General features: G+C 41.5%; 3 long non-coding RNA genes and 1 pseudogene across 3 annotated transcripts; 2 read left to right on the top strand and 2 right to left on the bottom strand.

The window, feature by feature from the left end:
* Nucleotides 1–731: 731 nt before the first annotated feature.
* LOC134474618 (uncharacterized) lies at nt 732–35,563 on the top strand. Its single transcript, XR_010045494.1, has 3 exons — nt 732–1,115; nt 16,084–19,714; nt 32,534–35,563. It is a non-coding gene; the product is annotated as an uncharacterized LOC134474618 (long non-coding RNA).
* Nucleotides 35,564–35,700: 137 nt separating this feature from the next.
* On the top strand, nt 35,701–45,084 carry LOC134474648 (uncharacterized). The gene is made up of 3 exons (XR_010045514.1): nt 35,701–36,154; nt 37,908–37,982; nt 42,500–45,084. It is a non-coding gene; the product is annotated as an uncharacterized LOC134474648 (long non-coding RNA).
* Nucleotides 45,085–79,765: 34,681 nt separating this feature from the next.
* Nucleotides 79,766–92,628, bottom strand: LOC134474676 (uncharacterized). The gene is made up of 2 exons (XR_010045554.1): nt 90,486–92,628; nt 79,766–80,111 (listed from the first exon to the last, which is right to left on the bottom strand). It is a non-coding gene; the product is annotated as an uncharacterized LOC134474676 (long non-coding RNA).
* Nucleotides 92,629–104,394: 11,766 nt separating this feature from the next.
* Nucleotides 104,395–143,411, bottom strand: part of LOC100718059 (alcohol dehydrogenase 1-like) — a 113,192-nt pseudogene continuing 74,175 nt past the window's right edge.

Consider the following 143,411-nt stretch of genomic DNA (forward strand, 5'->3'; position numbering starts at 1 on the left):
TCTGACCCTCTGGTGAACCCTGACACAAACTGCCTCTAGCTACCTGTACAACCTCCCATGAACAATTTCATGTCTCACTCATGTGAAAAATCCAAAGCAGAACTGTAGCAGTGCTGTGCCAAGTATGGGGTAGTTAATGGAGGTGTTGGTATGAGGCCCAGTGGGTTAAAATTCTGTCCACTTGTTTGTCATTGGAAAATGTATTAAATGTTGGTGTCTTGTCTTACACAGCTATGAAACTGAAGATAATTCCTAACTCCTACTCTTCTAAGAATTAACAGATGTAAAGCACCTCAGAGAGGCCCTGGCCTCACACCTGTAAGTGTTACATATGCTTGTTAGTGTGTTATATTAACATGTACACATATTTTTAAGTTATGAAGACATCAGACGACGGATACCGAAAGCTCTCATTTCTCTGTAATAAAAGAAGGGCAACAACACAAATAACAATGGCATCTGAGCACTTGCTATATGGTAGGAACCATGGGAAGACTCTTCAGGGTTTTCATTGGATCTTCACAACAGTGCCAAGAGATGAGTACTGCCATTCATCACAGTTTGTTTTTTTTTGAATGGAAAAAAACCCGCGATATTTCAAAGCAAAATAATAGGAGAATAACAGTAGTGGAAATTGAAGCTCCCAGAAGAGAAGCAGTGTGCCTAAGGTGTCAGGCCCGGGAAGATTTGAGTCCAGACATCTATAAATCCCAAGCCTCAGACTCAGTCCACTCCTCTGCTTCCTCTGCTTCCCAGGGGTCAGAGAAACCCTAACCCCACTGCCACGCCCACCGCCTCATTCTTGCCTCCTGGAGGGCTCTGCACCTCCTGGGTCCCAGCTTCTGGCCCCGCCCCTCACATCGCTTGGCCCCACCCCCTGGCCGCCAGCGAAGATTACACTCCCCCAGGCCCAACCTGGGCGGCCTGCACCCAGGGACGGTCCCTAGCCACTGGCCTCCGCATCCCACCCAGTCCCGCCCCGCCCCCGGCCTCGCTTCACAGGGGATGCACGGAGTGGCCATTTTGCAGCTAGCGACCCCTTCTGGAGACCTGAGCACTCTTCCTTCCTTCCTCGGCCTAGGCTGTGGCTGGTCTGGGAGTTGGGTCTGCGCCAGGTAGGCGGGCAACAGCCGGTGTTGAGTGGTGGCGCGGCCCGGTGGCCCCCACTTTAGCGGCGCAGGTGACCTTGGTCGGGGGTCTGGGGAGGCGGCGTGCGCGGCACTGGGGCGACCTAGTCTCAGGTCTTCAGGGCTCTCTCTCCTTTCCTCCCTTCTCTCTGTCGGGGTCCGCATGGCCAGCCTGGCACGTGGCCCGGGATCCTTGCCCCCCCCCCCCCCGCCAGGTGCTGTTGGGAGCCCAGCCCTGGTGTGGGACCTGTTGGCGGGGCGGCTCTGGGTCTCACATGGCCTCTGCTGTCAGTGATCCTGGCCCTGCTGAGCCGCGAGCATTTACCCCAATAGGACGATTTTATTCCACTTGCAGCTCCTCCTTGCAGACTGAGAGAGGACCTAGATGTTATACTAAGATAGCAGTTATTATTCTACCTGCACATGCTTTGTCTCCTGTCCATTCCATTGATAAGGGCTTTCTACTTGTTTTAATATTGGTCCTCTTGGGTGTTTAAGCTTTGTGAGGAGTCTGAATGTGGCATGGGGCTTTGAGGGATGAGGAAATGTGATCAGCAGTTTAAAAATTTAAATCCACAAAAAATATAATTCACCCACATTGTTGAACCTGCTGCAGAATACCCATCTTGTCCGTATTCGGCTGTCTCTAACCATACTCCCAAGTTCTGCTCACATCATTTATGTATTTGCATACTGTTGAATATTTATATTACATGCATAGGTAGAGTTTTACTTAGTTATCCTGTTACTGACCATGTTCCCAAGTCTAGTTCCTCTTAGAAAAACTACATTGAGCATATATCTTTTTTTCTTGTGATAAATTCCAGACATTGGAAATAGTAAATCAAAGTTCTATGTTCTTTCCCCGGTACTTGATATGAATTGCTTCGTAGACAAGACATATTAACAATAGACACCTTGCAAAATTTAGGTATTTGCCCAGTTATCTGGAGAAATTTGGAGTTCAGCAAGGTGTTAAGTCATTTTCTGTACCAGCTGAGAGGCCATAAACTAATGTTGGATTTTATTTTTAACTGATGTACCATGTTCATCCTTTTGTTTTGATTGATTCTATTCTGTTTTATTTCATTTGGTTTTATCCTCTTTACAATAAAAAAAAAAAACACTTTCTTGCAAGGTATGGTGGTGCATGCCTGTAATCCCAGCACACAGGAGGGTTAGGCACGAGGATCACAGGGAGTTCAAGGCTAGCCTGAAATACTTGTTGAGTCAAGGTCAGCCTGCAATACATAGCAATACCTTGATTAGAGGAAAATAAAACAAACAAACAAACAAACAATTTTCCTCTTTTTTATTTTAATGTAGCACAGGTAGATATTAATAAAGTATGAAAACACTTTTATAAATAGATTAAATTTTCTCATACCAGAATAGTGGTTAATAAACTGTGTTCAATGATCCCAGGGATTCCTGTATGAGCTATATGACCATGCACTTTAAAAACTTGTTGGGTTTTTTTTTTTTTGAGACAGTCTCTAAATAATTTACTCTGCTCTCCAGGTTGGATTTAACCTTGTGTCATCCTTCCTTTCCCTCCCAGAGTGCTGGGAGTACAGGTATAGGATACATCCTTTGGTAATTCACAATAATTACAAATGTTTGTGGGGTAACATGTGCTTTTGATCTATGGCTCCTTTGTAGAAAGAATCAATCCAGTTAATGTGCTACCACCTTACTAACCTACAAATACTTTCACAGTGGAAATCCCATTGTTTAACAGATTTGAAAGCTATCCTTATTAACTGTGGTCACCATGCAGTTTAGTAATCATTGAAAATTTCTTCTCCATTGTTAATGAGACTTTGTATTCTTGGATGAAAATCCTCCTTTCCCCATCCTTCTTGGAACTGATCATTCTTTAAAATCAAAGTGTGCAAGAAAGATGTGGAGGCTCAAGCTGCTTGGGGCACACTGCTCTCCAGAAAGACCAGGTGATGGTTTTCTGCAGCCCTTCATCTTGCTCTCAACTTTTTTTTTTTTTCCTTAACTCAATTCTGGGAATTGAATGCAGGCCCGTGCACTGAACTGTTCTGTTTTTAAATTTCTTTTTTATTTTGAATCAGGGTTTGCATAAGTAAGTACACTGCTGAGACACAATTCTTGGGCATAGATACTTACATGTCTGTACGTGGACACACATTGATGTCAGAGACATTTCATTTTCAAAACCAAGATCCTCCATGCACACATCCTTCTCTCATCAGTGTATTACTTCATGATCAGATTCCTTTTCCTCTTTCCCTGTGGGCCCAGAGAGACTGAGCTCAGCATCCCTGCAGCTTTCCCTGGTTCTCGTGACCCACTCTGATGCCTTGAACTCTCTATGTGGAGTGTAGCAAGGCTCCCAGTTTCCTCCTGCTTCAAACAGTGCAGTGAACCACAGCCTTGAACAGAAAGCTTGAAAAGTTATGCGGATCTCTGTGTGGGATAAATCTCTATTGTGAGCACTGCAAGGTCCGGGGACACCTGTATAGAGCTGTGATGGGAGCTACTGGACAGGGCTCTTCTCTGCACACCATGTTCTCCCCAGTGATGTTCAGCACTTGCCTTAAAACCCGCCATCAGATGGGGACACAGCACGTGTCATGTATGTGTGCTTGCATGAATCAGCTTTGGGAAGCTCAGCATTTTCTACATTTGTTTACATGTGGTGATTCTCTTTTGAATTACAAGAATTTTTCATCTCTCACAGAATGGACTCATGACACCTCTTTGTCACTTCTAATACAAACTATTTATCTGCCTGCTGCTTGTAAGCAAAGATTTCTTATTGTGGATTCTACATTATTCTTGTTTCTGTTTTTCAAATGTAAGGAATCAGATCTTTCTCTCTCCCTTGTATCACTGAAATCATGCGAAAGCTTTTCCAACATGGAAAGATGAGTAGATACACAATAGTCTTTACATTTTACCTGTAAGCTTTGGTCTACCTGGGATTTTGTCTTCTATTGAAGAGCAATAGCAGCCAGTCTCCTCTAGGAAGATTTGGCCAAACATAATCTGATGCACGAATATTAAAGACCCAGAGTACTAAATCACAGGGTGAAAAAGTCAGAGTGGGTGGCAAGTAGCAAGAGAGTACAAGGATATGAAAGTGTCCCAAACTGAGAAGAGTCCTGGAACTCTATGGATATGGAAATTGTACAAATTAGTGATGTGATGAAGTGCTACTGAATTGAATATGTTGACATGCATGATATCTTAACTTTTAATTAAAATTACCTTAGAATTTGATGTTGAGAATAATTATAGACATAGGAATAAAAATCAAAACTGAAAGAAATACAAGGGGAGGGATTTCAAGAGGATGGGAAGGGAAAAGCAGGTGCTTTGCAGGACTTGCCCCTAAGTGGAGTTCAAGACACCTGTCATGGTGTGAGTAAAAGTGCCAGTTATGGAATTCCTTAAGACAGGGTACCTGACCCTAATTTTCACTTTGATCCCAGAGCTGGTGAGGTCACTGGAGGTGTACATGACCAAAGCTCTGCAATTGGGACTTGAGGTTAGTCAGTACCAGCCCTGCATCAGCAGAAGGAGAACAATCACCAAGTGTCCTTGCTACTTGCAGGCCCCAGAACTTCCCAGTGCCTGTCACAGATAACTCTGTGCACAAATCCACCTCAGCAACGTTTCTCATTCAGCTTTGACCAACTCATTTCTGCATGCCTCAGGGTTGCAGGATGTCCCAAGACTGGTAGTCTTTCTCCTTGTCAAGTGTCCCATGCACTCCTCAGAGGCCCACAGGCCAAAGCCAAAATCTTCTGAAGACAGTGCTTAGTTTCAGTGAGCTCAGGTTGGTCCAATTCAGCTGGGACATCTTGTAGAATTGGACACCAGCCTCCTGCTCCAGTTGCAGAGAGCCCAGCCTAGCCTTCTCTCTGCCTTGGATGGGACATTGCTGGCTGAGGAAGCCTTCCCCTGCTGATAGTAGTCCCTAAAATTGCTGCGACCACCTGTCCTTCGCTCTTTAGGAAAGCATGAAATCCATCTTCCTTTCCCATCCTTGTGGGGCTGTCTCTGTGAGAAAGAGAATGGTGTCTGCAGTGTTACTCTACTTGTGCTTACTCTACAGGTTTGGTGCACTATAAATATCTGTGAAGTGAGTGGTCAGAGGGAGTGTGTTCTGCCTGCCATTCCTTCCTCTTCAGTTCATATAGTGATGCACCATTCCATTATGTGTGCCTTCTGGGGACACCTCTTCCCCTATTATGTGTTCATATATACAGAGGCCAGGAAGTTAGGCACATTCACAGTAAAGTGGGTAGTACCTGATCTGTTCTTTAGAGGGACTTGTGTCCTGGATAACATGGAATCACAAGAGAATAGGGGCTACATTTATTCTGGTCATTGCATCATGGTCACAGCCTAGTAAATTGGTGATTAAAGGCACTCACCAGCTCCTTTTATGATGTCTGTGTGAACCTGTGTCCTATGGTATCCCCCAGAGATTCCTGCTGTGGATACCTTGGAAGCCCATGAAATGACTCTCCAGTGTCCTTCACAATGAAGAGAACAGCTTCACCCAAGTGAGAGATCCATGGTAGGAGGCCAGGCTTCCCCAAGTCTAAGAAAAACCAGCAGTGCTGACAGGTTACAGCTCTGAGGAGAAAGATCTGGATTTAGACCCAAATCCTCCTCCTGACTTCCTACGTAAACCTAGACAAGACACCATGCCTCAGGTCTTTCACAGAGTGTCCCCATGCACTATAGAGGTCATCCTGGCATCTACTTCCTAGGGACATTATCACCATTCTGAGATGATAATTGTAACGCCTGTTGGCTGGTGTCTTGTGTACATAGTGTACCGAATTAGACATTAAATCCCGGAATGAGTGCGATGAATGTGGAATACATTGCTGCCTGGTGGTAGAAATGACACTGACCTCCTGGACATATTCCCTGGTGGCATTGTGAGGGGGCAGATGTTCTTCAATTCAATCATCTTTATGTTCCCTAATCATCACAATCTCTGCTATGTACTGATGCTATGGAATTGAGTCAGGACCTCACACAGGCTATGCAAGCACTATGGATGGAGTTGCACCCACAAATCTTCTGGCATTGCTTCTAAATTCACACCTGTGTGAATTAGCACTCCCATGACCTGACTCCTACTCAATAGCTAACAGCTGAACTTCTGATGCAACAAGCTAAGTAGCCCATTCCCTACATTATGGGCCTCACTTAGTGAATTGTTTTTATTATTATTATTATTATTATTATTATTATTATTAGTGTTGTTATTTTGCATTAGCAGTGCTGAAATTGAGCCCAGGGCCTCATGCATGGTAAGCAAGTACTCTACACTGACCTCTCTCCCCAGCTCCTGACTCACTCTTAAATAACTGACAATGGAAGACATCATTTGATGTGAATACTAAGGTGCACGCATTAAAATAACTGTTATGCATCTTCTGTCCTTTCCCTCTTATGTTCTCTCTTACATTTTAATATTCATTTTTCCCAATCTCTGGATCTCTGGCTGTGGGGAAGCCACTCATGTTTCTGAAGCTTGCAAGAGGAGAGGCTGATGAGCTTTGAGTGAGAAAAGGGAAAACAGTCCAAAAGACATCAGGCTTTTGCCTTGCGTCCTGCCTGTAGACAAGAGACAGAGCCTGAGAGCAAATTCTGCCCTAGTGCCATCTCCCCTGAGCCTGTCTTCACAGAGATATGATGGTAGCAGACCCAGCAAAGCCTCCTGGATTCCTGATACACAGCAACTCTGAGAGAACAGAGTTAATCTCTTATATGAGCTGACCTGTCTTCTATCACACATGTCTTGTCATATTTTGAAAATGTATGCAATGACTGGACAGAATTTGACCTCTCTGCCTTCTTTCACCAATCATAGTCAATAAAGATTATGCACAGTGAATTACTGTACAGTGTTTTCCTATGGGTTTTCTTTAGTAGGTTCTCACTTCATGGTTTGCTGTGGTTTGTTTATTCATTCAAATGTTATTGGATATTCACATTGCAGTTTTCAATTGCTGGAAACAAAGTTGAAATGAATATCTTATAAAATTATCTTCATGACATAGAGGATTGTACGCACAGAATCGTAAGATAGTCAGACGAGTTAACCTGCAATTAACTGCCAAAATGGTATCTGAAGTGAGTGTACCAAAAGCAAGACAGAAGAAATTTTCTTCATGCACTTCCTCACCAATACTAGTGTGTTTTGAACAAAAATGAAAGTCTCCTTTATGCTCTTTAAAACATAAACTGGGTTTCTCTTGTGGGATGAATATTCTCTTACCTGATAATTGACAATGATAGGAGGCATGTAGAAACTAGAAAGCATTCATGTGACTGCCAAGGGCATGTTGAAGGCCTTAGAAGTGATAGAATTGTGAGTCTGCTGGAAGACATGGAATCACAGCTGGCTCCTGTGGAAGTCACACTGCATGACCCACGGAGTACTGACTTCTCCTGAAGTTAAGGCCCCATGACTAGGACAGTTCTTGTGAGAATTCCCTGGTATGGCATGACAGGCCTATGACTTGACAGAAGATGGAAGTGGAGGAGCCCCTAGCCCAAGGAGAGGGACTCAGGGGAATGTTCCTCTCTACCCATAGTACATGTGTACAATCTAGACAGCTTTGGAATATGGGAGCAGCCAAAAGAGTTAAAGCAAAATGTGAGTGAAACAGTCCCACCATGGGTGTTTTACCTATGGGAAAATGACAAAAAGAAAAGGCAAAATGCAATCTCAAACATCTAGTCCATCAGGAGCAAGACCAACCAACATTGAAATAGAGGACTTTAAAAGTCATAAATCAGAAACTTCAAAAGATAGCAAATGAAGTAAAGAAAGAAATCCATGAAGCTATAGAGGAAATCAAATTAGAAATAATGTTTCATGTAAAGAAATAACAGAAGTAACAACTGTAGTAAAGAAGGTTCTCAACATAGCTAGAGAAGAAATAAAACAAAAAATACAGGAGCATGGTAAATTGAAACTATGAATGAACGATGTAGAAAACAAGCAGAATCTATGAAACATATGCAAAGAGATATCCAAGCAACGAAAAAATATATTGAAAGCTGGCAAAGCCATTTAAATGAAGCTGAGGATAGAATTTCATAATTTGAGGACAGTATTGCAGGGAGTAATCATGAAAGTGTAGAACATATAAAAATAGCAAAGCATCATGAAATGGCAATCCAGCAGCTTCAACATGATGCCAAGAGAAGCAACGTAAATCTAATAGACATCAGTGAAGATGCAGGAGTCAATGCAAATGACATAACTAAGCTATTCACATAAATAACAATAGAAAAATTTCCAAACATGAGGAAAATTCTGATATACAAAAAGTGAGACACACAAAGTGCAAAACAGTCACAACAAACGTAAGTCTATGGTCAAACATATAATAATTAAGATCCCAGACATACAGCTTAAAAACAGAATACTAAAACTGTTAGAGAAAAGACATAACTCAGCTGTCCAGGAAAGACTATGATTACTATTAAGGCAAACTTTTCAGCACAAACCTTCAGGGTAAGATGAGCTTGGAGTGAACAATTTCAAGCCCTAACAGAAAACAACTTTCAACCTAGACTGATGTAACTAGTAAAAGTGTCTTTCAAATGTAATGGAGAAACAAGATACTTCGATGACAAAGAACAACTGAAGAAATTCATGTCCACCAAACCAACCCTAGAAGGATTACTGAAAGACATGCTAGATAGAGATAAAAATGACCACAATCTCCAGAACAACAGAAAGAAATGACAAGGCTGGGCAAGAAATTGAAAAAGGGAAAAAAGCAGGAAATCAACAACAGGAATACAACCTGGCAAAATCAAGCCAGTACATATCAGTGATATCCATAATGGTAAATGGGCATAACTCACCTATAAAAAGAAACAGGTTGACAGAATGGATCAAGAAACAGGACCCCACAATATGCTGTATATAACAAACACATCTTACTCAAAATTCATAGATTAAAAGACAAAGGATGGAAAACAGTTTTCCATGAAACAGGAACCCAGAAAAAAGCAGGGTAGCTATTCTGTTTGTAGAAAATGTGAACTTTAATCCTAAAATATTTAAAGGAGATAAAGAAGGCCACTACATACATGTAAGTGAGAAACTGCAAGAGGAAGAATTACAAATAAATATGCACCAAATACAGGAGCACCCAATTATATAAGACAAATACTAATGAACATGAAAAACTAAACTCAAGTATATAATTGCAATAGGAGACTTTAACACCCCACTGTTAGAGATAGATCAATGAGATAAAAAGTCAGCAAAGAAATAACAGCACTGAATAATACCTGTGAGCAAAAGGACTTGATGGATGTTTACAGAGTGTTCCACCCAAACACATCATAATTTATATTAGAATACACATTCTTCTTAGCTGTACATGGGACCTTTTCCAAAATAGATCATATATTAACCAATACATCATGCTTTACTAAATGCAAAAGGAACAAAATTATCTCATGCATAATATCACACCATATCTCAATTAAATTGGAAATCAATGGTAAAAAAGTGCAAAGCCTTCATATACATGGAAATTAAATAACAACTTTCTAAACAACCAGTGTGTTACAGATGAAATTAAAGGGCAAACAAATCAATACTTACAATACAATGAAAACACAGATAAAACATACTGTATCCTATGGAATGCAATGAAAGCAGCCTTCAGAGGGAAATATATAACAATAAATAGTCACATGAAGAAAATGGAATGAACACAAACAAATAACCTAATGCTACATCTCAAGTTTCTAGAAAAGGAGTGAGTCAAACTCAACACTGATAGAGGAGAGGAAATTGTAAACATTAGAGAAGAAATTAATGCAATAGAAACTAAAAAATGTTACAAAGAATTAAGTAATCACCTGGGTTTTTTTGAGAGAATAAACAAAATTGACAACCCCCTGGCCATCCTTATCAAGAAAAAGAAGGAAAAAACTAAAATCCACCCAATAACGACTGAAAAGATGGAAATTACTACAGATTCCATGGAAATTCAAAAGATCATGAATACCTACTCTGAAAATCTCTTTTCACATAGGGTGGAAAACACAGAGGAAATGGACAGATTTCTAACAACATGAACTATCAAAGCTCAATGAAGAAGATAAAACAATTTTGAATAACCCAGCATCAGCTACTGAAACTAAAAACAATTTGAAAACTTACCAACAAACAAAAGCCCAGGTTCTGATGAATTCATGGCTGAATTACATACAAAGTTTAGAGAAGACCTAACTTCAATACTCCTTAAACTCTTCAATGAAATTGAAAGAGAATCAGTCCTCCCTAACTTCATTCTTTGAAGCAAGTATCACTCTGATAACAAAATCAGAAAAAGACCCAACCAATAAGGAGAACTAAGGCCAATCTCACTAATGAACAATCATGCAGAGATTCTCAATAAAATATTAGCAAATAGAATGCAGCAAATCAGCAAGAAGATTATACACCATGACCAAGTGGGAATACAGGAATGGTTCAAAATATGTCAATAAATGAAATACTCCACATCAACAGAGGCAAAACTAAAAATCACATGATCATCTCCAAAGAGACAGAAAAAGCTGTTGATAAAGTCCAAAACCTGTGCATGATGAAAAGCCTACAGAAACTTGGAATAGATGGTATCTACCTCAATCTCATTAAGACCATTGATGACAAACCTACGGCCAACGTTATGCTAAATGGACAAAAATTGAAAGCCTTCACACTAAAATCAGGAAGAAGACAAAGTTGTCCACTATCAAAACTACTATTCAATATAGTTCTGCAAATATTATTCAGAGCAATGAGACAAGAGGGTGCGGTAAGAGGAATAAAAATAAGAAGTTAAATTATCATTACTTGCAGACAACATGATACTCCACATAGAAGACCCCAAAAACTCCATTAAAAAACTACTAAAGGTAATAAACAGATTCATCAGCATAGCTGGATACAAAATGAACACTCAAAAAAATCAATAGCATTCCTTTACACAAATGCCATGAGAAAGAAATTATGGAAATATCACCTTTCATAATAGCACATAAAGTAATGAAATATTTAGTAATCAACCAGCAAAGAATATAAAAGGGTTATGTGCTGAAAATTATACTACTGTAAAAAAAGAAATTGAGGAGGATATTAGAAAATTGAGGGTTATTTCTTGATTGTGGTTAGGAACAACCAACACTGTGAAAATGGCCATACTCCCAAAACTGTTACACAGATTCAATCCAATCCCAATCAAAATACCATTAACATACCTTGCAGATCAAGAGAAAATATTCCTACAATTCATCTGGAAACAGAAGAAATATAGAATAGCAAAGGCGATTTTGGGTAACAAAGGCAAGACAGGAGGGATCTCAATTCCTAACTTAAAACTATACTACAGAGTCACAGTAATAAAAATCAACATAGTACTGGCAGAGACCTGAGGATCAATGGAATAAATTAGAAGATGCAAACACTACCAGCCACCTTACATTTGACAAACGGGCTAAATATGTTCCCTAGAAGAAAGATAGCCTCCATAATAAATGGTTTTGGAAAAATCGGCTTTCCACATTCTGAACACTCAAACTACACTCATGTTAATCACCATACACTAAACTAAAGTCCAAATGGATCAAGGATCTAAATATTAAAAAAGAAACACTAAATCAACTGGAGAACAAGGTAGTTAGAAATCTTGGGGACATTGGGGTTGGCAGAGAATTTGTGAATAAAATGCAAACCACATAGGAAATACTTCAAAGATTCAACAACTGGGATATCATATTATTAAAACATTTTTCACTTCAAAAGAAGTCAACAACTAAGTGAAAAGTAAACTCACAAAATGGGAAAGAATTTTAGCAAAAAGCCACTAAGACAAAGGACTTATATCCAGAACATATAAAGAACTGAAAAACATCAAGACCCCCAGATTCGAAGACCATCTCCACAAATGGGCATCAAAAATAAACACACAATTCTCAGACAAAGATATCAAATGGCAAATAAATATATGAAAAAATGTTCACAATTAATGATCATTTGAGAAATGCACACAAAGACAGCATTGAGATTTCTTCTCCTTCCAGAAAGAATGGCTGCCATCAATAAATCAACTGATAACAAATGTTGGTGAGACTGTGGGGAAAAAGGAACATCAAGAATTACCCATGTGTTCCTGGGGTAGATCCCACTTGGTCTTGGTGTATAATCTTCTTGATGATTGATGGGAGTGCAGACTGGTGCAACCACTGTGGAAATCAGTATTGAGATTCCTCAAAAAAGTAGGATTGGAAGTTCCATTCAATCCAGTTATTCGTTTCCTGAGTACTTTCACAGAAAAACTGAAAATGTCATGTCACAGTGATAAATGTGCACCCACGTTCATAGCAGCACAATATATGATAGCTAAGTCTTGAAAACAACCAAAATGGTCATCAGCTGCAGAGTGGAAGAAAAATGTATTTTTATACATTTTCACTACTACTCTGATATACAAAAGGATGGTCTTGAGTTCTTTATAGGTAAATGGAGGCAACTTAAGAATATACTCATAAGTGCAATAAACAACACTCACAGTAGTAAATATCACATTTTGCCTCTGGTGTAAAACATACTAAAAAATGGCAAAGTAATATGATCCAAAAAGTATAATACATATTGTAAAGGAGAAAGGAAACTGCTCTAAAGGATATAATGATATGTATAGTGTGTAAGATAGATGTCCATATTACTAAATTTCTGTTAATTATTGATAAGAAGGGTTTGCACTATAAATGTTTGAGTGTTTAGTCACTTTTTATGCTTTTTTGTAACTTTAACAATTATTTTTAAGATGACAATATGTAATGTATCAACTAGCGATTTTATGATGTTAAGTTTTTTGACATCTGTATGTTACATTTTTCATTGTTTCTTTTAATAAAAAATTTTTTTAAAAGAAATGGATGTGGAGTTCTCTACCCTCCAGGCCTTGCACCAAGACCTGCACATGCAGTGGAGAGAATCCTTGGGATCCACTTCACTCTGGGTGGCCATGAGCTGCACTGCGGTGGTTTTATATATGCTTTACATTTATTGTGGTTGTGGTCTTTGTGTGCATGAATCCACCATATGGGTCACTTACAATAAGCATATTTTCCCTGATCTTTGAGGTGGTGGAATGTAGGAAACCACTTCACATTGTTTCAACCCCAAAGGCTTTGAGGACCTGTATGGAACTAACCCCACTGAATAGCATATGCACAGCATGGACACAAGTCTATAAGCAGAACTAGCATAGTCAGCCATGGATGCACTAAGGTTTGTGACAGTATGCAAGAACGTAATGCCTAATGATGGATGATATATCCAGGCTTGATAATCAAGATGCTTGTTTATTGCTGTTGCTAATGTTGGCTCTGTGGTTTCTTCTCCTTTTACCCACTAAAATATCCATGCACCACCCTATCTCTGAGAAAATCTCATACCACAGACACAGGGAACTTTAATGCACCACAAAACTAAAGCCTCTGTCCCCTGTTCCAAGGCACACATAACATCCTAAAGCCCAAATCTCTTTTGGGGTACAGCTTTAGAAAAGAGACCAGTTTCAAGCCTGCACCTTGAAGATCAATTCCTAAGCCCTGTGACAAACATCTGCCTCACTTCCATCCCTCCTCTGTATGCAGAAAGCATTAAAGTTCTAAAATGTTCTGACCTTGACCTGGAATGCAGCTCCCCAAGCAACAGATGTGCAGCCTTCAAGCAGACTGGTCAGACAATGGGCTCAGATGAGTCAATCCCCAGGCTGAAGGCCAAGGACAGTGTTATCTGTTGACCCCACTGTCACACAGTGGAGTTACTTACGAGAATAGTTTAGCCTCCCTTGATTCCTGAACCCCTGGGGACTCACTTTTCCTGTGGTTCATAGTGAGTTAAAACCAGGCATAGCATTAACGTGTTTTAGGGAGAACCCATGCCCATCACAACCCCTACTGAAATCAGCTCCTTATATACTCTGCAAGGCACCTATTCTTATCATGTCACATATAAAAGTATGTTGATAAAATGTATGTTGAATGCCCTGCTAACCATCTCCAAACAGCCCGCTGGGCAGCAGTTCAGCCTTTGAACCTCCATTGGTCACGCAGGGCAGGAAAGTAGAGGAAGACAAGGGGCTTTCTCTGCCAAGACAGAAAATATAGAAGGACAAGAGGCACTTCCAGCTGTAAGTGTTACACCCACTTCTGAGCCTGTATCCTGAGGCCAGAGAAGAGACAGCTATTTTGATCACTTTGCTAGAAATCAGGAGTCTGAGCAGAGCTACAAAGGCTGGACATGGGAGCCCAATGAGGGATCCTCCAGAAGATTTGCCTGCATTTTGTTTTCACTTTCTGTTCTATGACTTAGTCATCACCAGCTGTTGGCAGTGTGGGTTCACTTGTCTTCCCAAGTGATCTGCTTCTGGGGAACTTGGGGAGTCAGCACACAGTGAGATCTCTATGTGTCTCTGTTAGGTTTTGCACAGAGCAAAGTATAAAAGTGCAGTTCCTATGATAGTAAGTTTGGCCCCAAAATTCCATTAGTGAGGTCTTAGTTTGAGGACACCTGATGCTTTGATCTTCAGGTTTGCATGTGCATGAAAGACTCAGTGCTGGCCAGGTAGAATGTGTCCTTCCTGCATGAGGATTTTCATCAGTTGTGCTTTTATTCTAACATATCAGAAGTGGATTTTCTTGCTGTGTGTTTTGCTTATAAATTATCATATTTTTATTACTACTTATTTACAGTGTGTACTGATTATGTTTTCGATAGGTCCATGGCACATGTGATGCATAGAATGGAAGTTAGGCCCTACCTTGTGCACAATGGTGCAGTCCATCAACTCATGACTGTTCTCAATGTTGAGGGCATTGAGAATCTAGCTCAGGGCCAAGCCATTGCCAGCACAAAGCACTGCTTTGTATGGATTGTTCTTTCTTTATGATCATTGCAGTGGGTATGATGCAATATTTGGAAGCTTAGTCTAGCCCTAACCCTAACTCTAACCTGAACCCTAAATCTAACTAACCCTAAAAAGTCACTATCACCATTCTCTGGGCAAAGAAAACTTGATGGCATTGATGTGGGAAAGGTAACATAAGTTAATTATAAGGACATAAGATCACTGGTGCCTGGGGTGGAGCAACAGGGGAAAGTAAAAAAAAAAAAAAAAAAAAAAGCATTGTTTAAAAATTTGAAGAATATTCTGGAATTGCACAGTGGGGAAATCTGCACAACATTGAGAATACACTAAATGCCAGCAAGCTGATTACTGTAAACTTCATTAAAATGTTAAATTTCATTTATTTTATTCTGTCACTAACTAATCTCTGAGAAATAAGAGTAGTCATGAATACAATGATAAATAAAATGGGAAGAGAGGGGAATGGCAGTTGTGGGTCAAGAGCTGCCCACAGGTAGAACTCAAGAGACGACTTCTGCTGTGGAGCACCCAGGAGGTCCAGCTTTGCATCTGATGGACAAGGGAATCCAGGTGCTGGCTCTTGCTGTGGGGCCAGAGCTGGTGAGGGAGCTGCAACCTATAGGTGACTGCATATCTTTCACTGTAATTGCCATGTAATCTGCATGTATTTAATAGACCACAAAAGAAACATTGAGCCCAATAATTAACAAGTATTAGTCTCAATAAATGTGCTAATAGCACTGCATCGTTGACAACTGTGAATTGTTTTTTTCTATGAGGTATTGAACTCATGACCTTGTGCTCTCCAGGCAGCTCATTGTGTCACTGAGCTCAATTCCCAGCCGCAACTACTTTAGATAATAAATATGACTATTAACAATGCTTAATTTGCCTTTTACATATTTAGTTATAAATTTTTTAAACCTACATTTTCTTAAATGAAATTATTTTCTTTCCTTGCAGTTTAAATTATGTTTTTTTTTTTTTTTTTTTAGGTACCGGGGATCAAAGTTACAACCTAGCACTTTCCAGACAGGCGTTTCTGCCTGCCCAGCTAAATCCCTGGCCTGTATTAATGAATATTTTTAAATGTATAAACATCACTTTATTCATTCAAATAGTATTGTGATTTAAGCAAAGGATGTCAATGAAGACAGAAATTGATATACAATCGGAGAGGAAATGCAACCTCAAAGAGTCAATGCAAAAAACTAAATACAACAATCACTGCTACAGGCACAGCTGAAGAAAGCCAGGCATGAAGGAGAAGATGCAGTGACCATGTCTACATGCTCCTGAAGAGAAAAACAACAGCTTGAAATGTACTACAGTTACCACCACTTCCTCCAGGAAGTCCTGATACTCATCAATTACCATACTCAATGACAAGAACAACTGGACTATTGTTCCCACAAAATGCCTTGGCTCTTTCCACATACATTTTCTGGCTGACTTGTTCCCCTGCTGCATAATATTAGTTAAGCAGCTTTAAGCTTATATTTTGATTGTAGTTTGAGACACACACTGTACCAACATTGTAACTTTCCTGTATAAATGACCCCTGACAATATGTCTGTGGACAAACACTGAAGACCACTCCTGAAAATTCAGGGGTATACTTTTCTCTTTTTTCCTAAGAAAATTTTTGAACTTTTTCTGGTTTGTGACTTCCTTTCTCAATGTTGTAAGCCATTAAACTTGGTGCATTTGACATTAAACAGGGCAGGATTATATTTCTCTTATTTCAATTTGAATATGAAATGTCTGCTAAAGGCCATGTTCCAAAGCCTGGATTTCAAGCTGCTTGTTTGCCATGGGTTTAACATTTCCATTAGCTTTTAGAAGTCCTCAGTCTAGTGAACTGCAAATGTATTGGAGGAAGGAGGTCACTGTTGTACTGTAGCACAATAGGTGCCATTCCTAAGTCTGTGTTGGTCACAGCCTCCTGGATGTCACTACATGGATTTCATTCCTCTGCTCCATCATTCAATAATTTCCATTTTAGAGAAGTCAACTTTCACACAGCTCTATTATTGTTTTTTTTTTTTTTTGAATAGTCTTTCTCTCTCCTTGGTTGTTTATTTTTTTCATTTAATTTTTTTATTTAAATACATAGTCTCACTTTGGAGCTCTGGTCAGCCTTGCACTCTCTTGGAGGTTAGGCTGTCCTTGAGTATATGTCCATTCTCTTGTTATTGGATATTCACATTGCACTGGGGAAATCCGCACAACATTGAGAATACACTAAATGCCAGCAAGCTGATTACTTTAAACTTCATTAAAATGTTAAATTTTATTTAGTTTGTTCTGGCACTAACAAATCTCTGAGAAATAAGACTAGTGATGAATACAATGATAAATAAAACTGGAAGAGAGTGGAATGGCAGGTGTGGGTCAAGAGCTGCCCACAGGTAGAACTCAAGAGATGACTCCTGCTGTGGAGCACCCAGGAGGTCCAGCTCTGCAGCTGATGGACAAGGGAATCCAAGTGCTGGCTCTTGCTGTGGGGCCAGAGCTTGTGAGGGAGCTGGCAGGTGGAGCTGGCACAAGGTCAGGAGGTGCAACTTATGCATGGACTGAAACTGGCCCTGTAATTTCAGGAAGAGAAAATATCACCAACTGTTCATGGATTTCTTGGGCAAAACCTTCCCACTGCCTGTCAGAGGCAGCTGTGTGCACCAGCTCAGCCCCAGCAAAGCCTCCCAGACTACATCCCTACACTGACTGCTGAGGATCTCATGCTCTTGGGTCACACAGCATTTGGGCACTTTGCTGAGTTCCAAGGCATATCCACTGCCCACAAGCCCATAAACTCTGGAGCTCAGGCCTGGGAGGTTCAGGATGCTCTAGCTGTTCCTGAAGAAGCTTAGCCTGGGGATCTACATGGAAGTACAGTTCCAATGAAGAGTCAAGCACTGAAGATGTGGACCTGGGGCAGAAGGGAGCTGGCTGAGTGAGAGGCCTGATATTCCTGGGCAAGTCATCTGTGGGGGGGGGGTGTAGGCCTTCTACCCAGGCTGTCCAGCATCCAGCCACAGCCTCTTCCATTCTCATTTTGGGGCATTTTGGGCCAAGGAGCCCTTAGAGGCTGAAAGAAGTCTCTGTGAGAGGGAGACCTTGCATAGATATATCACACTTTTGCTTGCTGACACATTGTCTCCTTGCCCTTCCCCAGTGCAGTCAGCTTGGTGAAGGCAGTGACTGCTATATGCCATGTCATGGCACTCAATGCATCAGGGATGCTGCTCCATGAATATCTGAGAAGTGAGAGGTCAGTTGGTATCTGTCTTACCTCTCTGCAGACTCTAGCTTAGGCAGTGATCCATTGCTATACCCAATTATGCATGTTCTGTACCCACACCTAGGGAGGCCTGGGGTCCGGAAAAATTACTTTTAGGTGAGCAATGTCTGTTCTGCTGCAAATAGTGACTCTGTGGCCTCCAAAGAACATTGTAACTCCAAAGGGCAGGAGTTGCATCTGCTCTGCTTACAAGGTCACGACCAATACCCAGAAATGTGTCTGCACACAGTGTGTCTTCATGTGTATTTGTAGCATAATTAAACCTATTTGCTCTTCCATGATATCTGACAGTCATGGATTTGTGCTGTACTCAAGGTATCCTGTGTTGAACAAACCCTGAGGCCCATATAGTGACTCTTCAATCTCCTTTCCAAAGAAGAGAAAGCTTCTGCCAAGTGTTGGTCAGTAAAGGGGATGGAAGATCATTCATGGGAATCAGCACAGGCTCTACTGTAGGTCTTCATGGGGCCAAGGCCACAGCTAACCTCTTTGCATGGAGCCCCCATTTCATCTTCAGTGACCCTGAGTTCTCAATCCACTCAGCACCTCATCATTCAGCATTTTAAACTGAGATTGAGTGATGAACTTGCACATGGCCAGGACCTGAGTCTGCAGGTGGCCAAGTCTCACTGGGCTGCTAAGTTAAGAACTCACCTTCACAGCTTTGGTGGCTGCAGGACTGAAATGTCAGCCATGGAGGAAGCCAGAGAGGAATGGCCGGAGCTGGGGCAGCTGTCCAGGAAGGCTAAGTCTGGAGTCTCCTTCAGGCTGTGAGGTCCATCTGCCTGCACCTGGCTTGCTGTACAGACATCTGAAGGCTCTCTACTGGCTGACTTCTGATCTGTGATGAGACAGTGGGGAGACATGGAATTGGTGTCATGCACATGACTTCTCAGAAGGGTTGGAGCTGAAGCAAAGCCCACACTCCAAATGGTCCACAGAGGCTTGTGCTACAGGGCTCACTAAGGAATTCTACCATGCTCACATCACTTCAATATAGGAGACGCAGAATAGAAGTATATGCATTAATAAAACCTATGAGTCTTAAGACGGCCTCCAATTTTAGAGATGAGAAAATGGAGGATCATTCTAGATGTCCAGATCCATTAATGAGGCCCCACAGAATGTTCCCCAGTTTCCTGATAGAATATCCACAGGAAGGAATTAAGCTACTCTTACATAGCCATGGAAGGTGAGCAGCTGTGTTCACTGCTCTTTTCTTGTGCTCATTTAGCCCGGAGGCTCCTATGATAGGAACTGCAGTGCCTGAAAAATTCCTGTAAGACAAGTGCCAGAGAAATGGACAGAGTGGACTGACATTTGAGGTGAGAACATGTGTGGTGAGTTGATGATGTGTAAGGGTGGAGAGGCAGCCAGCTAATGGTCCATGGACACCAGGCCTAGGGCTGAAAATGAGATACAATGGCAGAATTCAATCATGCCAAGAAATGAAGTGATTTTGTGTTTGTGTCCCATTTCCCATTCTCCCATCAATGTGTGCACAATGACCTTGCTGGTGACAAGGTAGAATCTGAATAAAGAGGATATGGTATTTGAGCACTTAGCATCTAGATTGCTTGAGAGCAGGACCACAGGTGCAGTGTTTGACAAGTCCTGGATGGATGTGCTTAAAGGGTTAATCTGACCTAAATTCCCCTCAGTACTCTATGGGGCACTATACAGTCCTTTCTGCTGACACACCCTGCATCAGAGCAGATATCTATTGTTATTGTGGGTACCATGTCTAGAGCCGGGACATGACACACAGGGCCCAGGGACCAGCTCCAAGCCGGTGTCCTGTGTACAGCTCTGTTGGGCCAGAGCCCAGAAGCCTAGAGAAAGCCTGAGGCTCTGAGAAACCACAGGATTCACTTTGTTAAACAACATAAACTTATGTTCCTGAAAGACAAAAAGCACTGTCCCAGACTTCTACCCAGGAGGACAGGCCATGACTCTGGAGGCTGTGGATAAACATGGCCACTGCCCTTCTCTTCCTGCCAGCCCTGTCCTAGATGGGAATGTGAATGTGACAGTAGCCCAGGCTCAGTTTCCCTGTCCCTGCCCAGGAGCATCTGCCCTCAGTGCCTGTCCTCAGACCCCCTCACACTGATGACCTAGGGAGGGAATTGTTTATGCAGACTTACAGTGGTGGCCAGGCTTAAATAGCCTTGTCTGTGTCTCTGAGTGGCTGGTGGCAGAGCCTAGGGACATCTGGCCTAGGTTCCCTCTTCTGTCTGAGTGCCTGGGAACTAGGCCTGGTGAATCTTGTCCTGTGCTGCCTTTGATGGTTGGGCAGTTCCCGGTGAGCATCCTGAAGTATCTTGGCTGAATGAACCATCCTCTCACTTGTTCACAGGTAGTTTTCCCATGGCGGGTCCTGAGGCTGGGGTTTTGAGGCCTGGGAATGCAGCATAACATATTGACTTAACATTCTCTCTAGCCAAGTGCCTGTGAAGGCCAACTGTCACTAGACCAAGGTGCTTGGTGACCAGAGCCTTCAGAGTTCTGTTTAGATCTGTTGCCAAGCAAATGAGGTCATACACTTGGATCCATAGCTGGGCTGCCACCTCTAATGCCCAATTTATTTTTATTGTGGAATAAATCTGTTCTCCTTAGAAATAGCAGGTGAAAAACTGGAAAACTGAGTGTGGTTTTACACTTTTCTGAACTTTGAAAATTTAAATGCAGCAAACATGTAGATGCTTCAAATGTGGCAGGTATGGTGCCAAGCACACAATTCCATCCAAAGGACCCCTTGTCTCTGAAGATGAGGTGTTCACTGTCTTCACTTAGAGATATTTCACATTTTCAGGTGACTTGCTTTCCTGGGCATGTGTTAGTTTCATTTCAATTCCATTAGGGAGCATGGAGATATTCCCAGAATGCCCATGTTTTCCCTTGAAGAATGTGAATGTTTCATGTTAAAACAGCACATGTCCAGGGGAGGAGGATTCCTAGCAAGTCTTGCTCTCACATGCCTATGAATGATTACTTATGAGTCCTTGGATTTTTACCTCAGCCACATACTGTAGTGCTCTGTAGTCTGACAGCCTGTGAGGGGGGACAGCAGGTGGTGAGAGCAAGGGAATACTTTGCAAGGCCATGAACATCATTGCCCCATGTGGATGAAGGACACATGCGTGTCACTCTTAGGGAACTTGTCTACTAGCAGCTGCTATCACTTCCTGTCCTTCCATCCCAAACAGACCATGAGCTTTGTGTCCCTCCTGGGTAGTTTGCCTTTCCTGTAGGTGATGTTGCTCATCCTGTTTAGTGGCAATTCCCTTTGCTTGGTATACTTCAAGCAGTGTCTCCGTGCTGGGCTCCTCCTGTGCTGTCACGAACTGCTACTATGGGGCTGAACCAAACAACTGCGACTTGTTCATGCATGTGTCACCTATGTGCTGATGGGGATTTGTTCTGTTTATGGCTTGACTCTTGAAAGCAGGGTACCACAGCCATTTTTATTCATGTTCTTGTGTGTATATATGTTTTATTTCAAAGAATAGTGCTTGAATGTGAAATTACTGGATCATATTTCTGTTGTATGGCTACCTTAGAAATTCTTAAAGTATCTTTGGAAGCAGTTGATTCAAGCAGAGTTAAGTGGTTGGTTTTTGTTTTGTTTTGTTTTATTATGCTATAATATATCATGCTATGTTATGTTCCACTATGTTATGTGTTGGTTATGATTTTGAAACTCCTCCAGCATGTTTTAAGTCCTTTCTGATTTGACTTTGAATAATCAACCTGAGAAAATATAAGAATATAACATAATCTGACTAATTTTGCTTTGGAGAAATTTTAAAAAGGAAAACTCAGTCAGGGATGTTGGTGCACACCTATCATTCCAGTACTTAGAAGGTTGAGGCAGGGGGATTGTAGTGAGTTTGAGGTCATCCTGGGCTACAAGATAAGATGAAGACCAGCCTGAACTGCATAGCAAAACCCTTTCTAAAAACAAAATAAAGAAAGAAAGAAAGAAAGAAAGAAAGAAAGAAAGAAAGAAAGAAAGAAAGAAAGAAAATGAAATAATATAAAAATGAAAAGTCAAAGTCACCTGTCAATTGAGAAATCAAATCTTTGTGAGGTTTTCCTGAATATGTGTTTTAGTCAACACAACTAGCATAAGATTTACCATCATGTACGCATTGATGTTCTGCCTGGTGTTTCCACTGTTTTAATTTTTTAAAGTTTTTACTGAAATGAGTGCAGATATGCTACTGAATTTACACTCTTAGGATATGAGTAGCTCAGTATGAAGAGAATTTGATCATTCTTATTTTTTCTGTCCTAAATTTATATTTGAACAAGAATTTGATCGAGGGATTACTATTTTTTCTGAAATAATGATAAGAATCTTATAAAGATACTGTTTTTGAGTGTATAAAATGGTAAAAATGATTGTAGATTAATAGTGGTTAACGTACCTTGCACTGGGATTTCTGGAATTTCTAAATGATGGATATTTTCATACATTTGTAAAATTATTTACAAATGTTAACACATGGTCTCACTAATTTTCTAAGTTTCCCAGGCTAGGCTTAAATCTTTCCTCATTCTTCCTCACCCTCCCAGAGTGCTGGGATTACAGGTGTACATTATCCTGCATTGGTAATTGATAGCAATGTTGTGTATTCATGGAATAAAATGTTCAGCTTCGGTTTTTAGACACTTTGCAGAAAGAGACGATCTACTTAAGCTATCTGCTACCTTCCTAGCCTGCAGTTTCTTTCACAGAGTGTAAGACTGAAAATCCCATTAACACTGTTTTGGATTCTCTGCTTTTTAACTGTGGTCAGCATGTTCTTCAGAGCATCACTCTAATTGCCTTCTCCACTGGGACTGAGGTTTGGTGTCCTTGAAGCACATTCTCTTTTTATTTAACCCCTCCCAGAATTTAATGATTGTTTGAATTCAGACCCCCAGAAAGGTGTGAAAGTTAAAGCTACTTGGGGCACACTGCCCTCCAGAAGGCCAGGCCAGTGTAAAACATTATTTTCCCTGCAGTCCTAATTTCCACGGGTTTCTTTTGGTTTTTGAATATTGATTTTTGATTCTAATTTTTGCTCTGTTCATCAGTGTGTCTGTCCCTGATGTCTGTGGGTGAGTGACATCAAAGGAAACCACACATCCATTAAGGGTCATATTTCATTTTACTTAGGGATGCAGCCATTTTCTTTGGTATCCTTAAACTAACCCTACAGTGTATATTCTTGTGAGTAACTACTTTCAGTTATTTAGTCTTTTAAGCAAAATATTCTCACCATGCTGCTTCTACTGAAGGAACCTGTAGCAGTCATGAGCCCATCTCTTATTTCAAGCTCCATACCTTGACCAGCCTGCAGTGTCCCCATTTTCTGAACTGCTCCACAGCTGTGGTGAGTCCATATGCGGCAGTTGAGATCTGCACCTGAGTGGAAGTCATTCAGTCAAGGTGGGCTCTGTAACAGGGTGACCTTCTTGAACAAAGGTCCCCAGAGGGAGATAGGGCCTCAAGCCTGCACAGAGGAGCTCTGGCAACAGGGCCATTCCAGCCATCTCCTGTCCAGCCTGCAAGCTGCGCTGCTTTGCTAAGAAGCTCACTCATGGATCAGCAGGCCTGAATCTGGGCCTTTCTTGCCATGGTTCCTGCTAGGAGTCATGGTGTCCAGCACCTCTGCCTGGTCCATCTCCCCCACCTTCAGATCTCAACAGAGATCTGCACAGCTTTGGGCTTCCTCTCCCAGGCTGCCATCTATGTAGAAACTTGAGGTGTGAAATCTGTGACTATGAAATTCAACCTGTATACATTTAACCTGGAAATTCAGCATCTAAGGCTCCATTATAAAGAATGAGGCTGACAACACCCATATTCTCTTCTTACTCAGCTTAGCTGTGAATAGTTAGAAACCACTGAATGTGCCACAGCAGAGCTGCTGCATCAATTATAAAATTACAGCCACTGAAAATGCGGCAAGAAGCCCATGTCTCAGGCCATGTCCCCGGTGTTACTTGAGATGACAGAGAGTTTATGGCCTGACCCTCTCTCTACCCAGCAGTGAAGACACAGGGACTCATGCAGCAGGTAAGGACAGGAGAGCGGGGCTCATCGATGGCAGACCATGATCCTGGGGGTATGCCTATTTCTTTTTTGTCCATTTTCTTATACCATTGAATTAATTATAGTGTTCTATTCAATATTACTTCTATTCAGTTTAGTTAACAACAAATAGTGGCTAATTTATTGAATGGGCAAGGGAAAATGGATGATTTAATTACATTATATATAATGAAATTCACAATACATACTTCGAATATCTATCTGTGTGTGTGTGTGTGTGTGTGTGTGTGTGTGTGTGTGTGTGTGTGTAAAGGAGTCTTGATTTTCAGAAAGGCAACACTCTGTTTATCACGATCTCTAACACATGAGGTCATGCAGAGTCCTTCCACGGTGCAGTGGTGCTACAACCCCATAGAAGCCACCGTGCGCATCTGTGCCTGCTACTGCCAGAGGACAGCAAGAGATTTGGTTCAGTGTTTGTTTTTCCAGCAAGGAAGTCCTGAATCATCCTGCTTCCAGGCAGCTCAGGGAGTGAGCAGCATGCAGAGGAGCCCAGCACTGCCTGCCTTACATCCCTTTCCCCCACTGTATCCATGCTGCAGCCCTGCCAGGGGGCAGCCAAGAGTCTGCCTCCTCAGCCCCAGGGTCCTCAGTTCTTGAGTCCTGGCCTCAGCCTCCACCAGGCTTCAGGTGCTGCCATGTGTTCAGCTGGCATAGTGGGTGGGGCACACTCTCAGCCCCACATACACAAAGATCACATACCACACTGACCCTTCCAGTCTGCAAATTTTGACTGAGGCTTTGGCATTGGAACAACACACAAAATTGTCATTACCTTTTCTTTTTGTTCTTTTTTTTAGTGGTTTCTTTATTTATTTAAACATATATTTAGAATTGCATTTTGCAAAAAAAAACCTTTATTTGTCTTTTCATGCCCCAGTTAACTGAAGCTCTTACAAATTTCTACTGCACTTCAAACCCATATGCTTGAATGCTCACAATCCAATCTGCAGCTTTGTAGCATGGTGGAAACAAAGCAGAAACTGAATTTGGGGATATTTCTTTGCCTTCTAGCACCTTGAAAAGAAAACCTTGACTCGTGTGTTTTTACCTCCAAAATATAGGCTTCAGTACCAACTGAATCTGCCACTGACAAAATGAGTTTCCTGCATTTATTTCAAACTATCTCATTTCCCCTCAACTGGATAAGAACATTGTCTAAGATTTCTTATGCCCAAACTTGAAAAATAAGTTCCAGTAGACAAGAGGCTGCTACACATCCTGAAATCATGATGGGATTTTATGTAAACAGATAGTCCAGGCCACACCCTTGCAGCCATGAGCTGAGAGAGGGGCAGATGGCTTGTGCAGATAGAAACACCTAGAAATAGTCAACCAGCAGCTGCAACAAGCAGGGAGCACAGCTGCTGAGCCTTCACTGCTGGGTGATGGAATGGTGTGGTAGGTTTTGCCCTGGGTTTACTGATGTGGCTTGGTAAATCCAGGTTATTGCAGGGATTATCGTTCCAAAGGAAAATCATGTACATGTATCATTTATTTGCCATTTTCTTTTGCATTTATGGAATCTACATGCATGATATTTTATGTCTCTGCCATTACAGACCCATTCATGGGCATTATTCCCATGTCTTGTCAAGGGCTAGTTTATTTACACAACATGCAGAGCATTTTTCTCAGCCTTGTTTCTCCAGACCTGTGCATTTTCAATAATTTCTTCAAAGGAAGCTAAACAATTTAGTTTGAGAAAACTTCAACTGTGTTGCTGTGCTTCTGTGTGACTTCCTTGCTGCCAGACCTGAAAAAGGCAGTGAGTTGTACCTGCTGGAGGGTTATCCCCAGAGGGACATGCTTTGCACAGCTGTGCCAGGAAGGGCTGCTCATTAGTTGACTGGCCACCCTAAACATCCAAATGTCCTTTCCCCAAGCTGGTCTTGGTTTTGGGAAGCATTGGATTGCAGTAGAGACTCCCTGTGCACTGGCTGGCTCTTGGAAAGCCTTGTGCTACCATGAGGTTGTTGGTTCCTAGACCTTCACCTCTGTGGCCCTGCGGCCAGTTAGTTCCAGCAACCATGCACAGCATCCTCCAGGTAGCTCTCCTGTGGACCCTCTATGTAGAGGCAAGGGAGGGTCCCATTTCCTTTCTGCATCCAACAGTACTGTGAATCGACTCTTGAACAGAAATCTTGGAAAGTTGTGCAAGTTTCTCTCTGGGAGAAATCTCTGTTCTTAGCCCTGCATGCTGCAGGGACACCAGTGTATAGCTCTGATGGGAGCTTCATGTCAAGGTTCTGCTCTGCACCCCATAATTTCATGTGTGCTGTTCAGCATCTGCCTTAGAACATGCCATCGAATGGGGACACAGCACATCTCAGGGATCTGTCCCCTGTGTGCTTCAGCTTTGGGAGGCTCAACATTTTCTGTACTTGTTGGCCATGTGTGGTGATTGCCTTTGAGTTACAATAATTTGTCACTTCTCTCACAAAGTGGACTCTTGAGACATCTGTCACACCTGTAAAAACAATCATCTATCTGACTATGGGTTGTACGGAAAGGTTTCCTGCTGTGGTCTCTACATTAGTCTTGTTTCTGTTTTTCTTTTTTTTTAATTTTATTAAAAAGGAAAAAGAGAAAAAATGAAACAAAACAAAGCGGTGTAAGGGTACAAGTAATACAGAACTACCAAAAAAAAAAAAAAAACCCAGTAAGAAATCATCAGTTAATAGATTACATATTATCATCTTAGAGATAGTTGCTCAAATCACAGTATCAAATCATACAAAGTGGACATTCAAACAGTGAGACTGCAAACAGTTGTGTTCAATGATCCAGCCAAAAACATTAATATGGTCAGCTATTTAACACCACTAAACACTCTTGCTGTTGTATCCTTTAGAGCTCTTTTTTCCCTCTCTTTTTTACAATGAAATTTACACATTTATTACTCCTTAGTTCTTATCACTTTTGGGGGGGGGAGAGAATAAAGTCAAATATGGCAAAACAAAGCTGTCAGTCAAAACCAAGGATAGACATAGCACATGATGTAAAACAGTGTACAAGGTTATCAACAATGGTTATCAACAATGTCTCTTGTTTCCTTAAAAAGAATTCTCTATCTAATTAGATATTATAAAGTTGAATAAAACAGTAGACAAGACCAATAAAACTTAGGCATTGTAAACATTACAGGACTTCCAAAGGAGACAATAGTCAAACCAGAATGGGCATCTTAGTGAATCTTATAGCCTTCAAAATAGTTGCCTATACCCTCAAACTTGATACTATCATACAGAATGGAACAGAGTCTAATCAGTCAAAACAAGATAGTGGGAGTATTACAAGACTTCAAAACAAGTTAATAGGAAATCAAAAAAGTTACTATTATATATCCTGCTAATTTTTAAATCTTTTCCTTAATTAAAAAAACCATAAAAATAACTAAATATTTATTTTAATGAATAAGGGAGAGATTGAGATAAAAGAGGACATAACAATATAGCAATACTGGTCAAAGCATGACTGTTTCAGCAACCTAGTGCTTCACCAACAAATAACCCGACTTAATAGTAGTTACCATAGTGTCTGTCTTTTTCCTTGAAATATTTGAATAAAACTTCATATACTATAGCTTCAAATATTTCCATATCAAGAAGCCCAGAATAAAGCCTTTCCAATTAATAAGTGAAAACTTTATAAGGCTTCAAGGCCACATAATGGGGAATCATGATTACCACATTTTTTAATATATTTGAATCATTACTTACATTAGGGAAACTATTCGGTATTCACACATGCGAGACTGATTTATTTCACTTATGAGTATGGTAACTCGACAGATGTGAATATTGTACAATTTGGAAATGCGCTTATGATAGGGCTACTGAGTTGAACATGTTGAAACTAATAAAATCTTACCTGTTAATTTAAATCAACTTAGAATGTAATGTTTAGAAGATTTACATAAGAGTAGAAATGCAAACTGAAAGAAATACAAGGGGTACAAGGGGAGGGAAGGGAAAGGCAATACTTTGCAGGACTTGGCCCTATGCAGAGCTCAGGATGTCTACCATGGTGTCAGCAACAGCCCTAGCTCTGAAATTCATGAAGTCCTGGTACTGACCTGGGCATAGCCTTCACATTGATCCCAGAGCTGGTGAGTTCACTGGAGGTGGAGCTCGCACAAGCTCAGCAGGTAGCACTTGACCTCAGTCAGGTAGCAGCCCTGCCTCAGAGAAGGGAGAAAAATCACCAACTGTCCTTGATCCTCGCAGGCCCCAAAGCCTCCCAAGGCCTCTCAAAGACAATTCTGTGCACAAATCCACCCCAGCATAGCTTCCTGTTCTGCCTTGTCCCACTCACTTGTGCATGCCTCATTGTTGCAGAAGGCCCCAAATTGAGAGTCTTTCTCCATGTAAAGTTACACATGCCCTCCCCAGAGAATAATACAACAAGGCCAAACCTTGCTCACTGTAGTTCTCATCTTCAGTGAGTTCAGGTTGTCCCAAAAGACCCAGGTTAGTTTGGACTGGGTGTCCCAACTTGGTAAGCAGCACCTTCCACGAGTCAGTAAAGGAAGCACTGGTCCTAGGGAGGACAATTGTAAACAGCAGTACAGGTCCAGCCTCCCTCCCAAACTGCCCTCCCAAGGCATCCTGTGGAGCTGGACACCAGCCTCTTGCTCCAGCTACAGAGAGCCCAGCCCCAGCCATCACTGTGCCATGAATGGGGCAATGCTGACCCAGGCAGCCTTCACATGCTAATGGAAGTCCCTGGACAGTGCTGTGACCACCTGTCCTCCATTCTTCAGGAACCCTGAAATGCATCTCCCTTTCCCGACCTCATGGCATGTTGTCTCTGTGAGAAAGAGAGTGGTGTCTTCCGTGTTACTCTACTCATGGATACTCTACAGGGTGCTGCTCTCTAACTATCTGAGAAGTGATCTGATGCAGTGTGTCCTGCCTGCCTTTTGTTCATCTTCAGTTCATATAGTGATGCATCACTCCATTCTGTGTGGCTTCCCATGACTTCCCTCCTCTATTTTGTGTCCCCATGTACAGAGGCCAGGAACGTAGTCTATAATATTAGTAGTATTTGGTCCAAGTTTATTGTGTGCCTGGACAAAATGAAAGCACAGGAGAGCAATGGTTGCATCTGCTCTTGGCATTACTTCATGGTCAGTGCCTGGTACACTCATGATTTAAAGCACCCTCCAGCTCCTTCCATGATGTCTGTGTGGACCTGAGTCCTCTGATATCCCCCAGAGATTACTGCTTTGCATACCATAGAAGCCCATGGAATGACTCTCTGGTGTCCTTCACAGTGAAGGGAACAGCTTCACTGAGGCAAGGGCTGCTTGGCAGGAGGCAAAGCTTCTGCATAGGAAAGAAAAAACAGCAGTCTCGCCAGGGTGCCACTTCTTTGGAGAAAGACCTGCATTTAGACCTAACTCCTCCTTCTGACTTCCTGTGTATACCTAGGTAAGACATCATGCACTCTGGAGATCATACTGTCATCTGCTTCCTAGGGGCATCATCAGAGGTGTGAGATGACATTTGTGAAAATTGGCAGCTGCTATCCCAGGTACATAGTTTATAGAAATGGAGGAGAAATCCAGGAAGGGTTGGAATAGGGGTGAATACAGTGCATGCTGGGCTGGTTACTCCTGCCTGGTCGTGGAAATGACACTCACCTCTGGACATGTTTCCCTGGTGGCATCCTGAGGAGACAGAAGTTCATCAGTTTTGGCCGTCCTTAGTTCCCTAAGCAGTGTAATTGCTTGTATGTATTGGTATTTTAGCCTCAAGTGCAAAAAGTTATTGACATCTCATAGAATGACCCCTGGGTACAGCCTGGAGAGAAATAGCAATCAACCATGTTTTAAAGCTGGTCAGCCAGACTATAGCAGTAGAGTTGAAGTTGGTTTTTAAAAAATGCCTAGTGAAATCAGTTGAGGTTTGAGTCTCTGTAATCCCCATGCTCTACCAGACTAGGGCAAGAGGGTCACATATTTGAATCTACACTAAACAACTTAGCTGCACAGTGAGACTCGGTGTCAAATTTAAATTTCAAAAACTAAAAGGGGCTGGGGATGTTGCTCTGTGGGAAGGCCCTCAGTTCAACCCTCCTATATAAATACAAAACTTATTACCTTGTGAAGAAGCTCAATCAAGAGGATTCTACAACTTCCTTGGGGCAATATGGAACAAAATTCCCCTAGGACCCTTAAGCCATGACTGTCCAAAATGGTCTGAGATTCAGTAATTTGTAAGAGAAAGTGAGTCAAGTTGTAGGCAATGTTCATCCATCATCAAGAAGCAGAGGTGAGGCCATGTCATGCTGTTGTGCTGTCTGCTGAGATGTCATGGGGATGCAGTGTCCCCATGGGAACACCACAGCTTGTAGATCTGCATTTGCCAGAGGTCACCATGAAGCTCTGTGCATTGACACTGTATATGCAGACCATGGATAGTAACTGGTCCTACCCAAGGTTCTATGACCGTGACTGAAAAATTCCACTGCTAAGAATCTAACACACAAAATGAGATTTACAAAGGTGGTTGCTTCCTATGGGATAGAGCCTGACAGGACTCTGTCTCCACATCCTAGATGCAATCCGTGAGGAGCTGTCCCCTGAGACACACTCCCACCCAACAGTTAAAACAGTCAGGCTGACCGTAAAATGAGACCGAAAGAAGAGCACCTAGGAGGGAGGCCACTCTTCCTGGATGGAACAACAGCCACTATGTCCTATATTATTCACTCATATTGCATTGTGTATTTAACCACTATATGTATTTGTTGACCCAGAAAAGATACTGGATAATTTACTGAACCTGTGATTGACTAACCAAGGACATTAGATTAAGATTCTGCCTTCTCACTAAAAAGCAACATTAAAAAGTCACATCCAGCACCCTCTGGCTGAAGAGAAACTTGATGGCATTGATGTGGGAAATGTAGCAGAGGTAAATTATGAGAACATAAGATGAATGGTGGCTGGGATGGAGCAGGATGGTGAAAAGAAGAAAACACATTTCTGTACAAAATTGAGGAAAATGTTCTGGAAGTGGACAATGATGAAATTTGCAAAACATTGAGAATACAGAATGCTACCAGGCTAATTATTTTAAACATGACTGAAATCTTAAACTTTATTTATATTAGTCCAATCACTGCCATACCTCTGGGAAATAAGGGTAACAATGAATACACTGATAAGTCAATCTGTAAGAGAGGGGACTGGCAGGTGTGGGTCAAGGGTTCCCTGCAGGTAGAACTCAAGAGATGACTCATGTTGGGGAGCCACCAGGAGGTCCAGATCTGCAGCTGGTGGAGAACTGAATCCAGGTGCTGGCTCTTGCTGTGGGGCCAGAGCTGGTGAGGGAGCTGCAGGTCGAGCTGGCAGGAGCTATGCGGGTGCAAATTCAGCATGCACTGGAATTGCTTCTGCAGTTGCAGGAGGAGAAATCATCACTGACATTCCAGGGACCTCTCAGGAACAAACCTTACCACTGCTTCTCGGAGGCAGCTGTGTGCATGAACACAGCCCCAGTAAAGCCTCCCAGACTGCATCCCCAAAATGACTGCTGAGGGGCTCATGTTCCTGGGTCTCTCATCATCTGGACACATTGCTGAGTTCCCTAGCACATTCACTACCCTAAAGGCCACAGCCCACATCCCAGGGCTCCTTACCCTGTGACTTAGGCTCCAGGGTCATAGGAGGCTCCAGGTGGTCCTTGAGAAGCTTGGCCTGGGGAACCACCTTGGAGTTCAGCTCCAGTGAGGAGTCAAGGGCAGGAGATGTGGACCTGGGACAGACAGGGAGGGAGCAGAGTGAGGGATCTTGCCTCTCTTCACACACTACCTACATAAGTAACCTTAGGGAGGGCACCTGGACCTCTAGCCCAGCAAGTGCAGGATCCGCTCCCACTGTCTCCCAACTACAGTGTGGCACTGTGGGCCTTGGGAGCCCTGAGAGGCTGACAGAATGCTCCATAGGAGGCAGTCCTTGCTTAGTGGTATGACACCACTCCCTTCCTCAGGGAAGCCTGACACAGTGTCTCCCTGTCCTTCCCCACTGCAGGTCAACTCAGCAAAGGCAAAGACTGATATCTGCCATGTTTTTGTACTCAAGGACTCACGGCTGGTGCTCCATGAATATCTGAGAAGTGAGGGGTCATCAGTGTCTGTACTGCTTTTCTGCAGTGTCTAGGTCAGTCAAACATGCCTTGCCTAGTTCTCTTTGCCTCTGTACAACTCCTCCTGCATGGTCTGTACCCACATCTAGGGAGGCCTGGGACCCAAAAAACTACTTTGAGGTGAACAATGTCTGTTCTACTGCCATGCTGACTTTGTGATCTCCAAAGAACATCAAAACTCAAAAGGGCAGTGTTTGTACCTGTTCTGCTTACAGAACCATGGACAATACCTGAAAAACTGTGTTCACACAGGGTGTATTCATGTGTATTTGTGGCTTGATGACATCGACCTACTTTCCAATGATACCTGTGGGCCATGGACACTTTGCCATCCCCAAGAATTCCTGTCCTGAGCACACCCCGATCTCCAATCTCCTTTCCAATGAATAGGACAGCTTTCTGCAAGTGTGGGTCAGTGTGAAGGGGGTGAAAGATCATCCCTGGGAATCAGCATAGCCTCTGGGCTTCATGGGGTTAAGGCCACAGCTGTCCCCTTGCCAAGGAGCTCCCATTTCCTCCTCAGTTACCCTTCACTCTGCATCCACTCAGCACCCCTCTTTCAATGTTGTAAACTGAGGCTCAGCTGCTTGCTCATGGCCACGACTTGAATGCACAGGTGGCCAAGTTCCAAAGGACTGCTCAGGTAAGAACTTACCTTCCCAGTATCTGAACTTTTCCTGGACTCAGTGTCTGTGAGTGGCTGGTGATTGAGCCTAGGGATAACTGTCCTGGGCTACCTCTTATCTCTGGGAGCCTCTGGCATGGGGCTGGTGAGTCCAGGCCTGAGCTGCCCATGATGGTTGGGTGTTTCCAGGTTAGCTTTCTGAAGCATCTGGGACAAGTGCACCATCTTCTCATACGTTCATAAGTCATGTCCAAATTTTCCTTATGGCTCCATACAATTGCTTCCTTCTATCCTAAGCAATGCACCTGCTTTTTGTCTCTGGGAATCACTTTGTATTTTCTAGAGGTGACAGGTCTGTGACCACCCACTATATAGAGTGTTTTTGTTTTTGTTTGGGGGGGGCTAATAGAGTTTTTTCAATCCTCATAACCACGTGAGGTTTCCCATGTGCTGATCTCTCTCAGTGGCCGAGCCATCACATCCCACTGTGTGAATGAACCACAAATCCTCATGCATCCATCAGCTGAGGCCTTGTGTATTGTTTCCAGTTTTAGTCTTAAAAATAAGTTTGCTGCAGTCATTCTTGTGTTTGTATAGCTGCAGCACTCATTTCCCTGGGGAAGATACTTAGTGTGAAGTTGAATATTTCATGCCTTAAATGTTTAACTGTCTTTCAGAGTAGTTCTTCAAAACAGAATTAAGATTTCCGGCTCTTCCTGTGAGTATTTTTAAACCCTGCTCTTATGTTTTCCAGTATTTTTGGGTTGATTTTATAAAATTTACCTAAGGAAAGTTTATTTCTTTTACACAAAATTCACCATTTTTTGACTTTGGTTAGAATTTTAAAGGTGGAAATAACCTCAAAATACTGTATATATGCATATATGTAAATCACATACAATTTTAGTATCACAAAAGTTCTGCTATGTGATGATTACTATTCATGGTCACCTTCATGGGCTTGAGAGCTGTCCAAGGGATTAGTAAAGTGTACTTCTGAGCTCATCTGTATGGGTCATGGAGGAATGATTATAGGTACTCCATCTGGTCTCTGGCCCCTTCCTCCCTGGCACTGTGCCTCCACTCTGTTTCCTGGCCACCATGAACTGTGCAGCTTTGCTCCATCAAACCCTCTTGCTGTGGTGTCCCTGCCTTGGAACCAGGCAGGACTGACTCCCCTGAAACCATAAGCCAGATTAAACTTCTCCTCTTCTCATCTGTGGGTCTTGGATTCTGTGTCCTATTAATGGGAAAGCTTGACCGAGACAATTGCTTTTATGTTTACATATATGCTTCAACCTACACAGCTTTTATAGAATTTACGATAATTTCACCCTTACTTTCTGGTCAGATGTTGGAATTGTTTTCAATTTTTTTTACCCTTTTAAATGAGATGTTCACAAATATGCTGTTAAATGCATTCTTTCCTGATTTAGAGATTTTGTGACTAATGGAACTGTATTATTCTAAAATGTAAGTGTTTATTTATTTTTGTAATACCATTTATATAAATACCCAGAAGAGGAAAACCTTAGAAAGCATGGTAGTGGTCTGTGACTGAGTGTGGACAATGGAGAATGACAGTTTAATGAACCTAGGTTACCACTGGTGATGGCGGAAGTGTTCTTTAACAGGCATGGTGAGGGTCTCACAGCCCTGAGTGCATGAAATGCCACTAAGCTGTGTGCTCCAGGACAGATGCTGAATTTTAGATTGACTTTTACCTTAATAAAGAAAGAACCACAGATGAGGAGTCTCCCTACCCCTGACTACAGACCTGTAGAGTGGGAGCCCCCTGAGGACAGAACTGTTCATGGAAACATTTCCCAAATGCTTCTTCTCCTCCCTCCTCTGCCCAGAATGAAGGGCTCAGAGATGTGTTACTGACTGTAGGTGAAAAAAACAAGTGTGCACGGTCAGGACACTGGAGGCTTCAACTGAAATTTTGTCCTTTGAGTGATATATGGGATGTGTGTTATGATCAGGACCCGGGAGCACACTACTTATCAAAAAGTCAACAGAGAGTCACAGAAATGTCCCTGAATCCACTCATCTCTTCTGTCCTCTTTATCATATCCTATCTATTGTCTAAAATATGTTAAAACCAGGCAGGACTGACTTCACTGAAACCATAAGCTAGATTAAACATCTCCTCTTCCAAGTTGTGTGTCTTGGATTCTGTGTTCTACTAATGGGAAACCTTGACCAAGACAATTGTTTTTATGTTTACATAGGTGCTTCAACCTACACAGATTTTGTAGAATTTACCATAATTTCACACTTACTTTAATGTCAGATGTGGGAATTGTTTTCAATTTTTTTATGCATTTAAATACTGAGCTGTGTACAAACATACTGTTACATGTCTTCTTCATGATTTAGAACTCTTGTGACTAATAAAATTAATTTTTTGTCAAATGTAAATGTTTAATTATTTTTATGCTTCCATTTGTATAAATATCCATAACAGGAAAATCCTTAGGAAGCATAATAGTGGTTCATGGCTGAGCGTGCAGAATGGAGAATGACAGTTTAATGAACCTAGGTTACCACCTGAGATGGTGAAGGTATTCTTTACCAGGCATGGTGAGGGTCTCACAGGTCTGAGTGCATGAATTGCCTCTGAGCTGTTTGCTCCAGGACAGATGCTGAATTTTAGATTGAATGTTGTCTTAATAAAGAAAGAAGAGCAGATAAGGAGTGGTCCTAACCCCACTACAGACTTATAGAGTAGGAGCCTCCTGAGGACATCACTGGTCATGGAGATCTTTCGCAAATGCTTCTTTTCCTCCCTCTGCTTAGAATGAAGCCATCAGAGACATGTTACTGAGTGTCGGTGAAGACTCTGATGTGCACAGTCAGGAGACGGGAAGTTTTAACTGTAAGTTCTGTCTTTTGAGTGATATATGGGGTGTGTGTTATGATCAGGACCTGGGAGAGTATTACTTCTCAAAATGTGTAGGGGTTTCAAAAAATTGTCCCTGAATCCACTCATCTCTTCTGTCCAATTTATCATCTCCTATCTGCTATTGAAAATATGTTAAAATATGTACAACACAAAATCCACTAATTTTGTCAGTGAGTTAAGAACATTTACCTTGTGCAATTATCAGCACTGTCCTGCTCCAAAACTCTGTTTCTGGGCAGAAACTGTGAATCCTCCCAAAATAGCATCATTTCACTACCTTCAACTCCTAGAAATACCATTATACTGTCTGTCTCCATGAAATAGACTCTTCTGGACCATCACATATTTGGAATCATATAACATTTCCTTTTCTCTCTGTTTTATTTCCCTTAACGTACTATTGCAGGTTATATACATAGCACCTTTTGTTCATCCACCATTTGGGGTTTTTTTCCCCATGTTTTGGCTCTTAGGAATAATCCTATTGTGAACATGGAAATGCATATATCTGCTTGAGCTCCTGATTTCCGTTAAGCTGTATAAACATATTTAGAATTGTTGAATCATAGAACGATTCAATAGAATTTGGAGAGGATGGCTATGTTGTTCCCTACAACAGTCAGTCCATTTTACAACCCCATCAACAGGACATGTGGCTTTGGTTTCTCACTGAGATCCTCTGGGACAGGGAGCAGTCACAGAATTTAATCAAGCTGCTGTCCCTGATCCTTGGTCTGGGGAGCCTCAGAATACACTCCACCTAATGGGTTTGTGTGGCACATGAGGCAGTAGGAACAAAGAGGGACTGGATCCAAGCCACACCCAATTTAGGGTCAGTTCTGCTGTGATGTGAACTCTTTAGAGACTGTCCCCTTCTACACCATGTAAACCAGTAGCCTAGTGACCCACACCTTGCAGCTCCCCACTCCCCAATGAAGCCCAGATGCCCCACAAAGCTGACCCTTTGCAGGGTGAATGTGTGGATGTTTCACTTTCTGTGTTTTAGGGCAAAGACCTGGATGAATCAGCTGTTGCTCCTACAAGTTCAGCAGAACTCTGATTGGCTGTGTCCCAAACTTAGTTGCTGACTCTCACAGTTTCCATGAACTGATGTCCAGGCTGGGATCTGCCTTGCATGAGCTGAGGAATCAGACCCTGTTTGAATGCCCTGTCCATGCCTGGGACCCCAGTGAGTGCCAGAGTCCAGACAGGAGACCTGGGCATGGAATCCTCACCCTTCAGGTCTCCTGGATCAGTTAGGGGAAACCTTTTAGAGAACAAGGGCACATACTGCAAGCCAAACCCCACTTATTTATTGCACTGTCTACAGTGCAACTAGATCTGAATACTGAAATGATGTTTTAGTTTAGAAAAAACTGCTCATCCATTGACATAATTTGCTTGAGAGAAAAACACAGTCACAAAGCTTTCACTGATACAACCTTTTATTGAAAAGTGAAGGTTTGCATTTGGTATGCTTTCACACAATAAATGTTATCTTGGCTGTTGCATGCACACTGATAGTTGGTCAAAGGTTGGCTCATGCTGCATTCATTTCAGAGCAACACATGCAATACTCAAGTCATCTGTTGGTCTGTTTCATGTATCAGATTTAATATAATTCAAAGCTGAAAACAATGGCCCCAAAGCAGAGGATGATCCACAGTAACAAGTGCAATCCCCAGTGTTTTCATTGACTTAATGGATTTTTGTCTTTTTGAGACAGAGTCTCACTATACAGTTCAAGATGGCAATCAACCTGAGAGTAGAAGAGACTGGCCAGGAGAAGGAACAAATGAAGGTGAGAAACACGGAGCCATGAGAAGAAAGACATCTACAACTACATGAAGCAGGTCATAATGTAATGGCTTTGTGAAGTAGTCAGTGTGTAAATCTCGCAAACATAAAGATAAATGAAAAAGTCAGACCCTCAAAAAACACAAACTGTAAGAGTACATATATGGATATAAATGAACATGCATATGTATAACTGATAAAAACAGGACAAACTAATCTCTGGATAGGATTTATCTTGGGGGAAGAGAGGAGAAGCAGCCAGAAAAGAGCATAAAAGGTGAATGTTCATTTCATTTATGAAATCTCATTGAATTCAACGTTTTCTTTTATTATTCCTTGTTACCAAAGCTTCACTTTCCTTGCTGCCTTCCTACAAAACTTGTCAAAGTTGACTCGCTGCTCCGCTGCCACCTCCTGGCCATTCTGTGAACTACAATGCTGGACAAGAGAGGGCTCCTGGTCTAGTTGGGCTGAGTGAGAGGGATGTTGGTTAATACTTTTTGCAGAAGACAAAGCCAGCCAACCAACCAAGCCCAGTCACTGTTCAAACATCACTTTAGGGACCTTGTGAAAACAGCATCTCTCTGACCCAAACCCGCATGTGCACACAAACGGAGTGGGACAAAGTCATCAACCTAATCAGCTTCCTCTGGTTGCCATCTATCCTATATACCCTAGATCTCACCTACTACTGTAGTTTAGAGTCATCAATACGATAAGATGTCTTTCTCACATGCTATATCATATAAAACCCTACATCCTTGATAAAAGAAATGTATTTGATATACCATGAGGTTAGCAATAATTAATTTTATGCCATGTAAAGACTGTGTACATTTACTTAGATTTTACACTTTAGGCAAAATTTAGATTTTTTAACAGACATCTGTAGAAATCTAATAAATTTAGGATAGAGCATTAACGACCATATATATATATATAGTTATTAACCAATACAATTATACATTATTTATGCAATAACAGAATGCTTATTTAATAAATTCCTGTAGATTTAGATCAAACTTTAAGTACCATGACCAACTTTAAAGAGATGTTGAAATATTTTACTGCTGTCTAACCTTTAGATGTACACTGTGTGACAGAGAGCACTTGTTATTTTTGTATGCCCTAAACATATGCAGTCTTAACTCTGTACCTGACACTCTCCTGTACTCAACAAAAATTGTCCTGGGACGGGAACAGTACAACCAACCATGGAAGCAGTAAGAAGCTACACCCAGTGTTTTCTTGACTTAGTTCATTCAGGAAGTTGCCACAGTCCTCTGTGCCACCACTTTGGGCCCCATTTGTGTTGTCAAAAGTTTCTCACAATATAGGGACCTTGCTGAAAGAAGCAGGTGCCACTGTGAGGGGTTCACCAGTGGAGGACAGAGAACTCCACATGCAGCTAGGAAAATTAGGGGTGCAGAGCTGCAGGCCAGAGTCAGGTCAGGGAGCTGACAACACTAAGAGTGAGCAGCAGATGGAAGGGAGCTGTTTCCTGAAAGCCTAATGGAATGCTTGCAGAGGGCAAGCCAGGCTGAACAGGTGTGAGCTGCGTGATGGTGGAGGATGAGGAGCCAATCAGATGTTAAGGGTGATCAGACATCAGGGATGGAGGCTTGTGGCCAACTGCCTTAGCAGGACACTTGCTAAAACTGGATAATGCAGATATGAACACAGAAGCCAAAAATGAACTGACAGTGAGAAATATGAAATAAATATAGGTGAAAAATTAAAACAACACTGAGATTCCACCTCACCCTGAAAAGAATGTCTATGTCAAGAAATCAACCAATAAGAAATGCTAGAGGTGTTGTGGGCAAAAAGGAAGCTTCTCCACTGCTGGTGGGGGCATAGACTGGTGCATCCACTGTGGAAATCAGTGTGGAGATTCCTCAAAAAACTAGGATTGCTGGTCCCATTTGACACAGATATGGATAACAGATTAACTTAAACTAGATTAACTTTTGGTCATCCCAGGGACTTTGTGTTATACTAGGCCATATGAATGTTTGTTCTGGAGGAAATTTTACAAATGCCTTGTGTTTAAGGTAAAGAATCCAGAACCTGATGTCTCAGTGGAATGCTGCTGGGACAGCACAATTTGGTTTGTTGAGATGTGTCCAGAGGACTGGTAAATGTGAAGGCCAGGTATAGCCAGAGATTGTTCCTGGGAAATCCCAGTTTCAGGATACAAATGTATCCAAAGTTACAATGTCTTTTTTTCCTTCCAAGAAACTCACTGAAAAAAAAAAATCCACTGTCTTCAAGATAAAATAAGGCCTTAAACTGGGCTTTCTTTTGCCTTTTACCTAGAAAATGGGCCATTGCCTGTTGCCTGTAACTTGAGCCCCTGCCTTCTATAGATTCACAAATTCCACAGATTTCTATCCCCCATAACACAGAAGCTGCACAGCCCTAGCCCATAACGGGCCTCATTCTCTGACACCTGCACTCTGTTCTAAGTGCCTGCATCATTGAATCTGCTTACTAAATTTACCTGATGCTCTCATAGGGATACATAGCAATTCTCCTCCATGACAAGGCTGGAACCTCTGCACCAGGCATGGGACGAGTGGAGGTCCCCATCTCCTCTTTGTGGAGACTTCTCCAACACTGTCAGGTGACCAGAGGATCCTGACTAGAGTTTGGGCAAGGAGAGAATAGTTGTCAGACACGAATGCAAGTGACACATGTCACTACCCACTAGAAACCTTAAGAGTCAGGGCTGTGAAAGACAATAAAACAAAATCAGGAAAGCTAAGATTTTCTGAGGTAAGTCAGGAAATGGCTACAGGATGGTATGCAAACCCGCTGAAGGTGAAACTAAAGGATGTTCCTTAGACTTAGAAAACAAATGAATATCTTCACTCCTCTAACACCTCTCATGCAGGAACATCCTTGTTAACTAACAGTCAGATGCACATGTGACTCAGGAGTCTGTGTAATCATGGAGCTGTCTCTGAAAATAACTCTGGGAATCCTCTGCAACAAACTTCACTGCATTTGTTTTATGGGGCTGCCTTGAGGGGGTGCACCTGAATTTCAACATGGTTTCCCATGTACCATTTCTTTAGACATCTATTTTTTGTAGTTGATATTGAATAATTAGTAAAAATTATTTTTCCTCTGCTGTAAGAAGTGCAGTGGCCCACTGAGGGGAAGGAAGTGCAGGAAACATGAGTTGGACACCAGTGTTGACCCCTGAGTGATGCACACATGAGAAACGCTTCTTGTTTGTGTGTGGGAGGCTTTGAATTGTAATTGTCCCTCAGCGGTCCTTGTGGTAGAGGCTTGGTCATCAGCCTGTGGCACCACTGGGAAGCCAGCATGCAAGAATGTAAACATAACAACATATACAGAGGCTGGACGATAAAGACACAATTCTTCCTGCCTGCTGCCTGCTGCTGCTGATGTGCTGAGGTCTGCCTCCCTGCTGTCTTTGGGGACTTCACAAGCAATTTACCCCTTATCCTCCTCCTCTTTGATAGATGTAAAGGCAAGGGAGTAAAATTCCCACCAGCAAGGAGGGGGTTCTGAGTAGGATACCCATGAGGGAGTCTTTATCTAGAAGTTGTTAATGGATTTAGAAAAGAGCTACCCTATGGAAGACTACCTACTTTTCAGGGTTCAATCTATGTAGTGTTGTGCGGAACCACTCAGACTGCTTCACAGTTCAGGGACATCTAAAGAAAACTGAGGACATGACCCTGCTTGTCTGCACAGGCACACAGTGGGGTACAGTTATGTAACCATGACTTAGCACAGGTGAACTCATATAAACAACTTAGAGCACTGCACAAGAATGTAAATATGAGATAACAACCTGTGTAAGAATTATACATCATGAACAGTGGGTTTCTGCTCTGTTCCACTCTGCCTACCACTGTTGCTGATGTCTTCAACATGTACATTCTCTAATTTTGTTACCTCACCCAACAAAATCTTCGTTGAGTCCACAAAACAGGCCAACAAGTGTTCACACAGTGCCCATGCACAGCCCATGTACCCTTCAGCCAATGTCCTGCATGATCATGCTCTGGACAGGTCCCAAAAAACTGCAGGACAGTCAGCAGATGTTTGTGTAAGGTCCCTGGAATGTCACAACTCAGCAGGCTCCATTTTGGACTTCCTGACTCCATTTTGGGGCTGCTGCCCTTAATGCCTGGTAGAATCCTAATTCCTATTTCATTGATTCCTGTTACAGTGATGTAAACCTAAATTAATCACCCTGGAACCACATCTACAATCAATTGTTAACAGGAAAAGGGAGGCTAAAAAATGTACCAAATATAGTTACCTCTCAACATAGAAAAAGAGCAAATATTTCTAAATTTTTTTCCTTGTTTATTTTTTGAAATATGTAAATATTACCATAATTACCAAAACAATGATTGAGAGACAAACAGAAAAAAAAATTAGAAGATTCAATGATGAAACTTCAAAGCATGGTGACCTGATTTCGGCCTCTGCTGACTCCTACTGCAGGACAATTCATTGTCCTCTTGTTTTCCTTAGGGAAACAAGAGCCTTGTTCTTCATCCTTGATGGCCAGAGATGCAAGGCTGAAGAAGATGATGCAAAACAGTTTCTGCTGGCCACCTCTAACTCATGAACACCGTGGAAATGCTGTTTCTCACCTCCATTCTCTATACTGCTGCTAACATAAGTGATCATTTGTAAGTGAGAAAACTAAGTGTGGAAAAGTGACCAGATCTGTACAAGGTCATTTCTACAATAGGAGAGTCAGCATGCAGACCTTGTTCCTGGTGTCTGGCAGCTACCTCCCTGCCATATGAAGGCAGGGGATCTTTTTGCTATAGTACATGACTTGGGGGAGGGGACCTTCTATCAAATGATAGCGAGCTTCTTAGCCTTGGGCCTCTTGATTCATGTTCCACATGCAAGTGTTTGAGCCTTGAATATGGCCAACGATGTTTTCCCAGCAATCACTGCACTCCTATTATCTGCAAAGCCCCCAGGTGCATGGCATTAGCAAGGGGTTAAGCAATGTATGCATTAGCGTGTACCTGCCCACATGCTTTAAAATTTGTTCCATCTCTTTTCCTTTTTACACATTATAATTATTGATGCATACTAGTTGTATAGAGTAAGGGGATTCATTACGATATTTTCATATATGCATATACTGTGTGTTGGTCAAGTTTGTCAAGCCCTCTCCCATCTTCTCACTCTATGCTAACTCTCCTCCCAGGCCTGTATAGCCCCTCTTCTACTTTACTTTTTAGTATTCACATATGAGAGAAAACATGCAGTATTTGTCTTTCTGAATTATTTTGTTTAACATGATATCCTCCACTTCCCTGTATTTTTCTGCATATGACTGGATTTCATTTTTCTTTATGGTTGAATAGGGTGTGTGTGTGTGCCTGCATGTGTGCACATGTGCATGCCATTTTTGCTTTGCCCATTCTCTTGCTGACACATACCTAGACTGATTGCTTGCCTTGGTTATTGTGAATAGTGCCTCTCTTGCTCCTATCTTGCTCATTAGCCATTGTTGTATAAAAAAGCATTCTCAAACTCAGTGCCTTATTGCAAAATTTTATAATTGGCACTCAATTTTCTGGTTTTACTGGGCTCAGTTGGGTAGTTATTGGTTACAGTGTCCTGTCAAAAAACTTCAGTCAGCTTGGGGCTAAAACTGCAGTACATTCCCATGGCCTAAAGTCCAGCAATAAGAAAGGGAGGACTGCAACGTATCTTGAGGGTGGAGCACTTGCCTAGCATGCAGGAGGTCCTGACTTCCATGCCCAGCATGAGACTGTATAACAGCTTACAATTGATTTTTAAGACCATAGGGAGAATGGAACATGGATAGAGGAGCATTATTTGCTATAATAAAGCAAAAGAAATGAAAATCTTAGTGCATACAGAGAGGAAAACTGATGAGACCTCATTTCACTGCAGAGCCTTGGAAGTAGTGAAATTCTGTGTGATACAAATCTATAATTGTGTGCTACTGCTGGTTTTCTTTCTGTCAACAAGAGCGCTCCATTCTTGTGTCAGGTATTGAGTTGAGAAACACTGATTACCAGTTGTGTGAGTTACTTTTCATTGGTTGTTGAGACAAAATACCTGACACCCAACATGCAAGAAGGAAAGGTTTATTTCTTACAGGTCAGAGGTTTCAGTCCATACTCAGATGGCTCCAAGACAAAGTGACATGGTTGAGGGGAAGCAGTTAATCATGGCTGCAAACAGCAAGCATGAACAGCAAAAGAGAGAGACACACCTTCTTCCCTCAGGTACACTGTATGCTGGCTCCACTCCTGGGCAGGTGTAGCACTCATACCACCAATCTGAGTGCTAGACAATGAACCAATCAGAAATACTGGATTTGGCCACATTCATTATTGTATGATGCTTGGGAGGGGCACAGACATAAACTATGACACCAGTAGAGGCAAAGAGACTGCTGTCATACTCTCAGCATGAAGCTTAAGGTCTACTGAGGTAGGGGGATATTTATCAAATCACTTTCCAAGTATAGGCTGAAAATTCCTAATCTGAAATCTGAAGTCTGAAATGCTTCAAAATCCAAAACTTTTGACTACTGATGTAGTGCCAAATTGAGAAATTCCACAAAAAGAAATTTTGTTTCAAACACAAAATGTTATTTAATTAAGATTATTGGTACATTTTAGATGTAAATAATAATCATGTTAACTGTGGGAAATTTGTACCATACATGATATGAATCTTTTTTTTTTCCTGTACCTTTCCTTCAACTCCCTTCCCCTCCTTATTTATGGAAGGCTTGTTTCCTTCTTTTCTCATCATTTTTTAATTTCCCTTCTTTCTTTCTCCCTCCTCCATCCATAATTCCCCATCTCATTAGAAAATGTTCAAATATCTATTTTATTTTAGTCCTTATCTACATTTTCAGTTTCCCACACCAGAGAAACAACACAATACACATGTTAACCACAGAATTAATACAAATATTGTATAAAATTATCTTCAGGCTCGGAGTATGAAGTATATATAAACTATAAATAAATTTCATGTTTAGACTTGAGTCCCATCCTAAAAATAACTTATTATGTCTATGCAAGTTCTTCAATAAATAAAAAATCAGAAATTCAAAACACTTCTTTTCCCAATCATTTTGTATAAATGACACTAAATATGCAGATGTTTACTTAATAAACTCAAGGAAGAAGTACCAGGGCTGATGAAAATATACAGCTCACATTCAAATTCTTTAAATTTACTACAATAAGAGATACATACTCATTAATCCTCCTTAAGAAACACATTCTGAAAATAAACTAAATAAAATACACCTCCTCGCTTCAAACACACTTCTCCATTTGTTCTTGCAATTTTTGGAGCAGTTTGGAAGTCCTCTTTTGCGAGTGTCTTTACAAATTGTGATAAAAAATATAGTGAGTACTGCTGCTGAGTGCCATCCAATGGGAAGAGCGGTTCATAAATACATTATGGTGTGTCTTCATCCACCTTATTCACCAGATCTGAACCCTTGTGACTTCTGACTCTTCTCCAAAATCAAAATGGTCATTGAAAGGTGAATAGTTTGAACTGATTCAAGACCTTGAGGCAGCCACAAAAGCAAAACTAAAGATCCTTATAAGAGGACTTCCAGAATTGATTCAGAAGAAAATGGCAAGAATGATGGAATAAGTGCATTCAAATGAAGGAGGAACTGGGTGTGGTGGTGCATACCTGTAAACTCAGCACTTGGGAGGCTGAGGCAGCAAAATCTGAGTTTGAGACTAACTTGAGCAACACAGTGAGTTCAAGGCCAGCATGAACTCCAAAGAAAATCCTGTCTCAAAAAACTAACAGCCAACAAGCAAAGAACACCTAGGTGATTGTTTTATCACAGTTTTGTGTTTGTGTGTAGATTACTGACTCATTGAAGATGGAAGACCTTCCCTGTGTGTGGTGGGCAACGAACAGTCCTGTATCTTGGAGGCAGTAAACAGGGAAAGGAGAAAGTCTGGCTTCTGCCTCTTCAGAAGAGTTTGAGTCCTTGCCATCAACTTAGGTGTCATTTCCAGGATCCTCGCACAGATTGTTCGGCTTCCTGCCATAGACTCTCCCAGGACTCTGCTGTGAGCTCCAGGCCTTAGACTTACGTGTTGACCTTTTGCATCTCCAATAAGCACCTGGCTCTTTTGCATTCTTCTCCACCTGACTCTGCAGATGGCCTTCCTAAGCCTCCTTTGTAAATCTTTATCTGTCACACACACACACACACACACACACACACACACACACACACACACAAATTAAATCTGATCCTCTAGTGAACCCTGACACAAACTACTACTAGCTACCTGTGCAACCTCCCATGCACAATTTCATGCCTCACTCATGTGAAAAATCCAAAGCAGAACTGCAGCGGTGCTGTGCTAATTATGGATTAGTTAACAGAGATGTTGGTGTTGGGTCCATTGTGTTAAAATTCTGTCCACTGCTTTGTTATTGGAAAAGGTATTTAATGTTGGTGTGTAGGCTCACACACCTATGAAAATGAAGATAATTCCTAACTCACACTCTTGTAAGAATTAACATATGTAAAGCGTCTCAAAGGGGCCCTGGCCTGACACCTATAAGTGCTACATATGCTTATTAATATGTTACATTAACATGTAAAGATACTTTTTTTTAAATCGGTACCAGGATCGAACTCACTACCGCCTACTTGCAAGGCAGGTGCTTATGCTGCTGAGCTAAATCCCCAGCCCCCATATAAAGATACTTTTAAGATATAAAGAAATCAGATGATGGATACCGAAAACACTCATTTCTCTGTAATAAAAGGACAACAACACAAATAACAATTGTATCTGAGCACTTGCTATATGCTAGGAACCATGGGAAGAGCTCTTCATTGGATCTTCACAGCAGTGCCAAGAGATGAGTATTGCCTTTCATAACGGTTTGTTTTTTTAATGGAAAAACACCACAATATTTCAAAGCGAAATAATAGGAGAATAACAATAGTGGAAACTGAGGCTCCCAGAAGAGAAGCAGTGTGCCTAAGGTGTCAGGCCTGGGAAGATTTGAGTCCAGACATCCATAAATTCCAAGCCCTAGACTCAGTCCACTGCTCTGCTTCCTGTCATAGCAGGCCTGGGGCTCAGAGTCTCCCACAAGCCTCCTCAGAGACCTGCAACCACACCTCCATTCAGCCTGACCCAACCCCCAAAGCCATGCCCCCTTCCTCACCCGCTCCCCCCCCCCCCCCCCCCGCCACAGGAGGACTACATACCTAATGGGTCCCAACTTTCTAGCCACGCCCCTTGCCCCGCCTCCCAAGCCACTGAACCCCACCACTGGTCTCAAGCGAAGATTACATTCCACCAGGCCCAACCTGCGCGTGCCATGCCCACGGACTGTCCCTCGCCTTGCGCCTGCACATCCCACTCAATCCCGTGCCGGCCCTGGCCTCGCCTTCGCAGTGGATGCCTGTCTTGTGCACGGAGTCGCCATTTTGCCGCTAGGGAAGCCCTCTGGAGACCTGAATGCTCTTTCTTCAGCGGCCTCACCTGCGGCGGCGCCGGGACTGGGTCTGGGCCAGGTAGGCGGGCGGGAGCTGGCTGTGAGGGGCGGCGCGGCCCGGTGGCCCCGAGGTTAGCGGGCGCAGGTGCCTCGGCGGGGAGTCCTGCTGGCGGGGTCGCGGGCCCAGGGCAGCAGGCATGGCTCTGGGGGCGACCCGGCCTCAGCCCGCAAGGCCCCTCACTCCCTTCCTCCCTCCTCTCCTTCAGGGGTCAGCATAGCCAGGCCTGGCGCGCCATCCGGAGTCCCTGGCCCCTGCCTGGGAACTGCGGGAGGCAGCTCAGGTCTCACATGGCCTCTGCTGTCACTGAGCCTGGCTGTGCTGAGCCGAGGACATTTACCCCCAAAATGAGGATTTCATTCCATTCCGAGCTCCTCCCTGCAGAGACTGAGAGAGGACCAAGATATTACAGTAAGATAGCAGTTATTATTCTACCTGCACATGCTTTGGCTCAAGTCCCTTCCATTGATAAGGGGTTTCTGCTTCTTTTAATATTGGTGCCTCTTGGGTGTTTAGGTTTTGTGAGGAGACTGAATGCAGCACGGGGCTTTGACAACAAGGCAAAGTGTGATCAGTAGGGTTTAAAAATTTAAATCCACAAATAAAAATAATTCACCCACATAATTGAACCTTGCTACAGAGTACCCATCGTCCATATTCGGCTGTCTCTAACCATTACTACCCAGTTCTGCTCATATCATTTATATATTTGCATAGTGTTGAATATTTATATTATATGCATAGGTAGAGGTTTACTTAGTTATCCTGTTACTGACCATGTACAAAAGTCTAGTTCCTCTTAGAAAAATTGCATTGAGCATATATCATTTTTTCTTGGGATAAATTCCAGAATTTGGAAATACTAATTCAGAGTTCTCTGTTCTTTCCCTGACACTTGACATGAACTGGTGCCTAAACAAGCCATGTTTACATCTTTCAAAATCTAGGTATTTGTCCAATTATCTTGTAAAATTTGGAGTTCAGAAAGATATTGAGTCATTTTCTGTGCAGACTGAGAGACAGGCCGCACAACCTACTGTTGGATTTTGTTTTTAAGTGATGTACCATATTCTTCTTTTTATTTTGATTGTCTCTATTCTGTTTTGTTTCATTTGGCTTCATTCTCTTTCAAATAAAATTAAAAAAACATTTTCTTGCTGGGCATGGTGGTTCATGCATGTAATCGCAGCACTCTGGAGGGTTAGACAGGTGCATCAACAGGGAGTGCCACGTTAGCCTGAAATACTTGGTGAGTTCAAGGTCAGGCTGCAGTACATAGCAGGACCTTACCTCAGAACAAAATGAACAAACACTTTTTCTTCTTATTTTAATGTAGCACAAGTAGATACTAATAAAGAAAATATGAAAACCCTTAGAAATAGATTAAAGATTTCATACTATGCAGTTTATATACCATGAAACTATGGTATATTTATATACTATAGTATAATTTATATAACTATATACTCTAAAACTGCATAGTACAAAACTAGTATGAGGTATGCAGTTTCATATTATGCAGTTTATATTCTATGTTTAGTGATCCTGGGGATTTCTGCATGAGCTGTATGACCCTGCACTTTTAAAATTTGCTTTTATTTTGTTTTTTATATTTGAGACAGGGTCTAAATAATTCACTCAGTTCCACAGGTTGTGTTTAAACTTGTGGTCCTCCAAGAGTGCTGGGAGTACAGGTACAGGCTAACCTTACTTAGAAATTCTCAATAATTGTGTATATTTATGGGATAAAAATGTGCCTTTAATCTAAGAATCAATCTAGTTAATGTACCTACCACCTTACTAATCTACAAATTCCTTCACGGTTACTAGGACTGCAAATCCCATTAGTTATCAGTTTTGAAAGCTGTCCTTCTTATTAACTGTGGGCACCATAATGTTTAGTAGAGTATTCAAAATTTCTTCTCCACCGTGATTGAGATTTTGTATTCTTGGGTGAACGTCCTCCTTTCACCATCCCTCGTGGAACTGATCATTTTTTAAAATCAGACTGCCAAAGAAAGGTGTGAAGGCCCAAGGTACTTGGGGCACATTGCTCTTCAGAAAGCCCAAGCAGTGGTACTCTGCAGGCCTTCCCCTTGCTCCCAGTTTTTTGGTTTTTTTGTTTGTTTGTTTTTTCCTTAACTGAATTCTAGGAATTGAAAGCAGGGTTGTCTTAGTTATTTTGTACTGTTTGCTGAGACAAAATACCTGATGCCAGAAGTTGGGAAAGGGAAGGTTTATTTCTTACAATTTTTGGAAGTTTCAGTCCATACTCAGGTGGCTTTAAGGCAGGCTGGCATGGCAGGGCCGAGGTTCATGGCTGCTACAAACAGCAAGGAGGAAACAGGCAAAAGAGCAAGACAGGCCTTCTTTCTGCCATTACATCACATCCTGGCTCCACCCCTAGGTCAGTGTAGCACTCACACCCCCAGTCCAAGGGATAAAAAATGAATCAGTCACAAATGCGTAATATAAACTCACGAGGCCTGGGGGCCACAGATATAAACTATGACAAGGGCCTTGCAGTGATCTACACTAACTTCTGTTTTAAAAATTTTTTTTTTTATTTTGAGCCAGGGTCACCACAAGGAACTACAGTGCTGAGACATCATTCTTGGACATAGATTCTTACATGTCTATGTGTGGATGTACCTTGATGTCATGTTGGAAACCACTAGGAGGTGAAGCGGCTCTGAGAAGGATTTAAATTTTACTAATTGGCTTTCTATGTTTAGCTGTCAATCTGTCCTAGGCCCAGGCCCCTTGCCTGGAGATGGGAGCTGATTCATAGTAAGTGAACCTCTATGAATCACAGGTCCTGGCTGAGGCCTGTAGTGGCTTGTGAGGCCAGAGATACCTCAAAAGGCAAGATAAGGCTGTGGACAGTCTGGCTCCAACACCAGTTAACTAGGTAGACCTGCAGAAGCAAAGATTACTCCTACAGTCTCACTTCTACCATGTCTTCATGATAAGACAGTGCTACTGAATTGACTTGATTCATTACTTGGAGATATCCTTGAAGTGACTCCCAAGGTCCTGCTCATTGGTTGTACTTACCTCAGTTTCTCTGCCCTTTGTCCTTGGTCTTAATATAAGTGGACTGACACAGAGAATCCTTTGTCTTTACCCTCAAAGTGGAGCCCTACAAATCATATAATTTTTCACTTTTTATTTAACCTCCACCATTAACTAGTTTGGGAGATCTGGAATCTAGGACAGAACCCCATTATGTCAGAGACATTTCACTTTGAAAACCAAGATCCTTATTCTCACACCCATGTATTATTTCATGATCAGATTCCTTGGCTTCTTTTCCTGTGGACACAGGGAGACCAATCTCAGCACCCCCCAGCTTTCAGTGCATCCTGTGGCTTACACTGATGCCCCATACCCTTTACATGGAAGATAGGGATGGTCCTGGTTCCTTCCTGCTTCAAACAGCTGTGAATCAAACTCCTGAAAAGAAATCTTGCAAAGTTGTGCAGCTCTCTGTAAGTCATAAACCTCTGTAAGTCATAGCACTCTGATGGAGCTGCCAGATGGGGCTCTGCTCTGCCCCCCATGTTCTCCCCAGTGCTGTTCAGGACCTGCCTTAAAACCTGCCATCAGATGGAGACACAGCACATCTCAGGGATGTGTGCCTGCATGAATCAGCTTTGGAGGCTCAGTGTTTTCTGCCCTTGTTGGTCACTTGTGGTGATTCTCTTTTGATTTATAAGAATTTTTCATCTCTCACAGAATGGACTCATGACACCTCTTTTACACCTGTATCACAAACTATCTGTCTGACTATAGCTTGTAAGGAAAGGTTTCTTGCTGTAGTTTCTACATTATACTAGTATCTGTTTTTCAAATGCAATGAATCAGACCTTTCTAGCTCCCTTCTATCACTGAAGTCATGGGAACACTTTCCCAAAATGAAAAGATGTGTAGATACACAATGGTATCTACATTTTCCTGATAGAATGTCTACCTGGGGTTTTCTCTTCTATCAAAGAGCAACAGCAGCCAGTGTCTTCCAGTAAAATTTGACTGAACAGAATCTGATAAATGATTATTAAATACCCAGAGTACTAAATTGCAGTGAGAAAAAGGTCAGAGGTGGGTGGGGTATAGCAGGAGAGGACAGGGGTATGGGTGGGTCCAAAACTGAGTAGAGAGCTAGAAATCAACAGATGTGGAAATTGTACAAATAGATGATGTACTTATATTCTACTGAATTGAACATGATGAAACAAAAGGTATCTTATCTTTAAAGGTAGATTGTACTAGAATTTTATGTCTAGAAGAATTACAGACTTAGTAGTAGAAATGTAAACTTAAAATAATACAAGGTGTACAAGGAGAGGGGAAAGGAAAGGCAGGTGCTTTGCAGGAGTGGCCTACGTGGAGTTCAGGATGCTTGCTGTGAAGCCAGTAAAAGCCTCAGCTCTAGAATTTCTCAACACTGGCTGCCTGGCCTTAGTTTTTACTTTGATCCCAAAGCTGGTGAGGTTACTGGAGATGGATCTAGCATAAACTCTGCATGTGGGACTTGAGCTCAGTTAGGTACAACCCTGTGTCAGCAGAAGGAGAAAAATCACCAGCAATCCTTGTTCCTTGCAAGCCCTAGAATTCCCAGTGCCTGTCACAGACAGTTCTGTGCACAAATCCACCCCAGGAAAGCTTCCCATTCTTCTTTGATCTACTCACTTCTGCATGTCTCAGTGTTGCAGGAGGCCCCAAATCTTGGAGTCTTTGGCTGTCTAAAGTGTCCCATGCACTCCCCAGAGGCCCACAGACCCAGGTCAAACCCATCTGACTTCAGGTCTCATTTTCTGTGAGCTCATGTTGGTCTAACTCAACTGGGAATCTTATAAATTTGGACATCAACCTCCTGGTGCAGTTGCAGAGCCCTGCCCCAGCCTTTTCTTTGCCTTGAATGGGGTAGTGCAGGCCCAGGAGGTCCTCACATGCTGAGAGAAGTCCCTAATAGTGCTGTGACCACCTGTCCTTCCTTCTTCAGGGAAGCCTGACATACACCTCCCTTTCCAACCATTGTGCCCTGTTGTCTCTGAGCAAGAGTGGTGTCTGCAGTGTTACTCTACTCATGGTCACTCTACAGGGGTGCTGTACTATAAATATCTGTAAAGTGAGTGGACAGAGAGTGTGGGTTCTGCCTGCCTTTCCTCCATCTTCAGTTTATATAATGATGCATCACCTCATTCTGTGTGCCTTAGAGGAACTCCCCTTACCCTATTATGTGTTCGCATGTACAGAGGCCAGGAAGTTAGGCACATTCACAGTAATGTGGGTATTACATGGTGTTCTCTCCGGGGTGGCTGTGTGGCCTGCACAACATTAAAGCACAAGACAACAGTGTTTATGTTTAATCTGGTCATTACATCTGTCAGAGCCTAGTAAATTGATAATTAAATGCACCCACCAGCTTCCTGCATGATTTCTGTGTGGACCATGATATCTCACAGAAATTCCTGCTCTGGATAATAGGGAATCCCACAGAATGACTCTCCATTGTCCTTCACAATAAACAACAACTTCTTCACCCAAGTGATGGATCCTTGACAGGATGCAAATATTTCCCATGGCTAAGAAAAAACAGCAGTGCAGGCAGGGTCTCAGCTCTGATGCAAAAGTCAGGGGTTTGGATAAAACTTGTTTTTTTGGTTTCTTATGTCAACCTAGACAGACACCATGCCTCTCAGGAGCTTCCCAATGTGTTAGTGTGCTCTATGGAGGTCATCCTGGCATCTGCCATCTGGGAACATGATCAGTGATGTGAGATAACATTTGAAAAATCTGTGGGCTGGTGTCACATATACATAGAGCACAGAATTAGAATTGAAATCCAGTAAAGGGTAGGATGGAGGTGGAACACAGTGCACAAAATGCTGGCTCCTGCTGTGTGGTGGTAGAAATGAGACTCATCTCCTGGACATGTTTCCCTGCTGGCTTCATGAGAGTGTGGAAATGCATTGATTCAGCCATCCATATTTTCCCTAAGCATCTCAATTTATTCTATATGTTGGTGCTGTGGACTCAAATCAGGACCTCACACAGGCTGAGCAAGCACTATGGATGGAGCTACATCCCCATATCTAAATCCATAGTTCCTATATTCACACCTGTGTGAGCCACCAGGTCTATGGCCTGTGCTCCTACACAGTAGCTGAAAGTTCATCTTGTGATGGCCATATCCTGAGTAGCCTGTTGCCTATATTATGGTCCTAACTTTTTTTTCTTGTCTTTTTCCTTTTTATCAGTGCTGGGAATCGAACTCACAACTGCCTGCTTGCAAGGCAGGTGCTTATGCCAGTGAGTTAAATCCCCAGCCCTATGGTCCTAACTTTGTGGCTTATTATTATTATTATTATTATTATTATTATTATTATTTTAATTTTGCATCAGAAGTGCTGAAATTGAGCCTAGGGCCTCATGCATGGTAAGCAAGTATTGTATCATGAGCTCTCTCCCCAGTTCCTGACTCACTCTTAAATAACTGAATATGGCAGAGGTTATGTGATGGTACTACTAAGGTTCATGCAAAATAATTGTGACCAATCTCCTGATCTTTTCCTTTGTTCTCCCCAGTATGGTGGGTTTTTTCTTTTTCTTTTTTTTTTTTTCTTTTTTTTTTTTGGTCCCTCTCTGGATCTCTGGCTCCAAAGAACTCACTGCTATCTCTGCAGCTTCCCTGAGGAGAGGCTGATGAACCTTGACTGAGAAAAGGGAAAACAGACAGAGGAGACATTAGGCTTTTGTCCTGAGTCTTCCTGTACACAAAGGACAAAGCCTGAGAGCAAATTCTGCCCGAGTGGCATGTGCACTGAGTATGTAGCTCTGTGCACCAATCTACTATGGTAGCAGCCTCAGAAAAGCCTCCTGGATTCCTGATCCACAGCAACTCTTATTGGAACAGAGTATTATCTCATGTATCAGATAGGCACAGACTGACCTGTCTTGTATCTTTTAATATTTTGCAAATGTGTGTAATGACTGGACAAAATTTGTCCTCTCTGCCTTCTTTCACCAATCAATCATTCTGAGGTTACTGAGCAGTGTTTTTATGTTTTTATTAGAATTTCAATTCATAGCTTGCTGTACTTTATTCATTTTGATGTTATTGGATATTCACATTGTAGTTTTCAGTTATAAAAACAAAGCTGATGTGAATATCTTGTGAAATTCTCTTCATGACATAAGAATGCATGCACAGAATGTTAAGGTAGTCAGATGTGCTACTGTTAAATTAATTGCCAAAATGATTTCTGAAGTGAATATACCACTAGCAATGCAAAAGGAGTCTCCTTCCTCACCAATACCAGTGTACTTTGACCTAAAAAACAAAGTCGGCTCTTAGTGCTTTTCAATAAATGAGCAGGGTTTTTCCTTGTGAGATGAATATTCACTTACCTGATTACTGATAATGTTAAGAGACATGTACAGATTGGGAAGGGTTCATATGACTCCCAAGAGCATGTTGAAGGCCTTCAGAAGTGATAGACATGTGGATCCCACAGAGGCCTTCGAATCACTGCAGGCTCCTGCTGACATCACACTGCATGAACCAGGGAGCTCCGCCTCCTTCTGAGGTTAAGGCCGCATGACCAGGACAGTCTCTGTGAGTTCCCTCAGACCTGCTACTTGACAGAAGGTTGAGGTGGAGGAGCCCCTAGCCCAAGGAGGGGGACTTGAGGGACTACTCCTCTCTACCTATGATACACCTATACAATCTGGATAGCCCTGGAATATGGGAGCTGGTGAAAGAGTTGAATTAAAATGTGAGTGAAACTGTCCCAACATGGGTGTTATAGCGATGGGAAAATGGGGCTGATAACACAAAGTTGAGCCCACAGAAGACGTGCCAAATTTATTCCAGCCAGCACTGCCTCTATGTGACAAGTTCTACAGAATGTGAAAAGGACAACCTGTGAGCAGATAAGCAGACTTTGATAAACTTGTTGATAGCAGCAGCCTGGGATCAGAGATGCCAGACCAGCAAGGTGCTGATATGGAGAGCATGACTGCACCACAGGGACTGGGGCCTGTTATGTACAGTGTCTGGGGATGGATAACAGGGAACTAAGGAGCATAACTAGATGCAGCTCCACTTTTGTTCAATAGGTAAATGCAGCATTGGGGGGCACCCCATTGTGGTGTGGATATATCTTCACCTGTGTAACTGTGTATCACTGAAAAGTGATACAGACATTTGGGGTGGCAACAACTTCATCAGGGTGATGCCCACTGTTTGGCTTACTGTGGAAGCCTCTTAAGAATGTGTCACCTAGGGCTGATAATAACTATCCCTACACTGACCAGGACACCACCTGGGTATTCCCATATATCAACGACACCATCAAACCCATTACTATGGACACACTGCAATATTGTGAAACTGTTCTATAGGTGCCACCATATTGTACAGATGCCCTGGTGGCTTTCTCTGGTGGCTGTGTTGCTACCAAGGACAAAAATCATGGACCTAAACCTTTCTTAATGCAGGGCCCACGCCATTAACTTTACTTGCTATGTCTGGTGTTGCTCATGGATGAAACTTCTCAAATGTGAAAGGTGGTTTTGCAAAACCACGTGAGCCTTGATTTGGGAGCCACAGCCCAACAAGGTACTTGCACTGTCTTTCATGTAGAATATGACATTTATATCTCCTACCAACAGAGATAGGAAACAGAGGCCTTAGAATAAATGGATGTTCACCTGAGACTCCCGGAGTGCCATCACAGGTCTGCCCCACAACCTTGCAACCAAGGACACACTGGACTGCCACTCAGGCCCACACAGTTGGAAACTCCTCCACATTCTGGACCTAGTATGACAGTTGACCTTTGGCTCTGACCCTTTCTCCTAAAACCTTGGACTACAGTGGATTACCATGCTGGCTCGATGAGAGACTCAGGAACCCCTCAGGCAAACAGAAACTGTGAGCAGGCTCCAGTCAATGTGGTGAGTGTGCCCCTAAAATAGAGGTCTTCAGTGGGTAAATAGGAACAGAAATGAAGCTCCCTCTAACTACAAGCCCTTGGCAAACCTGGCAAGAGAGTGAGTAACCCTCCACAAGGAGAACATCACACAAGTTGAGGAGTCCACCAATAAGGCCTCCTCTCACTTGGAGAAAATTAAAAGAGCTTATAAAACACCGGGTGACACAATAGGGCCTCAGCTGACACAAACACTATAGACAGGGAGATCTGGTGACCTGCAACAACCTAAGGACATAGCAATAGCAAGAACTAAGAGTTTGCCTAGATATATTCTTTTAGGCTAGTTAGTCCAGGAAGAATATAGGACTCACAAAACAGGCCCAGCAGGAGGAATTCAGGTGACGGGCTCTCCTCTTCATTTTGGTACCCAGCAATTGTACAAACATCAACCACACAATAGGGCCCTAAAATCCACACTGTGTTGGGATTGGAAGACCAAATATGTAACCAAAGGATGAAAATGACAAGGTGAATTGGCAAAATGCAATCTCAAACACCTAATGAATCAGGAGCAAGCACAGGTAACACTGAAATAGAGGATCTTAAAAGTCATATACCAGAAATCTCTGGAAAGGTAAAAACTGAAGTAAGGAGAGAAATCCATGAGACTATATCGGATATCAAATTAGAAAGAATGTCCCATGTAAAGACAGAAATATTAACCTTATTAAACTAGTTGCACAACATAGCTAGAGAAGAAATAAATTTTTAAAAAGACAAGATCATGGGAAATTGATTGAAACTTTGAATGAATAATGTAGAAAATAAGCAGAATCCATGAAACAAGTGCATGGAGATATCCAAGACAAAAAAACTATTGAAAGCTGGTAAAGCTATTTATAAGAAGCTGAAGACAGCTTGAGGACAGTGTCATACATAGTGATCATGATAGGGTAGACCTTCTAAAAACAACAGAGCAACATGAAATAACAATTCAGTAGCTTCAAGATGATGTGAAGAGAAACATAACAGTAACAGACATCAGTGAAAGTACAGGAATTGATACTAATGACATAACTAAACTATTCAGAGAAATAATACTAGTACATTTCCCAAAGGTGGTAAAAGTCTGATATACAAGAAAGTGATGCATACAGACTGTCAAACAGTCACAACCAACATAAATCTACATCCAGATATATAATAATTAAGATCTGAGACACAGCAGAGAAACAGAATACTGAAAACTGTTAGAGAAAAAGACACAACTTACCTATCAAGGAAAGCCTATTACTATCGCAGCAGAATTTTCAGCACAAATCTTCAGGTTAAGGATCAGCTTGGTGTGAAGTATTTCATGCCCTACAAGAAAACAACTTTCAGCCCAGAATGACATATCCAGCAAAACTTTCATTTAAATTTAATGGAGAAACAAGATAGTTCCATGATAAAGAACAACTGAAGAAATTCATGTCCACCAAACCAACCCTAGAAAGAATACTGAAAGACATGTTAGATAGAGATAAAAATGACTATGATCTCCAGAACAACAGAAAGAAACCACCAGGCTGGACAGAAAACTAAACAATGGAGGAAAGCAGGAAGCCAAAAACAGGAACACAATATGCCAAATTCAAGCCAGTACATATCAGTGATATCCATAAATGTAAATGGGCTCAACTCACCCATCAAAAGAAACAAGTTCACAGAATAGACCAAGAAATAGAATCCCACAGTATGCTGCATAAAAGAAACACATCTGACTCAAAAAGAAACTCAGATTAAAAATCAAAGCATGGAAAACAGTTTCCGTGCAGCAGGAAACCAGAAAAGAGCAGGGGTAGCTATTCTGTTTGCAGACAAAGTGAATTTCAAACCTAAAATGATTAAAAGAGTTAGTGAAGGCCACTCACACTTGTTATATTGAATAATACAACAGGAAGTACTAACAATTATAAGTATATATGCACCAAATATAGAAGCACCCAACTATGTAAGACAAATCCTAATGGACAAGAAAAACTAAACAAACAAGAACACAATAGCAGTAGGAGAACTTAACACCACACTGTCACAAAGAGATAGATCAACTAGACAAAAAGTAAGCAAAGAAATAACAGAACTGAATGATACCTGTGAGTGAGTGGACTTAGTGGATGTTTACATAGTATTGCACTCAACCACATCAGAACATACATTCTTCTCAGGTCTACATGGGATTTTCTCCAAAATAGACCATATATTATCCCATAAAATATTTTTAAGTGAATGCAAATGGTATGAAATTATCCCATGTGTATTATGGGACAATAGTGCACTAAAATTGGAAATCAGTGGCAAAAAGTCTGCAAAACCTGCATAAATATATGGATACTAAACAACAAACTTCTGAAGAACCAATGGTTTACAGATGAAATTAAAGAAGAAATAAAACCATACTTATAATACAATAAAAATGCAGAATAACGTACCACAACCTACGGGACACAAAGCAATCCTAAGTGGGAAATACATAGTAATAAGTAATCACATCAAGAAAATGGAATGAACACAAATAAATAACCTAATGCTACATCTCAAGCTTCTAGAAAAGGAAGAGCAAATCAAACCCAACTTTCATAGAAGATTGGAAATTCTAAAGATTAGAGAAGAAATTAATGAAATTGAAACCAAAAAAACAGTACAAAGAATAAGTGAATCAATGAATTGGTTTCTTGAGAGAATAAAATTGATAAAATTCTAGCCAAGCTTATCAAGTAAAAACACACAGTAAGGACTAAAAAGAGAAATTACTATCGATCTCACGGAAAACATCATGAACACCTACTTTGAGCATCTCTACACACATAGGGTGGAAAACAGAAGAAATAGAATTCTAGAAACATGTGACCTATCAATGCTCAATCAAGACTATATACCAATTTTGAATAACCCAGTATCAGCTACGTTAATCAAAAGCATGATTAAAAACTTACCAACAAAGAAAAGCCCAGATCCTGCTGGATTCAGGGCTGAATGCCATAAGAAATTCAGAGAAGATCTGACTCCAATACTCCTTAAACTCTTCAATGAAATTGAAAGTGAAGTAGTCCTCTCTAAGTCATTCTTGGAAGCAAGTGTCACTCTGATACCAAAACCAGAGAGAGATCCAACCAAATAGCGAACTATAGAACTATAGACTAATCTCACTAATAAACATTGATGCAAAGATTCTCAATAAAATATAGGCAAATAAAATGTAGCAAATCATCAAGAAGATTATACAACATAATCAAGTAGGATTTATTCCAGGAATACAGGGATGATTCCACAAACACAAATCAGTGAATGTAATACACTACATCAACAGAGCCAAAAATAAAAATCATGTAATCATCGCAATGCATGCAGAAAAAGCTTCTGATAACATACAACACCTGTTCATGATAAAAAAAAAAACCCTACAGTAACTCAGAATAGACGCTATGTTCATCAATGTCATAAACACCATTTATTACAAACCTACAGCCAATGTTATACTAAATGGACAAAAACTGAAAGGCTTCACACTAAAATCAGGAACAAGACAATGATGTCCACTGTCACTACTCCTAGTCAATATAGTTCTGGAAATATTAGCCAGAAGAGTCAGACAAGAGGGAGAATAAAAGGAATAAAAATAAGTAAAGAAGAAGTTAAATTATCATTATTTGCAGATGACATGATACTCTACATAGAAGGACTACTAGAGGTAACAAACAAATTAAAAAATTAAGCAGAAGAGCTGGATACAATGTCAACATTCACAAAACAATAACATCCCTGTACACAAAAAACTCCATGAGAGAGAAATCACGGAAATGTAGCCTTTTACAATAGCATCTAAAAACATGAAATACTTAGAAATCAACCTAAGAATGTAAAAGTCTTGTATGCTGAAAATTATACTACTCTGATAATGGAGATTCAAGAGGATATTGGAAGGATAATTCTTGCTCTTGGTTAGGAAGTGTCAATATTGTGAAAATGGCCATACTTTCAAAACTGTTATATGTACTCAATGCAATCCCAATCAAAATATCATTAACATACCTTCAGATCTAGAGAAAATATTTCTGAAATTCATCCGATAATGGAAGAAACCTAGAATAACAAAAGCATTTCTGGGCAACAATGGAAAGACAGGAGGCATCTCAATTCCTGACTTGAAACTATACTACAAACCGACAGTAATAAAATCAGCATGGTACTGGCAAAGAAATAGACCTGAAGATCAATGGAACAGATTAGAAGATGCAAACACTACTACAAAGACACAGAGCCACCTTACATTTGTCAAAGGGGCTAAACATGTTCACTGGAAAAAATAGCTTCTTTAATAAGTGGTGTTAGAAAAACTGACATTACATGCCAAATACTGAAACTAGACCCATACCTATCACCATACACTAAACTAAAGGCAAAATGGATCAAGGATCTTAATATTAAAAAAGAAACAAAATGTTACTGGAGGACATGGTAGGTAGAAATCTTGGAGACATAGGAGTAGGCAGAGAATTCATGAATAAAACACAACCCACATGAGAAATACTTCAAAGAATCAACAACTGGGATCTCATATTACTTAAAAGTTTTTGTACTTAAACATATATCAAACAAAGTGAAAAAAATCCCACAGAGTCAGAAGGAATCTGGATATAAGACAAAGGACTTGTATACAGAACATATAAAGAATTGAAAAATGTCAAGCCCCCAAATTCAAAGACCCTTTCCAAAGTGGGCATCAGAGGTGAGTGCTCAGTTCTCAGATAAAGATATACAAATGGAAAATAAATACATACAACACCTGTTCATGATAATACCCTACAGTAACTCAGAATAGACACTATGTACCTCAATTTCATAAAGACAATGTATGAAAAACCTACAGCCAATTTTATACTAAATGGACAAAACTGAAAGGCTTCACATTAAAATCAGGAACAAGACAAGGATTTCCACTATCACCACTCCTATTCAATATAAATCTGGAAATACTAGCCATAGCAATCAGACAAGAGTGAGAAATAAAATGAGTAAAAGTAGGAAAAGAAGAAGTTAAGTTATCGTTATTTGAAGACAACATGATACTCTGCATAGAAGACACCAAAAACTCCATTGAAAGACTGCTAAAGGTAATAAACAAATTCAGCAGCATAGTTGGATACAAAGTCAACACTCAAAAATCAGTAGCATTCCTACACACAAACAAAAAACTGCATGAGAGAAAAATTATGGAAATATAGCCTTCCATAGTAGCATCTGAAAAAATGAAATACTTAGGAATCAACTTAACTAAGAATGTAAAAAAAAATATGATGAAAATTATACTACTCTGAAAATAGAGATTCAAGAGAATTTTAGAAAATGAACGGGTATTTCTTCCTGTTGGTTCGGAAGAACCAACATTGAGAAAATGGACATACTTCCAAAACTCTTACACAGATTCAATGCAATCCCAATCAAAATATCATTATTATATTTACAGATCTAGAGAAAATATTTCTAAAACTCATCTGATAACAGAAGATAACTAGAATAAAAAGACGATTCTTGGCAACAAGAGCAAGACAGGAGGCATCTCAATTCCTGACTTGAAACTATACTACAAAGCCACAGTAATAAAATAAGCATGGTACTGGCAAAGAAATAGACCTGAGGATCAACGGAACAGATTAGAAGATGCGAACACTACTACAAAGACACAGAGCCACCTTACATTTGTCAAAGGGACTAAACATGTTCACTGGAAAAAGATAGCCTCATTAACAAATGCTGTTGGAAATATTCAGTTTACATGCCAAAGACTGAAACTAGACCCATAACTGTCACCATACACTAAACTTAAGTCCAAGTGGATCAAGGATCTAAATATTAAAAAAGAAACAAAAATCTACTGGAGGACAAGGTAGGTGGAAATCTTGGAGATATAGGAGTAGCCCGAGAATTCATGAATAAAACGCAAAGTGCATAGGAAATATTTCAAAGAATCAACAACTGGGATGTCATATTACTAAAAGTTTTTATACTTCAAAAGAAATCAGACAAGTGAGGAAAAAAAACCCTAACAGATTGAGAAAGCATCTGGATATAAGACACAGGATTTAAATGCAGAACATATAAAGAATTAAAAAACATCAAAGACCCTTTCCAAAAATGGGCATCAGAAATGAGCACACAGTTCTAGGATGAAGATATACAAATGGCAAACAAATGTATGAAGAAGTGTTTACCATAACTGGTCACTTGATAAATGCAAATTAAGACAGCACTGAGGTTTCATCTTACTCCGTGAAGAATGGTTACCATCAAAAAATAAACTGAAGCAAATGTTGGCAAGCATGAAGGGAAAAAGGAACTTCTCCACTGTTGGTGGGAATGCAGACTGGTGAAAGCACTATCAAAATCAATGTGGAAATCCATCAAAACCTAGCATGGAAGTTTCATTTAATCCAGCTCTTCCACTCCTGGGTATTTTCCCAGAAAAATTGAAAATATCATGTCACAGTGATATATGTGCACCCATATGTGGAGCACAGTTGTGATAGCTAAATCTTGGAAACAACCAAACTGCTCATCAACCACAAGTGGATGAAAAAATTGTATTTTTACACAATGGAATACTACTCAGCTATAGAAAAGGATGATCTTGAGGTAACAAGAATATCCTCATTAGTAAAATAAAGAAGACTCACATTAGAAAATGTCACATTGTCTCTCTAGTGTAAAAAATAATAAAAACTGACAAAGTAATGGGACCCAAAAAAGTATAATAGATATTATAAAAAAGAAAGGGTAGAAAAGTGCTCTAAAGGATATAATGGTATGTATAGCATGTAAGATAGATGACCATATTACTAAATTTCTGTTAGATCATTGAACATGAGGGTTTGCATGGTCAATGTTTTAGTGTTCAGCGACTCTTTATGCTTTGTTTTTGTAACTTTAACAACTATTTTTAAGACAACAATACATAATATATCAACTAGTAATTTTATGGTGTTAATTTTTTTGAATTCTATATTCTATACCTTTTCACTTTTTTGTATTTTGTTTTTTTAAATTTTGTTTCCTTTCTTTAAATAAAAAAACTAAAAAATGAAAAAAAAGTAATGGACCTGCAGTTTTGTGCCTTTGATTACTTGAAGCAGGAACTGCTCAAGCAGTGGTGGGAATCCTTGGGATCCACCTACCTTTGCATGGCCACAACCTGCACTGCGGTGGGATTAGTGGTATTATGCTGTACATTTACTGTTGTTGTGTTCTTTGCATATGTGAGTCCACCCTATGAGTCACTTTCAAAAAGCACATTTTCCCTGATTTTTGAGTTGGTGGAATGAGAAAAACCACTGCATATTGTTTCAATATCAAAGGGTATGAGGACGTGTATGGACCTCACCTAACTGATTGGCATGTGCACACCATGGACATAGTTATATAAACATGAGTTAACATAGACAGCCATGAATGTGCTCAGGCTTGTGACAGATGCAAGAAATAATGCCTGAGGATGACTGATATAGACAGGCTGGATAATAAAAATGCTTGCTTACTACTGTTGCTAATGTTGGCTCTGTGTGGTTTCTTCTCCCTGGGGATCTTACCCACTAAAATACCCACTCACCTCCCTAACTCTGAGAAAATATCATACCACAGACCCTTTTAATACCCCACAAAACTAAACTCCCTGTGCCCTGTTCTAAGCCAATCATCACATCCAAAAGCCCAATTCTCTGTTGGAATACAGCTTAAGAATGTAGACTGAGTTTTATGCCTGTCTTGGTGATCACTTCCTAAGCCCTGTGATGGACGTTTGCCCCACTTCCATCCCTCCTCTGTACCCCACAGGGCATTAATATTCACAAATGTTCTGACCTGGAAGTGGAACACAGCTCCCCTAGCAGCAGACGTGTAGTTCTCGAGCAGCTTTGTGGGACCATGGTCTGAGATGAGTCAGTCCCAGGCTGTAGGCCAGGACAATAGGATCCATTGGCCCCTCTCTCACATTGGTGGAGCTACTTGCCAGCATATCTTAGCCTCCCATGATCCCTGAACACATGGAGACTTGTTATTCCTGTGTATCATAGTGTGTTAAAACCAGGCACAGCATTAACACATGGTAGATAGAACCTATATCCAGCAGCAACCCTCCTGAAGGCAGCTCCCCATGTACTCTGCAAGCCATCTGTTCTTAATATGTGGCACCACGTTGCAGCTGAGTGCTATGAGGGAGAGCACAAAGCAAGGGCAGGATCGGGTGCTATGGAACCCATAGAGTTGGGCAGCCCTTCTCAGATATGTGTGGACCCCAGTGTCTGTCAGGATATAGGGATGGCCCTCTTGAGTAGCTAGGGATATCCCTGCCTGGGGGTGTTGGGTCAGGGCGGCAGTGGACACTGGCTATGTCTGGCAGCGACGTTGGGCAACACAGAGTGTGTACCACTGCCCCATGCCCAGGACATCCTCCCACAAGGTCATTCTTTTGTCATTTCCCTACCAGACTTTGTATACCCAGGGCCCCCCTTTATGACTCCAATCTTCACTGGAACTTTGAATGGAGTCACAGGAGGATGCACGTGTAGCTGCCCAAAATCCAGTGTCACTGGTGTCTGCTGTCACCTAAAAGTTATGGTGGGTAACAAAATCACTGAGTGGTGTCCATCACTGAGTAATTTGGGGCCTTTTTCTAATCTTCCTTCTTCCATTCCCTCATTCCTCAGGCATCCCTCCCTCCTCCGTCTATACTCTGTTCTCCATCTAAGATAACACAGCTGGGCTTCTGCTAGCCCTGGCTGGCCTAGGAGATGCTCTAGGCCCCTTCCATCCTTTTTTTGCCCTAGAGAGAATCCTGTTCCCACAAGTATTGATTATCACCTAGAACAAGCTTAATCCAACCTGTGTTGCTCTTGGCCCAAGGCCTAGGATTGAGGTACCTAAAAGCCCTTAATGTTGGCTCACAGCTCTAGAAGTTCTCAGAATATGGTGCTTAGAATAGAGGTCTCAAGGTCAGTCTGGAAACTCCAATCTGTGGAGCATCGAAGAAGCTGATCTAAACTGTGAGTTGCCATGTGATGCATGTGTATCTGGATATGTGGGGAGACAAATGCAGATGCTCCTGTTTGGCACAATCCAAGTAGAAACAGTAATTGAAATAGCTCTTGGAGGATGAGCAGAATTGGATCTGGCCATGGAACAAAGCTGTGTGCACCAGACCTTGAAGCAGGATCCTGAGATCTGGACCACACATTTGAAGGAAGGGAAATAAGGGTGCCCAAGCCCAACTGTGTCTGGGGACAAGTTCTTCCCAACTGTTATAGTACATCTCTGTTCTGTCCCAAGACCAGATGACCATGTTATAAGGCCTGGAATTGTCACCACCCTGTTATTGTTATATCTCTGAGCCCCTCAGGAGCGGACAGCACCTGGAAAGGAGATGGCCCAAGGCTCACCTATGCATAATGTACCTCTCAGTGACTGACCCTCAGGTAAGGTGGTCATGGCCATTGTCATCTCTTTTTTCTGTCTGGCCAGCTAGTTGCCAGGCACTGCTGTGTTCTCACTTTCCTGCTCATTGGATCATGAGGGAAATACCTAGTGTTCAAGTCCTGGTGTCCATGAGAATTTAGTCAAGTGTTGAGGGGTGGGGCAAGCATCTGTGTGATCAGCAATGGGGCAGCTGAGTTTTGAGTGGCCATGGAGTGGGGCAAGAATCCCATACATTTCCTTCCCCACCACATTGTTGTGGGTATCTTGGTGTATAAAGCAGGGTTCCTTTCAACTAACTGTCACTTTTTACTACATCTTTCTATCTCATGATAATTTACTTGAAAGCTGTCTGTATGTGACACAGAATGTCACATATAAAAGTATGTTGATAAAAGTGTGTTGAAGGCCCTGCTGAGCATCTCTTCCCAGACCTCTGGGCAGCAGCTCAGCCTTCAAAACTTAGTGGGAGAGACAGGGGAGGAAGGCGGAGGCAGACAAGGGGCTTTCTCCTCGAAGACAGCAGTTACAGAGCGGCAAGGGTCACCTCCAGCTGTTACTGTTAGACTCACTTTTGAGCCCGTATCCTGAGGCTAGAAAGGAGACAGCAGTTTTGACCACTTTGCTAGAAGTCAGGGGTCTGAACAGAGTTACAAAGGCAGGACTTGGGAGCTAAACTGAGGGCTCCTCCAGAAGACTTTCCTGTGTTTGGTTTTCACTTTTTGTTCCATGACTCAATCAACACCAGCTGTTGGCAGTGTGGGTTCACTTGTCTCCCCAAGATTGAGCTGCTTCTGTAGATCTCTGGTACTCAGCACAGTGAGTTCTCTATGTGTCTCTGTTAGGTAGTGCATAGACAAAAGTATAAAAGTGCATATTCCTATGATAGAAAGGTTAGCCCCAGAAATTCCATTAGAGAGGATGTAGAATGAGGACAGCTGATGCTTTGCTCTACAGGTTTGCATCCACATGAAGGACCCACTGCTGGCCAGTTAGAGCCTGTCCTCCCTGTGTGAGGTTTTTCATCATTTGCTCTTTTTTATCCCACATGTCTGAATATATTTTCTTGCTTTGTGTTTTGGTTACAGATTATTGTATATTTTTATTAGTACCTATATACCGTGTATGCTGATTACATTGGTGATAGGTCCATTGCAAATGTGATGCATAGAATGGAAATTAGGCCCCATCTTGTGCACAGTGGTACAATCAAACACCCTGTGACTGTTCTCAGAGTTTTGTGCATTGAGCACACATCTCAGAACTAAGACATTGGCAACACAAGGTGCTGCTTTGTCTTGATTGTCCTTTCTTTATGACCAATACAGTGGGTAATGATACAATATTTGGGAGCTTAGCCCAACCCTAAACTTAAAAGTCTAGCCAAACCCTAAACCTAACTCTAACCCTAGAAAGTCATTACCAGCATTCTCTGGCCAATTGAACTTTATGGCACTGATGTGGGAAATGTAATATAGGTCAATTATGAGAATATACAATCTGTGGTGGCTGGGATGGTGCAAGAGGGGAAAGAAAAGAAAACACCGTTGTGTAAACATTTGAAGAATATATTCTGGAAGTGGACCTTGGGGAAATTAGCTTCAAATTGAGAATGCACTGAATGCCAGCAAGCTGATTATTTTAAACAACATTAAAATCTTAAATTTTATCTATGTTTCTTCTATCACGAACTTATCTCTGGTAAATAAGTGTAACAGTGAATACGGTATTAAGTAAATCTGGAAAAGAGGGGAACGGAAGGTGTGGGTCAAGAGCTGCCCACAGGTAGACCTCAAGAGATGACTCCTGATTGGAGGCACCAGGAGGCTTAGATCTCCAGCTGCTGGACAAAGGAATCCAGGTGCTGGCTCTTGCTCTGGTATCACAGCTGGTGAGGGAGTTGCAGGTGAAGCTGGCACAAGGTCTGCAGGTGCAACTTCTGCATGGGCTGAACCTGGCCCTGTAGTTGCAGGAAGTGAAAAGATCGCCAACTGTCCATGGGCTTCCTGAACAAAACCTGCCCACTGCCTGTCCAGGTAGCCATGTGCACCAATACAGCCCCAGCAAAGCCTCCCTGACTGTATTCACACATTGACTGCTGAGTGTGTCATGCTCCTGGGTCACCAACCACCTGGGCACTTTGTTGAGTTCCAAGGCCATTACCTCCCACAAGCCCACATCCCACACACCAGGGCTACCTATTTTAGGGCTCAGTCCCTGGTGGTTCAGGAGGCTCCAGCTGTTCCAGTAGAAGCTCAGCCTGGGGATCCACATGGGCATACATTTCCAATGGGGCATCAAGCACAGAAGACCTGGGGAGACAGCGAGCTAGCAGAGTGAGAGGCCTGGCCTTTCCTACCACAATGTCTGCACAGCTCACTTGTAGAGAGAGGTGCATGGGCCTCCTGTCCAGTCTGTACAACATGCATCCCCATCCTCACCCACCCATAATTGGGCAATTACAGCCCAAGGAGCTATTAGAGGCTGACAGAATCATACCTCTGCTTTGTACAGGGAATCCTGACACAGTTTCTACCTGCCCATCCTCAGTGCAATTCGGTCTGGTGAACAGAGAGAGTGGAATCTTCCCTGTCTTTGCACTCAAGGGCTCAGGGCTGCCTCTCCATAAATATCTGAGAAGTGAGGGATCAATCAGTGTCCATCCTGTGCCACTGCAGTCTCTAGCTCAGGCAGTGATGCATTGCCCAGTTCTCTTAGCCTCTGTATAACACCTTGTTTATGGTCTGTCCCCACATCTAGAGAGGCCTGGGGACCAGAACAATGGCCTTGAGGTGAACAATATCTTTTCTGCTGCCAAGGGTGACTCTGTGGCCTCCAAAGAACATCAAAACTCAAAAGGGCAGTGGTTGCGCTGGCCCTGCTTATAGGATCATGGTCAATGCCCAGAAAAGTGTCTGCACACAGTGTGTCTTCATGTACATTTGTGGGTTGATGACATCTATCTGCTCTTCCATGACATCTGACAGTCATGGAAAATTTGCTGTTTTTAAGATTTCCTGTGTTGAACAAACCCTGAAGTCCACAAAGTTACTCTCCAATCTCCTTTCCAATGAACAGAACTGCAACCACCAAGTATTGGTCAGTGAATGAGATGGAAGATCATCCTTCAGAATCATCAAAGCCTCCACTGTAGGTCTTCATGGGGCCAAGGCCACACTTGGCATGGAGCCCCCATTTCATCCTTAGTGACCCTAAAGTCTGAAGGCACTCAGACCCCACCCATTCAGCATTGTAAACTAGGGTTGATTGAGGCCTTGCATATGGCCAGGACCTGTATCCAAAGGTGGCCAAGTCTGACTGGGATGCTAAGGTGAGAACTCCCCTTTTAAGCCTTGGTGCTTGTGGGGTAGAGATGTGACCCTTGGAGGAGTCCAGGGATCTGGATAGATCTGGAGGATCTATCCAGAAGCCAGCTTCATAGACTCCTTCAGGCTGTGAGGCCCATCTGCCTGCACCGTGCTTCCTGTACAGACCTCTGCCAGGCTCTCTGCTGCCTGACTTCTGAGAATGTGGTGAGACTGTGGCTGGATATGGAATTGATGTCCTGCATGTGGCTTCTCAGGAGGGTTTGGGGATGAAGCAAAGCCCACACTCCAATTGGTCCACAGAGGCTCATGGTAATGGGCTCTCAGGATGGTCCTTGCAGAAAAGGAATTCTCATATTAAAAGTTACATTTCACAAGGGACCCTTAGGAATACTAGTATGCTCAGATCATCTTGATAGAGAGGTTGAAAAGAAGTCTATGCATGAACAAAAGGTATGAGTCCTAAGACGGCCCCCCATTTTAAAGATGAGAAAAGGAGGCTCATTCTGGACGTCCAGGTCTATTAATGAGACACCACAGATATTCTCAGTTTTCTGATGAAAAGTTCCCAGGAAGGAATTAAGTTCCTCTTCTATTGCCATGGGAGGCTGAGCAGCTGTGTTCACTGATCTCTTCTTCTGCTCATTTTGCCCAGAGGCTCCTGCAATAGTAATTGCAGAGCCCACAAACTCCCATGAGACAAGTGCCAGAGAAATGGAGAGAGTGGATGACATTTGAGGTGAGCACATCTCTAGCGAGATGATGCTGTGTAAGAGCTGGAAACAGCAGGGGAAAGACAGCTCACTAATTGTCCTTGGACACCAGGCCCAGGACTGACAATAAGGTGCAATGGCAGAATTCAATCATGACAATAAATGAAATGACTTTCTTCTGTCCCCTTTCTCCTGCTCCCACTGATATGTGTACAGTTACCTTGCCCGTGACAAGGTAGAGACAGAGTTGAGAGTATATGGTAGTTGAGCACTTGGAGTCAAGATTCCTTTGGAGCAGGAGCATGGGCCCAGTGTTTGAAAAGCCCTGGAGGGAGGTGCTGGAAGGATTGATCTGACACAAAGTTCCTCTGTCATCTGCGGGTCTCCATACAGTCCCTTCTGCTCACACACCCTGCACTGGAGCCGATATATGTTGTTACTGTGGGTACCATGTCTGGATCAGGTATGTGGCACACAGGTTCCAGGGTCCATCTCCATGCTGATGTCCTGTGGGCAGCTCGGGTGGGGCAGTGCCCAGCCACCAACAGGAAGCCCGAGACTCAGACACCACAGGTTTCACTTTGTGAACCCAGATAACCTATGTTCCTTAAAGACAGACAGATCTGTACCAGATGTATACCCAGGAGGACAAGAGATGACTCTGGAGGCTGTGGATAAACATGAGCTCTGCCCTTCTCCTTGAGGCAGCCCTGTCCTGGGTAGGAACATGACAGGAGCCAGGTTCATGCATCCCAGCACCTGCCCCTTCTGCAGAGCATCTGCCCTTGGTGTTGGTCCTCAGAGCCCTTTCACTGATGATTTAGAGTGTGAAATGTTTAGGAGAACTCACAGAGGTGGCCAGGCCTTAATGTACCTGTCCTGTACTTGGTGTCTCTGAGTGGCAAGTGGCCAAGCCTAGAGACACCTGTCCCAGGCTCCCTCTTGTCTCTGGTCTCTTGGGAAGCCTATGCTGCCCTTGACATTTGGGCAGCTCCTGGTAAGCATTCTGTAGCATCTTGGCCCAGTGAACCATCCTTTCCTTCATTCCCATGTGGTTTCCCCGTGTGGGATCTTGAGGCTGGAGATTCAAGGCCTTGGAAAGCAGCACAGTATATTCACTGGTCACTCTCTTGAACCAAGTGCCTGTAAAGGTCAACTGTTGCCAGAACAAGGTGCCTGGTGACCAGAGCCCTCAGAGTTCTGTTTAGACCTGTTGCCAAGGAAGTTGTGTCATGTGCTGGGGTCCATAGCTGCCCTGGCCCCTCTGATGCCCCCTTTCTTTTTATTGTGTTCCTTAGAAAAGGCAAGTGAAAAACTAGAAAATTGAGTGTGGTTTTACACTTTTATTCACTTTGAAATTTTTAATACAACAAATATGTAGATGCCTCAGAAGTGGGAGGTTGGGTGCCAAGTGCACATTTCCATCCAAAAGTTCTTTTCATTGAGAATTAGGTTTCACTTAGAGATCTGTCAAATTTTAGGATGAGATTCTTTCCTGGCTTCATGTTAGTTTCATTTCAATTCCATTAGACAGTATGGAGAAGTTCCCAGAATACCCATCATAATTTTCCAAAAGGATGTGAACTTTTCATGTTATAACCCCCATATGTCCAGGGTATGATTCCTAGCAAGTTTTACTGTCACATGCATATTAATGATTACTTATCCTTAGATGTTTAACTCAACCACACACTGTAGTGTTCTGCACTCTGACATCCTGTGGAGGGGTCAGCAGGTGGTGATTGCAAGGGGTGGCTTTCCAAGGCCATGGACATCACCACCCCATGCTGAGGAAAGACACATGCACATGCCTCCTGGGGAACTGGCCTCATAGCAACTGGTATGACTTCCTGTCCTCCCATCCCAAATGGACCATGGGCTTTGTGTCCCTGGTAGGTAGTTTACTTTTCCTAGAGGTGATGGCCCTGAGGCTGATCAGGCACAATGCTCTCTTGTTGGTCTCCTTCAAGCAGTGTCTCCATGCTGGGCTCCCAGTGTGCTGCCACCACATGCCATTGGGGGGCTGAAAGAAACCAGCTGTAACTTGTTCATGCACCCCTCACCCGTGTGCTGATGGCCATTTCTTCTGTTTCTGGGTCAACCCATGAAAATGAGCTGCCATAGCCATTCTTATACATGGGCTTGAGTCAATGCAGACTTTTAAAGAAAAACTATTTAAATGTGAAATTACTGGATCATATTGCTGGTTTACGGCTAACTTAGAAATTCTTAAAGTATCATTGGAAACAATTGTTTAGCAGAGTTAGGTGGTTGCTTTTCATTTTATTTTGATTTGCTTTATTATAGTATACTGTGCTATGCTATGTTATTTTACATTATGCAATATGTTGGTGAGGATTTTGAAACTGTATTTTCTGTGGTTTCTGATTTGATTTTGTATAATCAACCTGAGAAAATATAAGAATCTCACATAATTCTGAGTAAGTATTTTTTGGAGAAAATTTAAAAAGGAAACACAGCCAGCAATGTTGGTACACACCTGTCATTCCTGTACTCAGAGGTTGAGACAGGGGGATTGTTGTAAATTTGAGGTCATCCTGGGATACAAGGGAAGATCAAGGACAGCCTCAACTGCATAGCAGAACCCTGTCTCAAACAAAGAATAAAAGAAAGAAAGAGAGAAAGAAGAGAGAAAATAACAATTAAAAATACAAAGTCAAATACTGACTGTGAGTTCAGAATAAAAACATATGTGAGTTTTTGTAACAAGTGTACTTTAGTCAGCACACCTAGCATAAGATTTCCCATCATGTAGACATTGATGTGTTACCAAGTTTGCATTGTTTCAATTTTTTTTGAACGTTTTACTGAGATGACTGTAGATATGCTACTGGAAATACCTTCTTAGGACTTGCGTAGCTCAGTATGAAGAGAATGTGATCATTGCTTTTTTTCATTTCCTAAATTTATATTTAGAATCAGAAGTTGATCAAGCAGTTGCTATTTTTTAAAATAAAACTAAGGAGCATATAAAAGATACTCTTTTTAAGTCTATGGAAAGATAAAAATAATTGTAGAATAACAGTGGTTAAAGTACCTTGCACAGTGATTTCCAGGATTTCTTAATGATCAATAATTTCATACATTTGTAAGTTTTTAAAAAAGATTTTAAGACATGGTCTCACCAGTTTTCTGAGTTTCCCAGGCTGGGCTTAAACTCTTCCTCATCCTTCCTCTCACTCCCAGAGGGCTGGAATTATAGGTGTACATTATCCTGAGTTGACAATTGGCAGTAATTTTGTGTATTCATGGAATAAAATACTTGGCTTTAATCTTTAGACTCTTTGTAGAAAGAATTTATCTAGTTAAGCTATCTCCTACCTTCCTAATCGACAGTTTCTTTCATAGTGAGTAAGACTCAAAATGCCATTACCAATATTAGTAGAGTCACTGCTTTTTAACTGTAACAGTGGTCAGCCTGGGATTCAGGAGATCACTCCAAATGCCTTCTGCTGTGGGACTGAGGCTTGGTATGCTTGAAGCACAGTCTCTTTTTCGCTGATCGCTCATGACAATTGATGACTAAAGTCAACTCCCAAGAAAGATGTGAACGTTAAAGCTACTTGGGGCCCACTGCCCTCCAGAAGGTCAGGCCAGAGTAAAACGTTTTTGCCTTCCCCTTCTACTTTCCAAATTTTTTGTTTTGATTATGGTTTTGGTTTTACACTTAGTTTCTAGAATTGAATACAGAGGTTTTGTATTTAGTTCCATTACCTTCCACTTTTAAAAGTCTTCCTTTTTTGAGGAGTTTCTTAATAAGTTGCTAAGTTGGTGAGTCTCTCCTTGAAATTATGATGTTCCTGTTTTAGTCTTCCAGAGTGGTAAGTTACAAGCCACACCAGCAGATGTGGTTTCATCATGGTGTTCTTAAAAACTCATTGGCTGTGCAGGGAATGGTTAAAATGCCTGTCATGTCAGCATTCAGGCCACTGAGGCAGCAGGATTCCTGGGAGTTCCAGACAAGCCTGCAACACACTCTGATTTCAGCTCAGGCCAGAGTGACAGAGGGAGTCCCTGACCAGAAAAAGAAAAAGAAAATATAGGAAAGGACAGGAATGGAAGGAAGATACAATACCAAATTCCTGGTGATTGTATGAGTTCTTTTGTATCTGGACTAGTCATTTTAATTTGTGGTCCTATTGCAGTAAAAGACCTTTTGAACTGCTGTCACTTTAAAATATACCTTGACACCAGGGATTTTGGTACTTCTAAGTTTAATGTTCTTTACATGGCTAGAGGACGTTGTACGTCTTTGTGAATTTTCATATTGATTTTTTTGATTTCTAGGAAAATATTAGTGGTATTTTGACAGGAATGCTTTGAAATGCTGGTTGCTCTGGGATGCACATATATTATAACAACATGAATTCTTCCTATCCACCATCATGCTATGTGTTTTCTTCTGTTAATGCTATTTCACTGATTGCATCAATTTCTACAAATTTTAAACAACAGGTGAGTTTCATTAAATTTATCCTAAGTGTTAATTCTATTTGATGAATTATGAAGTGAATTGTGTTCTTTGTATTTGAGGCTGCAGTTTGTTTGAAGCACATAGATATGATTTGTTCAAGACATGTGGATCTTGTACCTTGCACCCTATATGATTTGTGAATTTGTTGTAAAAGGTTTTCAGTGAGATATAAGTTTCTTATATGAAAGGTTGTGTCCTCAGGAAAAAGAGACCATGCTTAATTCTTCCTTTCTGGTATGGAAGCCTTTGATTTCTTATTCTTGAGTAAATTCTAGGGATAGGACTTGGAGTACTGTGTTGAAAGGCATTGCAAGTCTTGTCTGGTTCCTGATCTGAGAAGAAAATTTTGCAGATTGTCAGCCTCTGAGCACAATTTCAAGGATGGGCTTCTCATGCATGATCTTTGATGTACTGAGGTCAATTCTCCCAATACATGGGGTGTGGGTAGTTCTTACAATGAGAAAATACTGTAACTCAGTATTTTTCAAAGCTATTTTTCCAAATCTATTGAGAGGTTATTTCTGTCTCATTCTGTGAGAGTGACAAGTGGCACTGAATGGTTTTTACAGTGGAATAGTTCTTGCATCATTGAGATTGAGCCAAGTGTTGATCATGGTGCTTAACTTTTGCATGTGCTGGCAAATTTAGCTGACAAGTATTTAGCTGAATATTTTTGCTTATTTTTGTTAGGAATATTGGTCAGTAGGGTGCTTTCATTTATTTTATTTTATTTTATTTTATTTTTCAATATATTATTGTCTGGCTACATTCTCAGGGTGACTTCGTCATCTAAAAGAAGTTGGTGTTGGATTTTTCCCTTCCATTTTCTGGAAGAATCCAAAAATGCTTATTATTTATTTTTTATTACACACTTTAAAAAATTCACTGGGTCATTTGCCTTACCCTGGTTTTGTTATTGTTATTAATGAGTTTTGATTGTTGATCCATCACCTATATTAATTTTTGCTCTGTTCATCAGTGTGTTTGTTCCTTATATGGGTGTGTGTCAGCGACACCAAAGGAGACCACATTCCCATTAAGGGTCACATCTCATTTTACTTAGGGATTTTATATATTTTTGTCAGTAACTCCTTTCAGTTATTAGTCTTTAATGCATACTGTTCTTGTCAGGAGTTTACTGCTGAAGGAAACTGGAGCTGGTCAGGTGCCCGTATCTTATTTCAGGCTTCATACGCTGGCCTGCCTGCAGTGTCCCCATCTCCTGATTTGCTCCCTGTAAACACCTGTCCTGCTCCATAGCTATGGTGAGTCCACATGCGGCAGTTGAAATCTGCACCTGGGTGGAAGACATTCAGTCAAGGTGGGCTCTGTAACAGGCTGACCTTCTTGTACAGTACTTCCCTGAGTTAGCCAAGGGGCCTAGGACCTTCAAGAAGGAGTTCTGGAAGCAGGGCCACACCAGCCCTCTTCTGTCCAGTGTGCAGTATATGCTGTTTTGCTGGAAGCTGACTTGTGGATCAGGAGGCCTGGACCTGGGCCTTTCTTGCCCCTGGTGCCACGGTGTCCTCTATGTCTGCCTGGACCATTTTCCACTGACATCAGATCTCCACAGGGATCTGAGCACCCCCTAGACTTGCTCTTCCAGGCTCCAACTCAATGTGGAGACTTCAGGTGTGAAATCTGTCACTATGAAATTCAACATGTATACATTTTTCCTGGAATGCCCAGTGTTAAGTATTCATAACAAAAAGTGAGATTTACAGTTTCCCATATTCTATTCTTAGTCAGTTAAGGTGTCAAAGGTTAGAAGCCATGAACCTATGACAGCAAAGCTGCTGAGTGAATTATAAACTTACAGGCACTTAAAATGCTGAAAGAAGGCCATGTCGTAGGCCATCTCCCCAGTCTTACTTGAGATGACAGGAGCTTGTGGCCTGGCCCTCTCTCCACCCATCAGTGAAGAGACACAGGCCAGCACAGCAGGCGAGGACAGGAGAGAGGAGCTGGTCAGTGGCAGACCACTCATCCTCGGAGGGATGCTTTTTTGGTTTTTCAATTTTTAATTTCCATTGAATTATTGCTAGTGTCCAACTCACTATTTCTTCTCTTGTAACCAACCTAGTTAAGAAAAAAATAGTATGTAATTTCTCAAAGAGATGAGTGAAAATGGATGACTTAATTTTCATTTATGTAAAATGAAGGATATGCATAGTACAGAAACTTCAAACGTCATCTTATAGATATATAAAATAAGGAGTTTTGTTATTCATAAAAACAACACATCATTTATGACTAATTTTTAAAACCTTAACACATGCGAATCCCTTCCATGGTGGGGTGGTGCTGCCCTCCTACCCTAGAAAGCACCGGTTCACCTGTGCCAATAACTCTCAGAGGACAACAAGAGTTTTTCTTCGGAGTCTCTTTTACCAGTGAGGAGGACATGAATCTTCCTGCTGCCAGGCTGAACACGGAGTGTGCAGTGTGCAGAGGAGCCCAGCACCGCCTGCTTTACACTCCTCTCCCCCACCACATCCATGCTGCAGCCCTGCAGGGACAGCAAGGCAGAGCTGCCAGGATGCAGCCAAGACTCTGCCACATCAGTCCTAAGTCCGCCTCCACCAGGTGCCTGATACTGCCTGGATGTTGCTCGCATAGTGGATCTACACACCCTCAGCCTCCTAGGCCAAGTGCGTTCACCACAGTGACCCTTCCAGTCTGCAAATTTCACTCCTCTCCTTTCTGACTATGGCTGCAGCATTGGAACAAAACACAGCATTAACATTACCTTTTCTTCTTCTTTGTTCTTTTTCATTTTGGGGTTTTTTTTAAATTTATTTAACCATATATTTAAAACTGCATTTTGCCAACAAAGCTTTACTTTTGTTTTTACTCTCCACTTGCCTGAGTTTTTACAGATTTCTACTGCATTTCAAACCTTAAGTTCTTGGCTGCTCAGAATCTACTCTGCAGCTTGGTAGAATGAGTGAAGCGAAGCAGAAAGTGAACTTGGGCACATTTCTGTGCCTCCCAGCAGCTTGTACAGCAAACCCTGACTCATGTCTTTTTATCCCCAAAATATGGGCTTCAGTAGATTCAGTAGCTTGAATCTGCCACTGCAAAATGTGTTTCCTAGATTTTTCCAAATAATGTCATTTCTGCTCAACTGGCTAAGCACATTGTCTAGGGTTTTTTATGCCCAAACTTGAAAAATAATTTCCAGTAGACAAGAGGCTGCCACCATCCTGAAATCATGATGGGATTTTATGTAAACACATAGTGCAATCTGTAGTCTGAGAGCATGGTGCCAGGGCAGGGTTCTCTCCAGCAACCGCGCACAGCATGCTCCACACACTCTCCTACTTCCACCTTACCCATGATCTGTGACTTGTGGGAGGGGCCACCCTGACACCTCATTGTAGGAGTACTGAGGCTGGTAGACATTCCCAGAGCTGCTAATGACACAATCTTCAAGTTCTCTTCCTTTCCAGGAGAAGAGGAGACATTGTCTCTCCCCTGTGTCAATGCCATTATCTCAGTGACTGTATTCAGCTTAAGTCCTCATATTTCTACACTGAAGGATTTTTAGTGAGGGGAACCTACAGCAAGACCATTCATATCTGTGGAGCAGATGAGTGGTACACAGCTTCCCAACTTTCCTACAGAACTAGCCAATGTACAAACAGCTGACATATAAATACTTTTTAAAAATTTAACATGGTTCTATTGTTCATGTCTCTGGTGGCTCCTTTTTCAGAAACTCTTCTCACCTGGTAGTTGTGTTGTTTTCTTGTTAGTTTTTAACTGCAGAAGAAAAGCAGAGACATAGTGGCCCTGTAGGAATACTGTGATCCCCTCTCCCACAGCTGAGCCCTGGTCTTCTTCCAACCCAGCCTTGTACTCTGTGCTGCGTCCCTGCCCTCCCCCCTACACACTGGGAAGTGGTGGCATCTCTCTTTGATTTAAGTAAGGAGTCTCAGGTGACATTTTTTTCAACTAAGGTTAAACCCCATTTCCCCCTTTATATGGACCTCCCTTCCCTTCCCTCACCCTTCTGTCTTCTGAGTCTGCTAGTGACAAGCCCATGGATGACTCTGCTAGTGGAGAACTATTTGTATGTCATTAATATATTCTCTCTTATTGTAAATGCCATATTTAGAAAAAGAAAAAAAGAAAAACTTGGTATATTTATCTATTTCTCCAGGTTCCTGTTACTTCCCTGTGCCACTTCCCCACCCAAAGATGTCATTGTACAATAAAGAGCTTTGAGAGTAAAACCAAGAAAAGCCTTCACATTTTCCATCCTCTGCAGCTCCACTTCATTAATTTATGAGCAAGTCTCCCAGGCTCTGCCTCACTCTCATCTGTCACTGTGCCTCACACACATTTCTGTGTGTATGCACAATGATGTAAGAGGTATTTCATTGTAAAAACTGAGACCTTCCTCACACACATCCATCTTGCATCCATGGTCATTTCATGACCAGATTCCTTGGCCTCTTTCCCTGTGGGCACAGAGAGACTAAGCTCAGCATCCCTGCAGCTTCCCCTGGTTCCCATGGCCCACACTGGTGCCTGCACCATCTACCTGCAGGGTAGGGAGGGTCCCAGTTCCTTTCTGCTTCTAACAGTGCTGTGAACAACAGTCTTGAAAGGAAAGTTAAGAAGTTATGCAGCTTTTTCTTTATTTTTTTGTGTTGTTGTTGTGTAGCTCTCTGTGTGGAAGAAACCTCTATGCTTAGCTAAACGAGGTCCAGGGACCTGTGTAGAGGTCTGCTGGGAGCTGAGGGAAAGGGCTCTGCTCTGCCCCTCCATTTTCTCCCCACTGCGCTTCCCCATCTGCCTTAAAACCTGAAGTCAAATGGGGACACAGCACATCTCAGTGATGTGTTCCTTAATGTATCTTCTTGGGATACTGTGTATTTTATACACTTGTTGGCCATATGAGCAGATCCCCTTTTGAATTGTAAGAGTTCATCTCATATCTCACAAAACAAATGGAAAGGTAATTCCAACCTCAAAGATGAATGTATTGAATTTTTACTTATATCCTATAGTCTATCTAGGATAGAGTTTATCAAAGACAAATATCAGTTAATCTCTTCCAGTACTGCTTGGGCAAACAGAGCTGTGATGCACTGATGTGAAAACATGGTGTAGTAAATCACAGAGGCAGAAAGATTACTGGTGGCTGGGATGGCAGGGAAGAGAGGGAATGGTGTCCGAATGGGAATGAAGTTGGGGGAAACATTCTGGAACTCGGCAGAAATGAAGGCTGTACACATTGAGAATGTGATAGTGCCACTTCCCTGAGGATTTTAATTAAAATGAATGAAATCCTATAATTTGTTTAAAATTAATTCATGCCATAATATTTAAAAAGAGTATAGAGGTAAGTGCAAGAAAATGGAAAAAAATAGTGGAGGAGATGGGAAATTCAGGTTTTTAGCATGAGCTGACATCAGTGGAGTTGAGGAGCTGACACTGGCTGTGGAGCCACTGTTAATGATGCATCTGAGTTGACAGAGATGGGCTTCCAGGTGCTGCCTCTTCCAGTGGTCCCAGAGCTGATGAAGGCACTGGAGATGAATCAGGTACAAACTCTTCAGCTGGTCCTTGAACATGGTGTCCAGCCAACACTTCAACAGTAAAGAGAGGAAAGATCATCAATTTCCCATGTTCCTTGCAGAGCAAACAAACTTCCCAGTGCCTGTCAGAGACACCTCTGTGCAAAAATACACTATCAGGAAGTTTCCCACACTTCATCCTCCCACTGACTGCTGTGGCTCAGAGTTGCAGGGTGGTCCCTTAGCTTTGTCCTCCTCACATACCCTCAAGCCTATACCCAGTCCTTCTCACCCTTGTTTCTACCTCAGTGGGTTCACAGTGCTCCAGCTCAGCAAAGTGGAGTTGCATTGGAGGGTCCATGTGGGTTTGCAGCTGCTGCTTAGAGCTAAGAAGCAGGGTTGTGGTTTTGGAGGAAACAGGTGTGGGGAGCTGAGTGTGAGGTCTGGTCCTCCCTCCCAAACTGCTAACCCAAGGCAACCTGCTGAGTTCGACACCTGCCTGCTGCTCCAGCAGTGCGGAGCCGAGTTCACTCTATCTCCACCACCAGTGAAGCAGGGCTGGCCCAGACAGCCCTGAGAGACTGACAGATGACTCCATGGGAGAGTCTGTGGACACTGGGGTGACCATCTCTTCCTTCTTCAGGGAAGCTGTACACACATCTGTCTAGTGCTCCCCAGTGGCATGTTGCCTTAATGGGGGATGGAAAATTTCTGCTATGGAACAGGGGTTGTCTTCCATAAACATGTGAGAAGCGAGGGTACAGAACGATGTGTCCTGTTCCACTTGTTAGGTTGTGCAGTGACTTGCCACCCAGTACTCTGTGCTTCCTCTGGGCTCCTCTTCCACTGTTGTGCATCTTTGTCTAGGGAAGCCAAGAGGGGGTCTCATGTACCATAATGTCAGTGATACATGATCTGCCATTCAGGGTAGCCCCCACTAGTGTGGAGGGTCAAGAGGGGAGTAGATACGTACTTCCTGGTCATTGGATCATGGTCAGTGCCTGGAATAGTGTCTTTGCATGGTGTACCTCTATGTATATTCATGTACTCATGGAACCAACTGGTTCCTGCCCTGATGTCTAAAAGGGTGTGATGCCTCTGCCAGTCCCCAGAGAATCTGGCTCTGAATAATACATCCCAAACCCATAGAGCAACTCTACAATCTCCTTTACAATGAAGAGAGAATGTTTATTCAGTGTAGGTATCAGCACAGGAGAAACAAACCTTTACCATGGAGAGAGCAGCTCAATGGAGAATAAACATGGCTACTCAAGCAGGCCTTCCACAGAGCCTTGGCTGGGGTCAGCAATTGCCTGGAAACCCCATTTTGTTCCATAGGGACCCTGTAAGATTGGCCTTAGGTGCAATTCACTGTTCTGAGAATTGTACTGCTACTGGGTGCAATTCTCTATTCTCAATGAACTGAGGCTGAGAGATATAAGCACATTTCAAAGACTCAGCTCTAGATGGCTGAGTCACATTGTGCACCTGAGAGCAAACTCTCCTTCCCATCATAGGGGCTTATGGGGTGGAAATGTTGGCCCTTGAGGGACCTGGGAAGGAAGAGCTGTGGATAGGGCAGCTGTGCAGAAAGTCCTGCTCCAGGGGTTCCATCAGGCTGTGCAGCCCTTTTGCCTGTGTCACCCTCACTGTGCAGACCACTGCCAGGTTCTCCACTGACTGATTTCCAGTCTGTGATGAGACAGTGGGAAGCCTGAAGTTACTGGCCCAGCCATGCCCCAGCGTGAGTGCTGGAAGCTGTAGTGATACTCAAAGGTTAAATTTCAGAAGGAGCATTTAGAAATGATAGCATTTTCAGATCAGTTGTGAGCAAATAAGTCATTAGCTTCCTACATGAAGAGTATCATCCCACATGTCCTGTGACAACCACACATTCTGGAGATGAGAAAACAGGATTGTCCTGGGTGTGGGAGTGCAGTCCTGTATGTGATGACAAACAGAGTACTTCCCTGTGGTGCTTCTGAAGAAATTGGGTCCAGTTTCCTTAGCCATGAAAGGCTGAGTGGCTGTGTTCACTCTCTCCTGGTACAATGTCATTTAGCCTGGTGGGGCCTCAACCTCTGACGAGAGGGGCCTGGATAATTTCCCTGAGACATGGACAAAGTAGCAAGGGCCTAGGTTTTGGGTGAGTGCACCCCTGCTGATGTGATGATGTGTCAGAGCTGGGGACAGGGTAGAAGCACAGTCACACCAGTGCCAAAGGGATAAATGGGCCCAGGCATTACAGTGAACTAAAATAGCAGAAGTAAATCATGACAGGAGGTGAAGTGACTTAGTGTCCATGTCCCTATTCTGAGGCTCCCGCTAATTTGTGGACAGTGACCTGGCACCTGGCCATGTTGGCTGAGCAGAGAGGAGGTGATAGTTGAAGAATTAAACCCCATTTTCCTTTGGGGGCAGGAGCACAGGCCTGCTGTTTACACATCCTTGAGGGAAGTGCTGAAAATGTAATCTGCCCCTGAATACCCTCTGTCCACTTTGGGCCTCTTTACAGAATCCCCTTAGCTCACTCTCTCCCACTCCTGGCATCTGTTGTTATTGCGAGTCCCCACTGTGGTACAGGTATGTGGATTGCAGCCCTGCAGGGACTAGCTCCAGGCTGATGTCTGGGGCAGCACTGTTGATGCAGTGACTAGTAGTGTGCAAGAAGCTTCTGAGATCTCAGACAAGCAGAGAATGGGGCCATCAGGACTCCCCTAAAGCCTCCCAGAGTTCTGAGTATAGCACAGAGAGACATGGCAGCTTCTGGAAGCACAGGCTGCACATAGAGCTGCAGGGTCTGCCCTGCACAGTGAGCTGGGAGGGGCCATGCACTGTCCCATAACCCTGCTCCCCCATGGTAGGGATTATAGGGACACCCAGGCCCACAGAGCAGAGAGTCATTAAGGGGTGTTCATCAGCATTTATGATCCAGGAAGCCCTCAAAGCCAACAGCCAGCCAGGACAGAAACCAGGAGGTCTCACTTTGTCTGTTTTGGGATTGCCTAAGTGGGAAAGGATTCACCTTTCTAGTGACAGCACAGAAGCCACCAGCCATGTGATGAACCACGTCCTTTAGTACAGTTCCTTATGGCAGCCTTTCAGACAGCACCTGGGGCTTGCTGGCCTGGTGGGGAAGCCAGGCTAGGTCCTTCTGGAAGCTGATCTCGCCCCCCTTCCCCTCCCCATCTAGAATTTATTCTCACCCTGTGGTTCACCAACCCTGGACCAGCTCAGGCTCACTTATCAGCCCCCAGGTGGTCTTCCTCAGAGCCCTAGTGAAACTCCCTCTACCTGCATGTCTGGCCTCTGCTTTGCATGTGAGGCCTGAAAAAACCCCATCTCTATTCCTGTTTCCTGCTGGGGACTCAGGGCCACCTAAGTGAGCACTTGGGTAACAGAGATTCTTATATACACAGGAAGGTTCTTTAGAAATTAAGCAGTGAGTCCCTAGCTTCTGGAATGAAGTTTCTGCATTAGAGCCAGGTCAGAAGGCTGTACCATCTCTCACTGGTAGTACATATTGCACACATTACATTTTGTGTCTGGTTGTACCCCCAAAGCCTCATGTAGTCACAGGAGAATGGGTTTTTCAAACATTGCTGAAACTAAGTTTGTGATGGATTCATGGTCTAATGCTGAGATTAAGGGTGTTTGTGGCACACCTGCCCTAGGGTTGGTACCTGCTTACATTGTAAGGGATGGAAGGAACTTCCTCTGCCCTCCTCACCTGTTGTTTTTACTGTTTTCCACTGCCATGGACTGTTGCCCTCTGCCATGTCCCATCCTGCCTTGAAGCCAGCAGGTAATGGACTGAAACCTTTCAAACTGTGAACTAAAACACCCTCCCCTTTTTAAATTTGGCTGTCTGTTATTTTGCCTCACCAGCAAGAGAAAAGTAACTAAGACAGCACACAAGAGACTGAGCCTGCTATATGTTCCCAAGCTCTCAGCCTCAGGAATTCTTGCTCAGATTGCTGAATTCAGATGAGTGTAACCTATTTCCCGTTTAGAACACACATCTGATACCCAAAGGAGCAGTGCTGGCCCTGTGTAAATAGAGACCTGCACTTGACCTTGTGTCTCACAGGCCACCTTTCAAGCCTTGTGCTGTCTGAGACCGGGACTTTGACCTGTGAGATCGTGGTGAACCTGGACTGATGAAATCCCACACCAAAAAATCCAGGCTCAGGCTGCTCAGCTCCAAAAAGTAAGCTTCTGTCAAAGTCAGACTCCTGATGTGTTTGGGGTTCATTATTAGTAGGAAAAGTCCATTCAGAGAGTGGGCTTCATGCTCCATGGGAGCTATGCAGAGCAAAAGAGAACACTATGATGTGGTCTGCAGCCAGGAGCTGGGCAGTGGCTTCTTCCCCACCACAAGGCTCTGTCTACACAGGAAGGAAGCCCCCCTCCTCCTGGGGGCACAGAATAGAGTGTTGGGGTCAGCAACCAAGACACTGCATATGATCCTCTCAACCCATGTTCTCTATGGCTGCTCAAACCTATGACCTAGCACTTGGTCATGGCCAAGGCCATGACTGTCTGTGTTGAAGCTGACTCACAGTCTCAGAATAACAGAGCAGCACTTAATAAAGGTTCCAACAGGGAAGGGGTGATCCTAGGCCCCAAAAGGCAGAGGCATCTATGGAAGCTGTGCTCAGTGGGAACCATACCCTAGGGGACCATATTCTGTCACCTGGAACATGAACCCCATGTCAGGCAGGGTGTGGTGGGTCCCAGGCACAAGATACTGTGGATTCCAGTATGTGGTCAAGGTTTGGGAGGGAGGTAGAGGGTGTGCCCAGGGAGGTTACTCTGCACCCTTTCACTTCCTGCCAGACTCCCATGGACAGGCAGAGAGACCTGGCAGATGTCGGGGAACCTCCCTTTCTGTTCTGTGAGCCTCAGGCCACAGACAAGGGAGGCAGCTGCATCCCACCCCATGCTCTTCCAGAGTGCACTAATTTCATGGACTAGTGGCTAAATGACCTCATGACTGGTAAGTATTTGACTGAGAGCAGAATCATCATTGGTTGGCATCTGCCTGCATCTTCAGAAATTCAGGCTGCCAGTTGCCTTCCTTGCACCCGGCCATCAACCTGGTTGGTTCATTGCCCCCAGCCCAAGAGGCAGGATTATGGAAGGCTCATTTCTCAAAAGAGTCTTGACAATTGTGATAAATGTTCAGTAATCCATATCTCTGGCCCCTATGTTTTGCTGACACAGTTTCATAACTACTAAAGGAACAGCGTTGGGGGTGCACCCTGCAGTGTTCAATGCCAAAAGCATACACTGCCAGAGAATAGCAGAGTGAAGACAGATCTGTGACTATTGGCAATTGAAGAGAGCTGCTGGGGTAACTGTCAAAACTGCCTCCCCAACACAAGGGCAGCTGGATTGTACTGGAGAGACCTATCACACCCATATGGGGAGGACTGGTCCTCACTTCTAGAGGGAGACACTTTCCTGTTCTCCTGGAATGACATTACAGATCATGCTGCATTGTGCACTGTGCATCAAAAGTGGTGGATTAGGTGACTTATCTGTTTGAGCACCCACATTCCAAGGTTGAGTGCATTTTGTGTCTCCCTCTAGCAAACCTTTCTGAAGCCTGTGTTTTAAAAAATAGTGGAAGCAGGGCATGGTGGTGCACACATGTAATCGCAGCACTCAAGAAGCTGAGTCAGGATTCTTGAAAGTTTGAGACCAACCTAGGTTACACAGTGAGCTCAAGTCTAGCCTGAACTGCAAAGTGAGACCTTGTTTCAAAAAGACAAAATTAAACTAAACAAATGGTGGATTAGAACACTTCTGAGTAGAAATTTGGGTATTATAATGTGTGCATAGCTTTTTTTCTGTTTAACTTCTCTCTCTCTCTCTATCTCTCTCTCTCACTCACTGGGGATTGAACTCATGGCCTTATGAGTCTTGAGTCTTGCTTCCTTCCTTGCTCTTTCTATCTCTGTCTCTGTCTCTGTCTCACTCTCTCTCCATTTTTTTGACTTTCCATATTCTTCAACCTAGGCTTGAACTTCTGATGTTCCTGTCTCAGATTCCTATAGTATGGGAATTTCAGTTGTGCACAACTATGCCAGTTTCATAGGGTGATTTTAACAAACACTGTTTACTCTAGATGAGTGTGTGTGTGTGTGTGTGTGTGTGTGTGTGTGTGTGTGTATGTGTGTGTGTGTGCTCTTTTGGTTGGTTTAAAATAATTTCTCATGTTTGTTTAAAGTAATTTCTCATTTTTTGGTTTTTTCAGTAGCATGGATCAAACTCACAACGTTGCATTTTCTAAGCAGGTGCTGAAGCTGCTGAGCGAAATCCTCAGCCTAAAACAATGACTTCTGTGGTTTTCATTACCTTAAGGATGTCATCTGAAATAAGTAAACAATTTAAAGGGGTGTTTGCAGTTACTAGTAGTATTTTCCTGAACTCTCACCTTCCTAAAGAATGAATGCTTAACCCTATCTCCTCCTGCATAGCAGCTAACTGCTTTAGGGCCACCAGTACACTGGGAGGGCTGCAGGTTGTTCTTGACTGAATTGTCCATTGAGGCAACTTCATCCTCTTTGGTCATTATTACCAAATGCCTTCAAGGACTGGCATATCTCACACACAGTGAACAAGCCCAAATGCCCTGTACCCTGATCCATGGCACTGATGACTCACCAAATCCCCTGGTGAGTATACCTTTTGAGAGCAGAATGAGTTTCATTCTTCTTCCCTGGCATCATTTCCTAAGCCCTGTGATGACATTTGCCTCACTTCCATCCAGCCCCTGTGCCGCACAGATTACTGAGGGTCTCAGGTGTCCTGACCTGGACTGGAAGATGGTTCTCCAAGCAGCAGATGTGCTGTTCCCCTGCTTGCTGCTCTGACCACCTTCTGATGGGCATCATTCAGGGCTGAAAGTCCAGGGCAATAGCATCTCTTGGCCCCATTTTCACATGTGTCAGCAATATAACTGGGAGTGTGGCCTCCCTTACTCCCTGAGCCTGAGAGGAGTCACTTGAACTGGTATTGTGCACAGCAAGCTGAAGCACAGGATCAGTGCCAGGTAGCATGGAAAAATACAGGCCCCTCTGTGTGGCACCATGTGGGAGCTGAGCACCATGAGGGAGGGCACAAAACAAGGGCAGGAGCAGGTTCTGTGGAAACAGCAGAGGTGGGCAGCCCTTCTCTGATGTGTGGACCCCAGTGCCTGTGAGGGCATCAGGATGGGCCTCTTGCATTGAACAAGGGAGTTCCTGGCCTGCTATTTCTGGGTCAGGGTGGCAGTGGACATTGGCTCTGTCTGGCAGTGAATTTGCACAACCCAGATTGTGTGACTGTTTGACATTGTCTACCCAGGTCCTTCCTTGTCCACCGCAGTCTTTTCTGAACCTTTTGGTGGAGCCACAAGAGGAGACACTGCATGTGTAGCTGCCCAAAAAATATGGTGCAGTTTGGTGCCATCAGCCAAAAGGTATGGTGGGTGACAAAATGAAGTGCCAACCATTGTGCAGCTCAGGGACTTCTCAGCCTTCTTCTTCCAGCTTCCATTCTCTCTTTCCCCAGGCATCCCTCCATCCTCCTCTTATACACCCTTCTCCTCTCAAGAGTACACATCTGGGCTTGTGCTAGCCCTGGCTGCACTGGGAGCTGCTCTGCACTCCCCCAGAAGAGAGAATCCAGTATCCACAGGTATGGCTGATTTGTTGTCACCCACAACAAACTACGAGCAAAATGTGTTGTCCTTGATTCACAATGTGGGACTGAGGCTACCAGGAATTCTATTCTTGGCTCTAAGCTCTAGAGTTCTCCTCAGGACATGCTGGTCAGAACTGGGGGATCAAGATCAACCTGATTGGGGACCAACCCAGGACCTGACCTAATCTTTGAGTCCCTGTGTGATGCATGTGTTCCTGGATATGTGGGGAGACAAATGCAGGTGCTCCTGTCTGGCAGAATCCAGGTAGATACAGTATCTTTGAAATGGCTCATATGATATGGGCAGAATTGTATCTGCTCAGGGAACAGAGGCTGGGTGCACCAGACCATGAAGCAGGACCCTCAGATATGTGCTACACTTTGGAATAAAGGCAAATAAGTGTGCCCCAGCCCAAATGTGTCTGCATGCAAATTCCTGCCCCCTGAGCTCATGCATTTCATTCCTGTCCTAAGAGCAATGGTAGATATCATAAGGTGTGGCAGTGTGGTCAGTCTTCTAATGGCCCAGCCCCTGGGCCCCTCAGAGCTGGACAGCACCTGAACAGGAGAGAGATGCAAGGCTCACTTGTGTACAATGGGACTTGCTCTCAGTGACCAGCCTCAGGATATGACCACCATCAATTTTTTCTTTTGTTTTGGTCACCTAGTTGCCAGGCTTCCATTGTGTTCTCACCTGAATCACAGCAGAATTGATTTCCAAAGTTCAGCTGCACAGTGAGGTTGTTGGCCAGTGTGCTGGTGTGAGGCAAGCACGTGTGCCACCAGCAATAGGGATTCTGTGTTGTGAACAGCTGTGGATTGTGGCAAGAACCCTATGTGTTTTGACCCCTACTACATTGTTGCTGAAGTCATGATGTACAGGGCAAGATTCCTGCCTCTCAGATGTCACTTTTTACTATAACTTTCCTTCAAATGATATATTACTCAGAAGCTGTGTGCCAGGTAAATATATGTTCAAGGCCCTGCTAAGCATCTCCACCCAGACTGTCTGGTAGCAGCTCAGCCTTCAAAGCTGGGTGGGAGAGGTGGGGAGGGAGGTGAAGGAGGACAAGTGGCTTTGCCCTCCGAGACAGCAGTTACAGAGGGGCAGGCCTTCAGCTGTCCCTGATGTATCCAGTTCTGAGACTGTAGCCTGTGGTCAGAGAGGAGACAGCAGTTTTGAACACTTTGCTAGAATCAGTGATCTGAACAGAGCTACAAAGGCAGGACATTGCAGCCAGACTGAAGGCTCCTCCAGAAGTTTTGCCTGCTTTTCATTTTTGCTATTTCATGACTCATTCATCACCAGATAGTGGCAGTGTGGATTCACTTGTCTCCAAAAGAGTGGGCTGCTTCTGGGGATCTGGGGCAGTCAGCACACAGTGAGATCTCCATGTGTCTCTGTTAGGTTGTATATACAGCAAAGTATAAATGTGCATGTTCCTATGATAGAAAGATTGGTCCCAGAATCTCCATTAGCAAGGTCTTAACTTGAGGACAGTTGATGCTTTGTTCTTCAGCCTGCATTTGCCCCTTGCCTGATACAATATACACTTCTTTGCAGTTTATATTGATTACACTGATGATAGGCACATGGTTTATTTATTATCCAGAATGCATATTAGATCCTATGTGGTGCATGACAGTGCAACCCATCAGCTAGAGCCTGTTCTCAAAATTGTTTGCATTAATCACCCAGAATTGAAAAAAAGTGGAAAAGTTTACAGAGAAAAACTTTCAGATACAAAAACATACTTTAAGTCAAATATATTAGAGAACACACAAATAAAAGAATAGATGAACATATGAAAAAAATGGTTGTCCAACATAGCGAAGAAATGGAATACATGAAAGAGATGCAAACAAGAGTTCAACAAGTTCAATGCTGTATAAGAGATATATAAAACCTAGAAGAGATTAAAATTATATGCACAGACTGAACAAAAGAGAGGTTTAGAATTTCAGATCTTGAAGACAAAATTGTAGCTAGTTGTCATGAAAACAATGCTATCTTAAAAGTAGCAAGAGACTATGAGAGATCAATCCAACAGGTACAAAATGCATCAAAGAACAATTGCATGAGATTGATTGGGGTCAATGAGAAAGCCAGGGCCAACACAAATACTATAAAAAATACTTCAAATAATAATGGAATAAAACTTCCCAAGCATGAATAAAGAACTTTCCATACAAATAAGTAAAGCATATAGGACTCCAAACAGACATAACCAAAATAAAACTACACCAAGACATATAATATTCAAGATTCCAGAAATACAGCACAGGAGCACAGTATAAAATGCTACTAAAGAGAAGACACAGATCACTTATAATTGAAAGCAAATCAAATTCTTAGCAGTCTTTTTTGTAGCTTGGCATAACTAACATCATCTTGAGCCCTTCTTTTAACTGGTGGCCTATATTTAACCCAAAATAATGGAAAATGACTCAGAGTACAAGTCCTGTGAGAAAAGCAGAATGCGCTGCATGACCTGGAGAAAAATTACCCTGCTCAACAAAAGAAACATGATACAGGTGTCAACTAAAAATTAATGTAAGATTCTAGCTCAATTGTTTCCAATAGGATGTAACTTTGTGCTTCTCTGTTTAAAAGCTTTGTAAGTCTCCAGTTCAGCCACTTGTTTGGACTCTGAAATTGGCATAATTTAAATGAGTGGTCCTTAACTCTATTAATCAAATTCCAAATTTATCAATTGTATGCTTTGATTCCTTTATTTTTGTTCATGAACCTACCTCAGTCTTCTCAACACAAATATCCAAGTAAAGAAGAAAGCTGTAGTTGAAACAGAAGAACAAGTCCTGAAGTTGGACAGAAGTACAAGTCCTGAAAGGAAAGAAAATACAATCCAGATTGGTGTATCCTGCAAAACTTTCAAAATTAATGGAAACATAAGATACTTCCATGACAAAGAAAAACTGAGAAATATATGACTGCAAAACTGACCGTAGAAAAAGTAATGAAAGTTATACTAGAGAGAGGTAAAAATGACAAAAATTACAAGAAAAACAGAGAAACAACCAGGCAGGACAAGTAAGTAAACAGTGGAGAAAAGCAGAGAATCAACAGAAGAACAATATTACAACAAAGACAAACCAATACATATCATTGTTAATGGTCACATCTCATTAACCAAAAGAAATAGATGGGTGAAATGGATCAAGAAACAAGATATATAAATATGCTATATACAGAAAAAAATGTTTAATTCAAAAAGTAATTCATAGACTGAAAGTCAAAGGACAGAAAACAATCTTCCATGCAACAGAGGCCCAGAAAAAAGCATGAGTAGCTATTCTCTTTGCAGACAATATGAACTTAAAACCAAGAATGTCCAAAAAGATAAAGAGACTCACTGCATAGATGTTAATGGAAAGTTTTTAAAAGGATAAGATAACAATCATAAATATGTGTGCATCTAATACAAGAGCGCCCAACAAGATAAGGCAATTGTTAAAAGACATGAAAATAATGCAAACAAAAAATAACACAATTGACCCAAGAGACTTCAATATCCCACTATCACAAACACATGAACAAGACTAATAATCAGCAAACAAATAAGAAAGTAGAACTGAATCTGTGAACAAATGAACTGAATAGATGTTTACCAAGTATGTGACCCAACATATTCAGAATAAACATTCTTCTCAGCTGTGCAGGGGAGGTTCTCTAAAACTGGCCACATAAACTAGTCCACAGAACATGCTGAAGTAAATGCAAAGAAACTGAACTTACCCCGTGCATTTTACCTGACCATAGTGCAATACAATTGGGAAATAATTGTAAAAGAAGGTACAAAAATTTCATAAATATATGGAAATTAAGTAACACTCTAGCAAACAATCAATATGTCACAGATGAAATAAAGGAAGAAACCTGAAAGTATCAACAACAGAACAAAATTATAGATGCAAACCTTGGTTCTCATGGGATTCAATGAAAGAAGTTCAAATTGGGAAATTAATAGTACTCAAATTTCACTTCAGGGAATAGAAAGAGCATAAATAAATTTATACTGTTGTGCCTCACACTTCCAGAAAAAAAATGGCATGAAAACCTCAAAGCCAATAAAAGTAAGGAAACTATAGTGATCAGAGAAGAAAGTAATGCAGTGCAGAACATAAAAACAATAAAAAGATTTAATGAATCAAAGAGTTGGTTCATTGAAAGAATAATAGAATTGATAAACCTTTAGCCAACCACATCAAAAGAAGAAAAGAACCACTCAAAACGATTCATTGAGGAATGAAAACATTAAAGTAACTACAGATCGTGTGAAAATTAAGATCATCAGTATCTACTTCAAAAACCCATGCTTCCCTAGGTTGCATAACATAGAAATGAATCAATTCCTAGATTCATATGAATTGCCAAAGCTGACTAAGGAGATATAAAAATTCTAGATAATGCAGTATCTGTCAATGAGACTGAAGATCTAATTAAATTTTATTGGATACTGGCCAGGTGGTGCATGCCTGTAACCCCAGAACTTGGGAGGCTGAGGTAGAAGGATTGTTGTGAGTTTGAAACTAACCAGGGCTACAATGTGAGCTCAAGGCCATTCCAGTGCGTAATAAGACCATCTGGAAAATACATTAAAATGAAGCAAACAATGACAACAAAAAGGCAACTGACCAACATATGGAAGTCTAAGTCTTCAGGGATTTACTGCTGAATTTTATAAGAAATGTACAGAAAATTGAAGGCCCCTACTCTTTAATGAAGTTGAAAGAGAAGCAGTTCTCCCTATCTCTTTCCTGGAGGCCAGCATTACACTGATACTAATACCAGAGAAAGTCACAACCAGCAAAAGAAAACCACAGGGAAGTTTGCCTAATGAACATAGTTGCAAATATCCTTACTAAGATACTAGCAAAGTGAATGCAGCAAATTATCAAGAAGATTTTAAAACCTGACAACTTGGATTCATCCCAGGAAGGCAGGGATGTTTCAGTACATGCAAATCAACAAATTTAAACATTATATCAACACACACAAAAATAAAAGTCACATAGTGATCATCTCAACAAATGCATGATGAGCTTTTGATAAAATCAAGCACTGATTTTTAATAAAATCCTACAGAATGTAACAATAGAGAGCCTTTACCTCACTCTGATAAAACAAGCAAAGACAAAAATACACCCAGCATCATACTAAGTGGTGAAAAACTAAAAACTTTCACACCACAATTAAGAACAAGAAAAGGATGATTACTATCACCACTCTTATTCAATATAGCTCTGGAAACATTAGGCAGAACAATTAGAGATAAGAGACAAATAATAATCATATAACAGAAAGTAGGTAAACTATCATTATTCACAGGTGACATGATATTCTATGCAGAAGATGTCAGTTACTCCACCAAAAGGCTTCTAGACTTAACCAAATTCAATAATGTACCTGGAAACAAAGTTGACAATCAAAAATCAAGAGCATTCCTGTATACAGTAAACTCACTAAGAGAAAAGGTGCAGAAATCATACCCTTAACAATACCCTCCAAGAAAATGAAATACTTAGAATGAACCTAACAAAGAAAGTCAAGGACTTACATATTGAAAATTACAGTACTTTGTAAAAGGATACTGAAGAGATTATCAGAAAATGGAAAGATATCCCTTGCCCAAACTGTGCATTGTCTTTTCACTGTTAGTGATTTCTTTTGATGTACAAATATTTTTTAATAAGATGGAGTATCAGTGATTAATTCTTTGAAGTTGATTCTTCAAATTTTGTGTTTTGTTCATGAAGCCTCATTAGTGTTTCTGTTGTAATATTTAGATCTCCAAGCTAGTTTTACTTTAATCTATTTCATGGTGATAGGCATAGACCCAGTTTAAGTCTTCAGTATGGAAAAAGTCATTTTCTTCAGGATTATTGAAGAGGCTATCTCTCTTCCAGTGAACATATTTGGCTCCTTTATCAAAGACAAGGTAGCAGAGTGTGTTTGTAGTTGTGTCTCCATCTCTAGTCTGTTTGATAGATTATTGGGTCTGTTTTTCTGCCTGGACTCTGGTGATTTTGTGACAGTAGTTTTCTAGTAGTATAGCAAGTGAAGAATTGTGATGCCTCCTGACTAGCCTCTGTTGCCCAGGAATGTCTTTGGTATTGTGGATCTTTTCTATTTCCAAATGAATTTTAGAAAAGTTTTCTCTATATTTGTGAGCTATACTAATAGTATTTGGATGGGCCTTACATTAAATCTGTATTAGAGTTTGCAATATGATATTTTTTGAGTTTTCCATATCCTTAAACATAGTCTTACCAGTTTTTATACTCACCTGATGCATTCTAAAATGTATGATCCTAAGAGTTTCAAACTATTGAGTTCTTCTTCTCAAGGATATCAGCAATAATAGATACTTTTTTTTCCTATTTGTTTGAGACAGGGTTTCCCTATGCAGTTCAGGCTGACTGTGGACTCACATCTTAGTCCAGTAAATTCACACTGGTAATCCTACCTTAGCATTCCAAGTCCTGGGATTATAGGTGTGCACCTGACACCAGAAATAATTCCTGGTGTTGTTTGAAAGATGAGGAAACAGTCATGAGATACATATGTATTCATTAATTGTCATTTTCTTAAAGGACAATTGTTCAAATTAACACATAACACCATTGGAGTGTAGGGAATCAGAAGACGTGTTTCTATCTCTTATGGTCTGAGGATAACAGACTACACTACTGCAAAAATGGGAGACATAACAGCTAGGAATATGTGTGAAATTTGGGCACCAGTATTATGAATTGAGAGTATTTAAGGAAGATGAGAGAAAAGACCAGTGGAAAATCATAAGAGACCTGATGACTTTAGTCTTTCATAACTCTAGATCAGGCTTTATTATAATGCTGAACATCACAAATATTGAAATAGTCAAATATTATGTGTGTTTTTACCTAGAAAATATTAAGGCTGGGCATTGTATCCTAGCTGTGTTGTAGCTTGGCATAAATCATACAATCTTGAGCCCTACATTTAACTAGTGCATTGTATTTGAACCAGGAAAATGGAAAATGACTCAGCATATAAGTACAATGAGAAAAGCAAAATGAGCTGTACCCAAAGAAAAAAATTTAACCTGCTCAACAATAACAACAACAACAAAAAAAAAAACAGGATACAGGTGTCAACCAAAAATTAACATAAGATTCTAGCTACATTGTTTCCAATAGGATGTTCTTTGTGATTCTCTCTTTTAAAAACTCTTAACATTCCAGTCCAGGATCACTTGTTTAGATTTTGAAATGGGGGAGGTTTTGAAATGGGAGAAGTGGTTCTGAGCACAGCTATTTAAATTCCAAATTTATCCTTTTTCTGTGTGGATTCCTATATTGTTGTTCACAAACTGACCTCAAGCTCCAGAAAGGTTTACTGACACAAGCAAGAACCTAGATTAAATACAGTGTCACCATAATGAAAGAATATTAGTGAAAAGGAGGAAAGAAAAAAGACAAACACCATGTGTTATGATACCCACCTCTTTACCTGGCATTAAAGAGGCTTAAACAGGAGAATGGCCACGTATTCAAGGACAGACTACCCGACATAGTGAGTGCAAGGTCAGCCAGAACTACAAAGTGGGACTATGTCTTTAAAAACAAAAAACAAATATGAAAAAATGTAAAAACTGAGGAACGGAGAAAGACTATTAAAGGAAAACAAAAATATTAGAGCTGAATGAAAATAGACTTAACTAAAATGGGAATTATGGAATGATGTTGCAGAGGAAAGCTGGTCCTGAAGTGTTACCCATGAGGCAGTGAAAAATACAGTTATGAATGGGACCTATTGTGCTACATCACAATAGTGACCTCCTTCCTCCAATATATCTGCAGTCTACTAGACAGGAGGTCCAAAATTTCATGGAAATTTCAAACTCAGAGCAAATAAGCAGCTTGAAATCAAGGCTTTGAATCATGGGCTTTAGCAGATGTGTGATAGGCAAGTTGAAATAGGAGAAATATAATCCTACCTGGTTCGATGGCAAATTCAGCAAGTTGGTTGGCTCACAGCATTGAAGAATGAACTCACAAATCAAAAGAAGTTCAAAAAGTTTTCTTGGAAAAAAGACAGAATAGCCCTGCCTTTGCAGGAGGGGTCTTCAGTGTTTAGCCCACAGATCAATTGTCAGGGGTGATTTATACAGCAAAGTCAGAATGTGAGTACAGTGTGGGTCTCAAACTACAATCTACCTACAAGTGTATAGCTGCTTAACTAATATTATTCAGAAGGGCAGCAAGTCACCCAGAAAAGGTATGCAGAAAGAGCCAAGGAATTTTGTGGGAACAATAGCCGAGGTGTTCTGTTCATTGAGTATGGTAATAGATGCCTACCTGGACTTCCTGGGGAAGGGGGTGTTAACTGTAGTACATTTCAAGCTATTGTTTTTCTCTTTAAGAGGCATGTAGACATGGTCACTGCATCTTCACCTTCAGGTCTGGCTTTCTTCAGCTGTGCCTGTAGCAGAGATTGTTGTATTTAGTTTTTTACATTGATCCCTTTGAGGTTCTATTTCCTCTCTTACTGTATATCAATTTCTGTCTACCTTGGCCTCCTGTAGTAAAATCACAATACTATTTGAATGGATAAAGTGGTATTTATACATTTAAGAAAATATTATTTAATAGGTGCCTGGAGATTAGCTCAGCAGGCAAAAGTACCTGCCTGGCACGAGCCAGGTTGTGAGTTTGATCCCCAGTACCTAAAAAAAATGATTTAAAATGCAAGGAAAGAAAATAATTTCATTTTTGAAGATGTAGATGAACAAAATTTTCAAATCTAAATCCATCAATGGCAAATTAAAGAGTGGTAATAGTCGTATTTAGAATCTAAGGTTATTCAGGCTGGGGAATGAGCTCAGCGGTACAAGGACCAGCCAGGCAAGCACAAGGTCATGAGTTCAATCCCTGGTATGAAAAATAAAATTTCTACAGTTGTCAAACATGTAGTGCTATGAGCACAATTATTGAAATTGACAGTTGTTCATTTAGTGGCTCAATTTTTCTTTTGTGTTCTACAAAATATCAACAGATAACATGGTAAATACTGTGAATGATATACTGTCCCCTATACTCTGGGTATTTGCTGAGAGTTGTTTTTAGTTTTTATTTTTCCACATACTTGAACCTGAAAATATTTGGTGATGCTAGATAGAGAAACTGTGATAATTATTTTTTCATTTTAATCATATATTTCACTATATCCATTAAGTACATTTTATTTGCTACAATTATGCTAAGAGAAGTTGATAAACAATTCTTAATGTTATGGGAAGCTTAGTTAGTTAGAAATATAAGCAGTCAGACAGTGATATAAGGGAATGCAACTCCTGACCTACTTTGTTGGGTATGAGTTTAGGTTCTCTAAAACTGAAGAATGAATAATTAGGAACAATGGAGGTAAGAGCAGAATATATTTTTAAGAGAAATAAATTGACAGGATTTTGCTCTAGATGGGACATTTCAGCACTGGGAGGTGAGACCAGGGGACATTTACCTTGAGGTCACTTTCCCCTCTCCTTTGCAACTTACCTGTGGCATGAAAGGAGTCCCAATCAGCTACTTGCACATCAGCAATGCCACCTTTAAGCACTACCCCAATGGAAAACTATATGTATGCCCCCACATGACATTTTTACTGTGTGTTCTCCCTTTTACCACGCCAAAAATCCTATCATTTGGTTCCCTAAGGCAGATTGGGTGTCTCCTGGGAATCCCTCCCAGTTTGAGTCCCTTTGCTTTTTTCTTCCTCCTGGATTGGTTACTTGCCACTGCTAATATGTATGCAGCAGCAACCTTACTCACTGAACATGGGTGAGATACCTTCTGGTTTTTTTTTTTTTTTTTTGCTTGTTTGTTTGTTTGTTCCTGTTCTTTAGCAAGCTTGTGACAGAAAACACATCCTGCCATCCCCAAACAGGGTTACTAGTTTCCACGCTCCTTAGGCCACACAGCTGGAGGTAACATGGAGATTTTTATGTGCTGGGATCCTGCCCTGCTCTCTTTGGTTACCTGCCAAGAAGAATGGGTGCTGGGACTCTGCCTAACACACTTTCAAAATAGATTATTGTTGGGAGCCACCACATTGCCGAGCCGCCGCATATAGCGATCATGCGGCCTGTGGTAAAGAGTAAAGCCTGAGTTAGATTACCCCTCCCATCGAGCACGTTAGTTTCCTGCTTACCGCGTAAACAACCCGCTCAATAATATGTTAGCCAATCAGCTTGCCTTGCTTACTTTAATATGATTGGACACTGTATCCGTATATATACTGGTGCCACCCCTGGGGGGAAGTAGAAGCCCGGAAGGAGCCGCGGAGAGCGGACCGGTAGAGGCTTCGGAGCGAAGCACGGAAGGAGCCGCGGGGAGCGGACCAGAGGAGGCTTCGGCTGGGAGCGATCCCAGGGCAGGCTGTACGGAGAGAAAATAAAAGAAAAGGTTGTCCACTGCCAGACTTTGTCGTGTGTCCTTCCTGCCAGCCGGGAGCGACATCGACATTTGGTGGCCCGTACGGGGACAACTGATCACCCCCGAGACGTGGTAGTGGACAACGTTCCTTGATACAACACTGCGAGACAGGTGAGTAGGGGATAAACCTGGGCCCTGGGTGGCGCGCACCTACAGGGTTTTTAGACTCCCCTCAGGCTCACGCGTAAGTGGCGGATTTTTGGGCCTCACGCGGTGAGTAACATATTAAATATGGGTAACGTACCGAGTAACGACACCCAGCCCTTGGTACAGGTCCTCCGGAAGCTCTTAAAGTCCAGAGACCTCAAGGTGGGACGCAAAACGCTGGAGAGCTTTTTTGAGGAGATTGATAGTTTCGCTCCCTGGTTCTTGCCCACAGGGCACTTAAACCTGCCCTCGTGGGAGAAGTTGGGCAGGGATCTTTCTCTAGCGGAAAGGGAGGGCAGGGCTTCGGTCTTCGCTCGGCCACTGTGGGAAATGATATATGCATGCTTGAAGAGCGAGGGTGGTTGCAGGGAAGGTTCTCAAGAGCTCATTAAAGTGCATAGGGCATTCGAACAGGCCCAGTCAGGGAGCTCCCGGGAGGGGTCCGTCAAAGGAGACAAAGATGTAAAGGAGAAAGACGGGGCTCAGGCCTCGGAGTCGTCTGACTCTGAGAACGAGGAAGGCTTAGACAACGATGAGACCAAGGAGCCTAGATGCCAAGAGGATAGGCCGCTCGATAAGGAGTCGCAGGGTTCTTTCCCAGCGTTGCGCCGCGAATTGCGCTCCGCTCAACTTGGTCTGCGGAGGAGTAGAGAGCTCCTGAGCGCCCCCTGGTGCGAGAGGGAGGCGAAGCCTTCCGCCCCACCTTGGGGGCTGTTCCCGGAAGCGATCCCTCACCACGAGGCGGCCGCGTGGGAGCTCCCTCCCCTTTCGCCAGAGCAGGAAGTGATGCACGGGCCCCCATTTTCCGCCCAATCACGGCCGCCATCTTATGCTCCGCCGCCGGCGGGTCGGTATTTTTACAGGCGGCTTTGGCAGGGGGGACGTTTGTCTCATGAGGTACATCCACCACCTGGGATAGATAGTGGCCCCTACGGGATATTTCCTGTACAAGTAGCTATGGGCCAGGGACGTAATGCATGGGAGCCTTTTGAGATAAAGCAGATTAGAGAACTTAAAAATGCAGTTACAACCTTTGGGCCGACTGCGCCTTACACCATTGCCATGCTGGAGAACCTGTCTTCTGGGCCCCTCACCCCCACGGACTGGATTCAGCTGGCAAAGGCGTGTCTGCCCTCGGGTAGTTACCTGGATTGGCGAGCCTGGTACGCAGAGTTCTCTGCAGAGCAGGCTGAGAAAAACGCCAGTCGGGGAAACCGGGGGTGGAACAAGAAAATGCTTATGGGAGAAGGTCGGCACGCTGATGATCAGACTCAGTTCCCCGGCGCTGTCTATGAACAAATCAATGCCATAGGGCTCCGCGCCTGGAAGCAGGTAAGTGGTGCCGAAACAGCCTCCTTGTGTCTTTCAAAAATAATTCAGGGTACCACAGAGCCATTTGTTGACTTTGTGGCCCGAATGCAAGATGCTGCCGATAAAATATTTTCTGATCCGGGAGTGGCTCGACCGCTGGTAAGACAGCTGATTTTCGAGCAATGTACAAAGGAGTACAAGGCAGCGATAGCCCCTCATAAGAACAAGGACCTCAACACCTGGATTAAGATATACAGAGAGATAGGGGGGCCGCTCTCCAACTCGGGAGTGGCTGCTCTCCTGGCCGCGGCTGTACAGCAGAGGGGACCTCGTGGGTCAGGAGGGGAATGTAAGGCCAGAGGGTGTTTTGCCTGCGGGGAGCCAGGACACATTAAATGTCACTGCCCAAACAATACAGATGCTAGGCCCCGTCCTAGGAATAAAGAACCATATGTTTGTGGGCGATGCAAGAAGGGATCACACAAAGCTGAGGAGTGTAGGTCGGTCTTTGATGCTCAGGACAACCGTATTTGTGGACGAGATGCTAGAGAGCCAAAAAACGGCCAGAGGGGGCCCTCCTCACAGGCGGGCCCCCGCCCCAGAGACAGGACAGCTCAGGATGACAGCCTTCAACAAGGGCCACCCCTGGGTCAGCAGGTGTGGACCTCAGTGTTGCCTCCAGACTTATATTAGTGCCTGACATGGGTGTTCAAGTGGTTGAAACCACCTTTAAGGGACCGTTACCCAAAAATTCCGTGGGTCTGGTGATCGGGAGATCCTCCACGGCCCTTCGGGGTCTCACAGTAGTCCCGGGGGTCATAGACTCAGACTACACAGGACATATTAAAATTATGGTTCAATCTCTTGTGGGTACTATGGTAATCAATAAAGGAGACAAGATAGCGCAGCTCTTGCTGCTCCCCAGTCTCCACAAGAGATTTCCCTCAAAGCAGAAAATTAAAAAAAGTCAAGGTTTCGGTTCCTCAGGGGAAGTCTTCGAGGGACTCCATATGACACTTGATAAAAGGCCCATGCTCTCACTTAAGGTCAATGACAAAAATATAACAGGGCTCCTAGATACAGGAGCTGACCGTTCCATTATCTCCAAAAAGGATTGGCCTTCCAACTGGCCCACCAACACTGCAGATAACACGCTGCAGGGCCTGGGGATGGTGTCAGCTCCTCAGGTTAGTGCTTCAACCCTGCTCTGGTGCGATGAGGAGGGTCATCAGGGCCATTTCCAACCATTTGTGTTACAGTTGCCAGTGTCTCTATGGGGAAGAGACATCCTCACTCAGATGGATGTCACGCTTACATCAAACTGCTCCCCCCAGGCTAAAGATATACTCAGGAACCAGGGATATACCCCTGGCAAAGGCTTGGGCAATGCCCTACAGGGTCGGACATCCCCAATACCAGTAGAGAACAAAAAAGGTAGGCAAGGGCTGGGTTTTTCTTAGGGGCCGCTGAAAAAGCTCTCCTACCCACTTCGATCAAAATCACCTGGAAATCAAATGATCCGGTTTGGGTACCTCAGTGGCCCCTGCCTAAGGAAAAGCTATTAGCCTTGTCAGAAATAGTCAGTGTACAACTTAGATTAGGACACATTAAGCCGTCGACCTCCCCATGGAACACCCCCATTTTTATAATTAAGAAAAAGTCTGGCAAGTGGAGGCTGCTCCATGACCTAAGGGCGGTCAACGCACAGATGCAGTCCCTGGGGGCGGTCCAGAGGGGGCTGACAGCTCTCTCAGCCATCCCTCAGTCTTGGCCGATTTATGTTATAAATCTTAGAGACTGTTTCTTCTCAATCCCCCTGCATCCAGAGGACACCCATAGGTTCGCCTTTACTTTACCCACCATTAACCAAAAAAGCCCTGATCTCAGATACAAGTGGATAACGCTGCCCCAAGGTATGGCCAACAGTCCCACTATGTGTCAGATTTACCTTGATTCCCTACTGGCCCCCCTACGGAAATCCTTTCCCAAGATAAGATGTGTGCATTACATGGACGACCTTTTGCTCAGCGGCAGGGACCCAGACATGCTAAATAATATGCTCGGCCAGTTGGTCGAGGCCCTGAGACAAGCCAATCTGCATGTTGCCCCCGACAAGATTCAGGGAGGAGAAATGGTGACCTACTTAGGCGCGAGAATCTCCCCTATGCTAGTCTCTCTGCAGAAGGTCTCCATTAGGACGGATGGCGTTAGGACCCTAAATGACATACAAAAGCTATTGGGAGACATTAATTGGATTAGGCCATATTTACATATACCAAATTCAGATCTCAAACCCCTGTTCGACCTTCTGAAGGGAGACCCAGATATAGCCTCCCACAGGAGGCTCACTCCTGAGGCAAGAGCTGCCTTACAGAGAGTGGAGGAAGCCTTAGGTGGGGCTACCTTACACAAAATTAAACCAGGGCGACCCTTTAATGTCTGTTTGCTACAGACTAGTCTACAGCCCACAGCGGTGATTTGACAAAAAGGACCACTACTGTGGATACACCCTAAGGTCTCACCTGCAAAAGTCATAGAGCATTACCCGGAGGCAGTCGCTTCATTGGCCCTTAAAGCACATGATAGAGCTGTCCAACATTTTGGCTCAGGACCACAAGCCATCCGAGTACCCTATACCGCCAGCCAGATCAAGACCCTGGCTGCCTGCATAGATACTTGGGCCATTTTGAGATGTGTTTTCCATGGGGATATAAACAATCAATACCCTAAAGACCCTATCTTGTCATTTGTTACTCAACACCCTGTAATTTTTCCAAAGGTTACTGCCTCTGAGCCATTAGTCCCAACAACTACAATATATACAGATGGCTCCAAGACGAAAATAGGCGCCTATGTGATCCTAGGCAAGCCCCCGGTTACCATACAATTTAAACCTAATCAGCCTCAGGTGGTGGAACTGCAGATCGTTAAAATGATTCTTGAACGGTTCTCAGGAGCCATTAACATTGTCTCCGATTCTAGGTATGTGGTCAATGCTATGCAAGTGCTTGAGACTGCCGGTTTAATTAGATCCACTTCCACAGTGGCTGGGCTGTTCCTGTCTATCCAGACATTGCTCCAGAACAGACACCATAAGGTCTTCACCACCCACATAAGAGCACATACATCCCTGCCAGGGCCTATGACACAGGGGAATGCGGCTGCTGACACTGCCACTCGCCCGTTATGGATTTTCACCTTACTAACACCAATCGAGCGAGCCCGTGCCTTCCATGATAAGTTTCATGTCAATGCCAGGACACTAGCAAACCATTTCCATGTTTCCAGAGCAGATGCACGAGATATCGTGCGACTATGTGGCTCCTGTGCCACATACAAACCTGCCATACCGATGGGAATAAACCCTCGAGGTTTGATCCCTGGTGATGTTTGACAGATGGACATCACACATATACAGGAGTTTGGGACTCTTAAATATGTTCATGTTTCCACAGATACCTGTTCTCACGTCATATTTACAACAACAAAAACAGGTAAAAATGTGTCTAATGTGATCAATCGTTGCCTGGCGGCTTGGGCCGCATGGGACAAACCAAAAATATTAAAGACTGATAATGGACCAGCCTATATAGACAAAGCCTTCAATGAGTTCTACAAAATGATGGAGGTTCAATTAAAACATGGTATCCCATACAATCCCCAAGGTCAAGAAATCATCAAAAGAGCCCATAAAAGTCTCAAAACAATTCTAGCTAAACAAAAAGGGGGAGTAGGCCAAGGCCTGGCCCCAAAGGCACGATTATCCATGGCACTATTCACACACAATTTTTTAAATTTAAATAATGATAATTGCTCCCCAGCTGTGGAGCACTGCAACCCTTCCCCCAACCATAAAGGGTGGGTGAAGTGAAAAGATGTCCTGACAGGACAATGGATGGGCCTGGATCCAGTGGTCAGCTGGAACCGAGGTGCGGTTTGTGTCTTCCCACAGGAACCGGGACGAGAACCACTGTGGGTACCGGAGAGACTGACACGGGCGACAAAGCCCTCGATTGAAGATCAGACCTGCCCTACCGGAGATCCATCACAGACCAACCAACAAGATGAATAGAAATAGCGGTAGCCCAAAATGGACAAGAAGATCCTCAGGCATATGCATGGCTCGCTCGCCTAGCCTACGACCGAGTCTAGGGACGGTGAGCTTCCCACACTCCTCCTCTAAAAAATTATGATATAGCAGGGTAGATGAGTCAATGACGGGTAAGAGCATGCCTCCCCAGCATGACTCAACCTAAGACAGGCCCTACCCCATACCGCACGAAAGCCGCTGAATTACTAGGTTTCGCCCAAACCAAATGTCGCCCCGGGGGGATCATGCGGAGCGACATGAGTGTATGCCTGTGTGCATCCAGGTTCCGTCTGGTTCCTTCCTGGCCCTGGAAAAAGGACGAGGGCCTCGGGGCCTCGGCAGACTCGGGGACGGCCGACCCGGGCCGAAGCCGAGAGCCCTTGGTGGGCCTCCTATCAGGGCACAGGCCTCTACACTCAATTCAGGACGGGCTGCGATGCGTAGACTTATTTAAAATAAAAAAGGGGGAGATGTTGGGAGCCACCACATTGCCGAGCCGCCGCATATAGCGATCATGCGGCCTGTGGTAAAGAGTAAAGCCTGAGTTAGATTACCCCTCCCATCGAGCACGTTAGTTTCCTGCTTACCGCGTAAACAACCCGCTCAATAATATGTTAGCCAATCAGCTTGCCTTGCTTACTTTAATATGATTGGACACTGTATCCGTATATATACTGGTGCCACCCCTGGGGGGAAGTAGAAGCCCGGAAGGAGCCGCGGAGAGCGGACCGGTAGAGGCTTCGGAGCGAAGCACGGAAGGAGCCGCGGGGAGCGGACCAGAGGAGGCTTCGGCTGGGAGCGATCCCAGGGCAGGCTGTACGGAGAGAAAATAAAAGAAAAGGTTGTCCACTGCCAGACTTTGTCGTGTGTCCTTCCTGCCGGCCGGGAGCGACATCGACAGATTATAATCTCTTATGTTGTGTGTGACCAAGCACAGCTTCCACGTTCCTTGGGGGAGCTACAGCTCTTAGTTCCTGAGGTGAAATTGTTCTCTCAGCTCCCTTATAATTCAGTCATGGGAACCACTTCCTGTCCTCCAGAAAACACACCTCTTGGTGCCTGGTTCATAACTTGGTGCTTTTGGCCTCTAAAAGGCTACAACAACCAAAAAGCTGGTCTTTTATTTATGCTTTTGTCAAAATGGTGAAAAGTTGGCAAAAACCCTTCATTTTTAGGCCTTCTTCACTTTAAGGACGTGGTTTTCTCTCACTCTGTCTTCTGTGATGGCCCAAGTACTCCTGGCTCACTCTGCTCCACCAGGATTGCTCCCTTCCCCTCACTTATGATGCGGCTTCTGTCTTTCCAGCTTCTCCCCATATCTCTCATACCAAATCCCACTGCTTTCTCAGCCAAAAGTTTCTATAACCCCTGCATCATCCTCTCCTCCTCCATCACTCCCAAGGGTCTCCAATCCTCCCCCTAGGGTCTCCAATCCTTCCCCTAGGGTCTCTCATCCTTCTCCTAGCATTTCTCACAAGGCTCTGACTTCTCAATCCCCCTGCTCTAGCCATCTGTCCCATCTGAGGGTTCTTTTTCTCCTTCCCCTGCATCGCCATTTTCTCTGCCTGCCCAGCATACTCAGTCTCAGGCATTGCAGCCTTCTGGCAGGCCACATGGTTGCCAGCAGCCATGTTGATTCCACACATGCACCTGCTGGGCTCATCTCTACTGCTGCTTTGGGAACAGGCTGGACCTAAAAGATTAACTAATAGTTGTGTTCCTTCTTTTTAACTTTCTGAGCTACCTCAGCTTAACCATCAATTAGGTTCCTTTTCTAGTATTATTATTTCAAGAGATTTCTATTAATTGATCTATAAGAAGGTTCACTCTATTATAGTACAAGTTGGCCAAATATATTTGAGTGCATTCTAATTTTATAAGATGATTGTCAGTTTATATATCTGTTGTCCATTTGTCCAATTGTCTGCTCTGTTAGCAGCTTTTTCTTCTTACTTGAGCTCAACAACTATTTCCTTCAACATTTATATTTTCAGATCATGTAATAAAGGTTTATTTGGGTAACAGATTTAAAAGACATGCTTCCACCTAAGTTGCCAGCTTGTCAAAATGATGCTAAAATTGGTTAAACAAAATCCCTTGGGGTGAGGCAATGTTAGACAGCACTCCAATTGATAAACAAGAAAGTGGCCACCTGGTAACATTTTAAAATTTTATTTTAATTTTAAAGAGATTAAAATAAAAGAGGACTTAACAAATGAGATTGGAGCACAACAGTTTAAGCAACACAGTATTTCAACACAATACAACCTGACATATAAGTAGCTATCTTAGTGTCTCTTTCCTTGAAGTAGTTGAGTATACCTTGATACACAATACTATCAAACATAACAAAATATTATGAACAATGGTTACTATATTATCTCATTGTCCATAAAATGTTTATACTATCACACATAATACAATCCAATAAGATACAAGATAGAACCAAGGAAACAGAAGACTAAAAGCATGTTAGCACTTCAAAACAAGATGATATTAAATCAACACTAGCTATTATAATGTCTTCTTTTCTTCAAAATAGCTGTTCAAATAATCATAGATAATAAAATCAAACAACCCAGGATGAAACAATTCTGTGTAATGGATGGAAATATTATAAGGCTCCAAAGCAGTATAATGGGGAAGCAGGATTACCACAAACTCTTATGTACTCTTACCACTTCTCCCACTAGGGAGACTATATGGTATTTGCACATGAACAACAAGGTACTTTAACCAGGTCAGGTTCACTGATGGGAGGTCCAAATAAATTCTTTAGCCTCATTGGAAAAAGTTCCAGTAAAGTTCATATTACTAAGACAATTCATTTTGCTGATCTGATGGTATTTTCATGCCTTCAAATATAAAATTGTGATTATTTATGATGGCAAATGTTTTCGTTCATATCTAGAGGTCTTATGCCTTTTTCTTGTGTTCCAGCCTGGTGATTTAAATCAGGCCAATACAAGGTCACCAGTCAAATAATAATTTTTAACAAAAATTTATGTAATGTAATAGTGAGCAGTTCAAAATATGTCACAAATTTTTTCAGTGCTCAAATGTTAAAACACCCATGGTTAATAGAAAATAACACTTCCATTTAATGTTCTATATTAAGTTTGCTGCTTGTCCTGTACTGTATGGTATTAATCTTCTGGATGTTTAAAAGCTACAGTTAAGAGATAATTATAAATTCCCTTTGGATTCCTTGTGCTATGATCCACCACATATTTTCTAGAAAAAAAGTTTATATGATGCAGGAGGCAACAGAACAATAGAAAAGGAGTGGGGCTGAGACTGGGGCAGCAGCCAGGTCAAAGCCAGTCCAAGCCTGTCTGTCACCTCTGGCTCAGCCCTTAGGATAGGGATGCAATTGCTTGATGTTTTTTCTTGAGGCCTGACCCACAACAGGAGGTATCCATCTCCCCCATGGTTGCAAGGTATCTGGGTTTTTGCATTGGCAATTTCTAGGACCTAGTCCTGTCTCACTGTCTATATATTTCTAACTAAGTCAGCTGCCTGTAACAACAGGGCTGGGACTTCAAAGGAGCAAGAGGATAAATTCAGATTGCTTATAGCCTTGGAAGAGACTATCATCTCCTGCTCTGGGCCAAATCTCAAGACAAATGCCAACAGAAATACAATCAAGTGCTAAGAACCAATACTCCAAATAGTTCTGTATCACCCTGAAGAAGTCAAGACTCGCCATCCCAGCCCCCTACAGGAAGAGTCCCTGCTGTTAAGCAAGCCCACTTATTATGTGACATGCTCCCCCATTTGTTCCTAATTGAATCAATTTTACCTGAGCAACTGACCCTATTGGTTGAACACAGCTCTATCCCACCTTATGCTCACCTTGCAAATTCCCATTCTTCCCCTCTTTTGACCCATCTAACCTCCTGTTTTTACTCTCTAAATACAGAGTCTTTGGCAACCCACTCAGGACCCCTTCTGTCTCTCAGACAGAAGCTTTATTTCTCTCAATAAATATATTCCATTCTTAAACTCCATCATTCTAAACATTATTCTTCTATTTTACAGAACACAAACTCATACCAGACATATAGTAGGTCAGGAGTTTCATTCCCCTCTATCATTAACACAAGCCAAATTAACATAAATGTCTTTATGATTTGTCTGAATCCTTTTCTCTTTTCATGCAGTTTTAAGTGATCAATACAACTCACAGTGTTTGAATTCCTGGCAATGTATAAAGTTGTATATATCAGTCATTATAAATGTAAAATAATTGGTTTGAGTGTATAATTTAGCAAGAACTAGATATTGCCATGGCAGTAGGTTATCTCATATAAAAGTGAATGGTCAAATAAAATTGTTCAGAACAATTTCTTTTTTTTTAGACTAGTCAAGTGCAAGAGTGAGAGGGGGGAAAAGAGTAGAACAAGGAGTTCAATCAGAACAATTTCTACATTACTGGCTGCTTCAACAATTTTAAGATACATGAACTGTGTATTTTTGCCTTTTTGTAGAAGGCTTCTATTATGTTATTGAAAGAAGTCTGTACATCTGTAGGACCCTGTTTATATTTTGATGCTTTTTCTGCACTGAAGTTTATATGAAGATTTATTTTTATCTTAGGCTTAAACTCACTGCATTGACACTGATGGAGTGAAGCAACAGTCCACTGCATTAATTTCAATTATATATTCATAGCATTGATCATGTGAATTACTAAGGAGGTAAATTAGGTACATACATAGACAAGAATCAGTACTGTTAGCATTTTCTGGTGCAATAGAGAAGCAGAATATAAGAAAAAGGAAAAGTGGCCTTTCTATTTACAGAATGTGAGGAGGACCCCCCCAAAAAACAAGGAATTTTTTTTTAATCTATGGGGTTAGGGGTATATGTGAATTTTGCCTGGATGTGGAGATTGAAGCAGACATTTCTGTAGTGTGAGAAGCTGATTGCACTTTTCTTCAGGCCCCTGGGAATGGAATGAGGAAGTTGTAATCAGGGAAAAAGAGGAAGTGGCCATATGGTTAGCATCCCTGATTGGGCCTTCCACCATGTTCAACTACAACCAGGAGGTCCTGTAACTCATTCTAGGGCAAAACTCTTTGAAGTACATCCCTCAGTTTGAATGACAAAACAAAAATAAAGAAGTTTTGCTATGTGTCTTCCTCCAAAGCTGGTGGTAACCATTCACAAGAAATATTTTGAGTCATATCCTTAATAAATTATATACCATAACTAAAATTACAGATCAGCTCACTTTCAGAAAACGGAAGCAGCACTTAAATGCAGGCATAAAGGCCTTCAATGAGAGTATCCCTGAAGAGGTGAGATCAGCTTTATAGAACACAAACTACTACTCATTTATCTGAGTTCACTAAAGATAAAAATTTATAATGGTATTGCTACAGGGGAAAGAAACTCCTGATCTACTATGTCTGGTGTGAGTTTGTGCTCTCTAAAATTAAAGCATAAATCTTAGGAGCAACAGAATTTAAGAGTAGAATATATTTATTGGGAGAAAGAAAGCTGTCTGAGAGAGAGAAGAGGTCCTAAGTAGATTGCCAAAGACTGTCTTTTCTATGGACTTCTACAGAGTAAAATCATTTTGTGAGATGGATTTAAGGTGGGAATGCTGGGGAGCTCACAAGGCAGATATGCATAAGATGGGACAGAAATATGGGAGCCAATAAAATTAATAGTTCAGGTAAAAGTGATTAAATTGGGATCAAATGGGGAAGCCTGTCACACAGAAAGTAGGCATTTTTATGCAGTAGTGACTCTTCAATTAAGGGGTTCAGAAGGTGACTCATGACTTTACTAGGATGATAAGAATTATTTGGAATAACAGGCTTTAGTTGAATGGTAACTGCTGACTTCTTCAGAGTGCTAAAGAACCATTTCAAATATCAATCCTTACAATATGAATACATTTGCTTAATCTTTTGTCCTGAAGTCTGACGCTTAGCAGGAAGTGTCTGCCTTCCCTATAGTTTAAGGTATCCGGGATTCTGCATGGGATCCTTGGAGAACCTAGCCCTGTCTCACTGCCAACATTATTTGACTAACTCAGCTGCCCATTAGAGTACTGTTTTGAAAGTTGAATACAAATGTCTTGTGCTCTGGGTGAATGATATGGGGATGACAGTATGCAAAGTATTTACCATTGTTGTCCCCTGATTGACATGTTTTGAAATTTAGTTTTAGTTTATTTTTATCCTTGAAATCAAATGGAATTGGAAATAAAAAGCCTGAGGTAAATCTCTTTGGTACAAGCACTCCTCTGTGGATATCAGCACTGTAGAAGACATTCAGCTCCAGAAGTCTGCATTACAGTCTATCATTTGGGATCCACACTTGCAGGGAGGGGTTCCTTTCCCTGTTTATTCTTGATTCAGGAGGAGAGCAATAGAGAAAGACCGAATCACTGATGAAGAGGTGGGCTGTATGAACTGTCCAAGCAGGTGGGCCACAGCAGGCGGTCTCTTAGGTCTTCCTTTCTGGGCATTATTGACCTGTTGTGAGCACAGTACTGGAGCAGAATGTTTGCTGGATCTCATTTAGTGGTTTCAATGTCATGTGGCCTGGTTAGGAAAGAACCTGGGAGATCTTCAAGCCACAGAATGCTGAGGTTGTGGGTGGGAGCCCAGAAATAGGGTGCAAATGGGCTAAACCAGTTACAACTGGTTAGAAACAGATCTGGTGTCTCAATCTTCAGGTATTTAGTTAGCTTCAGCTACTGAAGTCCTCCAGCATTGGCTGTGGGTCATCCATTGTGCATTTTGCCTCTTTCTGCTGGCAAGAGTGACACTATCTTCAGTTTGACAGCCGCAGATTCCAATATCATCTTTGAAATTTTCTGCTGCCTTGGCAACTCCACAAGCTCAGTGAGGGAAGGAGCTTGCGGACACCCTGACTCTGATGCATTTTGTAGCTGCTGCAAAAGTACTGAGGAAGGTCTCTGCTCTCATTGCTGTGAGAAGCAGACCTGGAGGATCTGATGTCTATAAATGTCTGTGATACAGGGTCTCATAGCCCCAACTGCTCTCCTTAAACTTGTGGGGTTTTTTTTCTTGTATTTAGAGTGATCTCCTAAATTTATAGTATGTTCTTTTATTTCTATCCTCATGACAGGTGTTGGCAAAGGTACTGAGTATTTGAAGATGTGTATTGATATGCCTCAGTTGAGGAAGGCTTCTCAAACACCTGGTGAAATCCTGTGCATCACAGAGAACAATGCAAAAGAATTTTGAACATAATTATTTAGGTGACACCTCTGCTCACAGACTGTTTGTGAGAACAGCCATGGATTTTTGAATTCTGAGAAAAATGAAGCATATATGAAAGTGTTATCAAGGGCAGGGTAAAGTGTGCTTGCTAAGGACAAATTCCAGAATCACCTGCCTGTTAAACCCTCATTGACAAATGCCAAAATTTATGCATTTGCATGGACTCATACACATGATATCCTTCTGAATGGAAAGGAATAGGCGTGTCATCTCTGAATTAACAGCTGATTTAACAGCTTGACTGCTAATATACATTGTTTATCTATAGAAATTCTCTGCAATGGACTTTACTAAGTGGAGTAAAATAGAATCCCTAAATAGAAGTTGTGCTGCAGGAATATCCATAGTTAGGCATGAAGGGTTTTCTGTGTAGTGTGGATCAGAGGAGAATGGAAAGATTGTGCAAGTGATTGGCATGATACAAGGTGCCAATAGGATTTACAAGTCAGAAGATCTTCACTGAAAATTGAGTAGTTCTTAGGGTAAGCATGAAGTTAAATTTGGCTTCTGATTTCTTACTTGAGATGACTAACACCAACTCTGTCAATATTCAGTATTACACATACATGTTAACCCATGAATTTTGTGTTCCATACTTGAGATCTAATTTTGATTTTCTCTAATTATGTGGCAGTGTCATAATGCAGGAATTTGAATCTTTTTTTTTTTTTGTACCAGGGATTGAACTCATTAGCTCATGTTTGCCACACAGGTGTTTATGCCCCTGAGAGAAATACCCAAACATGAATGTGTTTTCTGTATATTATGGAAAGTATCAACATTCTTCTTCAGAATGTGTTGAATGTTCTTGGAATGTTACTTTATTGTATGGATATAATTTTTAAAACAAACCAATGGTGTTTTATGCAGTCAATTTTCAAGTTTCATTTTTTGTGGGGTTTTCAGTCAATGTTTTTCTCTCTATTTCAGACAGCTCTGTAACTGAGGCTGGCCTCTAACTCAAGGCAGTTCTCTTGCATCAGCCTCCCAAGATATATTTCTTATTTCTGAGTGAAAGATGATCACTTCATGACAGTGAGCTATAATTTGCAACTTGTGCCTTGTTTCATTGTTTATGCATTGTTTACATACACAGTTTTCCATTATTATTTGAGTTATTATTTATGTACCATATTTGATGTTATTTATGGTTTGTTATATGAAACTAAATTCAAATTTTAAAATGCTGCTTAAGTATATCAAGAACAAAGGACTCAGTGACCTAAATGAGATTTGAAGAGATATCATCTGTAGTCTATCAAAGTGTTTCACGACATATTTGCCTACCCCTTTGCTTTGTGGATGCTGGTCCTGCAGGATCCCACTGTGAGCTTTGCTTTAGAGACAGTGCACAGGGACCATTGCAGTGACTCAGCACAAAAATCAGTGCTCCCATTTGGCTGTGAGTTGCAATCTAGCATCCAAATTTTTTTTTCAAAAAATGTGTCTATACATAAAATTAATCACCAAGACATGGAATTAAGCTTTAAAGAATTCAGTCTCCATTCAGCTGTGATGTTTGGTTCTACCTTGTTTAGTTTAGTTTTGTTTTATTGAGACAGGATTTCACTATGTATATCACTGGATTTGAAACCTGTATGGTGCCTACAATTTCCTTGACTTCACAACAGCCCTCCTCTCTCAGCCTCTTGAGTCCTGGGATTATAAATATGCACCAACTCTGCTTTTGATTCAGATTTTTATGAGAGAATTTAAGATATCCCAGATGGTGAGTCTCAATCTTCCTTTGAGAAATATATGTATGAATTTTTTGGATCATACTTTTATAACTTGGCCCCTCAGCAGTTATCGCCCTAATATCCCTTGGGAAGCACATTTGTTTATGCACTGCCTATACTGAGTGTAAACGGGTGTCATGGTTTATGTTTGTGTCCCCCAGGACTCATGAGTTTGCATTGTTCATTTGTGATGGTTCACTGCATAGTGCTTGGATTGATGGTGTCAGTGCTCCACCCACATAGGGGTGGAGCCAGGATGTGATATAATGGTAGGAAGAAGGTGTGTATTTCTCTTTTTGCTGGTTTGAGCTTGCTGTTTTCAGCCTCCATGACCTGCAGTCCAGCCATGCCCGCCTGTCTTGGAGCCAATTGAGTGTGGACTGAAACCTCCAAAAACTGTAAGAAATAAACCTTTCCTTTCCCAACTTGGGCATCAGGTATTTTGTCTCAGCGACGACCATAAAGTAACTAAGACACCAGGACAGTTGTCATTTTAACCAGTTGATTCTTGTATTGAACACATTACAATAGTCATTTTTATATTTGCTGTTATTTTAGAAAAACTAACAAATGTATGCAATATTTAATTATCTTTTATTTAAATAATTGCACTGGTAAGGACTTATGTATAAAGCCTTCGGCTAAGTGTGATTCTTTTAGTCCCAGCATCAGCAGAGGATGAGACGGAACAATCACAGCTTTGAAGCTGACTTTGTGAAGCAATTTTGCTAGGTGATTTAGCAGAATGTGTGGTAGATGTTTTTATACCTGCATTTGAAGTTTAAGGAAACAGGTAAGTTTAGGTCAAGAATATAAATGTAGGATAGGATAGCTGAATCATGAAAATCATGATTTCTTTTTTTTGGCCCAGGAAATGTGCATATCATGGTAATTTGTGCAGCAGTCTTAAATATGCCCATATTAGAGTAAAACATAGTGAAACATGAATGAGCAAGGCATTCTAGGTTCTGAAAGTAGAGGCATTATCAAAACTTTTTTACTCAATGCTATTGGTGGTGCTTTTTATAGGAAATGAGATAGGGCAACAAAACACTAAAAATGACTATATAATAATTTAATAGTTGTGAACAAATGAAGAAGCCAAAAAACAAACAAACCAAAAAAAAAGTCAAATATAAAGGATGAAGAAACAATCTACAGGATAGGAGAAGATTGCATGTTACTCCTTGACAGCTAACATGTAAATCCCATAGAAATGTGAAATGAATTCACACTTTTCAGAGCAGATACAAATTGTCAAGAAATACCTGAAGAACTATTGAGCATTTATGCACAATAGAGAAATGCAAATCAGTACACCATGTCATTGCAGAGACAAATCACCACAAGATCAAAAGAACACTCATGAGACATCAGGAAACTATTTAACTTTATTGGTGGAAATGTAAGCAAGTATTTCAGCCACTACTGAAGTCAGTGTTCAAAGTATTCAAATGATTAAACATAGTAAGTTCACTAAGTGCAGTGCTTCCTTTAGTGGGTCTCATACTCAAAGGTCTAAGGACCCATTGCAGTGATTCATGCATATTCCTGTTTACTGCAGCAATAGTCACTTTTCTGTGGAGAGCAGCAGCAAGCACTGCTCCATCACAACCAAATGCCAATGATGAACAACAAATACTCATCAGTGTACTCTTTTTAGTAAATGATATGATAGTTTATTATGAAATGGGCTCATGACTGCTTATTATTGTCAAATTGATGATGTATTTGATATATTCATATTTCTGGAGGCATAGGCCTCCAAGATTGTAAAATGGGGATTGCTTATGGTAGCAGACTTTTTTCCCATGTTCATACCTCTCCTAATCCCAAAGACTTGTGAGATTCACATTCCACTAAAGTCCAATAAATTGGTCAATGATACATAAGAGACTTCTTGGGTATTTGATAAGGGTGCTTGACTAAAATGGATATTTTATGTCAAAAGAGAAATTCAGATTATTGCCAGGATGTCATAATACAATAACATGTATGGTTCTGATTTCTGATTTACTATGTAAAATATGTCACTGTTAACACTGTAGGTATTCAAATGTTAAAATATCCATGGGTAGTAGAAAATACATTTCACTTAATGTTCTAAGGTGTTTCATGTTTAGATAAAATAGTAATGTTAAGCTTACTGCCTCTAATGCATTGCATTGTGATCAATCTTTTCTTCTGGATGTCCAACAGCTAAGGTTTAGGACCAAAAATGAGAGACACAGATGGGCTAAATGGATAGCCAATATTTTGTCCACAGCACTTCAAACTTGGAGGAGACTCAGGATGTAAAAGAAATCCTGCTTTCATCATCAGAAGATAACCAGTGAGTACCTAGTATTCTGATCAGGAAGATGATGAGACCACAGAGGAAAGTGACCTTTGATGCAAGGTGTGCCTAAGGAGAGTCACAAGTCACCAGAAAAATCTCCTAAATTTTCACAGAAATCAACATGGTCAAGCAATGGCCATGACTCTTCCAGGTGGCAGACACTGACAGAAGAGATATGAGGAGCTATGCATGGTTATAAGAACTGGCCTTGATAGGAAGTAACGAACCCATTGTCCTTAGTGTAATCCTTATGTTAGCTTGATCTTAAACCTTCTGCAGCAAAGTCTGGACTTGGGAGGTACAGTGCAATTCTAAAATATTGTCTGTGGGTGAATCTCGTATCACTAACATCATCTGACAATTGCTATATATGCTGGTAACTGACTACCATTATGGATGGATGGACTGTGCAGTGGTGGGAGCTCTAACACAACTTCTACATCTTCAACTGGTCACCCATCTGTGTATCAACCAAACAAAAAGGAGGGAAATGTTGGAGCCATTGAAGCTGAATACTCATTCAGCGCTGTGATGTGGCACAGGCATGATTGAACTGAGAATAAAGAGATGCCTCAAGTCACAAGATAGGCCACAGCTGAGGCCACCTAGACACTTTCTGTGGGATAGCTCTCTGCAGTTACCATTGTCTGTTGCTTGCAGTAGGTCTTGAACCTCTCCCAAGATCCTGTTCAGGTTTCCTCACTTGTCCACTCAACTCCTGCCTGCATGAGGTTGGCCAGCTGTCTAGCAGAGTGATGAGCTCTGCCAAGGATCTCTCTCCTCCTGCAGCCCTGAAGACCATGCTGTGTTTCTCATTTCTTAGAGCCTTTTTGGTACACCTTTTTGGCATCTTGGTTTCTAGGAAAAGACCCCAACATGAAACATAAAATGTACCTGTTTTAAAGACTCAGCACTGACATCTGGTATTGTTGGATGATGACAGGAACAAGTATCAAACCTGTTTAAGACAATTCACGTACACAAAAGCTGTTATATTGCACTGTATTTTTTTGGTTCACCAATGCCAAATCCTCTTACATGACACAACTTTCCTCAAGACAATTATTTCGACTCCAATCAATGACCTACATATGAATTATTTTCTGTAGGACACACACACAGATATGCAGGTTTTATGATATGTCTCCACCAAGTCATCCTGAAGAAAAAAATAACAATCCAGAGCCATCCCAGGCCTGAGAAGAGAAATAGAAAGCTAATATGCCCTTGTTATGAGCTGGTGGATGTCATATGGGGCAACTAGCCAATGTGCCGATGTTGTAATTCTGTGGAAGCTATTCGGGTTCTCTGAAGAAAAACAAGACAGTAACTTGCACTTCCTGTGAGCTAGCCATTGCATTGGCTGGGAGATGAGCACCACAGTCACCTCCTCGCACCATCAACAGTCTGACTGGTTTAGAGCACATGCTGAGTTGATAGCAATGGAGGTATAAAAAAACTTAATCCTTATATTACTTGATTGGCTTTGCAGCCTAAAGGCTAGTATTCTTAAGCATGCATTTAAATTGGGAAATAATGGTAAAAGAAGTTGCAAAAACTGCATATCTATATGGAAATTAAATAACACTCTTCTAGACAACCAACGGTTGGCAGATTAAGTAAAGGAAGAAACTTAAAAATATCTACAAACTAACAAGTACATAGATGCAAAATCCTGTATCTTATGGAATTCAATGAAAGAAATCCAAATAGTTAAATTTATAGTAGTCAAACCTCACATCAGGGAATAGAAAGAACACAAACAAATAATGTAATGTTGTATCTCATTCTTCCAGAAAAGAATGGCAAGACAAACACAAATCCCATACAAGGGAGGAAATTATAAGACCAGACAAGAAATTCATGCAATGCAGAACAAGAAAACAATACAAATAATTAATGAATCAAAGAGGTGGTTCACTGAATGAATAAACAAAATTTATAAACCCTTGGACAACCATATCATAAAAGAAAAAAATAAAGACTGAAAACCATGCACTAAGGAATCAGAAGAATAAAACAATTACAGATCCTGTGAAAATTCAGAAGATCATCAATATCTACTTGAAAAGCTTATACTTTCATAGGTTAGAAAATATAGAAATGCACTGATTCCTAGAAATATATGAAATGCCAAATCTGATCCAAGAAGATATAAAAATTCTAGAAAATATAGTATCAGTAAATGAGAATGAAGATATAATTAAAAATTTATCAGCTGCTGGGCATGGTGGTGCCGAACTTGGGAGGCTGAGGTACAAGGATTGTTGTGAGTTCAAGAATAAACAATGCTACAAAATGAGCTCAAGCCCAACCTGAACTGAATAATGAGAGCCTATCTCATGAGCACATTAAAAAAAAGAAAAACAATGACAACAGAAAAGCAAATGACCAACATAAAAAAAGTCTAGGTCCTGATGGATTTACTGTTTAATTCTACAATAAATGTAGAAAAAAATTTAAGGCCACTGCTGTTTCTTTCTTTTTTTTTTTTTATCGGTACCAGGGATCAAACTCAGGGACTGCCTGCTTGCAAGGCAGGCGCTTATGCTGCTGAGCTAAATCCCCAGCCCCTGGCTACTGCTGTTTAATGACATTGAAAGAGAAGCTGTTCTCCCTAACTCATTCCTGGAGGCAAGTATTACCCTCATACTAACACCAGAGAAAGACCCAACCAGAAAAAATAAACTATAGAACAGTTTTCCTAATGTACAAGATGCAAAAATCCTTAACAATATACTAGCAAAGTGAATGTAGCAAATCATCAAGAAGATTTTAAAACCTGATCAATTTCGATTCATCCTAGGAAGTCAGGGATGTTTCAGTACATGCAAATCAACAAATTTAAATGTCATATCAACACAGTCAAAAACAAAAGTCACATGGTGACCATCTCAATAAATGCACAATAAGCTTCTTATAAAATCAAGCACTGATTTGTGATAAAAACCCTACAGTAAATAATGACAGATGACCTTTACCTCAAGCTGATAAAATCAAACAATGACATGGCTGGGGATTTAGCTCAGTGGCATAAGCATCTGCCTTGCAATTGTGTGGTCATGAGTTTGATCACCTGTACTGATTAAAAAAAAATCAAACAATGAGAAAAAAATTCCAGCATCATACTAAATAGAGAATAACTGACAACTTTCATTTTACAGTTATGAAAAGGACATGGATCACTACTATGACCATTCCCATTCAATATAGCTCTGGAAACATTAGGCAGACAAATTAGACAAAAGAGAGAAATAAGAATAAATAATTAATAGAAAGTAATTAAACTATCATTATTCACAGATGATATGATATTCTAAATAGAAGATACCAAAGACTCCACCAAAACAGTCCTAGAATTAATAACCAAATTCAATAATGTAGCAGGGGACATAGTTGACAATCAAAAATCAATAGCATTCCTGTACACAATCAACAAACTCACCAAGAGAGAAGTTACAGAAACCACAGCCTTTACAATAGCCTCCCAGAAAACAAAATACTTGGAAAGAACCTAATGAAGAAAGTAAAGGACTTACATATTGAAAATTATAGTACTTTGGAAAAGGATATTGAAGAGATTATCATAAATAGAAAGATATTAGTGGCCCATTCTGTGCATTGTCTTTTCACTCTGTTAGTGATTTCTTTTGATGTAGAAATATTTTTAATAAGATGGAGTCCCAGTGGTTGATTCTTTAAAATTTGTATTTTGTTCATGAAGCCTCATTAGTGTTTTTGTTTTAATATTTAGATCTAATCTAGTTTGACTTTTGTTTGTTTCATAGTGATAGACTTGTCTCCAGTTTAAGTCTTCAGTATGAGAAAAGTCATTTTCTTCAGCACCATTTATTGAAGAGGCTATCTCTCTTCCAGTGAACATGTTTGGCTCCTTTGTCAAACACAAAGTAGCAGAGTGTGTTTGTAGTTCTATTTGCATCTTCTAGTCTTTTTGGTTGATTCTCAGGTCTGTTTTTCTGCCATAACTATGCTGATTTTCTAATAGTAGCTTTCTAGTATAATAGTAAGTCAGGAATTGTGATGCTTCCAGACTTGCCTTTGTTGCCCAGCAATGTCTTTGGTGATCTAGAGCATTTCTGTTTCCAGATGAATTTTAGAAATGTTTTCTCTACATTTGTGAGCTATCCTACTGATATTTTGGTGGGCAATGCATTACATCTATATGACATTTTGCAATAAGATTTTTTGAGTTTTCTCCATATCCTTGAAGGTAGTTTTACTGGTCTCTTATACTCACCAGATGAAACATAATAGGTATGATCTTAAGAGTTTCAAACTTTTGAGTTCTTCTTCCAAGGATATCCACAATAATATGATATTTTTTCTGTTTCTTTGAGACATGTTTTCCCCATGCAGTTCAGGTTGACTGCGGATTCACGTCTTAGTCCAGTCAATTCACACTGATTATCCTACTTCAGCCTCCCAAGTTCTGGGATTACAGGTGTGCACATAAAACTTGAAAGAATTCCTGGTGTTATTTGAAACCTGAAAAAACAGTCATGAGATACACATGTATTTATTAACTGCCATTCCCTTAAAGGAAATTGTAAAGTATAACACATAACATCATTGGAGGGTAGGGAATCAGAAGATGTGTTTCTATCTCTTATGAGCCTGGGATGCCAGGATAGACTACTGCAGAAACAGGAAATGTCACGGGTAGGAATATGCATCAAATGTGAGCATTAGTATTAAGAATTCAGAGAGTATTGTATTTAAGGATGATGAGAAAAAGACCAGTGGAAAGCAATGAGAGTCCTGGTGAGCTTCGTTTGTCCTGACTATAGATCATGCTTTACTATAAGGATGAACATCATAAACAGTGAAATATTCAAACATTATGTGCTTTTGACCCTAGAAAATATAGAGGCTTGGCACTGTAGCTCAGCTGTATTGTAGCCTGGCATAACAGATGCCATCTTGCACCATGCATTTATCTAGTGCCCTGTATTTGATCTAAAAAAATGAAAAATCACCAGGGTATAAGTTCCATGAGAAAAGCAAAAGGAGCTGTACCCAAGTAAAAAAGAAGCTGTACCCAAGTAAAAATCCTGCTAAAAAAAGAAGCATGATACGGTGTCATTAAAAAATTAATTTAAGATTCTAGCTAAATTGTTTCCAACAGGGTGTCTTCTGTGATTCTCTCTTTTAAAAATGCTGAACTTTCCAGTTCAGAGCCAATTGTTTAGATTCTGAAATGGGGAAGGGGGTCTGTATAAAAGTGGTTTTGAGCTCAAATATTTAAATTCCAAATTTATCCTCTGGATGTTTTGATTCCTATACTGTTGTTCACAAACTCACCTCAAGATGCAGAAAGATTATTGACAGAAGCAAACCTCTGGATTAAATGTCAGTGCCCCTGAAATGGAAGAATAATGCTGAAAAGGAGGGAAGAAAATGACAAACCTCATGTGTTATGATGCCCACCTCTTTTCCACAGCATTAAAGAGGCTGAAACAGGAGAATGGCCATTTATTCAAGGACAGTCTAAACTATGCAGTGAGTGAAAGGCCAGCCAGAACTACAAAGTGAGACTACATCTTTAAAAACAAAACAAAAAAATGAAAAAGTAAAAAACCAAGGGAGAGAGAAAGACTATTAAAGGAAAACAAAAATAATAGAGCTGAATGAAAGCTGACCTAAATTGGCAATTATGGAATGATGTTGCAGCAGACAGCTGGCCATGTAGTAGCATCCTGGCAGCTGTGACAAATACAGAGTTAGGAATGGTACCTATTTTGCTATAGCACAACAGTGACCTCCTTCTTCCAATAAATCTGCAATTTGCTAGAATGAAGAGAATGAAAAACTCATCGAAATCTTAAACTCAGAGCAAGCACGTAGCTTCATGCAAAGGCTTTGGAACACTGCTTTGACCACTAAGCTCAAAACCCAGCCCAAGATCTTCAGATTCTATATATCACTATTACCAATGTTTAATTTATCATTGACATATTTAATTAAAACTCTTGTTAATCTACATGTTCACAAATGAAGCTATTGTCTTTCATTGCAGTTTAAAACACTGTTTTTTTTAGGTACAGGGGATCAAGCTCACAACTTAGCACTTCCCAGGCAGGTGCTTCTGCCTGCTGAGCTAAACCCGTGGCCTCTATTGAATAATATTTTATTAAATGTATAAGCATCACGTTATCCAGTCAAATGGTATTATGATTTTACTATAGGAATTGAAAGTAGAGAAAAATTGATATACAGTCAGAGAGGAATTGGAACCTCAAAGGAGTCAACATAAAAAACTAAACACAACAATCCCTCTACTGGCTCAGCTGAAGAAATCCAGACATAAATGTGAAGATGCAGTGACCATGTCTACATGCCTCCTGAAGAGAAAAACAATAGCTTGAAATGTACTACAGTTACCACCACCTCCTCCAGGAAATCCAGAGAGGCATCAATTACCATACTCAATGACCAGAACAACTGGACTGTTGTTCCCCCAAAATGCCTTTGCTCTTTCAACATACTTTGTCTGGGTGACTTCTTCCCAGGTTAAATAATATTAGTTAAGCCACTCACTACAAGCTTATAGATTGATTGTAGTTTGGGACTCACACTGTAGCCACATTGTGACTTTGCTGCATAAATGACCCCTGACAATAGGTCTGTGACTTAAACACTGAAGACCACTCCTGAAAATCCAGGTCTATTCTTCCTCTTTTTTCCCAGAAAATTTTTGAACTTCTTTTGGTGTGTGACTTCATTCCTTAATGTTGTGAGCCAACAAACTTGGTGCATTTGACATGAAACAGGGCAAGATTATATTTGTCCTATTTCCATTTGAATATAAAACTTCTTCTAAGTGTTCCAAACCCTTTGCATGAAGCTACTTGCTTGATCTGCATTTTTAAAGACATATTTTGTCTTGAAGCCTGGCCCATAACAAGAGGTTTCTGTCCCCCCCCCCCCGTATATGCAAGGTGTCTGGGCTTCTACACTGGCCACTTCTAGGACCTGATCCTGTCTCCCTGGCTATATATTTCTAACTAACTCGGCTACCTGTAACAACAGGGCTGGGCCCTCAATGGAGCCAGAAAATAAGTTCAGATTGCTTGTAGCATTGGAAGAGACAATCACCTTCTGCTGTGGTCTAAATCTCAAAACAAAAGGCAAGGTAATACAACCAAGTGGTAAGAACCAACAGTCCAAATAGTTCTCTGATCACCGTGAGGAACTCAAGAGTCACCATCCCAACCCCCTACCAGAAGTGTCCCTTCTTTTAAACAGGCCCACTTAGTATGTGACTTTCTCTCCTATTTGCTCCCAATTTAATCAATTTTACCTGAGCAATTAACCTTATTGGTTGACCACAGTCTTATCCCGCCTTATGCTAATCTTGAAAATTCCTATTTTTCCCTTCTGTGACCCATCTGACCTCATGGTTTAACTCTGTACAAGCTCCTCAAAAGGACAGAGTCTTGGCAACTCACTCAGGACCCCTTCTGTCTCTCAGAAGCTTTCCTTCTCCCAATAAATATGTTCCATTCTTAAACTCCATCATTCCTAAAATTCATTTTTTAAATTTAGAGAACACAAACTCATACCGGACGTATAGTAGGTAAGGAGTTTCATTACCCTATACCATTAACATGAGCCAAATTAACATGACTATACTATATAAGGTCTGAAATTTGCTTCTTCTCCTGCAGTTTTAAGTGATTAATACAAATCACAGTGATTGTAGTCCTAGCAATATCTAAAATTGTATATATCAGTCATTATAAATGTTAAATAATTGGTTTGAGTGTATTATTTAGCAAGAACTAGACATTGCCATTGCAGTAGGTTATATCTTATTAAAGAAAAGATTTAACTATAATTGTTCAGAAAAGTTTCTACATTATTGGCTGCTTGAACAATTTTTCATTAGAAAAACTGTGTATTTTTGTCAGTTTCTAGAAGGCTTCTATTATATTATTGAAAGCTGTCTTTAGGTCTCTTGGACCTTGGCTGTATTTTGATGCATATTTGTGTTTTGAAATTTATATGAAGATTTATTTTTATCTTAGGATTAAACTTACTGCATTGACACTGATAGAGTGAAGCAACAGCCCACTGCATTAATTTCCATTGGGTTCTCGTGGCATTTAATATGAGAATGACTGAAGAGCTAAATTAGCTTCATACATAAACAAGAATCAGTACTGTTACTGAAAGAGTTTTTGGCCAAGACAGGACACTGTAGCCAGTGAGGCAGAACCAAGGAGCTCCTATCTCCCCCACCCCTAGGAATTTACCTGTGACTCAAATTTCCCTGCACCTAGGAATTTACCTATGATGCCAAACAAAGACCAATGGACTACTTGTGCATCCCTAATGCCCACTCAGGGTCCACCCCAAACCTAGGGCTTATATGCCCCCATGCCACAAGTCCATGAGAGAGAAAGCCAGACTCCAGTGGTCAGGGAGTTTTTGTTTTCTCTCTTCGCATTCTCAGAATAAAGGGCCCTTTTGTTTTAAACTTCTCATCTGTTGGACGTACTATATAATCTTATCAGTTAGGATTTTGTGGCCGAATACAGAAGCAGAATATAAGAAAAATTTAAATTGTCCTTTCTATTTAAAGAATGTGGAGGGGAGCCTACAGCCACCAAGGGTTTGCCTTTTTTTCTGACTGATTATGGGATTATGGAGTGCATATGAAATTTTGCTCTATCTGGTGCCTGGCACTGACATTGATGTCATGCAAGGAGCTGATAGGAATTTTCTTTGGGCCCCTGGGAAAGGAATGAGGAGGTTGCATTCAGGGAAAAAAAGAGGAAGTAGCCATATAGGTAAGCATGGCTGATTTGAACTTTAACCCTGATGAACTACCACCATGAGTCCTGTAATTTATTCTAGGGCAAAACTCTTTCAAGTACATCCTTCAGTTTGAATTACAAAATGAAAATAAAGAATTTTTGCTATGTGTCTTCTTCTACAGTTAGTGGTAAACAATTCACAAGAAAAGTTTTTAGTCATTTCCTTAATACATTGTACAAGTAAACAAAACTACAGATCAGTTCACTTTCAGCAAACAGAAGCAGCACTCAAAGGCAAGGATAAAGCCCTTCAGTGCAAGTGTCCCTTAAAAGGTGAGATCAACTTTTAAGAATACAACCATCTACTGATTTCTCTGACTTCAAGAAAAAGAAAAAATCATAGTGGTATTGCTATAGGGGAATGAAACTCCCGGGCTACTATGCTGGTATCAGTTTGTGTTCTCTGAAGTCCAAAAAGGAATTTTAGGAACAACAAAAGTCAAGTTAATATACTTATTTGGAGAAAGACAGCTGTAGTAGAGAACGAATTCATCCTGAGTGGGTTGGCAAAGACTGTCTTTTCCAAGGACTTTTACAGAGTAAAATCACGTGGTGAGATGGGTTTAAGTTGGAGAAAACTGGGAACTCAAAATGCAGATGGGCATAAGATGGGGCAGATCTATGGTTGTCAATAAGATAAATAGTCCAGGTAAAGTTAATTAAATTGGGAACAAATGGGGAAGGGCGTCACATAGAAAGCAGGCATTCTTAGGCAGCAGTGAATCTTCCCTTAGGAGGTTGGGAGGGTGACTCTTGATAAGAACTAATTACAATATCAGTCTTTAGGATATGGAGACATTTATTTGAATGGTGACTCCTGACTTCCTCAGAGTGCTAGGGAACTATTTAGAATATCAGTCCTTAGAGTATGGATGAATTTGTTGATTTTCTGTCTTGAGGCTTGGCCCATCCCAGGAGCTGTCTATTGTTGTAATCTAGTTCTAACCAATGGACCGACCCCCTTTCTGTTCTGTATGCCCCATTTCAATAGAGATTAAAATTCCATCTACAGTAAAGACTTAAATTTCATCTCCTTGTAAATCCCCCTCCCCTCCCTATTCCTTTTAGATTAAGTAAACTTTAAGTTTCACTTTCTTGTAATCCCCCCAACCCCCTTCAGCCTATCTGCAATACAATGTGCTGTCTTTTAGAAAAGTTTAACTACAAGGAAGTTATCAAACTGGGTCCAAGTTTGCAACATTCCTGTGGTTTGTGGCTTTAAAACCCAACCTTTTTAGCTGTAAGGCTGGCAGTCTCCAAATTGGCTCCTGGAGATCGCATTGCCAGGCCTGGCCTAAAATAAAGCCTTTGCTCCCAAAATTTTAATTTCTTGCTTCCTTGGGTTTTATTCCAGGGTCCAAACTATCACATCCATCTTATCCATAGGTGCAAGGTATCTGGGTTTCTGCATGAGCTCCTTGGAGGACCTAGCTCTGTCTCACTGCCAATAGTATTTAACTAACTCAGCTTCCCATAACAGTATTTTTCTGAAAATTGAATACAGATGTCTTGTGCTCTGGGTGAATGATCTGGGGATGACAGTGTGCAATGTATATACCAGTGTTGCCCCCCTGATTCACGTGTTCTGAAATTTAATTTTAGTTTATTTTTTTATCCTTGAAATAAAAGGGATTTGGAAATGAAAAGCCTGAAGTAAAGCCCTTTGGTACACATATTCCTCTGTGCAGCTGAGATCAACATTGTAGAAGACAGCCAGCTCCAGAAGTCTCTGACTACAGTCTATCATTTGTGATACACTCTTGCAGGAAGGAGTTCCTTTCCCTGTTTATTTTTGACTCAGAAGAAGGGCAGTAGAGCAGCAGTCAATCAGTGATGTAGAGGCAGGCTATATGAAATGTCCAATCAGGTGAGCCATGACAGGGGGTCTCTTGGTCTCTTCCATTGTCTAGGCAATATTTACCTGTTTAGAGCACAAAACTGGGAGCAGAATACTTGCTGCATCTCATTTCCTAGTTTTGGGGTCCTGTGGCCTGATTAGCAAAGAACCTGGGAGACGCTGTAGCCACAGAATGGTGAGGCTTTGGATGGGAGGCCAGAAATAGGGTGGAATTGGGAGAAACCAGTTACAAGTGGTTAGAAGCAGTTCTGGTGTCTGCAGACACAGGTATTTAGACAGCTTCAGCTCCTGATATATTCTAGCATTGGCTTTGGGTCATCCACTGTCCCTTTTTACTCCTGCTGGGAGTAAGCATGATTTTGTGTTCCCAGAACCCTGCCCTAACTATGATAGCAACAGACTGGAGTATCGTCTTTGAAATTCTCTACTACCCTGGCACCTCCATTATAGGGGGCAGAGGAAGGAGCTTGGGGAGACCCTGACTCTGATGCATTTTGTAGCTGGCACAGCAGTACTGAGCTTGGTCTATGTTCTCATTCCAGTTAGCAGCAATATTTAGCTTCTAAAGTTTATAAATATCTGTAATGCAGGACCTCATATCTACAATGGCTCTCCTTAAACTTGTGCTTTTTTGTATTTATAGGGATCGTCTAAATTTATGGTATATTCTCGCATTTCCATCCTCATGACAGTTGTTGGCAAAAGTCCTAATAATTCAGAGATGTGTAGTGATGTGGCTCAGTGGAGGAAGGCTTCCCAAACACCTGGGGAACTCCTGTGAATTACACAGAACAATGCAAATAATTTCTGAATGTACTTTTTGTTACCCACCTGCTCCTAAACTATGTTTGTGAGAACAGTGATAGAAGTTTGAATTCTGACTAAAATGAAACTGATTTAAAAGCGTTATCAAGGGCAGAGTAAAGTGTGTTTGCTAAGGACAAATTCCAGAAAGGGCTGCCTGTTAGATCCTCATTGAAAAATTCCTAAATTTAGTCATTTGCATGAACATATACAGGTGATATTGTTCTGGATGGAAAGGAATATGGGTGTCAGCTCTGAATTAACAGCTGATTTAATAGCTTGGTTGATCATAGACATTGTTTAAATATGGAAATGCTCTGCAGTGGTCTTTACTAAGTCATGTGAAGATGTCCTAAATTGAAATTGTGCAGGGATATCAAGAGTTTAGGCATGAAGGGTTTTCTGCTTAGGAGGGATCAGAAGAGCATGGAAAGGATGTGGAAGTGACTGGCAGGAAACAATGTGACAATAGCATGACATACAACAGAGAGCGTCCTCACTGAAAGTCAGGTATTCTTAGGGCAAGCATGAAGTTAAAGGTGGCTTATTGTTTCTTCCTTGAGGTGAATAACACCAGCTCTGGTAACAATCAGTATTCCACATCTCTGTAAACCCAGGAATTCTGTGTTCTTCACTTGAGATCCAATTTTGATTATCTCTAATTATGACCCGGTATCATGAAAGTGAAAGTTGAATTTTTTTGTACCAAGGATCGAACACATGATCTCAAGCTTGCCAGTTAGGTTTTCATGCTGCTAGCTAAATACCCAGCTCTGAAAGTGTTTTCTCTATATTATGAATGATATCAACATTGTTCCTGAGAAAATGTTGAATATTGTGAAATTTTTGTATATTGCATGGCTATAATTTTTTTTAAAGCAAACCAAATATGTCTCATGCAGTCACTTCAAATTTCACATTGTCTGTGAGGTGTCTCAGTCAGGGTTTCTTTATTCGAGACTGCTCTATAACTTAGGCTAGCCCCAGACTCAAGGCAGTTCTCCTGCATCAGCCTCCCAAGATATATTTATTATATCTGAATGTAAAGTGATCACTTGGTGACACTGAGCTATAATTTGAAGCTTGTACCTGGTTTCATTGTTTATACATTTTTTACTTACAGCAGTTTTCCATGAACATTTATTATTTATGTAACATATCTGATGTTATTTATGTTTTGTTCTATGAAACCAAATCCAAATATCAAAATGCTGCTTAAGTATATTAAGAACAAAGGACTCAGTGGCCTAAACGAGATTTGAAGAGATATCATTGGTAGTACATCAAAGTGATTGATGAGTGAGATATTTGTCTGTCTCTGTGCTTTTGGAAGTTGATCCTGCAGGCTCCCACTATAAGCTCAGCATTAGAGCCAGTGAATAGGAACTCTTTCACTGACTCAGCACAAGCATCAGCGCTCCTATTTGGCTGTAGCATTAGCAGTGAGTTCCAATCTAGTATTAAATTTGCTGTCTCAAAAAATGTGTATATACAAATAATTAATGCCTGAGACATTGAATTAAGATTTGAAGGAATCAGTCTCCATTCAGCTGTTTTGTTTGCATTTATTTGTTTAGTTTTATTTTATTGAGACAAGTTTTCTCTATGTATGTCAGCTAGATTTGAACCCCTTACAGAGCTCAGAATTGCCCTAACCTCAAAGCAGCACTCCTGTTTCAGCCTCTTAAGTGTGGGGATTATAGATATATTATTTTTACCCCAGGAAATATGGAGGCTTGTAACTTAGCCATGTTGTAGCTTGGCATAATAGATGCCATTTTGAGCTTTGCCTTTAAATGGTGCCCTGTATTTTACCCAGCAAAATGGAAAATCACTCAGGGTAGAAGTCCCAGGAGAAAAGCAAAATGAGCTGTACCCAATGAAAAAAATTTAACCTGCTCAGCAAAAAAAGCAGAATACAATTATCATCCAAAAATTATTGTAAGATTCTAGCTCAATGATTTCCAACAGGATATTTTGTGATTTTATCTTTTAAAACATCTGTAACTTTCCACTTCAGAGCCTCTTGTTTAGACCTGAAATGGGGGTGGTGTTTCTGTATACAAGTGGTCCTGAGACCAGCTAATGAAATTCCGCATTTCTTAATTGGGTAGCTTGGTTTCCTATAACTCAACTCAAGCAGCAGAAACTTTAACTGACACAAGCAAACACCACGATTAAAAGGCAGTGCCACTGAAATGAAAGAATAATAGTGAAAAGGACAGGAGAAAAATAAAAATGCCATGTGTTATAATGCCCACCTCTTTTCCACATCAATGAAGAGGCTAAAACAAGAGAATGGCCATATACTCAAGGACAGCCTAACCTACAGGTGAGTGCAAGGCTGGCCAGAACTCCAAAGTGAGACTAGGTCTTTAAATCAAAAAACTAAAATGAAAAAACTAAACAACCAAGGGGAGAGAAAGACTACTCAAAAAAAAAAAAAAAACAATAATAAAGCTGTGTGAAAGTTGATTTCTCTAAAATGGAAATTATTGAGTGATGCTGCAGAGGAAAGAAATCCATGTAGTGGCATCCAGGAGGCAGTGACCAACACAGACTTAGGAATGGCACCTATTGTGCTACAGTACAACAGTGATTCCTTCCTGCAATACATCTGAAATTCACTACACTGAGGATTTCTAAAAGCTCTTGGAAATGTTAAACCCATGGCAAACAAGCAGCTTGAAATTGAGGCTTTGGAACATGGCCTTTAGCAGACATTTCATATTCAAATTCAAATAAGATTAATATAATCCTGCCGTGTTTGATGTCAAATGCACCAAGTTTAATGGCTCACAACATTGAGAAAGGAAGTCACAAACCAAAAGAAGCTCAAAAGTTTTCTTAGAAAAAAAGAGAGAAGTGTAGCCCTGAATTTTCAGGAGTGGTCTTCAGTGTTTGGCCACAGACCTATTGTTAGGAGTCATTTAAACAGGAAAGTCACAATGTGGGTACAGTGTGGGTCTCAAACTACAACCAAAATATAAGCTTAAAGTTGCTTAACTAATATTATTCATCAGGGGAAAAAGTCAGCCAGAAAAGGTATGTGGAAAAAGCCAAGGCATTTTGTGGGAACAATAGTCCAGTTGTTCTGGTCATTGAGTATGGTAATAGATGCCTCTCTGGACTTCCTGGAGAAGGTGGTGGTAACTGTAGTACATTTCAAGCTGTTGTTTTTCTCTTCAGGATCGTGTAGACATGGTCACTGCATCTTCTTGTTCTGGTATGGCTTTCTTCAGCAGTGAATGTTGTATTTAGAATTTTGCATTGACTCTTTGGGGTTGCATTTCTTCTCTGATTGTATATCAATTTCTGTCTACATTGACATCCTTTGCTAAAATCACAATATTATTTGAATGAATAAAGTGATGTTTATACATTTAAAAATATTCATTAATACAGTCCAGGGATTTAGCTCAGCAGGCAAAAACACCTGCCTGGAAAGTGCTAGGTTGTAACTTTGATCCACGGTATCTAAAAAAAAAAGTAATTTAAATGGCAATGAAATAAAATAATTTCATTTATGAAAATGTAGGTTTAAACCTTTATAACTAAATATGTAAATGGCAAATTAAGCATTGTTAATAGTCATATTTAGTATCTAAAGTTGTTGGGGCTGGGGATTGAGCTCAGTGATACAATGAGCTGCCTGGAGAGCACAAGGTCATGAGTTCAATCCCTCGCAGAAAAAAATAATTCACAGTTGTCAATGATGCAGTGCTATGAACACATTCATTGAGACTGATACTTGTTAATTAATAGGCTCAATGTTTCTTTTGTGGTCTACGAAATACCTGCAGATTACATGGCAATTACAGTGAATGATATACTGTCCCCTATAGGATTGCTATTTTCTGAGTTGTTTTTATTTTTTGTTTTCCCACATAGTTGAAAGTTGAAAATGTTGGCTGGTGCTAGGTAGAAAAACTGTGGTAATCATTTTTTCAATTTAATGATATATTTCCCTATATTCATTAAGAACATTGTATTTGCTACAATTATTCCAAGTGAAATTGATAAACAATTCTTAAAGTTACAGGCAGCTGAGTTAATTAGAAATACAGGCAGCCATACCGTGTTATAGTAGAATGAAATTCCTGACTTTCTATGTCTGGTATGAGTTTGTGTTCTCTAAAATGGAAGAATGAATTTTAGGAACAACAGAGGTGAAGAGCAGAATATATATATTTAGAGAAAGAACGTGAAAGTATTTTGTCCTAAGTAGGATATTTTGGCAATGGAATGAGGAGCCAGGAAACTGTTATCTTGAGATCACTTTCCCCTCCCCTATGCAACTTAACTGTGTCCAGAAAAGAGTCTCAATCAGGCACCTGCATACAGCAATGCCACCTTTAAGCACCACCCAAATCAAAACTATATGTGTGCCCCACACATTTCCAGAAGAAAAAGCCAGACCCAAGTGGTCATGGGATTCTCTCCAACATCTTAGAATAAAGGCCATTTTGACTTTATATTCTCTTCGTTACTACACCAAAAATCCTATTGGAAAGCTTCTGTCTGAGAGAAAGAGGAGGGGTTCTGAGCAGGTAGCTAAGGGCTCTGTCTTTTCTAGGGACTTTATAGAATAAAAGCATGTGGTGAGATAGGTATAAAGTGGGTTAGATTACTGAGGTTAGTGAGGAGGTAAATTAGCACAATAGAGAAGCAGAATATAAGAAATGGAAAAGTGACCTTTTATTTAAAGAATGTGGAGAGGTTCCCACAGCCACCAAGGGTTTGGCTTTTTTTTTTTTTTCTGACTGACTATGGGGTTTCGGAGTATAGTGACTTTTGACTGGATGTGTTGCTTGGAGGGGACATTGATGTCATGTAAGGAGCTGATGGAAATTTTCTTTAGGCCCCTGGAAAAGAAAGAGGAAGTTTTAATCAAGGAGAAAAGAGGAAGTGGCCATATGAGTAATCATCCCCGATTTCACCTTCTTCTACCTTGGACTACAACCATGAGGTCCTGTAATTGTTTCTAGGGCAAAATTCTTTCAAGTTCATCCTTCAGTTTGAATGAAGAAATCAAAACAAAGAATTTTTGCTATCTGTCTTCCTCCATGGCTGGTGGTAAACCATTCATAAGAAATATTTTGAGTCATTTCCTTAATGCATTGTTGATACCATAACCAAAATTACAGATCAGATCACTTTCAGAAAACAGAAGCAGAACTTGAGGCAGGGCTAAAGCCCTTCAATGCAAGTATGACTGGAATGGTGACATCAACATTGTAGAATACAAACTACTGCTGATTTCTCTGACTTCAAGAAAGAGAAAAATTTATACTGATATTGCTATAGGGGAATGAATCTCCCAGTCTACTATGTCTGATATGAGTTCATGTTCTCCAAGGTCAAAGAATGAATTTTAGGAACAAAAGAGTTTAAGGGAAAATACACTTATTGAGAGAAATAAAGCTGCTTGAGAGAGAGAAGGGTTTCTGAGCAGGTTGCCAAACACTGTTCTTTCTACGGACTTTATAGAGTAAAATCGTGTGGTGAAATGAGTTTTAGGTGGGGAAAACTAGGAACTCACAGTGCAGATGGGCATAAGATGGGAGAGAGCTATGGTAGCCAATAAGATTATAAGTTCAGGTAAAGTTGATTAAATTGGGAACAAATGGGGAAGGGAGTCACATAGAAAGCAGGCATACTTAGGCAGCTGTGACTCTTCACAAGAATACACTATAAATTTTCTTGTGTTTCCATCCTCATCACAGGTATCGGCAAAGGTACTGAGTGTTCAAAGATGTGTAGTGATGTGCCTCAGTGGAGGAAGGCTTCTCAAATACTTGGTGAATTCCTGTGTATCACACAGAACAGTGCAAAAGAATAATGAACATAATTATTTAGGTTACACCTCTGCTCACAGACTGTTTGTGAGGTCAGTCATGGATTTTTGAATTCTGAGAAAAATGGAACAGATATGAAAGTGTTATCAAGAGCATGGTAAAGTGTGCCTGCTTAAGGACAAATTTCAGAATCACCTGCATATTATACCCTCATTGAAAAATGCCAAAATTTATGCATTTGCATGGACACATACACATGATGTCCTTCTGAATGGAAAGGAATAGGGGTGTCATCTCTGAATTAACAGCTGATTGAACAGCTTGGCTGATAATACACATTGTTTATATATAGAAATTCTCTGCAATGGACTTTACTAAGTGGTGTAAAATAGAATCCTTAAATAGAAGTTGTGCTGCAGGGATATCGATAGTTAGGCATGAAGGGTTTTCTGTGTAGTGTGGTTCAGAGGAGAATGGAAAGATTGTGCAAGTGATTGGCATGATACAGGGTGCCAATAGCGGGATTTACAACTAAGAAGATCTTCACTGAAAGTCAAGTGGTTCTTAGGGCAAACATGAAGTTAAATTTGGCTTCTGATTTCTTACTTGAGATGAATAACACCAACTCTGTCAATAATCAGTATTCCACATACCTGTTAACCCATGAATTCTGTGTTCCATACTTGAGATCTAATTTTGATTTTCCCTAATTTTGTGCCAGTGTCATGAAGTAGGAATTTGAATCTTTTTTTTTGTACCAGGGATTGAACTCATTAGCTCATGCTTGCCAGGCAAGTGTTTATGCCACTGAGAGAAATACCCAAACATGAATGTGTTTTCTGTATATTATGGAAAGTATCAACATTCTTCCTCAGAACATGTTGAATGTTCTTGGAATGTTACTGTATTGTATGGATATAATTTTTAAAACAAACCAATGGTGTTTTCTGCAGTCAATTTTCAAGTTTCATTTTTTGTGGGGTTTTTCAGTCAAGGTTTTTCTCTCTATTTCAGACAGCTCTGTAACTGAGGCTGGCCTCTAACTCAAGGCAGTTCTCTTGCATCAGCCTCCCAAGATATATTTCTTATTTCTGAGTGAAAGATGATCACTTCGTGACACTGAGCTATAATTTACAACTTGAGCCTTGTTTCATTGTTTATACATTGTTTACATACACAGTTTTCCACTATCATTTGAGTCATTATTTACGTACCATATTTGATGTTATTTATGTTTTGTTGTATGAAACTAAATTCAAATTTCAAAATGATGCTTAGGTATACTAAGATCAAAGGACTCGGGGGCTGGAGATTTAGCTCAGTGGCATAAGTGCCTGCCTTGCAAGCAGGCAGTCGTGAGTTCAATCCCCAGTATGGGTAAAAACAAAAAAGACAAAAAAAAAAAAAAAAAGAACAAAGGACTCAGTAGTGACCTACATGAGATTTGACAAGATATCATCTGTACTCTATCAAAGTGATTCATGAGATATTAGTCTACCCCTTTGCTTTGTGGATGCTGGTCCTGTAGGATCCCACTGTGAGCTCTGCTTTAGAGAAAGTGCACAGGGACTGTTGCAGTGACTCATCACAAAAATCAGTGCTCCCATTTGTCTGTGAGTTGCAATCTAGCATCCAAATTGCTTTTTCAAAAAATGTGTCTATACATAAAATTAATCACTAAGACATGGAGTTAAGCTTTGAAGAATTCATTCTCCATTCAGCTGTGATGTTTGGTTTTACTTTGTTTAGTTTAGTTTTGTTTTATTGAGACAGGATTTAACTATGTACATGAGCTGGATTTGAAACCCCTATAGTGCCTACAATTTTATTGACTTCACAAGAGCCCTCTTCTCTCAGCCTCTTGAGTGCTGGGTGTATAGATATGCACCAACTCTGCTTCTGATTCATATTTTTATGAGAAAATTTAAGGTATCCCAGGCCGTGAGTATCAATCTTCCTTTGAGAAATATATGTATGAATCTTTAGGATCATACTTTTATCACATGGCCACTCAGCAGTTATACCCTAACATGGGAAGCACATTTGTTTATGCACTGATTATGCTGAGTGTCATTGGGGCAGTTGTCATTTTAACCAGTTGATGCTTGTATTGAATACATTACAATAGTCACTTTTATATTTCTTCTTATTTTATAAAAACTAACAAAAAGTATGCAAATTTGATTATCTTTTATTTAAATAATTTCACTGGTAAGGACTTATGTATAAAGCCCCAGGCTAAGTGTGATTCCTTTAGTCCCAGCATCAGCAGAGGATGACATCAGATGATCATGGCTTTGAAGCTGACTTTGGGAGGAAATTTTGCTAGATGATCTAGCAGAATATGTGGCAGTTGTTTTTATACCTGCATTTGAAGTTTAAGGAAACAGGTAAGCTTAGGTCAAGAATATAAATGTAGGATCGGATAGCTGAACCAAACTGCAAATCATGATTTTTTGGGGGGCTCAGGAAATGTGATTTTCATGGTAATTTGTGCAGCAGTCTTAAATATGCCTGTATTAGAGTAAAACATAGTGAAACATGAATCAGCCTGGCATTCTAAGTTCTGAATGTAGAGGCATTAACAAAAATTTTTACTCAATGCTATTGCTGGTGCTTTTAATAGAAAACAAGAGAGGGTAACAAAACAAGCAAAAAGGATTGTATAAGATTTTAATACTCATGCACAAATGAAGAAGCTAAAAAACAAACAAACAAACAAAAAAACAAATCAAATAAAAAAAGGGTGAAGAAATAATCTAAAGGTTAGGAGAAGAGTGCGTGTTACTCCCTGACAAATAACATGTAAATCCAATACAAATGTGTAATGAATACACACTTTTCAGAACAGGTACAAATTGTCAAGAAATACCTGAAGAACTATTGAGCATTTATGTACAATAGAGAAATGCAAATAGTACACCATCTCATTGCAGAGACAAATTACCACAATATAAAAAGAACACTCATGAGATGGCAGGAGAAAAGAAACTATTTAACTTTGTTGGTGGAAATGTAAGCAAGTACTTCAACCACTACTGAAGTCAGTGTTTAAAGTATTCAAATGATTAAACATAGTGAGTCCACTAAGTGCAGTGCTTCCTTTAATGGGTCTCATACTCAAAGATCTAAGGACCCATTGCAGTGGTTCATGCATATTCCTGTTTACTGCAGCAATAGTCACTTTTCTGTGGAGAGCAGCAGCAAGCACTGCTCCATCAGCACCAAATGCCAATGATGAACAACAAATACTCATCAGTTACTCCATTAAGTAAATGATATGATATTTTATTATGAAATGGTCTCTAAGTTAGGTTTTCATAGTGTGGTAAGCATGATAGTCATGCTAATGTAACAAGGCCATCACTATTATACTATTGTGTTCATTAGATTTGAACTGTTTAACTTTGGGAGGCAACATCTTGCTATGAAGTTCATGTTGGCTTGGAGGTCACTTTATAACCCAGAGTGGTCTCAAACAATTCTCCTGCCTCAGCCTCTCAAGTACTTGGCTTACACACACATGCCATCAGGCCCAGTTTAGATTTGTTACGTTAAATGCATATTCAGCATTTTTTATTTCAACTGTTTTGGTTGTTAAAGTATTTCCACTTTTTACTCCAGCATCTATAACCACTGTGATCTTATTGAGGTGGTGATGTGCATACCACCAGCCTCATGACATTCTCTCCTGGGTTCAGTGCTGTCAGTATACTGCAGTGAGACTTATGTGTACAAATGTATATAACTATTTTTTCTACTTTCTTTCAAAAACATTTTAAAATTACCTTATATAATCAATAAACTTGTCTACAGTGTGATGCAAATGGCCACAGTTAAGTAGAGTGCAGCACACACACACAGGAAAGAGACCACATAGTTCCCATAAGAGGTTTGTCAAGGCACATGAGAAGACAACTCTGTGGAGGTATGTGTTCCTGATTATTACATTTGAATGAGCTTCAGGTTTTCTCATTGTTGTTTATGTGAGGTAGACCAGATGACTACTTTAAAGTAAGGAGTTATATAATGTCATTTTTTTTGTATAGAGGATCAAACTCATGACCTTGAGCTTGCTAAGCAGATATTTATGCCACTGAGATCAATCCTCAGCACCCACAAAATCTGTTTTGAAATTTAAGTATCTAAAGAAATGCTTTGGTCATGTAGCCCACTTAGTAATGTCAACTTGGATCACCCAGTGAACTGAGGCACCATGATTTGGGGCATAGAGCATCCATTGAAGGATTGTTGCAACACCATCAAAGGAGAAATGGAGGGGAAGGTGCTGGGCTGTTGATTCTCATGGAGAACCTGCTATCACAGTTTTCCAAATAGGAACACAGACATCATCATCAGAGGAGGAGGAGGGGCTCAGGACCTCATTAGTACTGTGCATGGCTACTGTTTTCTTTTGCAGATCTCTGACCCTTATCTTGAGCTTTATGTCTTGGTTCCCATACTGATCAGTCAGCCCGATGGCACACATGCTGTGCCCAAGTGCACAGACTTTGTAGCTTCCAACACTGAACTTTGACTCTTCCTAGTACACAACCTTGATAGAGACTTGCTTGAGATATTGGCAGTGCCTCTAGGTCTCCAGGTAAACTTGTGGTGGTCCTTGCCATGGGCTCTGGGTGTTCAGCAGGACTTAAGAAGCATATTGTCATAGGATTCAGATTCTCACCTGAGTTATTTAGGTATCTAGTATGTGGACAGATCTACATCTCTCTAAATCTGATTTTTTGAGTGAATATTTTAATATAATCTTATCAATTATACATTCCATCTTAAATCTTTTTCTTTGCAAACCCTGACTACAACAGATGGCAAAGGTTAAGAGGTGACATTTTTCAGACATGACAAAGTTCTTTTGTTAGCTAATGTTCCATGCCACTTTTCTCATGTGGAGAAGCCCAGCTATATCAATAGCTTGGTTTTGAAGACTGTTGAGAGATTCTCTATGGATATTAAGCCATTACATTCTGTGTTGCATGATCAAGAAGCACATGGGTTAGGAACCTGCATGTTGCTTCCTGGCACCTGAACCTAGCTTTTGGAGCCAATGCTGTCTGGCCTCTGTATACCTGAATTTCCAATAAAGGATGCACTCACAGATGCAGTCATTATATATTGACAAATAATTTGCAAGTCTATTGGCATGTTATTTCTTGCTCTTGCATCTTTAACTTTCATGACAAAGAACATCTAAAGAAATTTATGACCACCAAGCCAACCCTGCTCAGAATACTGAAAGACAGTTTAGATACTCATAGAATAAAACTACTAAGCAAGGCAGACAATTAAACAGTATGGAAAGATAACATGTCAACAGTAAACCAATATATAACAGTTGTAAAGTTTAATGTGATTGGGCTCAATTCACCAATTAAAGGAAGCAGACTGGTAGAATGGGTCAAGAAACAAAGGCCAAACACATGGTATCTACAAGAAATCCATCTAACCCAAAAATGAAACTCACAGACAGAAAGTCAAAGGATTGAAAACAATGCATAATGCAACAGGAAGTGAAAAAAAAAAAAAAACAAGAGTAGCTATTTTGTTTGCAGACAATGTGAACTTCAAACCAGGAATGATTCTAAGACATAAAGAAGATCAGCAGAGAAGGGGCTGAGCAGATCTGGGGCGCCTGCATCAGCTTCCCCATGTGTCTGGAGGACTGTGGATATCTCAGCAAGCAGGGGAGGATCATAGGTTCCAGAGGCACTGCAGCCTGTGGTGAGTGCTCAGTGCACTCTGCCCAAAGCCCATACGGTTCAGGACCCTCTAGGCTTGTGGGTGCAGTGAAGTGGAGAAGTGGGTTTGAGGCCTCTACATCCACCTCCCCATCCCTGCTGCACTTGGAGAAATGTGGAGCTTCCAATGGGTGGGTGGGCCCACGCTATCCCTGGACCCCAGCCGGTTTGGGACTCCCGCACCTTGCCATTGGTGTGCAGAGGAGGGGCTGGGTGGATCTTTGGCACCTGAATCAGCCTCCCCGTGTGTCTGGAGGACTGTGGATATCTCAGCAAGTTTCCAGAGGAACCGTGGCCTGTGGTGAGTGCTCAGCGCACTCCGCCCAAAGCCCAGACTGTTTGGGACCCTCCAGGCTTCCGGGTGCAGTGAAGTGGAGAGGTGGGTTTGAGGCGTCTACATCCGCGTCCGCATCCCAGCTGGGCTTGGAGAGCTGTGAAGCTTCCAAAAGGCAGGTGGGCACACAGTATACCCGAGGCCCAGTTTATCTGGAACTGCAGAATACTGAACAGGCAGAGGAGGGCCATTTGTTCTGCAGGCCCAGTGGCTTGGGGTAACGGGGTGCCAGAGTCTCACAAGCTGCAAACATAGAAGGGGATTTCCAACAGACCCTGAGGAAGCTTTCAAATAACTCTTGAAACACAGAAATATAGGAAAATGACAAAACGAAAGACCAAATTACAACCTCAAACCTCCAGCCCATCTCAAGAAACCCTAGGAGCAATGTATATAGAAGAAAATATATCCCATCCACCTCATATATCGGACACAATAGCCACTGAAATTGACAAGCAACTCCAGGAAGCTTTAAAGAAATTCAAACTCGAAATAATCTCCCAGGAAAAAGAAGAAATGATAAAAAAATGAAAGGGATTCTGAATATATCTAAAGAAAACACAGATAAAAATTTGGAGGAACTAAACAAAAAGATAGAATCCCTAGACGAGCAATATAAGAAATAACCAGAATACATAATCCAGATGCACAGATACATACAGGAAATAAAAATTCCACTGAAAGTTGTAAAAGCCACCTTAATGAAAGTGAAGATAGAATTTCAGACCTTGAAGACAGGATTTCAGCTAGTGAACAGGAAAGGAAAGATCTTTTAAAAAAAACAAGGAATCGGGAAACAACAATTCAACAACTGCAAGACGATGCAAAGAAAAATAACGTAAGAATGATAGGGATTAATGAAAAATAAGGATACAACATAAAGGATATCAAGAGGATATTTAGAGAAGTAATAGCTGAAAATTTCCCAAGCATGAGATCAGAAACCAACATCAGGATCAGTGAAGCATATAGAACTCCAAATAGTCATAACCAAAATAAAACTACACACAGACATATAATAATCACCATCCCAGAAATCCAACACAGAATACATTATTAAAAGCTGTCAGAGAGAAAAGACAGGTCACTTATAAAGGAAAACCTATCAGAATCACAGCAGACTTCTCACCACAAACAATAAAGTCAAGAAGACCATGGAGTGAAGTATTCCAGATCCTAAAGCAAAATGATTTCCAAACTAGACTGATGTATCCTGCAAAACTATCATTCAAAATTGATGGTGAATTATGATACTTCCATGACAAAGAACAGCTGAAGAACTTCATGAACACCAAACCAACCCTGCAAAAAATATTGAAAGACAGTCTAGATACACAAAGGAAAAAATCACTAAGCAAAGCAGATAATTAAACAGAACAGAAAGATAAGGATGCAACAGCAGAGAGATAACATGTCAACAATAAACCAGCATTTAACAGTAATAACCATTAATGTAAATAGTCTCAATGCACCAATCAAAAGTAACAGACTAGCAGAATGGATCAAGAAACAAAATCCAACCATAGGCTGTTTACAGGAAACCCATCTAACCTAGAAGGATACTCACGGACTGAAAGTCAAAGGATGGAAAACAATACTTCATGCATCAGGAATCCAAAAAAAGGCAGGGGTAGCCATTCTGTTTGCAGACAACGTGAGCTTTAAACCAACAATGACCATAAAGGACCAAGAACATCACTACATACTCATAAGGGGAAACTCCAAGAGGAAGAGATAACTATCTTAAATATATAGCACCAAACTCCAGAGCACCCAGTTATATAAAACAATTATTAACAGAAATGAAAACTCGAATTATCAGTAACACAATTGTAACAGGAGACCTTAATATGCCATTGACACCAAGGGACAGATCAACCAGACAGAAAATGAGCAAAGAAATAACAGAACTGAATCACACCTGCGAAAAAATGGATTTGATAGATATATACAGAATGTTCCACCCAACAACATCATAATACACATTCTTCTCAGCAGTACATGGTTCATTCTCTAAAATAGACCATATATTAGCTCACAGAACATATTTAAACAAATGCAAAAGAGTTGAAATCGTCCCTTGCATTTTATCGGATCATAGCGCTCTGAAATTAGAAATTAATGATAAAAGATACTGCAAAAATCCCGCAAACACACGGAAACTGAATAACATACTCTTGAGTAATAGGTGGGTCACAGAATAAATTAAAGAAGAAATTAAACAATACCTAAAAGAAAATGAAAATGCAGATACAACTTACTGGAATCTGTGGGATGCAATGAAAGCCATCCTGAGAGGAAAATTTATTGCACTGAGTTCCCACATCAGGAAAACAGAACGAATACAAATAAATAACTTGATGCTACACCTCAAACAGCTAGAAAAAGAAGAGCAAGTCAAGCCCAAAGCCCAAAGAACAGAGGAAATTATAAAAATCAGAGCAGAAATCAATGCAATAGAGACTAAGAAAACAATTCAAAGAACCAACAAATCAAAGAGTTGGCTCTTTGAAAGAATAAATAAAATCGATAAGCCCCCGATCGTTCCATGTCTGTGCTGCCTGACAAAGATCCTAAGCTTAGTGGTTTAAAGCAATGACCATCTTCTCATATCTCAGGGTTCTGTGGCTTCTTTGCATGGTGATAGCTATGGTCCTTGGCATCTGGCTGGATAGTCTCTTCTGGAGAGTCTAAGATGGCTTTGCTCACATGTATGTCTTTGGCAGGGGGCTGTGGAAGGCTGTAGAAGGTGCTAGAAGGCAGGATCTGTCTGAGCTCTTCACCTGATCAAGTACTGTCAGGGTTTTTGCCCAGCAGGGGAGTTGAACTGTCATCTGGTGGCCCAAAGGTACTAGATATACAGTCCCTGTGGGGTGCTCATGTTGATCCCAGCCTACACCTGGCAGTGCAATAGTGAGACTCTTTCCACCACAGGAGGAAAATGAATACAAGCTTTGCTGGAACCTGCCAGATTCTAGCAACATCACCTCTTTGTGGGTGCCTCCTGAGATGACCTGGATCCCCAACATTGTCCTCTAGAAAAAGCAGGAAGCAGCAGGAGTCTTGGGGGACACAGGAGTGCCCTAGGTGGGTAACGGAGACCCCTGTGTCCTTGTCACCTCTTTAGCTTGTTCCTTTATTTATTTCTTCAACTCCTATGCAGCAGCACTTAACGAGCACCTACTGTGTATCAGCACCTGATCCTGAGCTAGTGAGACAGACTTGCCAACTGCAGTATAGGGTGCAGGCTCAAGGGCTGGCGAAGTGAAGGATGGCACTGTCCTTAGAACCAGCCAATGGCCTCCCAGGGTGGCAGCTGTTCAGGGGACAAACTAACTGGATGTGTTTTGTTGTCACTCATAGTTGCCTCATATGTGTGACTGAAGTGGAGCCATCTGACCATAGCAACTAGAAGCTCATCGAAGGCAGGGGGCATCTAAAGAGAATCCCAGTGAGAGAACATACACACTGAAAATGACAGCAGTGGACTCACAAAAAAAAATGCTCACTTCTACTTCCTCATAAGACAATAAAAATCTGCGCACTCACATTTTAAATGAAGGCAACATCTGAAATGTCCCATTTGGAATTGCAATAGTAAAGTAAGAGGTAATCATAAAACACTCCCAAAATGGAGTCCCTAGGTGGATAGTTTGATTTTTTAAATCTTATCATTGTTGACCATTGTGTGTTTTGTGGCTCTGTGTGTGTGCTGGCATTGGCAGAGCAGAAGTAGTGACACAGGGTGAGGTTGGAACTCTTGTGGCCCTGACTGGTGTAACATTGAGGTAAATGGATTTTTTGTTAAGACTGAATAATCTCAGAACTTCAAACCTTCAACAGTAGTGGCTACTGTCACCTAACTTACATTGTCAGTGATGAAGGATGCATCTCCTTGTCTAATTCTCCCATTTAGCTGATAGCACACCCTTTCCTTCTGATAAGTGACCCAGTATTCATCCGATTTGATAAGCATATTGGAACTTTGATACTGAAGAGTGTCCCTCTGGTTCCAGCATATGACTTGGAGTAATAATCTGAATGCTGATAGGTGCAGCATATCATGACTGGCTTGCCCACTGTGGCATTCGCTTGGCTAGAAACCACAGCAGAGCCAAAGGGCCCGTTTCTGAAGCAGAAGGAGGCTTAGTGCCTACCTGAGGGTGAATGATCATGCTGACCCAATGATATCTGTGCTGCTCTCACTTCTCAGATTGCAACTGCTCCCCTCACCGTCTATCATGGGTGCCTGCTCAGTTAGGAGATGGTGTTTCAGGTTCTTTCTGGCAGCCTTTGCTTCCCTGGTCTGCTTGTGGCTTGGGAAAATGTTTGGAATCAGGACATAGAAGCCGTCACAACAGAACCACTAACGACAATGGGATAAGTGTGTTCAAAGTGAGAGGGAGGTTTTTGAGGGAGATTAATGGCAATGTGTCTTTTTCTATGTATTTTTATATTTAAAAACCACATTTTTCAATCACACTTCATATATAATGAATACAACATTTAGATGTTAATAGTGATTGTTTTTTAAGTTCTACATACTGCTGACTATTCTTTAAAAGTCCTACTTGTGCAATGGAAGTAATGATATTTGAATAGATATTCAGGTGCATGCTGTGTGCTGGGAAAGCTTCACACCCATGCATAAATACACCCTGGCCAGTGTATCTGGGCTGTCTCTGGGCTGCTGGGCTTACAGCACCCCAAGCCTGACTCCTCTCCCCTGTGCAGATGGGGAGTAGAGGGTGACACACAACCAAGGCCACCTCTTCTCCAGAGGCCCCGTGTGCTGGGTACCTCCATCCATCTACAAACTGTCACCTTCTTCCCTTCAGCCAACAGAGCTGCAGATGAAGTTGTGCTCCTGGACCTACAATAAGGCCCAAATGGACCCAGTGGACCT

The sequence above is a fragment of the Cavia porcellus genome, unplaced genomic scaffold, assembly GCF_034190915.1.
Source record: "Cavia porcellus strain 051 isolate PalLab524CR breed Dunkin Hartley unplaced genomic scaffold, mCavPor4.1 scaffold_34, whole genome shotgun sequence".
Taxonomy (NCBI): Eukaryota; Metazoa; Chordata; class Mammalia; order Rodentia; family Caviidae; genus Cavia; species Cavia porcellus.